The following is a 132,439-nucleotide window of genomic DNA, read 5'->3' as shown; positions in this document are numbered from 1 at the left end:
TTCCTGTTTTGATGAGTTTGACTAGATATCTCAGATAAGTGGGCTCATACAATAGTTGTCTTTTTTGTAACTAGATTATTTTTCTTACTTTGTATAATGTTCTCAAGGTTTATCCATGAGAAATTAGGGCATATGCCATAACTTCCTTCCTCTTTAAGAATGACTATTATTCCATTGTTTGTCCTGTCACATTTTTTTATCTAAATTGAACTCTTGGGTTCTTTCTTTTACAACCTTTTACCGGTTGTGACTAATGCTCCTGTGAATATGGGTGTACAGAGCTCTCGGAAACCTTGCTTTCTTTTGAATATATACAGAGATGTGGAATTGCTGGATCACGTGGCTGTTTGTAATTTTTTAAGGAGCCACCACCATGCTGTTTTCTGTGGTGGCTGTACCAGCTTTCATTCCCCACCATCTGTGCACAAAGCATTCAGGTTTCTTCACTTCCTTGCCAACACGTTATTTTCCTTTGTTTTGGATAGTAGCCGTCCTGATAGGTGTGAGGTGCTCAGTCTTTAGTGTTCCTTGGTTTCCATCACGATACCTCTATTTTTCAGCTCTGCTGGTTCCTCATTGCAGCAGGAGGGTTTCTCCAGTGGTGGCATGTGGGCTCCCAAGCACATGGGCTCTGCAGTTGTGATACTCAGGCTCAGTTGCCCTGTGGCACGTGGGATCATCTTAGTTCCCTAACCAGGGATTGAACCCACGTCCCTTGCAGTGATCGGAAGGTGGATTCTTAACCCCTGGACCCCCAGGGAAGTCCCATCATTGGTAATTTTTAACAACAGCACCTTCCAACTCACCACCACAAAACAAAAGCCAGGACTTGACAATAACCCAGGCTACTGTGTGCCTCCACTCTCCCTTCCTACTGCCCACCCTCTCTGCTCTCCCACCCCCAGGAACTGTCTTCTTGAATTACCTTTGCTCTTGTTTTCCTTCTATGTGATTTTCTTGTAAAGCTATTTTTAACTTTAAGGGAAGGATAACATGCTGAATATTATATTTGGGGCTCTTTCATTTACCATTACATTACTGTTTCTCCTTATTGCTATATAATGCTATGGTTCATTTGTTTTGACTGTTTATACTGTTTCCAGTGGGACTGTATCAAATGTATCCATTGACTTTTCCTGATGGCTTTTGGGTTTTTCCACATCTTCGCTGTTGTCAACATTCTTGTGCCTGTGTCTTTGTGCTTTGTGTATGTTTCTCTTGAGACAGCTTCCTGAGTGTGAAATTTCTGTGTCCCAACTCTAGTCAGTGCCGCCAAATGCTTCCCAAAGTGCTTGCACCGTTTGACACTCACCAACTGTGGATCCTTAAGGTGGATGTAACGGCCTCTTCCTATAGTCTATTGGTTTATTCATAAGCTGTTTTTTAAGTTTACATTAAGTGCAACATGTTTAAAATTGCTATGTCTGTGAACAGGACCCTTTTTTATGAAGTGACTCTTTCCATTCCTACAATTCCCTTTTATCTTAGTTTATTTCATCTCATGTTAGTATAGCTATCTGAGATTTCCTCTAGTTAGTATTTTTGCCTGGTGAGTTGTCTTCCTTTTTTTTTCCAGTTTTATTGAGAAATAATTGGCATACATCACTCGGTTTAAGACAGGCAGCATGGTGGTTTGATTTACATATATTATGAAATGATTGCCACAGTGGGTTCTGCTAACATCTGTATTCCTATATAGATATGACCAAAAAAAGAAAGGGAAAAAACCTTTCTTCCTAGTGATGAGAACTCAGAATTTCCTCTGCCAACACTTTTCCTGTGTGCCTGTCCCACAGCTGTTAACTCTAACTCGAAGTTTGTGCCTTTCAACTTTCTCCCGTTTCCCCTCTTCTCACCCTCTATCTTAGTCCTTTTACTTTTACTATTTTAAAATATGTATTTATTTATTGGGCTGCACTGGGTCTTAGTTGCAGCATGTGGGATCTAGTCCTCTGACCAGGGATTGAACCTGGGCCTCTGGCATTGGGAGTACAGCGTCTTAGCCACTGGACCGCCAGGGAGGTCCCCTACTTTCACTCTTTGCACGTCCTCATGTTCTAGATGTCTCTGAGTGCATCTGGATTCTTTTCTTGTTTCTTTTTTCTTTATTTTTGCTTTTAAATTTTTATTTAGTTTGTTTGTATCTGGATTCTTAAAAATAAGAGTCACTATTTTTCTTTTAACTGATAATGTTTATTAACTCTGTAATAATTGGTATATAGGGACCCATCTGTCTAATTTGAATGACAGTTTGTGTGGATATAAAATTCTAAATTCTTTTTCTTACACTTAGAAAATGCTGCTTCATTGTCTCTTTGCATCCAGCGTCGCCGTTGAGAAACCCGATGTCAGTCTGACTCTCCTTTGCGTGCGACCCGCTGGCTCTCTCTCTGAGCCTGTCTCTGGTATCCGTGAAGTCCTGTGGGATGTGTATGTGATCTATATACACAAGTGTGCGTTGTTCCTTTTCTCTTTGGCGCTCAGCTCTTCTGGTCCAGTGTGCTTCATGTTTGTGTTATTCCAGGAGATTTGTGTCCATTATTTCTTCAATTATTTTCTCCCGCCACGTTTGTGTCTCTCTAGAACTGCTCTTATTCCGATGTCATCCCTTCACTGTCTCCCACATCTCTTAGGTTTTTACATTTTTTGTGTCTTCAGTCTTTCTTCTTTGACGATTTTCTGAGTCTGGTCTTATAGTTTACTGATTCCTAAGCTGTATCCCTTCCGTTGCGTGTTCTGTTGTGTTCATTTCAGCTCAGGTTGAGTTCTCTAGCAGGTTAAACCACAGTGGACGGTGCTGGAATTTTCCTTTATAGAGAACTCTGGATCCGTTGTCTAATGCGCTTGAGCAACAGCCTCCTGGGAGCAAGGCAGCCTTTCCCACCAACCCCCAGGCTCTTGTCGCAGTGCTGCTCCTGGGGTGTTAGCTTCTGGCCTGCCCATGTGAGCAGACTGGGGCCACTGAGCTCTGACCAGCACGCAGGGGCCTGTTCTGTGCTGAGGGGATACGTGTGGGATTTTACAGTGTGCTGAGCAGCAGGAGGAAATCTGTGAATGAAAAGCCTGGGGCCACTGAGTGCTGGAGGAATCCAGTTTCCAAGGCTGAGACAATTCCTTGGGGTCTGAGGGAGATGGGGCTGAGTGTCCGGGTGTCCCCCACCGTGCCCCACCCGGCACAGTGGTCCCTTGTCCAATAACCCAGTACAAAGGCTCTCAATGTGGGAGAGCCTTCAGTGTGCAAAGAAGCCACATTGGTACAGGGCCTCTTTGTAGTTGGAGGAAAAGGCCAGCAATTTGTCCTTAGTAATTGCCCACATGTCCCCCTAGGAAATTGCTGGGGTTGAGGGACCCTGGATTTTGTCTTCAATCAAGGCCCGTCTCTGCTTCCCACGTCTGAGGAGCACGTGAGGCAGCTTCTCAGCACGAACCACTGAGAAGAGCATTGACACAAGGGAGGGTGGGACGCCGGCAGTGGCTCGTGCTCACATGTGATTCATGGATGACGTACTCTGGGAATCCAGAATCCTTATGAAATGTGTCAAGGCACACGGCATACCTCGCCTGGTGACACAGGAATAAACCATTAGCAATGATCAAGGCTGTCTCCTGAGTGGTCACAATTTCTTCGGTTATTGTTAGGACAGCCTCTGATGATGCTAAAATATCCACTTCATTATGTAACCTTTGCTTATTCACAGCGACGAGCACCAGAAACCCTCCAGTCCAGGCGGTTCAGCATGGAGAGAGTGCTACCACACCATTTTCATTAACTGTTGTAGGAGAAGAGTACTTTTCTTTTCCTTGGGGTTCAAACTGCATGAGCTGGGCCACAGTGAGAGGTGTCATCAGTTCCTGGCTCCACATTCAGTCAACATTCATGGAAACTGCCAACAAGGGGCACAATAAGCATGTCCAGCCAGCAGGTCAGCCCTGGTCCTGGGTGCAACAGCCTGAAAGGTCACTCGGATGATGCGATCCAGTGACACGACCGCGGCCAACTGGGTGCAAGGGGTCCGAGAGCGTCTGTGACTGGTCGGCCGCTGGTAAGCTCCACCACCCAGAGGGGACTTCACTTACAAGGCTTTAGTACATCAACCCTCCAGCGCACAGACTGGAGTGTGTGCTTGAGAGCACTTGGAGAGTAGTGGGTGAGCTGTCTGACCAGGCTGTTTACCATCCATGGCCACAGAGCTTTGGGGAGGGGGCCTCTGTGGGGAGGTCCTCCCCTTCTTTGCTTTCCCTTTCTGTCCAAGGCTGACAGGTCAGACGCGTTCTGTCTCCTCCTGTCTCCTCCCTCGCCCTCCTGGGGAGCACACAGGACACAGCAAGTTTGCTCCGCTTACTGTCTCCCGAGCAGGTGTAGACGAGGGAAGGGGTAGGGGTCTGCAGAAGGGCAGGTATCGTGGTGTGTCTGCACTAGACAGGGTCGTGTTAGGGGTGGCAGGTACGGGGCCTGGAGCACCAGGCTAGGGGGCTTTGATGAGTCGCCTGAATTGACAGGATCTGGTGCGTTAGGAGTCAGACGGGAAAACAGGTATTGAGGGAAACACCGGGATCATAGGAGTGGAGACCCCCAGTGAAGCTGACTCCGACTCCGGAATAGGCCCTGGGGGAGTGACCGCAGCCCTGTGAGCGAGCACAGCCGTCTCCAGCCCATACCAAGATAAAGACATTCAGACCAGCAGAATATGAGAGCTCATCTAGACAGAACTTCTAGAAGATGAACTTCAAACATAATGAAAATGACTCCAGAGGAGAGATCTGAGAGGCAAGGAGGAACAAAGAGTTCATTCTTGATGAAGATGTCTGATTAGGGGGTAGTTCTTAAAAAAAGTCAAGATAATGTCCTGGAGAATAAAAACATATGACTGGTGACTTCCCTGGCAGTCTAGTGGCTAAGACTCCACACTTCCAATGCAGGGGACTCTGGCTCGATCGATCCTGGTCAGGGGACTGAGATCCCACGTGCCACAGGCATCTAAGTCTGCATGCCACAAGGAGGACCCTCAAGGGCAGCCACAAAGACCCAGCGCTGCCAAAAATAAAAAATTTAAAAAGGAAGTGTTACTTGTATAGAAGAGGAACTACTCTGTTTAAGCTGAAGAAGAATTTTCTAGACCAATTTAGGTGATTCACTGTGATGGTTAATCTTGTGTGGGCTTAATCAGTTAAGCCAGTTAATCAACTGGGCTCAGGGGTTCCTAGATAGTTGGTAAAACGTTATTTCTGGTGTGTTTGGGAGGGCGTGTTTGGAAGAAAGCATTTGGAGCAGCAGATTGAATACAGAAGGTCCCCCTCACCAGTGCAGGTGGGCTCACCTGCTCCACCAAGAGCGCCAAGAGGAGAGAGGTGGGGGAGGGCAGGCTCCCTCAGCCTCAGATGGGATGCCCGCCCTGGGCCATCAGGTGTCCACAATCCTCAGGCCTTCGAACTCAAACCGAACTCACAGCACCAGACTTCCTGGGTGTCCAGCTCGAAGATGGCAGGTACGGGAACGTCTCATGGTCATGGGCGGAGAAGGCAATGGCACCCCACTCCAGTACTCTTGCCTGGAAAATCCCATGGGCAGAGGAGCCTGGTAGACTAGAGTCCATGGGGTCATGAAGAGTCAGACACGACTGAGCGACTTCACTTTCACTTTCACGCATTGGAGAAGGAAATGGCAACCCACTCCAGTGTTCTTGCCTGGAGAATCCCAGGGACAGGGGAGCCTGGTGGGCTGCCGTCTATGGGGTCGCACAGAGTCGGACACGACTGAAGCGACTTAGCAGCATGGTCACAGGAGCCAATTCCTGCAATAAACCTCCTCAGATATATGTGTATACCCTAAAGGTTATTTCTCTTGAGGAACTGACTCTCAGGGGTCAGAGGACACATCTCAGGAGGGGGCCTGGCCTGGGCCCCAGATGAGCTGGGGCAGCTTCTTCACCAGGCAGCTGGAAGTGGGTGGGTGGGGGGGGAAGGCAGGGACCCTGAGGGGAGTGGGGGACAGCTTCCCCGTCCTGTGGGGAAACAGAACTGGACGAGCTGGCAGGAGCCACAGGGCAGGACGGGCCACCGCAGCTCGATGGGCTTCAGCGGACCTGGGCGGGGGGTGGGCACAGCCCAGAGGGAGAAAGACACCTGGGGATGGAGGGCCGTCCTGCCCCGGCTTTACCTGCAGGCCACAGCCGACACTGGCTTTTGGGCTGAGGTTCCCATCACCAGGCCTAGAAGGGCGGGCTTCCTTGGGGGCTGCGAGGGAACAAAGCCACAGCAAGGGAAGGGGTCCTGGGCAGGCCTTGGTGCCTTAGCAAGGATGCCACATGGCTGGGAGTGGAGACGCAGCCGTCCAGGCCTCTGGAAATTAAAGCTGGGCTCCCCAGGCCCTTTTGGAGGCACGAGCCACATTGAGAGCACAGACTCCCTCCCGTCCCCTTCTCACCCACCGGTGTCCTTGTTCCACAGATGCTCACCCATCAGACCCTCAGGACCCAGGCAGCCGGTCTGGCCCTGCTCCTCCTCAGCCCCAGCACCCCTGACGCTCAGTAAATATTTGCTGGAGTAATGAGAGAAGGTGAATGTTTTCAACTCTACACCAGCCCTAAGTCTGACATAGAACGCAGTCAGCGGTAATTTGCCCGAAGACAGTGGCCCAGCTGGCTCTCCCCAGGCCTTGGCTAAGACCACACTGACCCCCACACCAACCTGAGTGGAGGCATCACTGCCCCCAGTTCCCAAGGGGCTTAGTAGTACTGGTGGGTCCTGGCGACTTACATAATAGTCACAATCTGAAAATTGAGATGTTTTATTCAGTGGGAATTTTTAGGACTTCAAGCCTGGGAGACAGCATCTCAAGTAACCCTGAGAATTGCTCCACAGAAGCGGGGTGGAGGAATCAGGTTTTATAGAAGTTTGCAACAAAGGGCAGGTAGTCTGAACATCAAAAGAATTGTTGTGAATTAACTGTGTACCTCAAGGAATTTAGTGCCCTTCTCTGTATGTATGAGAAGACGCAGGAATCTGGGCTCACTGAAATCATTCCTTTTGTACGCACCTCAGCTCTCTGGGGCCAGCATCCTGCAGCTTTTCACATCCTAAGCGCTCCCGTGCTCACTGGAGGGAGCAGCTGCAGTCTGATGGTTGTTTGAGAGCAGGCATCAGTATCCTTCTTCCTGGGTGCCCTGGAGGGCTGGGCTCACGCATGGCTGACATCGTTTCTCAGTCCCCACCTTCTCCCTGGGCTCTGCCGGCCCTGGCAGCTCAGGCCTCACAAGATTTGGTGCTGGCTCCTCCAGCCCTGGAGCTGAACTGACTCCCTGCTGCCTCCCCGCCCCCATCAGGTGGGCAAGCACAGCCTGGGTAGCATGACTCAGGGCACAGAAGCACAAGCACAGGGCTGGGACCAGAGGCCACAGGAGGGGAGACGCCACAGACTGCCAGCCAGGCAGGGCTCCTGGAGGGGGCCTCGGAGCCCCTCCTAGGCCGTGGCTCACCATTTACTGTCCCCTCAGTCACAGGTCAGAGTGTCAGGAGACACCCTGGGACACGGCTGGTCAGTTCCACCCAGGTCCACCACTGCTCTAGACACGACCTTGGACGTTTGTGGCTCTGATGATGGCAACAGCTTCCTAACAGGCTGCAGCGGGTAAGGTGTGAGCTTCGACAAGAGCTCGGCCAGAGCTGGTGCTCTGCCGCCAGGGACAATCCACAACACCGGACATGCCACGCAAGCTTCTGGGAGAAACAGACCAAGATTCCCCAGACCCTAGACCCAGCCTAGGCTTCCCACAGGGACCCTCCCTGAGGAACCCGAGGAAGAAGCCCAAGCGGAAACTAAATCAGAATCAGACCCCAAGATAAGGAGACAAGCTGAAGCAGGGCATGACAGTGCTGGGTGGGGCTGCCACGAAGTAACCGTCATCAAAAGCAATGGGTTAAGGCAACTGTATTTTGTTCCTTGTTTACATTTTTCTGTTCTTTTCTTACATTTTCTAAGGTTATTTTAATCCACTTTTTTTTTTCATTAAAAAAAAAATCTGTGAACCATCTGCCACGCACTCGGGTGGAGGTGGGGGCGGTGGGATGCTGGTTTTGTCTGACTCCCACCGGGGCCAGTTGTCACCTTTCCCTCGATTCAGGCTCTTACTGTCCCTCACGGAGTTCACACCGAGGAATCTCACCTGCCCTGCTAAGCAGACAAGGCTCCCAAGAGGCGGGTGCTCTGAGAAACCGAGCCTCTCTCCACGTAGACAACAGGAGCCTGCGATGCCCCCAGACCCTGCCGCGGCCGTCCTGGCTGTGAGCAGTGATTCTTGTGGCACTGAGACTGGGAGAGACCGCGGTGACTGAGCCTCTAAAACACCTCCCAACTCTTACCCAGAAGCCAGCCTTGGAGAGGGTAAGGTGCGACATTTAACAGGCACAGCCAGGACTGGTACGACCATGCCAGGAGCGGCTGGGGGAGGCGAGGGTGAGAAAGCGAACCAGCTGGCTTCTCTTTGGCTGGCTGGGGCCCAGCGTGGGCTGAGAACTGCCTTAGCAGAGCCGGGCCAGTTCCCTCCCTGCATCTCTGTCGTTTGTGTCACCTACAACCGGTCTCACCTGGCAGAAGCCAGACCCTAAGCCACCTCTGAGGGGCCTTGCTCACCTCCACGTTCCAGGTGAGTGAATGAAATGAGCTCACTTAATCATCGCAAGACACCCTATGAAGCAAGGTGTTTTGGTCAAACAAACGGCAGAACTAAGGCCGTTTAGAAAGGTTCAGTGACTGCCTGAGGTCACACAGGTGACGACGGAGCCAGAGGGCAATGTCCCCCATGCTCTGTCTGGCACCGCCTGCCCTTTTCCCAGGTCTGACCCTGGAACCTGCACCAGGACCAGGGGGAAAAAAATAAGGAGGGAGCTTTATTTAATATTAAAGTCGGGGGAGGGATCAGAAGGGAGGCCAGCTTCACTTGGTGATGGTGTTCCTGCGGAAAGAAGAGGAGCGTGAGGCTGCAGAGCGGCTGTGACCCCGCCCCCGCTCCCCAATGCACGCAGGCAGCACACCGCCCCACTCACGCGTTCATGCTCTTGCCACTGCCGCTGAGCACGATGTATGGGGTCTTCTGGGCCTTCTGCTTCTCCTGCAGCAGAGCCACGGTGCCCAGGGGCGTGTCACTGGAGCTCATCTTCTTCAGGAGCTGTGGGTCGGGCCAGTCAGCAAGGCAGGAGCACCCCAGCGCCTCAGTCCCCGCCAACCCCACACCCCCAGAGGCCACTGCCACCTCCCCGTGGGCACCCACCGCCTCCTCGTCCAGCTTCTTCATCCGCCGCTCCGTCTTCATTTTGCCGGAGCCCTTCCCGTGGAAGCGGTGGGACAGCTGCCGGAAAGCCTGTGACCGGGCAGAACCCTGTTAGAGCCGCCGGAGCCCTTGGGGCAAGGGAGGGCGCTGGCTCCCCAGCCCCGGCTGAGCCGAGGTGGGGGCGGTGAGCCTGGGAAGGGGCTGGGAGATGGCCCTGGCCCTGGCACCCTCTGGGAGCCCCCGAAGAGAGGGAAGGATGTGCTGGAGCAAGGGGGCAGCAGACTCCAAGAAAGTGAGGAGAGAAAGGCGGACAGCTGCCACCAGCCGAGAGCTCAGGGGGCCGCTGGGGAGAGGGCAGGCAGGCAAGGACGCCCTCCTGCCAGGCCTGCAAGGGGGGACCGCTGTGCCCCCAAGCGATGGACACCACAGTCCCCTGGCCCAGACTCCAGGGCGCGGCCCCGCTCACCTCCTTGGGTGTGAGCTTCCGGCCCGTCTCGTCCACGTACTCGATCTTCACATCGGGTTTATAGCCATCCTTCTCCTTGAAGTCCTGGGTGAAGCCGCGGTACTCCTCCCGCCGGCTGTACTTATCGTCGATGGCCCTGTGGGAGACGCACGGGGCCTCAGCACTGCCCGGCACCGGGCTCCCAGGGCGCGGCCCCCGCGCCCGCACTCACATCTTATCCTCGATGCAGTACACGGCCGACGGCAGGGACTTGTTGGGCGCCTTCACCCGGGCCACCTTCTGCACCGTCGTCTCCAGCAGCCCTGGGGGGTGGAATCTGTGAGAGCCCAGACTGCCCAGCACTCCCAACAGCATGGTGGCCCCTGAGGGACCCTCCAAGCTGTGCTGTGGGAAGGGAGAGACATCAGTCCCCTCGTGCAGACAAAGGAAACGGAGACCCAAGAGAAGTCAGGCACATGTCCAGGGCCACCGGCTCAGTACACAGCAGAGACGATCCTAACGCCAAGGTCTCTGCCACCGCCTGGATTGCGGCCACTCCTCCCGCTCCCTGCAGAGGAGAGGCCGAGCCTCCAGGGGCAGTGGTGCCTGCTGGGGCACGTGTGGGCACAGGCACTGAGCATGGGGGAAGCAGCGCACAAAGGCCAGCGGCTACCGCAACTGCCGGGCCCGGGGGCGGCGGGGAGGAAGGGAGCAGGGGGCCGGAGGGCAGCAGCTGCCTGGCCCGCCTTCCGTGGCGGCACCCAGGCCATCGCAGGGCAGCCTGAGATGTTCTTACCTTTGTTCTGACACAGGAGCAGGGCGGCCGCCAGCCCTCTATTCACGATGGGCTCCTCGTCCAGGATGGTGGTGGAGGAGGCAGAGAACTGGGGGGGCGGAGCACACAATGATGGGGGTGCTGAGTGGGCTACCCTCCTGCCCGACAGCCACCCCTCCCAGGACTGTGGTCCTTGCTGTGTACCAGGCCCTGCGCGACAAGACGCCTCATTTAACCCACAACACCCCACCAGGTCTGTATACCCCATTTACGCAGGAGGAGCCCAGGGCTCTGAGACACGGCGGCCCCACGGTGGGGAGGGCAGAGCTAAGCCCCCAGCCCAGCGCCCACCCCACCAGGCTCCTGCAGCGGCCCCCAGCCCAGCTCCTCGCCCTCCTCACATCTTGCTGCTGCTTCTCCTCGTCCAGGTTGACGGTGCTCCAGCCCATGTTCTCCTCCCCGTCAGACTCGGAGCCGCCATTGGCCGAGCGCTCCTCGTCCCGTTCAAAGTCCTGGAGGAGAGATGACCAGGCTCAGTCCAGGCTCCGGCGAGCCCGTCCCCCTTGAGCACTGAGGCTTATTCCTGAGGACTGGCAGGGCCGCCACCCCCGGCACCCAAGAGCAGAGCAGGCCCGGGGAATGTGTTGGGGGTGGGCTGTCCGAGGACCCACCATGAGCTCTTCCTGGTCCTCCCGGTTGCCGGCCAGCCCGTAGGTGGGGATCTCCCCGAGAGTTCGGCAGAACTCGGACGTGGCGTTGAACACAATGGCCCCCTTCCGCTCCGGGTCCTCCTCCTCCCAGCCTCGCTGCCGAGACTCCAGCCTCTTGACAATCTCCACCACCTGGGGGAGGGAGCAGCTGTGGGCAAACCCAGAAGTTTCTAGGGGGGGTGCCATGGAGACCCAGGAACCCACCACCCTTTCTGGCAGCAGAACAGCATGCCATTCCCACCACCCACAGCGGACCAGACCACACTCTCCTCTTCCCTGACCCCTGGTCTGCTCTGCACTGATCTCGCTCCATCACTCTGAAGTCGGTGATGGCTCCCCACTGCCCTCTGAATTAATATCCAGAATCCGGCACGGCCCCTCATGACCGAGCCTCTGTCGCGCCTCCTCCTCTGCTCACTCTCGCACCCCGCGCCTTCCTTCTCCCACCCCTCCTCCACCACCCACTCCTCCCCAAACAGACTCAGCTCAGGACTCAAGCAAACATCCCTCCCCCTGGAACCCTGGCCCTGCACAGGCTGGATGCTCCGTGGACCTGGCCCCTGCTTCCAGCGCTGAACCACCACCCACCCACTCTGCCGCCCCACTCCTCATGGCCAACGCCTGACCCTGCGCCTACCACAGGCCACCCCACCGGGCAGGGCTCCGAGGGCCGCCAGGACTCTGCTCCCGACACCATGCCCCGACCTGTGTCACTCCCACCAGCACACAGGGACTGTCTAGGATCTTCCCCCCTTTTCCCTCTGTTATTTTTGGCTGCTGAGCATATGGGATCTTAGTTCCCAGACCAGGGAGCGAACCAGCACCCCCTGAGGGAAAGCACGGAGTGTTAGCCACTGGACAATCAGGGAAGACCCTCTCTGCTCTTTGAAGAATCCTCTTGCAACACCACAGCCCTCCTGCTCTGCCCCTGACAGCAAATTCATCACAGAAGTTTCCAGTCTCCGTGTCCACCTCTGCACTCCTTTCCTTACATGAATGACATCACGTTTTTAAATAAATGTCATCCTACACATAAAAAGGCTACTTGTAACACATGCGTATGCTTTTAAAAATCACCACCACCAAACAAACAGCATGTCCCCATGAGCTGGCTGAACAGCATTATGAACACCCTTTCAGGCCCCAGAGGCCTCCTCCCCACATACCTGCGGTCACGATTCATGGCCTTTCCTTCACAGTTTAGCACATACAGACCCACCCATGAACAGTCTGTTGTTCTGTTATGCATTTTTCAAACATTACGTAATCTGAAGCACACTGTCTGACTCTATGTTTTCAAGTATACGCATATGTTTTAAGGTCAGTCTTGACGTAAGCGGCTCCAGTTGAACAGCTTTTCACTACAGGATCCCGTCCCATGCTGTGACTGTACCGCGGTGGAGTTCTCCAGTGCACCCAAGACAGCCTCTCCCAGACCACGAACGGCACAGCTAACACAACCCGACGTGAGCATTCACACAGAGTGTGGTCCACTGAGACATGCGATCTCACTCTACAAGGCTCGTCAGTGTCTCCCCACTGATGAGACTCCTTTACATGCCCCTGCAAAGTGTGGACAAGAACTCTGGCTGCCCCACATCCTCATGGACACTTGACATTATCAAGCCTGACACTTTTGCCAAGTGAGGCGGGTGGGACCTGATCTGTCGTTTCAGCTCACCTTTCCTCCACCGCTACCCAGGTTGGGCCTCACCTTGTGTTTCAGGGGTCATGCATCCTTGCACCTCTGTGAACTCCCCTTCTGCACGTGGACAAATACCTTCTTCGTTTGGCCTATCTTTTCACATTCTTCATGACATCTTTTTCTATTTTTGCTGTGCCACAAGGCAGGTGGGATCTTAGTTCCCTGGCCAGGGATCAAACCAGCACCCTGTGCAATGAAAGTGGGGTGTCCTAACCACTGGACCACCAGGAAAGTTCCCTTCATGGTGTCTTTAAAATAAAACTAAGTTTTTAAATGAAAATCAAGTTTTTAATTTCTAACTAGTTAAATGCTACACACAAGGTGAATATATTTGACACCACAGAACCATACACCTAAAAAAGGGTAAGATGATAAATCCTATGGGTATTTTAACACAATTAAAAAGAACCACTACCATAGTCTTAAAATTCTTCATGCTTTTCTCAAATATTAAGTTTTTAATTTCAAGTTCTTAACCTTTTAAGTGAATTTCTGCACAAGGTATGAGGTACAAACCGCATTTCACATTTTTCCAAATAGGTAACTGATTGTCCTGACATTGCTTACCTAGCTGAGCTCCTTTCACACTGGGCCACGTCGTGTTGTATGGCAGGAGTCTGTTTCTGGGGTGTGGGGGCCACATTTAATGCCCCCAATATCACAGGGCCTCAATTACAACTGTCTAAAGACTTGGAAGTGGCTTCCCAATGGCTCAGTGGTAAAAAATCTGCCTCTCAAGTAGGAAGTGTGGGTTCGATCTCTAGATTGGGAAGAACCCCTGGAGAAGGAAATGGCACCCCACTTCCGTATTCTTGCCTGGGAAATTCCACGGGCAGAGGAGCCTGGTGGGCTATGGTCCACATGGTTGCCAAAGAGTCGGACTCGACTTAGCGACTGAACAACAAAAAGACTAGGTATCTATTACAGCAAATCCTACCACCTGATTAGTCTGAGGGTCTTGGCTATTTGGGGCCCTTTGATCTTCTGTGTAAATTTTAGAATCATTTTGCCAGGTTCCACAAAAACCCTGGGATTTCTACTGGAACTGTGAGGATACAGACATCTTTACAACATTACTTTTATCCATTAATATGGTTATTACAGACTGAACTGTGACTCCCCCAAAACACTCATACATTGAAGCCCTTGTCTCCAGTGCGGCTGTACCTGGAGACAACGCCTTTTTTAGAGATAATAAAGGTCAAATGAGGTCTGAAGAGTAGGCCCAAATCTAATAAGCTGGTGTCCTTGTAAGGACAGAGGCACCAGGGAATTACACACAAAGGAAGGCCACGTGAGGACACCATGGAAAGATGGCCACCTACAGGCCAAGGACAGAGGCCTCGAAAGACAGCAAACCTGCCAACACCCTGACCTTGGACTTGAAGCTTCCAGAAGTATTGGAATACACTGCTGCTGTTTCAGCCACCCGGTCTGCGGTGTTTTGTCATGGCAGCCCTGGGTAACTAAAACAACATGTCCTGTTTAATACCTTTCAAAAACAGACTGAGATTTTCCTCTTAGAGATCTTGCATCTCTTTCATTCCTTTTAACTTTGTTGCTAAGCTGATTATTCATTATCCATAATGCCTTCTATTGTTGACCCGTGTTACTTCATTATCCGTACTGCTTTCATGAATGGTGTCTTTTTAAAATTACATTCTCCATCTCTTGCTGGCGTACAGAAACAGAGTGAACTCTCACCTACCAATCTCGTATCCAGCAACCTTGCTAACAACTGCGTGATCTGGCCCCCGTTTCCCACCACCCCACCGAGCCAACCTTAGACGGGAGCATCAGTGACCTCCGTGCTGGCTGACCCCACGGCCAGCTCCCATCCTCCGGATATCAGAACCCTCCCGAGTCTGCGTCACCACTGCTTACACCTTCCCTCCAGACCAGTCTTCACATGGTTTCCAGGAATGCAACCCCTCCTCTCCCTCCTCGCCTGGAGCCTTACCTTCTCCTCCTTATCTACATTCATGCCTGGTGACCCCACCCAGTCCTCTGGTATAAACCCCATCTACACACTGACTTCCATGCTTCCATCTCAGTGTCTCTCGAGTATATATATGAAGTTCAAGGTCATACATCCAACTGCCTATTCAGCATCAATCACCTCCAGTGAGGAGTCATCTCAAACCTAACTCAACCGAAAGCAAACACTCACTTTCTTGCCCACACTCGTTCCTACCCTGCTGCTGCTGCTGCTGCTGCTAAGTCGCTTCAGTCGTGTCCGACTCTGTGTGACCCCACAGACGGCAGCCCACCAGGCTCCACCGTCCCTGGGATTCTCCAGGCAAGAACACTGGAGTGGGTTGCTATTTCCCTCTCCATGCACAAAAGTGGAAAGTGAAAGTGAAGTCCCTCAGTCGTGTCTGACTCTTTGCAACCCCATGAACTGTAGCCCACCAGCCTCCTCCATCCATGGGATTTCCCAGGCAAGAGTACTGGAGTGGGGTGCCATTGCCTTCTCCTATCCTAGTCTACCCCATTTCAGAAAACGGCCCGGCAAGTAGAAAATCCAACCTTGATGAATCCCACTGGGTCACATAACCGGCATGATCCTTTCAGCCATGAACTCTATGACTCTGGAGCATAACTTTTAAATATTAACGCTATACCTCATTAACTACAAAAAAGGAAAAACTTCCTTCACCTCGTGCCCTCTTCAGCTATTGACCCATTTCCTCATTCTCTTTAGAGGAGGGGTGGGCAAGCTGTATCCCCCCCACCCCACCCTTGTACACCAAGTCGCACTGGCGCTCGGCCCCGCCCCCAGCTACCCCAGCTGGAGAGGCAGAATCCTGAGCCTCAGACATTTGCTTCCTGGCCCCGTGAACAAAGCGCGCCCCCTCCTGGGCTAAGGAATCGTCCCAAGGCCCCTCCTCCTCCAGCCCCAGCTCGACTCAACCCTCTCAACGCTACTGTCTCCACAGTGGCATTGTCTCCACCAGGGCCAAATCTGATCTGCTCCTCAACACTGTTTGAAGTGCTCCCTCCCTCTCCCCGAAACCCCTCCCTGGCTCAGGGAGGCCTCAGTCCGGTGGCTCCCTGCTGCTCTACCCCCGCGGTGGAAACCCCGGGTTTGCTGCTGCAGCCTGTCTCAGGCCCCACGGTCTCTCTCGGTGGGAGGTGCAGGGTTAAAGTGTGGGCTCTGGAGCCAGGCTGTGCTCGGCCACTTCCCAGTCATGTGATCTTGGGCAACTTGCCTACCACCTCTGTACCTCAGTTTTCTCATCTATAAAAAGGAGATAACAGAGCCTTCCTCCTAGTGCTGCTGTGAGGATTAAGTGAACCCACACACAAAGCACTTAAGCAGTGCCTGGCACATATCAGTGCTCTGGAAGGGCCAGCAATGACCACAGTCTCAAGCCCCCACTCAACTCTCCACCTCAGCTCACACCCTCGTTCCCTTCCTCTGCTTCAGCCCACGTGGTCCTCACACATTCTAAGGTTATCTTGCCAAAGGACATCTGCTGTCCCCGTGGCCTGAATGCCTGTCCACTCTGAATCTGGGCAAGGCAGACTCCACTGTGTCATTTCAGTCTCAGCTCAGAAGGCTCCCCCAAAAGGTCTTCCCCAAATCCTGGACCTAAGAGACCAACCTCCGGCTGCTCCTGTGTTGTCTGCACAGCTGCCACCAGCAGAGACCACTCAGCTTGCTCGTGTTCACAAGTCACTGCCATTTCTGCCCCATGAAAATCAGAGGAGCCCTTGGCTGTCCTTTCCCCCAGGGACTTCCCAGCCCTAGGATGACGCCTCACTCATAGCGAGGCAACACACAGCCCAGAAGGAAAGAAAATGCAAACAACGAAGCGCTAAAGCATCCCACAGTGAAAGCACGGCAGGAACCTAGAAACCCACCAGTAACACGACGTGGAACACAGAGAGGGTGCAGACCAGAACACGGAGACCGCCTGTGACGGCGTGGGACCGCGTGCCCCCGAGGACAAGTGGCTACAGACGCACCTGTCACGTGGGCCCCAGCGCCCGCCCGCGCCCAATCCCCGGAGCCCCCTCACCTTCTCGCCGCTGTCCCGCAGCTGCTGCAGCTGCCGCAGGCGGCGCCCCTTCTCCAGCTGCTTCTGCAGCTCCAGCTCCGCCTCGTCCTCCTCCAGCACCTCTGGGGACCCAGACTGCGGCACAGCGCCCTCCTCTGGGGGAGACACAGGAGACACCCGCTCAGACCACCGCCTGGCTCTTCGGGTCCCGCACCCCACAGGCCGGGCCCTCACCCTCATCACTGATGTCCATGTTCTCCACGCGGGTGTCATCTGACGGTGGCGGCTGAGGCACGGGCTCCTTCTCCCCCTCCTCCTGGGGCTCCTCGTCCGCCTCAGGCACCCGGCGCCGCCCCCGGCCCCGCAGTCTGCGGGCAGAGGCTTCTCTGTGAGGCTGGCCCCAGGGCCGGCCCAGCCCCCACACCCAGCTGTCTCCCAGCCCACCTGGAACCGAAGTCCCCATCCTGAGTCTGGTCCCCAAGCGGCAGCAGGTCATCGGCCCGCATGATCACCTCCTTCTCCTTCTTACGGATCTTCTTCACCCTCCGCTTGGTCTTTTTAAAGGTCACCTGAAAGGAGGAGAGAGGAGAGACTTGAGGGCAGGCGGAGGCAGGCGGCACAAGCCCACAGGAGTGGACACTGCTTGCTGCTATGCAGCAGTTCACACACGTGAGTGAGACGTGAGTAACCATCATCCCATCTGTGAGATGAGGACAACTAAGGCAGCAAGAGATTAAGTATCTTGTGCAAAGTCACCAGCTCCTAAGCAGGAGAGCCAGGACAGTGAAATCCCCCGAGACTGGTTCCAGAGTCTTGCTCTCAACCACAGAGGCAAGCAACCTACTGAGCCAGAGGTCTACCTGCGTGTCCACACAGCAGCCCAAAGGTGACACCCTACAAAACAACCGCTTACCAGACCACCACCAGCCCTTGGAACAGTCCCCGTGAGGGGGCTCCTGCCACCCCCATTTCAGAGGAGGAGCCTCAGGCTCACAGTTAAATGACACCCCAGGCATAGGCTGGAGATGTGGCAGGGCCTGCCCACCAGCTCAGGGGCACCTGGCTCACAGTCCTTGTTCTGTCTACACCGGCTGCCTCCTCGGGGCTGCCGGTTACTGCTCATCCACAGGGACCAAGTACCATGCGATTACCCGATCCCCCTTCTAGTGCCTTCTGGCAGCCTGTGGCCCCTGAGGAGAGGGAGGGGCAGGTCTGGACGAAGACCTCAGGACTCACCATCTCCTCTGGTGTGAGGTACTCAGAGGCAAGTCGTGGTCCAACCGTGCTCAGGGACTGGGCCTGCAGCCGCAGCTTGGCACGGATCTCCTCTAGCTCCCGCTCCCGGAGGCCATCAGCCACGCCGCCCTGCTCCAGTCGGAAGGACTGCGGCCGCTCGCCTTCGAGTTCCTCGTCGTACTTGGACAGGATAGAGCGAGGTTTGTGCTGCAAGGCAAGAAGGACAGATTGGAATGCAGTCTGGCTCCTGAATAGCCACAGAGCTACCATCTCCTCCCAAACCACCCGCCTGCTGCCAACACCCGCTGCCCGGTGCCCACGCTGCCGGCCTGCCTGGGCCAAGTCGTCCACGCTCTCGTCCTCCACGTACGGCAGGTAGTCGGGCTTCTTCTTGCGCAGCTCCACGTTTTTCTCCGCCCGCTCCTTGTCCAGCAGGTTCACGTTCACCAGCACGTCCTCCTCCTCCTGCAGCACTCCTGCAGACGGAGTGGAGAAGGTGGCAGCCGGTCACACTCCTCCACCCACAGGGCCTGGGCCCCCAGCCAGACTGCCCAGCGCAACCCACCTTTGTCCTTGAGGGTGAGGATTACCGTCTCCCCCTCACGGAAGGAGTCGATGGCATGCTCCACGGTGAGGCCCTGCAGGTCCCGGGCGCTGTACAGGTCCTAGAGACAGGGCAGAAAGCGCAGCCCAGTCTGGACGCCGCCCAGGGATCCCAGCACCTGGGACAGCAGCCTCCCCGGCCGCTCCCTGCAGCTGCCGCAGCCTCACCTGCCGCCTCTGCTCGAACTCTTCCTCCACCAGGGTGCTGACACCAAACTCCTGGTCCATCTCCTCCAGCAGCTTGGCCTACGGGACAGGGATGGGGCGGTGACCTATGACCTCAAGCTGTTCTGGATCACCGGAAGATGTGGGGCCTTACTAAGTGGGGATGCAAAAAGCACAGACCTAAACAAGCAAGCTGCTGAGAAGCCAACGCAGGCGCCACTGAGCACAGGCCTCCCACTGCTCTGAGCCCCCACCTCACGTCCCCATGGCCCGTCTGTGGCCCCCCAGCCATCAGGCCACCAGAGGCACTGGGTGACTCCCAGCACCTCACCCTCTTCTCTGCCAAGTCCTTCTCCTTCTGAAGCTGCCGGCTCCTCTCGATCCAGGCCGCGGTGTCGTCCAGCCAGGGGTCATCCTCCCCCAGGGTCTTAATCTTCCTGAAGACAGAGCAGAAAGATCCTCTGGAGAACCAGCTCCTGCTCCCCCGACCCCGATTCCAGATCTCCGGGGTGCCTCCTCAGACTCTGCCTGAGCCCACCTGGCGGGGACCCTCACCCCAGTTTTTGGTTCAGGATGCGCTTTTCTTTGGCAGCTGCCAGTTTCTCTCGCAGCTCCTCTCGCTGTCGCAAGGCCATGGGGTTGATGACATCGGCTGTCACGGGCTCCTCCTTGGTGCCCGCCTCTGGAAGGGAGGCCCAGGCGTGAGGCTATGCCTGCCCAAGGCTGGTGGGGAAAGGAGGGAGCCACTCACGCTGCCCCGTCCCACTCAGGGGGCCAGAGAAGCCAGAAGCAAGGGAAGAATCCTCTGCCTCCTGATCCCCGGCAACCCCACATTCCCACATCCCCCCCAAGAAGAGGGGACCCTCCATGCCTTCCAAAGCCCCTCTGGTCATACTTTAAAAAACCAAACTGAAACAAAAAAAACCCAACACGTGCACAGCGCAGATGAGTGTGCAGCACTGTGCACATCTCTTGGTCCCTTTAACGCTACCTCGCAGCCATACTGAGGCTGCCACGTCAATTGCTCAAGCTTAAACAAGCAGCCGAATCCCAAACCCCATCACAGCAGCAAGGAAACCCCAAGGCCACAGCCAGCACCCACACAGGACCACTGAGGGGTGCTGACCTGCACTCCAACCCCACTTTCTTCAAAAATCCCTCCAGACAGCCTCACTTCTTGATCCCAAATGCGCTCTCTCCCATCACCCTCGGCCCCACACTCACCTTTCTTGACGGCATTGACCTCCAAGGGTTTCAGCCCCAACTTTGCCCGGAGTTTACTGAGGACAAGAGATACAAGTGTTATGAGCTGTCCAAGAAATGGGGGCACCAAATGCATTTCTGGACAAAGAGGGGGAGAAAACAGGAAGGGACTGAGTGGTCCGAAGGGTCTCAAACCTAGGGCCTGACCCAGCAGTGGGAAGAGCACCGGCCTCCCAATCAGCCGGAAGGCCTGGCCTGCCCCCTAGCCAGGGCAAGGCCATGCTCTCCTGGGCCTCAGAGTCCACTTCGGGAACTCAGCTGGTTGGCTAGGATGATTTACATGACACTTCCAACTTCAATCAGAACATGTACTACGCGAAAGCCTCCCCAGACAGCTACCCCAGAAGCTGCTTGTCCCACAAGAAAACACAGAAATGAAAAGGAGACAGGACTTACTTGGTCTCCTCAATGCTGAGTGACGAGGCATCGCCTGAGCTAGTTTTGGAGCTGGCAGCTGGAACAAGAAGCAGCAAGGCTCAGGGGCAGAGCACTGGGCCCAGGAGCCGCAGCCCTGGCTCCAGGTGCAGGGCCGAAGACGAGGTCAGCACCTCGGCCTGCTTCCCCCCAACCAGGAGCTCCTTCCATCCGAGTCCCAGGCTCTGAGAACGCTGCTTCTCCCCACACCTTCCTTTCCTGATCCAAAGGGTCCAGCTTTCTACATCCTTCACTTCGCCACCTCTCCACTTTTGCGTATCCTGTGCTTTCAACCTACACTGCCTTCTCTGGCCTCAGGCTGTTAACAAAATCCTATCAGACCCCACTTCCTCCCTGGAGTCCTGCTCCATTACTGATCAGCATGACCTGCTCTCCTCTGCACAACACTGCCACAGTCATTTCTGGACCTGCTTCTCCTCACAGGGTAGGGACCATCTTGGCAGCATAACTATGCCCTCTGTGTAATTCATGCAGTGAAGAAATATACTTATTGGAGCCTCTTCTGTAATGTTGCTGAGATCACTGAGATACAGGAGCATTTAGGACATCCTCTACTCACCTCACAAACAGCAAGTGACTTCACTGAACACCACATGCAGAAGTCAGATTCGGACTCAGACGGAGCTGCCCCTACCAGGCGCCACCACAGCTCATCGTTCCAGCATGTTCGCCTCACAACCTACCTCTGTACCTTATCCCACTTGAACTCTGAATCCCAACCACTCCAGGCTCTCTCCAAGATCACCAGCCTCCTTATTTCAAAACCCCAAGGATTCTTTTCAGCTCTGGTTTTCATCTGGTCTCCAGCAGTGTGTGACACAGATGATCACTCCCACAGATCCCCTGACACGAGATTCTATGGTTTTCCTGCTTTGGGGGACAGCCTACCTCCTTTTTTCGTAGCCTCCTGCTCAGCGTAATACTAAGACACTAGCATTTATCAGGTTCTCCTACCAGTAGGCTTCCTACTCCTAGTCTCTCAGTGGACTTCATATGCCACCTAAACACTCATGATTCCCAAACTGCTCTATCCAGCCCAAGCCCTGAGTTTCTCCATGCACATAAAATTCAACACTCTCCAAAACGGAATTCGGTTGTCTCCCTCCAAAAATCTGTTTCTCTTCCAAACTCCTGAAATTAGTCGACAGCACTGTGCATGTGTGCTTCGGTCACTTCAGTTGTGTCCAAATCTTTGCCACCCTGTGGACTATAGCTCTCCAGGCTCCTCTGTCTATGGGATTCTCCAGGCAAGAATACTGGAGTGGGATGCCATGCCCTCCTCCAGGGGATCGTCTCAACCCAGGGATAGAACCCTTGTCTCTTTTGTCTTCTGCACTGCAGGCAGATTCTTTACCACTGAACCACCAGGATAACATCAGCAGAGATCACTACCACTCAACTAGTTGCTCAAGTCAAAATTCAAGGCACACCCTCAATTCCTTCTTCTCTTTCCAGCCCTCATCCAAATGCTAAGCTCCATCACCTCCTCCTCCAAAACACCTCTCCAATCTGTCCACGTCTCTCCATCCCATGGCTAATGCCTCGGTGCAGGCCACCATCAGCCTTCATCTCACCTCCAGTCTCTACTGCCCTTCTCCCAGATCTTTGCAAAATATGAATGTGATCAACTCACTCGTCAGTTCAAATTCATGGCTTCCTCTCAAAACAAGTTTCACTTTCTTAACAGGGCCTATATGGCCCTTAGTGTTCAGATCCGTGTCTCTCTTACAGACTGCTGTCTCTCCTATGAACTCTACACAACTTTGACAACATGTTTGTTCTTGCCTCTGCACATGCTACCATCGCTTCATTCATTCAACACATTCAGGGAGGGGTCGTGAGGAAAACAAAGAAAATCTCTACCCTCAGAGAGTTTAACAAAGAAAGACAACCTTCAGTCCCAAATAGCCATAGGAAGACCCTTTAGAAAGTGCTGACGAAAAAGCCAGAGGATGCCTCGGCCTGGTGCGCTCGGCCTCCATACCCAGAGCCCACATACCCGAGGCACCTCCGGTCGCCCCGCCCCCTGCACAGGCCCCTCACCGGCCTCGTAGCCATCATCCCGCTTCTCCCGTTTCACGCGCCGCTCGGAGGGCTCTGTCTGGCTGCGCTCCCGCCCGTGCGTGCTGCTGCGAGCCTCATTTTCGGCCCCGCGCCGCCCGCTCCCGCGCTCGCTCCCACGCTCTCGGCTTCGCTTCCGTCGTTCGCCGCCGCTACTGCCGCCGCCGCTGCTCCGATGCTTGTGTTTTTTGTGCTCCCGGTGCCTAGGCGGCTGTTCGGTAGCGCCCCCGGTGCTGGCCGCTGCTGTAGTTCCTGCCGCCTCCTTTTCCCCGCGGTGCTTCTTTGACGACCCCATGGTGGTCTGTCTAACCCCGAGCCCGGCCGCCGCCGAGCCCCGACGACGCAAAATGGGAACACTTCCGGGTCGCCCGACAGCCGGTGTCCTGTTGCCGGAAACCAAGAGCGGCTGCTTCCGTCGTTTGCCTCGGAGCCTGCCCCAAAGGCTCATGGGAAGGCCGGGATCTGAACCCGACTGCGCAGTCGCAGCCAGCCTAGCCGGGGTAGCGGTCTTTGAGCCGGGGGGCCGACTGCGCATGCGCGCCTCAAGGTTCGCCACTGGGTCTGGGGAAGACAGTATCCCAGAATGGGACCTAGGGACCATCCAAGCCAGGATCGCCAGAGCTGGAAGCCCCTTCCCGGCTTCCCTCCGCTTTCACACCCTCAATTACGGATGTTCACTGGCTCACGGACTGTCTCTGGGCAGGGTCCACCTCTCCAGTGGCGTCCTCCTAGTGTACTGCCTGGGGTCGTGGCTCCATCGGGTGTTAAACGACGTAGCATGTTCTCCCGAGGCCCCCAGCTCCACAGTCCAGCTTCCTTCCAACCCCTACATCTAGTATTGTCTGCCAACGCTGCCTTGCCACGCTCCTTGGATTGGGTTTTTAACCTGAGCTCTGCGACTGCCCCGGAGGTCGAGTTGAGCTTCTGTGTATCTGTAAACCCCCTGAAATCGAATGCAAAATTTGGCACATCCGTGTGTGTGTGAGCTTTTCTTTTTCTTTTCCTTTGAGGAGACTGTTAACTTGTAGTTAAAAGCTCAGTTCACACAATTCCTCCTGACACCCCCACTTGCCAGTTGCTCGATCTGCCAGCCCATCTGTTAGGGTGTGATTATGCGCCCTTTTAAAGGCCCGCCCCCTCCCCCACAGGACTGGGCGTTCCCAAAGGCGGAAGGCATTCTGTCCTGTTCACTCTTGAATTTCCAGGACCCAGCATTGGTAGGAGTTGCAGCTGTTGCTCTTGGGAGATGCCCCACTCGCTCCTCTGGGCAGAGACACAGCCGTGTGTGCTGGGCGGGGGCCGTCGCAACAGCCAGGGTTCCTGGGGGATGTGAGCACAAGCCAAGCGTGCTGCATACCCACCTGCCACGGCCTGCTCCCAACCCACAGCCACTTCCCACCACCGCCAGAAATCCCACACCGTGTTTTCCACAAAGCATTTAATTTTTATCTCAGGGACTCAACTCTTGGTCTGGATTTGGGGCGAAGTGCTGGTCAGCCTGGCTGCCAGTGTGTTCCATCTTTGGGGGGCTCTGAGAAGAGGGCTCCATTCTCGCCCCCACTGACCTGTGGCCCCTTAAAGATGAAGACACAAGTAGAGACCACTGGGCTCTGCAACTCCCCACCCCCATAACCAAGGAGACCTGGGCTGTAGGAGGGGCAAGGCCTTCATCACCAATGTCAGTGGTTTCAAATGTGGCTCTTACACTCTGAGACCCTGAGTGGGAGACTACCCCCGCCCCCGAAGCCTGATAACCTCTGCTCTGCACCAGGTTGTTCTGAAGTGTAAGCGTTCTGTGGGGAAATAACCTTGGCCCTGCCTTCCTCAGGTGACATGGAGGACAGGGCCCGGGGACGGCCCTGCTGACTGCGAAAGCTAGACTGAGTCCTCCCGGCCAGGGAGTGGACAGGGCAGGATGGAAGTCTAAATTCAGGGTGGACCCATGTGGCTGCGGGGGAGGCCCCTTAGCCTTTCCCCGGGGCAGGCGGCAGCTGAGACCCCGCGGGGCAGGGTACTGGTGGCCGTGCCCTATCTCCCCACAGCTGGGCCTCACCTGTGCTTCCTGGGGGCGCCCTCCGTGTCCCCTTTGCCCGCCTCGGCCAGCAGCTGCTCCTCATCCAGTCCCAGCGCCGACAGCACCTGGGAGAAGCGCCGGGTCACGTTGAGCCGGGCGTTGGCCTGAGGAGAAAGCAGAGGGACCCCCTCTCTCACCTGGGCTGCCCCGAGGACACCGTGAGACTCTGATTCCAGGGGGTCCCAGGGCTTTTCAAGGGTCCAAACTGAGGGGGCCCCTCCCGCCTCATCTCCCTACCCTCTCGGCCGGTGAGAAGCTCTGCTCTCCAGGGAGCCCACACGCTTGCCCACGTGCCAGCCTCACCTGCATGGCCTGCTGGAACAGGTAGGGCCGGGCCTGCACCCGGTGCTGGATGCCTTGCAGCTCTGCCTGGTACTCAACAAAGCGCTGTCGCTCCTGGCGCCTGAGGGGAGACGGGCCTCTGGGCAGCTGACCATCGACTCACGCCATCCCCACTCATGAGCCCTCACTAAGGACTTCCTGTTTGTCCTCCAGCCCTTAGCTTTACAAAGTCATTTCATTTCTGTCTTCAGCTGGGATTCCCCCTGACGTGAATGGAGTGAGAATCATCTGCCGCCATTTTGTCCATGACATGCCTGAGGCTCAGGAGGGCCGAGGGACTTGAGGTTGCACAGTCGGGAAGTGAGGGACTGGGCACGGAGCCTGGGTCTGCAGACAACGCCAGGCTCGCCTATCCTCCCAGCCATCCCCGAGGAAGAGGGGCCAGCACTGGCTTCTGAGCGGCTGGACGTCTGCGTGCACAGCCCTGCCTTCCCCGTGCCCACCCCTGCACCCTCTCTGCCTGTGAGAAGCTGTGACTGTTGGCTGTGGCTTTGGGCAAGATCACGCTCTGGACCCTGGGTTCAGTTTTCTTCTCTGTACTATAGCCAGTATGGGACAAGCTTGCCAGCATTCTCTGTGCTGCTTGTAAGCCAATAGTTTAGAAAATGGGACAGTGGAACTAAAGGAATGTATTGCAAATGAAGAATTGATGCTTTTGAACTGTGGTGCTAGGGAAGACTCTTGAGAGTCCCTTGGACAGCAAAGAGATCAAACCAGTCAATCCGAAAGGAAGTGAACCCTGAATATTCACTGGAAGGACTGATGCTGAAGCTGAAGCTCCAATACTTTGGCCACCTGATGCGAACTGGAAAAGACTCTGATGTTGGGGAAGATTGAGGGCAGGAGGGGGAGGGAACAACAGAGGATGAGATGATTGGATGGCATCACCCTCTCAATGGATATGAGTTTGAGCAAACTCTGGAAGATAGTGAAGGACAAACGAGCCTGGCGTGCTGCAGTCCATGAGGTTGCAAAGAGTCGGACACAACTTAGTGACTGAAAACAACAACAAACTGCAAGGGAAAGAACACATCCCAGAAAGATCCAGATTCCACCGGAGAAGCACGATCCCACTTACAAAAACCCACTTGGTGCACTTGTCAGAAATCTGTCGCTCTACAAGCTGCAAGTCCTGGCCGTGAGAAGGGTCCTCTGACCACATCACACGTGGGACCAGGCATCCTTCTGCCAAGCACACGAGAGAGGCTGAGGGTTGTGGCGGCAGTACTCAGAGACAGGACAGGAGGGGAGAGGCACACAAGACTCTGAGCCTCTGGTGGGAACCTTCAGTAAATGTGCAGGGCCCCATGGGAAAGCACACTGGCTTGCTGGGCCAGGACCCTTGGCTATGCGCCAGGTAAAGAAACTTCCTCCATTCAAGAAAAAGATGGACTTGAAAACCATGACCGGGAACAGAAGTCACTGTGAAGAAGAGTCTTCATCATTTAAGGGGGGATTTTACAGCAGTTTCAAGGAGCAGGGGTGGGGGAAGGCTGAGCTATATCTCTGTCTTGCCCATGATGTCACGTGCGTTTTTCCTGTGCGGTTCTTGGGGCTATTTCTGTTAGAATTGAGAGGAAGCCCATGTCTGGGAGCTCTAAGTGAGAAAGGAAGTCGTGTCAGTGGGTTTTCGCCCTGTCTATTATCTCAGAATAAAAGGAAGGTTCGGAGCCTCCCCACCACAGGGCAGTGCCTTTTGTGCCCTCCCTCCTAGGAAGAGCAGAATCTTGCATGCAGCCCAGAGCTAAGGCCAAGACACCGAGACACCCCCCAGGGGAAATATCTGCTCCCAAGTAGAAAATGAAGGGATTGTGTTTGGAAGACTCCTCTCACTGACACGTGCCACTGGAGTCGGAGCCTTCTGCTTCCTACCTTGTGAGAAAAAAAAAAAAGAAGTGAACTTGAAGTCCAGCAGGGAGAAGGTATCTCTTGGTTCACTGATCAAGGATCCCTCATTGGCAAAGTTGGGGGTGATATGGCTGAGCCTCAAAGAGTAGGTGATCGGAGCCCCACTGGATCCTCAGTGGCCCCATCTCAGGGCAGGAACCCCCTGGTCTCTCAGCAGTACCCCACTCCCCTTGACCTAGTGCTTCTCCCCAGATGGAAGGGCTGCCTTGGTGCCAGCTGCACCCTAGAGGTGCTCAGTGTCAGTGGCATCAGTGGTCATATTTCTTTGAGTTATCTGGTTCACCAGCTTGGGCTTTGCAGGGAAGATCCTGGTATGCTGTATCTGGAGACTGGGCATTTGAGCCCTTCATGGCGGCCGAATGGCTGAATGGGTTGGAATCCCAGCACTGCTGCTCACCTGTGACTTTTGACAAATTATTTAAGCTCTTGGAGCTTCCTTCATCTGTAAAATTATGGGAGTGGTGATAATACATATTGTTATGAATCTAAAAAAGATTTGCTTTTAAATCTTAATTTGCTTTTTTATGATCAAAACATAGGAAGAAAATGAAACGGATGACTCTGCCCCTAACCACGAACAATGGCTGTCTCCAGGAATCAGACCATAGGCACTGTTCACATTCTCCACAAACTATCTCTGTAATACAAGAATTTTTATAGTATGCACACCTGGCATCTGAAATCAGAAAACAAGATTTGAAAGTGTGATGATGCATGTAGAATAATTCAAACTTGAGCCTTTGACAGCTGTTGGGATGGCTGTTATTAACCAGGTGACCTTGGGAATTCCCTGGCTGTCCAGTGGTTAGGGCTCCACACTTCCACTGCAGGGACCTGCATTCACTCCCTGGCCAGGGAACTAAGATCCCACATACCACAAGGTGAAGCCAAAAAATAACTAAATAACAGGGTGACCTTGTCCCAGCCCCTTTTCCTCCTGGGCCTCAGTGTCTTCATCTGTAAAGTGGCCCAACCTGCCTACCTGGCAGGGAGGATGGTCCTGGGGGCTCAGCCCACGTAGGTGGGGTGAGGGTGAGGTCTCCTTGGTCGTTCTGTCTGACACTTAGCACCACCTCCCTGTGCTCTCCCCTCCAGGACCCCACAGCCCTGGGCTTCCTACCTCAGCTCCTCCAGCTTGCGCTGGGCAGCCCCCGGCCCCCGGCTCCCTCTGGGCACATAGGCTGCCAGGCAGCGTGCCACCTGATGCTGTACTCGCTGCTCCCGGGCCTGCCGCACCTCGGCCTGCTGCTGCTCCTCCCGCTGCTGCCGCTCCCAGGCCCGCAGCAGATTTCTTGGGTAGAGAGGAGGGGAAAAGCGGAGGAGTGGGAGAAGTTTGCAGGGAACAGAAGCCTCATGGAGTCCCAGGGGTAGGTAGGGGCCTACGGGGACCTAGAAGGAGAGATTTTCACAGTCCAGAGAGCCAAGGGCCTAGGGAATGGGATTTGTCATGGAAGTCGAATTGGATGGAGGCTGTCTGGGAGCTCAGCCCTTGGGCCCAGCTCAGGCTTTCTCAGCTCTTCCTGGAAGCCTTCTGCCTACTCCAGCCAGTGGTGTGCCCCAACTCTGATCGTCTTCAGCCTTGTGGAGCTCGGCACACACACCCGTGACCTCACCTTCCCCTTGCAAAGCAGCTTTCCTTGACAGAAGGGCCCAGATCTTTCTTTCTCTCACCCTCTTATCTAGTAGGAGCTAGAGTAATGCCTGTTGGTTTGAGGGACAGACAGATGAATGAATGGGAAAGAGAAAGAAATGGTGACAGGATCCGTGGGTGTAATGGATGAATGGTGTGGATGGTTGAATAGACAGAACCTAGTCCACCTGAAACATCCTTCCCCCAGGTCTGATGATCAGTTCCTCTTGCCAATCAGGTCTTTGGTCAAAGTTCAGAGAAAGTGAGACTTCAGCACCCCATCTACCTCCCAGAGATTTTCCATCTCTAACTCTACATTTTATTTATTTCTTTATCGATTATCCTTCTTTCCAATAGAATGTAAGCCTCATGAGAGCAGGATTCCTTGTCTGTCCTCTTCACCGCCAGTGTATCCCCAGCACATAGAACAGTTCCTAATACAGACGGAAACTCAATATGGGTGAGTTCATGCATAATTGTTGTCATTCTCTCCCTGAGTTGTATCTGACTGTTTGTGACCCCTTGGACTGCAGCACACCAGGCTCTTCTGTCCTTCACTGTCTTCGGATTTTTCGCAAAGTCCTGTCCATTGAGAAGTGACACTGCCATCTAACCATCTCATCTTCTGCTGCCCACTTCTCCTTTTGCCTTCAATCTTTCCTAGCGTGAGGGTCCTTTCCAATGAATTGGTTCTTTGCATCAAGTGGCCAGAATATTGGAGTTTCAGATTCAACATCAGTCCTTCCAGTAAGGACATGAATCATGGTCAGATAGAAAGATGGACAGGTAGATAAACAGAGGGGTAAATGCAAGCATACACTCAGCACAGGTTTATTGAACACCAACTCTGTGCAGACCCTTTTAGGGCACCAGATGGAGGCTGTTATCAAAAAGATCCGGCAACTTCCCTGGAGGAGCCTTCACATTGTGCAAAGGGATAGACAGAAAGCCCAGCACCTTCCCAAGGGATCTGGGCTTCGTCCTTGGGGCACTGGGGAGCATAGGAGGATCTCGAGCAGAGATGACAGGGGGAGACTCAAAGGGTGCTATCAGAATGCTGAATGGATCTCACCCCACACTTCTAACTGGTCACCAAGACCCACTAAGCCGGCCTCCAAGTATCCTTTCAGATAAATCCTTCTCTCTTCACTCACATGACCACCTGGCTCAAGCCTTTTCCTAGATATTGCCAGTAGCCCCCACCCCATTCTTCCCTCCTGCTCCCGCTGTCTCTTGTTCAAGCCCCAGGGATAGTAATGATCTAACTCTTCTGCCATTGTCCCTGTTTTCCCCATCTGTCTCCTTTTCCAGCTGACTTTGAGCTTCTTAGGGATGAAACCAAGTCTTCTTAACTTTATATCCTGAGTACCCATGAGCAGGTACCCAGTGTATGCTGCATTAATCACTTAGCTAATAGACTAATGAATGGGTAGAAGTGAGCGAAAAGTGGCTTGTGTCAATAAACAGTTGGCCAAGGGGATGGATGGATGAATGGATGGATGGATGGACGGATGACTGGATGATCAGAAAGACTAGTGAATGGATAAATGAAGGGATGAATGAGACGATGAATGGACGAGTGTCTCTTGGAGATCTAGCTCCTTCTCTAGTCCCTGTGTTTCGCTCCCACCCTCCTTCTTCTCCACCTCACCTGGTGGCCTCCTGTCGTTTGTGGAAGGTGCGGTTAGGGAAGTTTGCAAACAGAAAAGTCTCATCATCTCCCAAGGAGTGGGCCTTCCTGCTCCAGTTGGAGGCCTGAACAGCAGCCCGCAAAGACTTCCAGGGCTGTTTCCCGGGGCCTGTTTGCAGAGGGACAAGTCAGGGGCTATTGATCCTCCTGTCCCCTTGGGCAATCCCTCCCCGCATCTGAAGCCCAGCGCCACCGTGTCTGAACGCCTGGCCCAGGTCACTGGCTCTGGCCCCTCTCCACACTGTGTGACTTTGTGGGGAACCTGGGTTTTGAACCCCAGGACTCACCACAGTCCAACTCCTGCTGCAGCTGTCTCTGCAGCTTCTCCAGGTCCCACGGCCCCTCCAGCTCCTTGGCCCTTGGCTTCCTCCTCTGTGGTCCTCGGAGGCTGGTGGAGCTGGAAACGCTCTCCAGGCACCGCACTTCACTCTCGTCCCAGGCCTCCTCACCAGAATTCCGCCCCTTTCTTCGAGAACTGGTCCTCCTTCTCCGGGGGGCCTGGTGTTCCCTGTCCTCGGCCTCCTCTGTGGCCTCTGAAAATTGCTTCTCCTCCAAGATCAACCCCTTCCTGGGGAGCTGGGGCAGTTCTCCCGGAATCAGACCCCTCTCGGCCTCCTCGTCTCCCAGACCTTCCAACTCAGACTCCTCGGGCTCCGACCCAGACCCCAAGGACTTCCTGGGTGACTGCAGGCCTCCCTCCCCGGGTAGCTCCAGCTCCTGGCTCGTCCCCCTGCCCGGAGGGATGGCGGTGCAGCTGCAGGCCCTGAGCTGCTGTCTCCTCTCCAGGTTCGGCCCCTCTGCCTTCCAGCAGAAGCCGTGGGCCTCCAGGAGGGTGGGCGTGGACCTGCGCCGGGACCTGTGGTGATGGACCGCTGGGGGCAAAGGCAGGGCCTGGGGGCCAGGGGCCGAGATGGAGCTCGGCTGATGCAAGGCCCGGCCGTCTGCGGTGAAGCTCTCCCAGGCCCACTGGAAGGGGAAGGAGGGTTTCCGAGGAGGAGAGGGGACGAGACTGAGGAGGGAGAGGGCAGGGGGCAGGGGTCAGGGCCTGGACGCCGGCCCCCAGCGGGGCCTGGCCCCCTGCATCCCTCCCGTCCCTCCACAGCTACTTACTCCTCAGCTTCCGCAGAGCTTTGCCCTTTCTTGTTCCGGCCTCTGAGCCTCCGGTTCTTCTTTGGTGTCTGCCCCGCGCTCTGAGACCTCTGCTTCTGGGCATGGATAACACCATCACCACTTCCAAGACTCCTCTGGGCGAAGGTAGGAGAGGAGGCCTAGCTCTGAGCCACTCACCCAGCGGACAGTACTGTGCACCCCGCCTGGCCCTCTGGGCCCTTGTTACCCCTGGAACTGACAGATCACGACCTGAATTATTATTAAAATAGCAACAGTGGCAGTCTAGTGGTTAAGAACCCGCTTGCCAGTGCAGGGAACCCGGGTCTGATCCCTGATCTGGGAACATCCCACATGCTGCAGAGCCACTGTACCTGTGGACCACAACTAAGGAGCCTGCGCTCTAGAGCCGTGAACCACAACTACTGAACCTGCACGGCGCAACTACTGACGCTTGAACACCTGGAGCCTGTGCTGCGCAGCAAGAGAAGCCACTGCAATAAGAAGCCCGAGCGCCACAAGGAAGAGCAGCCCCCGCTCACTGTAACTAGAGAAAGTCCACCTGCAGCAACAAAGACCCAGAGCAGCCAAAAATAAGTAAATAAATCTTAAAAAGCAATGGTGCTATTCACCGAGCATCTGCTGCATGCCCACGACTTTCTTGCACTAACTCACTTAACCTTCCTTCCCAAGGACTCTATGGGGCTTCCCAGGGGGCTCTAGTCATCAAGAATCTACCTGCCAATGCAGGAAACGCAAAAGGTGTGAGTTCAATCCCTGGGTCGGGAGGATGCCCTGGAGAAGGAAATGGCAACCTGCTCCAGTATGATTGCCTGGAAAATTCCATGGACAGAGGAACCTGGCAGGCTATGCTCCATGGGGCCTCAGAGAGTCGGACTTGACTGAGCTATTGAACTCACACACTCACACACACACACACACACACACACACACACAAGGATCCTATGAGGTCCTTGCTTACTCTCACCCACATCATGCAGATGAGAACACTGAGGCTCAGCGAGGTGAAGTCCCTTGACTAAAGTCACACAGCCAGGAAGCAGAGCCAGGACCTAATGTGTGGACTGTCCTAGAGCCCAGATTTGCCCCCTTTGCCCTGGGCTGCCTCTGGGCCCTGGACAGGTCTTCTCAGTGCCCCACAGGGCCCTGGCCTTGCAAAGCCAAGGAGGGAAAAACTCATCATTTTTCCTGAAACCCAAATCCTCCCAATTTGCCAAAACTGCCCCATCAGAAGCCTGGGAGTCATAACTGGGCACCATCCTCCACTTCACCCCACGTCCCTGCCCGTCTCGGACCTCCCTGACTCTCTTCTGGGCCTCAGCTCCAATCTTGTGGCCTCCCTCAACCTTGACCTCCCACCCCAGAGAGCCAGCCTGCCTCTGGGCGGTTGGCGGTCCCCCCGCGGGGCCCCCTCTCACCTGCTCAGCATAGTGGGTGCTTGAGAGAAGCTTGAGCAGACCTGGGGTGGCCCCTGGAGCCTGCTGCCGTGTGTCTTGCCCAGGTCTCCCGGAAGAAGTCCTGACCAACTGTTGGTGGGCGTTTAGCATATTGGTGTCTTGCCCCATCCCCCACCCCCATCTGCCAACCTTGGAACTGCCCGGCCCACCATCTCTATGGCAACCAGTCCTCAGCCTGTCTCAAGGGCTCTGGCAAAAGCAGACCAGGAAGGCTCTATGTAAGGCCAGCTTCCTTCCAGAGGGGAGAGTTCGGCAGGACGCTGAGGAAGAGTCCAGGCCCAGGAGTCCAGAGATCCAGGCCAAGTCCGGACTTCCTATGGACTCGGTATAATCCTCCTACTCTTGCTCAGCCTGTGTTTCTCCATCTCTCAAAGGAATCTCTGGACCATCCATCCCAAAGGGTCTTCACACCCTGTGAAGACAGCAGATAATACCTGCCGCGTCCCTCTCCCTCTATCTGCCTCCTGGTTTAAAAAAAAAAAAAAGATATCTCATTATAATTAAAAATAAAAAAATCTTTTGGCCATGCCACATGTGGGATCATAATTCCTCCACCAAGAATTGACTTCCCTGGTGGCTCAGATGGTAAAGAATCCGCCTGCAATGCAGGAGACCTGGGTTCAATCCCTGAGTCGGAAAGATCTGGAGAAGGGAATGGCTACTCACTCCAGCATTCTTGCCTGGGAAATCCCATGGACAGAGGAGCCTGGAGGGCTACAGTCTATGGAGCCGCAAAGAGTCAGACACAACCGAGTGACTAACACGTTCACTTTCTTCAAGGATCGAATCTGTACCCCCCGCACTGGGAGGACGGAGCCCTAACCACTGGGCAGACAGGGACGTCCCCTCATTGTAAGTTTAACTGAGTTGTGCTGATTACCTCTTCAACCCGCTCTGCATTACTTTTTTGCCTCTGGGCCCTTCCTGTGAGCTGCTTGTTTCTGTTCACAGCTGCGTATTATGCTTCTTATTATTAACTTGTGCAGGAGTTCTGTATTCACTAGATTGCAACCACCTGTCTGTCAATATTATCTCTGAGGGCCTTTGTGGAGCAGAAATCCTTAATTTTTTTCATTTTTTTAAATTGAAGTATAGTTGAATTACAATGTGTTAATTACTGCTGTACAGCTAAGTGACTCAGTTATACATGTGTATCTCTATCATCTTTCGTATTCTTTTCCATTATGGTTTACCACAGGACACTGAATATAGTTCCCTGTGCTACATAGTAGGAGCTTGTTGCTTATCCATTCTATACATACCAGCTTGCATCTGCTAATCCTAAACTCCCAAATCCAACCCTCTCCCACCCTCCTCCCCCTTGGCAACCAGCAGTCTATTCTCTGCATCCCTGATTCGGAGAAATCCTGAATTTTGATGTAGTCAGATCCATAAAGGTTTTGCATGAGGGTCTGCCTTTTGAATGTCTTAAGTCCTTACCCTACTCCGAGGTGGGGCCTTCTTCTCCTACATTTTATTCTAGTAGATCATAATTTAGCTTCCAGGTTCAGATTGAAATGCTCTATACTTTTCCTTTTCTGATACTGTCCTTATCTGGTTTGGGAGTTGTGTGAGGAAGTGGGCAGCCTCTTCTCATTCTGTTTTCTGGAACAACTAGTATAAGATAAGGACCATCTGTTCCCCTTCCACTGGGACTCTTTTGCACTGGAGTCTTAGATTATAATTTTCTTTACTGGCTATTGATCTATTTTTTCTGAAAAGGCCTTTATGTTAAGTTTTTATTTTCACTGACATACAATCATTTGTAATATTCTTTGATATTTTGACATTTTAAACTTCAGTGGGGGCTCAGAGGTCGGATCATGTAGGGCCCAGTGGCTGTGGGAAGGTCTTGGGATTTGCCCTAAACATGATGGAGAGGGTGAAAGGATATTGTTATAGAAGAACCCATTTTACCAACACAAAACTCCCAGTCTGCTTCAAGATTATGAAGGGTTGGAAGGTGGATTCTAAAAAGGGAATTTTATAATGAGACTGGGGCTGGGGCTGGGGGCTGCTTTCAAATCCTAAATCTGGGGAATTTGAGACGGGCTCCCTGAGATCCTGGCAGGCCCGTGGGTCAAGTGTACAGGAGACTTCCAGAAAGACTTCAGAGCCATGGTCAGAATGGCCAGCACTCAGGAAACATGGCACAGGAAGTCAAGACTTCATCTGGGGCAGAGACAGATTTCCTTATGGATTTCCCAGGGACATTGGGAGACAAAAATGCATCTCGTTTGGTCAGGGAGAAGAGGCAATGGGCTTCTCTGATACCGCTAGCGGTAAAGAATCCACCTCCCAATGCAGGAGATGCAAAAGACACAGGTTCGATCCCTGGGTCAGGAAGATCCCCTGGACTAGAAAAGAAATGGCAACCCACTCCAGTATTCTTGCCTGGAATATTCCATGGCCAGAGGAGGCTGGCGGGCTGCAGTTCATGGGGTCGCAAAGAGTCAGACATGACTGAGCACGCAGGTGGCAGAGGCAGTGAGAGGAGCTGGCTCAGGGTTTTTCTTTTAACATTTTTGTTTATTTTAATGCATTTAGTTTATTTGGCTGTCCCAGGTCTTAGTCTCGGTACACGAGGTCTTTGACTGGCTGTGGCACGCGGGACCTTTAGTTGAGGTATACAGACTTTTAGCTGCACGATCTAATTCCCTGACCAGGGATCGAACCCAGGCCCCCTGTGTTGGACTACCAGGAAAGTCACCCTGATTGAGGTTTTTAAAATCTCCCTTTGGCTGCTGTGTAGAGACTAGACTGGTGGCCCAGGGTGGAAAGAGGGACTGTGGTCAGGAGAGAGACAGGAGGACTTGGGCCATGCAGGCAGAGAGAGGAAAGAAGAGGAGAGGTCTGGAGATTGAGCCTGGGCCCGCCACCATTTAGAGATCAGGAGAAGACAGGGAAACTCAGCCATGGACATTGGACAAGAGAGGCTGGTAGGGAGGAGGTCATCCCAGAGAGGGAGGGCTCCCAGCCAAGTGAAGTATGTGTTTCAAAAAGGAGTGGGTAATCAGCTCGGACAAGAGGCACGGAGAGGTCAAGGCAAGGCTGACTGAGTGAACTGAATTTGGCAACCTTACTTGTTCCCTAGGCCCGACTCCAAAACCCAGAGATATAAGATGTATTACAGATGTTGGGTATTTAATGTGGCTGAAATTGGCCTCAGAAGAATATTCTTTCCCTGAGGAACTTGTGCCCTTTGTTATCTCTGGAAGAGGGAAGCTGAGTTACTACATCTCCCTTTTTCATTTGGCTCCCTGGAAGCTCAAAACCAAATTTGATCTGCAGATAATAGAATGCTTCATGTGTGCACGCTAAGTCACTTCAGTCGAGTCCAACTCTTCGTGACCCTATGGACCGTAGCCCCCCAGGCTCCTCCGTCCATGGGGATTCTCCAGGCAAGAATTCTGGAGTGGGTGGTGATGCCCTCCTTCAGGGGATCTTCCCGACCCAGGGATCGAATTAGCGTCTCTTTCATCTTCTGCGCTGGCATGTGAGTTCTTTACCACTAGCACCACCTGGGAAGCCCAGAGTGTCTTATGGGCTTTACTTAATAATAGACCTGCATATTTATATCTTTATGTTCTTGCTCCAGATCTTCACATTTTCTTTTCAACTATCTTCTCACATTCCTGAGTCTCCATTTTTGTCTTGAGATTTTAATCTTCTTTGTTCTTATCAGAAGTTACGTCACTTACACTGGGAATGAGGCAGGTATGCAAATTAATTATACCATTTAGCAAATATATGGAGATGCCTTATACTAGTTAAGTTTCTTTGGTTTGCAACTGACAGAGCTAAATTAAGCCAAAAGGATAAAATAAGTAATTGGCTTATTTTACTAATGAATAAAAAGGGCCTGACCTCAGTTTTGCCTGGATTGAAAGATTTGAGCCCCTTTGCATGTGTGTGCGCGTGCGTCTGTGCGTGCGTGTGTGTATGTGTCTGTGTGTGTGCACATGCGTGCACGTGTGTGTCTTTCTCTCTCCCTCATTTCATCGTCATTTCTCTCTCTGTGTTGGCTTCATTTTCTCCAATGGGAGTGTCGGCTGCAGGCAGCACCAGATTTCTGTCCTTGGCCCTTTGCCACCAGAGTAGCGAGAGGACTCTTCCCAAGTGGATTCTGACATTTCCTGCCTTGAGTCTCATGGCCACCCCTGGACCAATCACAGGGACCTAGTGGGACAAGGACTGTGACCCGCTGTACTGCGGCACTTTCTGGGTGGAGTGGGAGGAACAGTGTTCTAAGGATAGAAAACAGTATGGAGTTTCCTCAAAAAATTAAAAATAGAACTACCATACAATCCTGCAATTTCACTCTTGGATATTTATCCAACGAAAACTAAAACACTAATTCTAAAAGATACATGCAGCCCAGTGTTCAACACAGCACTATCTATAATTGCCAAGATATGGAAGCAACCTAAGTGCCCATCGATAGATGAATGGATAAAGCAGATGTGATACGTAAATAGATATTGATAGATATTAGAATATTTGCTAAGTCGCTTCATTTGTGTCCAACTCTTTGCGACCCTATAGACTGTAGCCCACTAGGCTCCTCTGTCCATGGGATTCTCCGGGCAAGAATACTGGAGTGGGTTGCCATTTCCTTAGCCAGATATTAGAATATTACTCAGCCATAAAAAAGAATGAAACCTCGCCATCTGTGACCAGATGGATGGAACAGAAAGGTATTATGCTAGTGAAATAAGTCAGACAAAGAAAGACAGATATTGTATGTTTTACTTCATGAAATCTACAAAACAAAACTAATACAACAAAACAGAAATAGACTTACAGATAAAGAGAGCGAACTAGTGGCTGCCAGAGGAGAGTGGAGAGAGGGGATAGGCAGATAGAAGGGGATTAAGAAGTGTCAACTGGGCTTCCCAGGCGGTGCAGTGGTAAAGAATCCCCCTGCCAATGCAGGATACTCAGGAGATGCAGGTTCAATCCCTGGGTCGGGAAGACCCCCTGGAGGAGGGCACAGCAACCCACTCCAGTATTCTTCCTGGAGAATCCCATAGGTAGAGGAGCCTGGCGGGCTACAGTCCATAGGGTCACAAAAAGTTGGACACAACTGAAGCAACTGAGCACAGATGCTTGCAAGAGGTACAAACAACTAGTTATATATGTATATGTATATGTACATACACACACATACATATATAAAGTTAATAAAAACCTTGGGACTTCCCTGGCTGTCCAATGGTTAAGACTCCACATTTCCAATGCAGGGGGCACAGATTTGATCCCTGGGTGAGGAACTAAGATCCCACATACTGAGGCATGGCCAGTTAACAAAAAAGAAAGTCTATAAAATAAATGTCACAAAGATGTAATCTATAGCACAGGGAATATAGTCAACAATATTATAAATAACTTAAGATGGTAAGTATCTATAAAAATACCAAACCACTATCTTGTACACCTGAAACTAGTATAATATTGTAAGTCAACTATACTTCAAATTTTAAAAAGAGAAAATTTTAATTGCATTAATTTTTAAAAGGTTGGGGATGTGAGGTGAGGTAACTTGAAGGCGGAGGGTCAGGGCAGACCTTAGTACAAAAACGTGCTTCTCATGTCTCTATAGCAGATATCCTACAGACGCAGATATGAATAAGATAAGCCTGCCTGCCTTGAGATGGCCACAGAGCAGTGAAGGAAGGTGAAACACACACACGCAGTTGTAACCAAACCACCGCATGGGCAGAATTTTGGAAGAGGGATGAGCAAAAGACGCACAGAGTTCAAAGGAGAGAGGACTTCTGATTCTGGCCACAAACAAGTCCGGTGGATCCTTCGGCTGCAAACAACTAAGAAACTGGATTGTTGTTGTTCAATCGCTCAGTCATGTCACACTCTTCATGACCCCGTCCACTGTAGAATGCCAGGCTTCCCTGTCCTTACCATCTCCTAGAGTTTGCTCAAATTCATGTCCGTTGAGTCAGTGATACCATCCAACCATCTCATCCTTTGTCGCCCCCTTCTCCTCTGCCCTCAGTCTTTCTCACCATCAGGGTCTTTCCCAATGAGTATAAGAAACAACCCTGCTTTCAGATGTTAGAAAACTGGGAGCACAGGACTGTGATCCCTGAGAAAAGGGAAGCAGGAATAATTCCCAGAGCTCACACAGGTCTAGAAATCCTTATAAGATTCTCTCCAGTTAAAGTAGGGAGATTTCACTGAATACACAGAAAATTCAGTAGAGAACCCAGAAGAGCCACGTCTTAGAAGGGAGCCTAAATCAGCCCCTAATGAAGGCTACTCTAGACTCACTATTCAGGAGCTTGCACCAAATCTCAAAATGATCAGGCTAACCCAAGAGTAACAACCAAATTGCCAGGAAGAGTCCAACACTCTTTAAAGAAATTCAGTGAAAAAAAAAAAAAGAAATTCAGTGAAATCCAGATCAATAATGTAAAATTCGCAATGCAATGTTTGGCATCCAATAAAAAATTAACAGATATACAAAGAAGAATACTCTGATTATCTGTCAATTAAAACAACCCAGAAGATGGCAATACTCTCCACACCAACTTAACTCAATCTCTATTTAAATCTCAGCTGCCTTTTACAGGAACTGACAAGCTGATCCTAAAATTTACATGCAAAGTCAAAGGGCCCAGAATAGCCAAACAATCTCGAAAAAGAACAAAGTTAGAAGACTTACATTTCCTGATTTGAAAACTTGGGCAGGGACTTCCCTGGTGGTCCAGTGGTTAAGATTCCACACTTCCATTTCACTAAGATCCCACATGCTGCATGGCACAGCCTAAAAAAAAAAAGAAAAGAAAACTTAGTGCAAACCGATCTATATAACCCAGCAATCTTGATTTCAGCTTGTGAGTCATCCAGCCTGACATTTTGCATGATGTACTCTGCATATAAGTTAAATAAACAGGGTGACAATACACAGCCTTAACGTACTCTTTTCCCAATTTTGAACCAGTCCATTGTTCTATGTCTGTTTCTAACTGTTGCTTCTTGTCCTGCATTCAGATTTCTCAGGAATCAGGTAAGGTGGTCTGGTATTCCCATCTCTTAAAGAATTTTCCACAGTTTTGTTGTGACCCACAATGCCAAAGGCTTTAGCATTGTCAATGAAGCAGAAGTAGATGTTTTTTGGGGAATTCCCTTGCTTTTTCTAGGATCCAACAGATGTTGGCAATTTGATCTCTGTTCTTTGGCTTTTTCTAAATCTAGCTTGTACATATGGAAGTTCTTGGTTCACATACTGCTGAAGCCTAGCTTGAAGGATTTTGAGCATAGTCTACTAGCATATGAAATGAGTGCAATTATACGGTAGTTTGAACATTCCCTGGCATTGCCTTTCTTTGAGATTGGAGTGAAAATTAACTTTTTCCAGTCCTGCGGCCACTGCTGAGTTTTCCATATTTGCTGGCATATCAAGTTCAGTACTTTCACAGCATCATCTTTTAGGATTTGAAGTAGCTTACCTGGAATTCCATCACCTCTACTAACTTTGCTCATAGTAATTCTTTCTAAGACCCACTTGACTTCACACTCCAGGATGTCTGGTTCTAGGTGAGTGATCACACCATCGTGGTTATCCAAGCTATTAAGGCCTTTTTTGTATAGTTCTTCTGTGTATCCTTGCCACCTATTCTTAATCTCTTCTGCTTCTGTTAGGTCCTTACTATTTCTGTCCTTTATCATGCCCATCCTTGCAAAAAATAGTCCCTTGATATCTCTAACTTTTTTTTTTATAAGATCTCTAGTCTTTCCCATTCTATTGGTTTATACTATAATGGAAAGAATATAAAAAAGAATATCTATCTCTCTATATATATATGCACAACCAAATCACTTTCCTATATAGCGGAAATTAGCACATCGTAAATCAACTATTCTTCAATGAAATAAAATTTTAAATAACTTGTGCTTCAAAGGACACCATCAAAAAAGTGAAAAGACAGTCCACAAAAATGGGAGAAAATATTTACAAATCATATATCTGATAAAAGAGTAGTATTTAAAATACAATGGGCTTCCCAGGTGGCTCAGTGGTAGAGAATCTGCCACAGTATGGGAGACACGGGCTCAGTCCTTGGGTCAGGAAGAGCCCTAGTAAAGGAAAAGGCAACCCAGGCCAGTATTCTTGCCTGGAAAATCCCATGGACCAAGGAGCCTTGCTGGGCTATAGTCACTGGGGTCGCAAAAGAGTTGGACACAACTGAGAGACTAAACAACAACAACGTGGGAGTCTTTAAGACATACCAGCCTTGGGCCCTCATCTAGTTAGATCAGAATCTCTGGAGATGGACCCTGGGCATCAGTCACCTTCCAAGATCCCCAGTGATTCCAATATGTGGTCAAAGGTGAGACCCCTGTCCTCATCAAACGTCAGGTACACGGGGGCCAGGAGCTGAGTTTGTTCACAGCCTAAGGCCAGAGTCTAGAACAGCCTAGCACGAAGTAGGTGGTTGGCAGATATCTATAAATATCTCCGTGCATGCGTGTGTGCTCAGTGGCTTCAGTCATGTCCAACTCTTGGCGACCCTATGGGCCGTAGCCCGCCAGGCTCCTTCTTCCATGGGATTCTGGAGTGGGTTGCCTTGCTCTCCTCCCAACTCAGGAATCAAACCCGCATTTCCTGCGTCTACTGCATCGCAGGTGGATTCTTTACCACTGAGCCGCCGGGGAAGACCAAATATCTCTGTAAACAACCCTAATACGACGCTCATTTAATAAGGAAACTGAGGCACAGAGAGGCTGGGCTATCTGCTCAAAGCCACAAGGCTGGTTAAGCAGTGGTGCTATAACCAAAATATTTAATACATACAAGGAGTATCAGTCCAGAGCCAAGACTCTTCCTGGGAGGACTCCAGTCCCTTGAGAATGATGGGAAGGCGGATCCCAAGTGGAGATGGGACCAGGTCAGGAATGAAATGGGGCCTTTAGAGGAGGAATGGAGCCCCCACCCCAAAACTGATCAGCTTCCCTGCTTGACTTCAGCTGTGGCTCCAGACAAAGGTGGTGGGTGGAGGCGGGGAACCCACAGAAACAAAACTCAGATAATTTAGGGGAATAGGAAAGTGAAACCAGCCCCAGCACAGGGCAGGGTGGGAGAGAACTGGTGATTGGAAACAAGGGCGGCACTCGCCCCTCCCCCCCTGCCCCTCACTCAAATGGTCAGGCTCCCCCAATATAACTTTCCTTCCAAGGAGTAAGCGTCTTTTAATTTCATGGCTGCAGTCACCATCTGCAGTGATTTTGGAGCCCAAAATAATAAAGTCTGACACTCTTTCCACTGTTTCCCCATCTAGTTCCCATGAAGTGATGGGACCAGATGCCATGATCTTTTCTGAATGTTGAGCTTTAAGCCAACTTTTCCACTCTCCTCTTTCACTTTCATCAAGAGGCTTTTTAGTTCCTCTTCACTTTCTGCCATAAGGGTGGTGTCATCTGCATATCTGAGGTTATTGATATTTCTCCCAGCAGTCTTGATTCCAGCTTGTGTTTCTTCCAGTCCAGCGTTTCTCATGATGTACTCTGCATATAAGTTAAATAAGCAGGGTGATAATATACAGCCTTGACGTACTCCTTTTCCTATTTGGAACCAGTCTGTTGTTCCACGTCCAGTTCTAATTGTTGCTTCCTGACCTGCATATACGTTTCTCAAGAGGCAGGTCAGGTGGTCTGTATTCCCATCTCTTTCAGAATTTTCCACAGTTTATTGTGATCCACACGGTCAAAGGCTTTGGCATAGTCAATAAAGCAGAAACAGATGTTTTTCTGGAACTCTCTTGCTTTTTCCATGATCCAGCAGATGTTAGCAATTTGATCTCTGGAACCGTGAACTTCCAGATGTTCAAGGCTGGTTTTAGAAAAGGCAAAGGAACCAGGCTGTAGCCGCTCCCTAAGGTGAGCACTGAGGAAAAACACAGGATGCTGGCCCCAGATGGCTGAGATGCACAATGAAGGGAATGAGCTCAGTGGGCCCAAACTCCTGCATCTTCCCATACATAGAAAAGCCCTAAATTCCTTAACTTGATACATCTGGTTTTCTTTAATTCACAGAAATACTTTTGATGTTCAGACTACCTGCCCTTTGTTGGCTGCAAACGTCTATGTAACCTGACCTCACCCCATCCCCACTTCCTCTGAGCAGTTCTCTTGGGTCACTTGAGATGATATCTCCTCAGTTTGAAGTCCTAAAAATTCCCACCAAGTAAAACATATCTCTCAGCTTTTAGGTTGTGACTATTTTTTAAGCTGACAAACAGGTTGCTGTCATTTTGGGGCTCTGAAGAGCTCTGGTACCATAGTCTTTTATGTCTCAGGGCAGAGAAGAATTCATTGAGAGCAAGTGATAGATAAAAAGTAATTTATTACCATACGTAAAACGGATAGCCAACAGGAATTTGCTGTATGGCTAAGGAAACTCAAATGGGGGCTCTGTATCAACCTAGAGGGGTAGGATGGGGTGGGAGAGGGGAGGGAAGTTCAAAAGAGAGGGGATATATGTATACCTATGGCTGATTCATGTTGAGGTTTGACAGAAAACAAAATTCTGTAAAGCAATTGTCTTTTACTAAAAAATAAATAAATTTTTAAAAAGTGATTTATTACAATAGATGCTTGTGAAGCTTACAAGTGGAGAGGCAAGGGGGTATCATGCCCTGAGAACTTACTGGACTATGGTTTTATAACCAAAGGAAGAGTGGGGAGGAGGAGAAGAATTTCTTTGTCTTTCTTGAGTAGACATCATGCTTCCATTATCATTTCCTCCTCCAGGTTGAGCAGGGAAGTTTTCCTGTCCCTACATGGTCAAGCTAAGTCCACAAAATTATTGTTTTTATGTGTGCACAGAGCATGTCCCAGGGATCATTAACTTACTGAGCTCACCGGGCAGGATGTGGATCTCATGCGACCATTGTTTCATTGTTTGGGGGCACGTCTTGTGTTTCTAAGCCTGCTTGGTTTTGTGGTTAAACACTGCTTTCTTGAGTAATCATTAACTTACAGGGGTCTCCCATAGTTTTTCTACTTATAATACCCTAGTGCGATTAACTATTTAAACACCTACTTTGTCCCCTGACTCTGTCCCTATCACTACGTGCTAGATACTGTGCTAAGCACTCTATGTGTCATAGGAGGTGCTATGATTGTCCCCACTTTAGAGATGAGCAAACTGAAGCACAGAGAGCTTAAGTCACTGGCTCAAGGTCACAGAGTAAATGACAGAAATATATAGCATTGTTGTGCTGTCTGCGTTTTGACTTTCCATAAACACTGCTGTGTTATAGATCTGTTCTACATTTTCCTGTTTTTATGATGTGGTGAAGATTTGGTCACACTGCTACCAGCCATCAGAGAAGGCAATGGCATCCCACTCCAGTACTCTTGCCTGGAAAATCCCAGGGACGGCGGAGCCTGGTGGGCTGCCGTCTATGGGGTCGCACAGAGTCGGACACGACTGAAGCGACTTAGCAGCAGCAGATAACTTGGAGCCTCTGACTCTTTGCCACCTCTAACCACGCCTATGACACGTCTTTCTTCCTGTGAGAGGTTTTACCCAGAAGTGAAACAGCTGGAGGTCACTTAGCTGCCAAGCTGCCTTTTCAAACATGCCCCTCACTCTCACCAGAAGCACCAGACTTCCATGTACCCACCTCCCACCAGCCATCTGTTTTACCTGACTTGCCTTTTTGGAGGGGGTAGGGCTTGCAGTATCATCATTCTCCGACCAGGGATTGGCCCCAGTGTTGGGAGTGTGGACTGCCGGGGAATTTCCTTTTGACTTTCTGTTCTTGCCAATCTGATGGGTCTTGTGTGAGATCTTGTCTTCCCTTGTTTCTTTCTGATTACTGGAGTGGGTGCAGAAGTGTTAGCCCTTGTTCCACTCCTAAAAATAGCATTTGAACACACATGAGCACACAAAATAGAAAGGACATGATTTCAGAACAAAGATAGCTCAACTATAATCATGGGAGTTGAGTGTCACCCATGTCCTGCCCCTCTCCCCAGCAACACGGAGCCCCCTGAGAGAGTCCAGAGCCATCTGCCACTCTCACCAAACACTCTGCCCAAGGAGAGGAGGGACCAGGCCCCTGGTGGAGCGCCTGGGTCCCAGCTGCTGTGCCCCCGCCACAGTGCCCATAGCCCAGAAGAGTGGGAACCTGGTCCCGTCCACATCCTGGAGACAAACTTACCACACCAGAGAAAGAATGGAGTGGGGGGGAACCTCATGAACCCCCCACCTCTCCACACTCTGGACCCCTGCACAAGCCTGTGTACAATCTCTGTGCCAATGAACAAACTCAGGCCACTCATCTCACTTGCTGAGCCTCAGTCTTCTCCTCTGCGAAATGGGTGGTGACGGGGCCACCTTTCTGAGAGCGTGGACTCAGATAAACAAGAGCAGGATGATGAGCTACTGCCACGCATTTGGTCTCCTGACAACCATGAGGGGCGGTATCAATAGCTCTGGGAGGGGACTTCCCTGGTGGTCCAGTGGTTAAGAATCTGCCTGCTGATGCAGGGGACACGGGTTCAGTCCCTGGTCCAGGAAGATTCCACATGCCACTGGGCAGCAAAGCCCATGTGCCACAAATACTGAGCCTGTACTCTGGAGCCCGAGCTCCAACAAGAGAAGCCGCCACAAGGAGAACCCCATACACCGCAACTAGAGACTAGCCCTCACCGCTCCAAGTAGAGAAAGCCCGCGCAGCCACGAAGACCCAGGGCGGCCATGAAGAAAGCAAGAGAGGAAGGAAGAACTTAAAAAAAATCGCCCCACATGATGGACGTGGAAGGCTGGAGAGGTGAAGTGGTGAAGACACCCGTGTCACGCAGCTCGGCGGGCCCTTCCTCCAGGCCGGGGCGGTAGGTGAGGTCACTCCCACCCCGAATCTCTCCGGCCCCTCCCTTCCTCCTCAGCCCCTGGGCCTGCACATCTGGAAGTGACAAGGGCAGGTGTCCAGGAGGAGCCCACACCGCTGCCTTCTCTCCCTCCATGAAGCTTCTGGGACCCTGACCAGCGCCCAGACACCCCCTCAGCTGAAGTGAGCCGAGTTTGGGGCTGGTGGCTCCTGCATTGGGTCCTTGGGTAGTGGAGGAGGAAATGAGAGCCAGCGGCTGCGAGACCACAGGGAACCTGATAGAATCAAGTCTCAATCCCTGCCTTTGCTCTCACGGTTCCCTCCTCCCTCTCCCCGCAGGTAGCTTGTGGCCTGTACACTCCTCGCTTAGTAGGGTTTTTTTTACTGAAATCTCACCTTATCAGTCTCCCCTGAACACTGCGTAGAATGACTGGGCCAGCATCCTGCCCGGCACTCCCCGCTTCTTCATTACACTTTCCTTCCCCAGCACATGTATCACCATTTGACATACTGTTTATCTTCTTTATTGTCTGTCTCCTCCCATCAGAAATAAACTCCAGCAAACACTTTGTTCATATAATCACCACTACCTAGAATAGCAGCTGGCATGCAACAGGTTCTCGATAGACATGTGTGTGTGTGTTAGCCGTTCAGTCATGTCTGACTCTTTGCGATCCCGTGGACTGTGCCCACCAGGCTCCTCTGTCCGTGGGATTCTCCAGGCAAAAATACTAGAGTGGGTTGCCATTCCCTTCTCCTGGGGATCTTCCTGACCCAGGGATCGAACCCGGATCTCCCACAATGCAGGCAGATTCTTTACTGTCTGAGCCACCAGGGAAACCCCCAATAGATACATACATAAAATTTTTCACCAGGTATCATAAAGGTGTGTGTATTTCAAGTGGGCAGCTTGATCCATTGTTATAAATAACCACCACCAGTTCAAGCTATAGAAAATTTCCAGAAGGTTCCTGTGTGCCCCTCATCAGTCCCCACACCAAGGTACTTACACTGACTTCCATCACCACCGGTTAGTTTCACCTGTCCCTGAACTTTATTTAAATAAACTGTTGTAATTTGTTTGGTTTCTTTTGCCAACATAACATCTACAAGATTGATGTTGTGTGTCATGGTGGTTTGCTCTTTTGTGTTGCTGCTCTGTTAAACAATATTCTATCATTTCTTTACTCGTGCTCTTGTTCAAGTTGTTTCCAGTTGGGATACAGACATTCTCGTGTGTGTCTGTTAGTGGACGTGTGCCCAGGGGTAGCGTTGCCGTGTCACACAGAAGTGCATGTTCATGGACTCCACGAGGATCTGCCAAACCGTTTTCTAAGGTGGTTTCACCAACTGCCTTTCCCCTCGGTAGTGTGAGTTCTGGTGTCACCACTTCCAACCCTAGCATTGGTGATATCAGACTTTAATTTAATAAAGGAGCTATTCATTTACTATTATTATTTTTGGCCACGTGACACAGCTTGTGGGATCTTAGTTCCTCAACTCGGGATTGAACCCGGGCCCTCAACAGTGAGGAAGCTTTACCAGCTTCCCAGGGAGCTCAATTCAATTCCTGGGTCGGGAAGATTCCCTGGAGAAGGGATTGGCTTCCCTGGTGGCTCGGATGGTAAAAGAATCTGCCTGCAAAGCAGGAGACCTGACTTCAATCCCTGGGTTGGGAAGATCCCCTGGAGGAGGGCATAGCAACCCACTCCAGTATTCTTGCCTGGAGAATCCCCATGGACAGAGGGGCCTGGCGGACTACAGTCCATGGGGTTGCAAAGAGTTGGACATGACTGAGCGACTAAGCAGGTGGCTCAGTGGTAAAGAATCCACCTGCCAGTGCAGGAGACATGGGTTTGATCCCTGGTTCAAGAAGACTCCCTGGAGTAGGAAACGGCAACCCAGTCCAGTATTCTTGCCTGGAAAATCCCATGGACAGAGGAGCCTGATGGCCTATAGTTCATGGGGCTGCAGAGTCAGACAGGACTGCACACACATGTGCCTCGGCAGTGATTATGGAACCCTAACCACTGGACCACCAGGGAATTCCTGATATAAGACTTTTTAGTTTCAGGCTTCTGATGGATGACTGTGGAACCTCATTTCCTTGCTGGGTGATGATGCTGGGTGCTCAATAAATGTTTGCTGAATGGATCCCCAAATGGGCTGTGGAGCGAGGGAGTGGCAGGAAGAGGTGGACCCACACTCCTCACCTGAGGATCACAGTCCTGGCTGTCATGCTGGCCCCAGAAGCTGCTCCTCTGTTCACATTCTGATCACGCTTATACCTGGGGCACAGTCAACGCCGGGCTAAGGCATTCAGGCTCAAGGCTCTCCAGTGGATAAAGAATGAAAATCATCTGGTTCCCAAAAAGAGCTCTGCAGATGGGGTGCTGACAGGTGCCCCCGCCCCATGCCCACTGATACACAGAGCAGGGCAGAGCCATCTTTTCCCCACTCCCAGGAGATACCCAGAGGCCAGGCCCAGCCAGGAGCACTGTCTCCCTGGGCCCCTGCACTCTGACTGAGAAGGGTGCACTCCTAACACTTGTTGAAAGCTGGGTCAGACCCTTCTCAAAGGTGTGTGAGGTCCTGTGGCTGAAACTGGCTCATCACCCAGGTTGACTCAACCACCTTTCCCAGCATCCCTCAGGTGGGACACTGTGACAGGTCCAGTGGAGAGACAAACGGAGGCAATGGGGCCACTGCCTCTCCTGGCCGAGGAAGACTTCTCTGGCCTCTGAGATTTCTCTTTCCACAGTGACCTTGTATTTTTGTTTACTTATTTATTCATTCGGCCATGCCATACGACACGCCAGACCTTAGTTCTCCAACCAGCGATCAAACCTACGCCCCCTGCAATGGAAGCACAGAGTCAACCACTGAAGAGCTAGGGAAGTCCCTCTACAGCGATTTTGAAAGCCATGAACTGAGGATGGTGGGGCCACAACATGGAAGAAGTTTGAGCCCAGAAATCCCTCTTAAAGAAGCACAGCCCACTGATCAGATAGATCTCATTATGAACCTTATGTGCCCAAGAAATAAACTTCCATTTTATTTGAACCTATACATTTTGAGTTTCTTACATTAGTCCTTCACCCTGGGGCTTCCCTTGTAGCTCAATCAGTAAACAGTCTGCTTGCAATGCAAGAGACTCGGGTTCAATTCCTGGGTCAGGAAGATCCCCTGGAGAAGGAAATGACAACCTACTCTAGTATTCTTGCCTGGAGAATCCTTCACCCTAATTAACAGGTACAACTAGTACATATTTTTGTTGTTGTTCATTTGCCAAGTCATGTCCGACTCTTCGTGACCCCACGGACTGCAGCACACCAGGACTCCCTGTCCATCACCATCTCCTAGAGTTTGCCCAAGTTCACATCCATTGAATCTGTGATGCCAATTCAACTATCTCCTCCTGTTGCCCTCTTCTCCTTCTGCCTTCAATCTTTCCCTGCTTCAGGGTCTTTTCCAATGAGTTGACTCTTCCCATCAGGTGCCCAAAGCATTGGGAGCTTCAGCTTCAGCATGAGTTCTTCCAAAGATTATTCAGGGTTGATTTCCTTTAAGATTGACTGGCTTGATCTCCATGCTTTCCAATGGACTCTCAAAAATCTTCTCCAGCACCACAGTTCAAAAGCATCAATTCTTTGGTGCTCTGCCTTCTTTATTGTCCAGCTCTCACATTCATACATGACTACTAGACAGATCATAGCCTTGACTATATGGACCTTTGTCAGTAAAGTGATGTCTCAGCTTTTTAACTCATTGTCTAGGTTTGTCATAGCTTTCCTGCCAAGAAGCAATCGTCTTCTAATTTCATGGCTACAGTCACCATCCACAGTGATTTTAGAGCTCAAGATGAAATCTGTCACAGTTTCCACCTTTTCTCCTATTTGCCATGACATGATGGGACTGGATGCCATGATCTTAGTTTTTTAATATTGAGTGTTAAGCTGGCTTTTCACTCTCTTCCTTTACCCTCATCAAGAGGCTCCTTAGTTCCTCTTCTAGAATATATAGTTCAGCATATAAAACTAACATAGGTAATAACTAGGCCCTGTTATACAAATGAGAGAACTGAGACAGAGAAGTTGAGAACTTGTTCAAGGTTAATAAGTTAAGCAGCTAGGATCTGAATCTGGGACTTACAGGGTTCTGCCAAGTCTGAGCCTGAAAACACAGAAGCCCAGGCCAGCGGCTCCTGGGGGCCTCATTCCCACCTGCACCTCCCTTGGGAACGGAGGCTGCCCCCTGCACCCTGGCCTCCTTGCCGTCCCCCAACCATCATCAATCCCCTCGGTACAGAATCTCATCTTGTGAACAGATCCCAGCAACGGGCTTCTGGGGTTTATTCCTCTCCTGCCTCCACTCCTTGAACAGCTTGGCAGGCCTTCAACTCCATGGATCCCAGCTGCCCACCCTCTCTGGGACTGGGTCCAACCTGCAGCTGGAGAAAACCATTTGCTCCCTCTCTGAGGCTGATGGGAACCACCTCCCATTCAGGGTCCTTGCCAGCCAGAGCTCTCTCAGTGACAAGTGACAGCAACCTAACTGGCTTCAAGGAGGAAAATTGTTTTTAATGGCTCACATGACTAAGAAGTCCAGGGTGCACAGGCGTCAGGGTCAAGGTGCTCTGAGGTCGTCTGGAGTCTCCACCTCTGAGCCTCCTGGTGCTGCCATGCTGGCTCTGTGCTCAGTCGGGATCACCCCCTGGGGTGGCAAGTGGCCTCCGTCCGCCACCAGCCTCCACTCCGCCAGCCCTGCTCCCCCAGTGTGGCCACTGCCATCCTCACCGTGACTTCTGAGAGGGCGTCTGGCTGCCACCCAGCGCCGTGGGGAAGCCAGTGATCTTGTCAGAACCCTTTCCCATGAGTCCCACTCGAAGTCCCAGGGCTCAGGTGTTTTGCCCACCCAAGTCTCGACCCTGCCTACGGGCCTATTTGGTTGACCAGGCTGGCGGTTCCCATGCCGCAATCCCACCCCTCAAAATGAGGTCAGCTGCACATACCACAGGCTGAGTAGAAATGCTTCCCCTAAAGAAAGTGAAAGTCGCTCAGTCGTGTCCAACTCTTTGCGACCCCATAGACTACACAGTCCATGGAATTCTCCAGACCAGAATACTGGAGTGGGTAGCCTTTCCCTTCTCCAGGGGATCCTCCCAACGCAGGGATCAAACCCAGGTCTCTCGCATTGCAGGCAGATTCTTTACCAGCTGAGCCACAAGGGAAGCCCCCCGTAAAGAAATCGGCTTTCTTTTCTTACACCTGGAGCGGGAACAGATGAGCAGCAGACAGGACCACGTGTTCCCAGGCTCCAGCTGCTCTGGGCCCATCCAGGCTGTCCCCCTGCCTCTGAATTCATAAAGAAGTCACACACCACCAGACAAAAACTGAATATCTCAACATCCCACCAAAACCTACTCACCTTTCCCCCTCTTGGGCTGGGGTTGGCCTCAGGCAACCCCACCTCACTCCATTAGTCGTCTTCTCCCATCCTTTCAACCACTTCAGCCTGCACTTCTGCCATCTTAAAAAACAAAACAAAACAAAACAAAACCAAGGCTTCCAGTGGTAAAGAATTTGCCTGCCAATCCAGGAGACGTGGGTTCCATCCCTGGTCTGGGAAGATCCGACATGCCATGGCACAGCTAAGCCCGTGTGCCACAACTGCTGAGCGGGAGCTCGAGGGCCCGGGAGCCACAACTACGGAAGCCCGCGTGTCCTCGAGCCCACGATCTGCAACAATAGAAGCCTCCACAATGAGAAACCTGGGCGCTGCAGCCCAAGCAGCAGTGAGGACCCAGCACAGTCCAAAATAAATAAATTAATAAAACTTTAAAAAACAAAAGCTGTTCCTCTGTCCTTATTCTGAGCCTCTGTCCTCTCCCATCTCCACTGCATGGTTCTGAGTGCTGCTTCCATTCACCTCTGAGTTTCTCACCTCCAGCTCTCCTGTCTCGTCAACCACCAACTCACCAAGGCGTTTGACAGCTGGCCTCTCCTCCTAGACGCCCCTGGGTGGGCACCACAGAAGCTCCCGGGGGCCCTCGGGCTGGCTGCTCTTCAGTCCCCTTTGGTGGGCCACCCTAGCCCTCTCCTTTCCCTGACTCTCAAGGTTCACACACCTGTCTTTAGCCCACTACATCCAAGTGCCCACCCCACGCCTCTCCTCAGTGGCCTCACAGGCACCCCAAACTCATCACAGCCAAACTTGAGGTCTTACTAAGATCCCTATTGATCTTACTTGAGATCCCTCTTCTATGTTCCCATGTCTCCACCCAAAGAAACCCAACAGTCCTTGAAGATCCCCTCCCTCCTAGTCATCAGCACTCGAGTCTACTGCTAACCCAGGCCTCCAGGCTGCCCGCAGCACTCCACACCTCCCGCCTGCCTCACCAAGCTGCTTCTCCTGGAAGACACATGTCTGCCTCGTGCGCATAGCTCCAGGGTCTGCTCAGAGTCACTGCCTGCTCACCAGCCAGCCTTCATGGGGCCCCCACCACACCACCTACCTCTGCCCCCACTGCCCCTCCTCATGTCCTTTAAGGCAAGTGGCCCAAGCTCTAGTTTCCCAGACTCATTTCTGTTACCTGTCCCTTTGCAGCAACCCAGAGTGAACAGAATGGTCTACATCAGAGAGCCAAGAAGAAGTCATTCAGAGAAGAGGAACCTACCCACGGACACACAGCACCATGAGACAGGCTGTCCCCCAGCATGACCGGCACCAGCTGGCTCAGACCCTCTGCCGCTCTGACCGGCCTTCCTTCCATTGGCACCCCTGGCCCTGCGCTGGCAGAACTGTGGCCTCCAGCCCCCCCTCTTCAGTCAGCTGCTGCCCAGCCCCCCGGGGCTCTGGGTCCCAGCTCAGCATCAGGAAGGAGGTGGAAGGAGAGAAGGAGGCCACAAACCCTGGACAAAAACCGGGACAGACGTGAGTGTTCCCTTTTGTTATTATTTTATTAATAAATTTAAGAACAGCTCTATGGTCTCTCTTCCCCCCAGAGCAACTAAAACAAACTAAAGGGGGTGTGGCCTGGGGGGCAGAGGGCGCTAGGAGTCATAATCCTCTTCTTCCTCTGCGTCAGGTGCTGAGGGGCCCGGGGGTGCTGGGGGCAGAGGCAGGGTCGAGGTGAAGGGCATGAAGGGTGTCGGGGGGCTGCAGGGGAGAAAGCAGTAAAGAAAGATCAGGCCACTCTCTGGTGCCCATCCCCACCCACTCAGCCCCACCTGGGCATCCCCGGAGCCCACTACCCTCTGTACCAACAGGGAGCAAGCCCAGAGAACGGAAGGACCCAGGGCAGGTCACACAGCCCCACCTAGCAGAAGAGGACCTTCTGAGAGTACAGTCCCCAGCCTTGAAGTCCTTCTTAGTTCTTCCCCTACCATCCCCCCAGTCTGCCATGACCAACAAAACCAAGTGGCTAGGGAGGCCAGGAGGGAGGCCAGAGTCAGTCTTGGGGTCAGTGGGCCCCTTGGTGCCACTTACCTCTGAAAGTGGGCAGGGGGGTGGCTGGCCTGGGGTGGGACCTGTGGTGTCTCCTCTTCTCCGTCACTGTCTGTATCCTCAGACTCATCCTGAGAACAAGGCAGGACTTAGAGACTAGAAGGGCAGGGCCCCATCACTGGAAAGCAGGGACAGGAGGCTGACCTCACTAACCCCAATTTACAAAGAAACCAATACAAAGGTCACAGGTGAGGGACCAGGCCCCCAGCCAGCTCATCCTGGCCTGGTATAGGGCTGCCCTGTCCACCCTATGGGCCAGAAGCCTAGGGCCTCACTCACCTCCTGCTCTGAGTCCGTCCCTGACAGCTTCTTGTCCTTGCCTTTGCTTCCCATCCCACCGTTCTTCCGGCCACTGCTGCCTGGCTTCCGGCCCCTTCGGGAAGGTACAGTACATCTGCCCACAGGTCTCCCCACTCCTTCACCACTCCCCAGCCATCCCCAAGTCCAGGGGCCTTGGCCTTCCCCACCTGGACACTGGTCCCTGGCACCCTACCTGCGGGGACCCTTGTCCCCATCCATGTGGTTGTCTTCTCCATCCCCCTGCATGTCAGGCACAGATGCCACCAGGTCCTTCAAGAAGTCAAACTGCTGCTCCAGCTCAATGCACTGTTTCCTGGAAGAAGTGGGAAGGGGTTGGCACTCGGATGAGGCCCAGACATCTGGGCCCTCAACAAGGGACAGTACGGACTCTGTGGATGTCAGGGGAATGGAACCTGGAAAATTTCCACCCCAACCCTCCCCCTTGGCCAGAACATCCTAATCCTCCTCCTCAAATCCACAGATCTCACAGCAGCCTACCAATTCCTTATCAGGGCACAGCCTCCCCCAGGCGTGTGAACTGGAGGAAGACCCCCAACTGGGCCCTCTAGGATCGGAGCCACTCACAGGTGGGATGTAGTCATGGTCTTGGCGTTTCGGGACTGGGTAACTTGGCATGCTTTCTTCAACAGAGACTCCAAGAAAAGCTCGAGCGCCCGAGCTGAGGAGGGTCAAGGAGAACGCAGGGTGGTGGCCCAGTCCACAAAAAGCGACCCCGGGGCTGCCGGGCTCCCCCACTCCCCCATCCCGACAGCTCCCGACAGGATACAGATGATGACAGGCACGGCCGCCGCCACCTTCCCAATCTCTTCATCCGTCTGCATGATCTTCTTGATTCGTGCCTGGGGAGGGGGCAGACAGCTCGGACCCCGTAGCCTCCGTCCCAGAAAGGGTGCTTAAGCCGGGCAGAGAGAGGGAGCATCCCGGGAGAAAGGGGGCGGGGGGCACCCACGCTGGAAGGGCACGGAAGGGGGCGGGGCGTACGGGGCCCCGAACACGGCGATGCGCCCGCCTCCCTAGTCCGGCCTGGGCCGGAGCTTCCCGAGAGCCCGGCCCGTTCCTCTGGGGCCCGCTCACGTGCTCACCGGCGGGAACCGCGCGTTGTACTTCTTCTTCTTGCTCGGCATCTCGGGGCCTCTCCCGCCGCGCCGGACCCAGCGCCGCCGCCCGCAGCCTCCCGGCACCCGGGCCTGCTCTTAGCCCGTCCGCCGCGGTTCCCCCGGGTCCTGGTGCCGCCGGCTCCGCCCCCAACGCTTCCTACAGGGTCCTAGCGCCGCCGGTCAGGACGCCGCCGGCAGGGCCCGAGCGCCCTCCCCCTTAGAGCCTCCCGGGCTTTGCGCGTCCGTCCGGGGCGGAACCGCCACTCCCGCCCGCCCCCAAGACCTGAAGAGCGAACGTTAGCTCCGCCCCCCAAGGCCCGCCCCTCCTCGCCTTCCCTGATGGCCCCGCCCCCATGGCCCCGCCCCTTCCCGGCCCCGCCCTGTGCTGCGTTTGTCTATAAAGTTCTTGTTGAGGCGCCGGGGTACTAAGATGGCGGCGGCGGCGGCAGCCGTGGCGGGGGCGGGGCGCGGCGGTGGCAGCGGCGCAGATCCCCGGCAGGAACGGAGCCGGGCCCGGGGCTGGCCCGGCGCCGAGCGCAGCGAAGGCCGGAGGTGACGCTGGGGTTGGCGGGAGGGGGCAGGACGGGGGCGCAGCTCGGGCCGTGGGCACTAATGGCGGCGGGCGCGGCGGGGCGGGAGGCAGGCTCTCCTGCAGCCTCTATCCAGCCGGGGTTCGAGTCCAGGCACCGCCCCGTTGGTCTCGGATCGGACACTGCCCGTTTCTCGCCTCAGTGCCCTCGTCTTTAAGTAGGTTGGATAACGCTCGCCCGGAGGCCTGGCCCCATGGGCCCTGCCTCGGTGCGGCGAGGACGTGTGCTTTGCCTCCCTCCATTAAATCCCAGCGCCCGGGAGAGCGGCCAGGCTCTGGCAGGGCCAGGAGGCGTAGCTGGGCCGGCGGTTCCCGCATTTGAATTGCCGTTTCGGCCCTATCACTCACTGAAGGTGTGACCTGCAGTGAGCCCCTTCTCTCTGAGCTTCGGTTTCCTCGTTTGTAGGTCAAGGAGAGCAGTAATAACACTAACTACATTTATATAGCTTTTGTTCCACCTCAGGCGGTTAATTCTGCACAACTGCTTGAGGCAGTAACAAGTTGTTATCCATTGTGGAGACGCGGCAGCCGAGGCCCAGGCCCACACCGTTCAGTTCAGTGCCTGGCACCCCCTGCTGCTGCTGCTGCTGCTGCTGCTGCTGCTGCTAAGTCGCTCCAGTCGTGTCCGACTCTGTGCGACCCCATAGACGTCAGCCCAACAGGCTCCCCCGTCCCTGGGATTCTCCAGGCAAGAACACTGGAGTGGGTTGCCATTTCCTTCTCCAGTGCATGAAAGTGAAAAGTGAAAGTGAAGTCGCTCAGTCGTGTCCGACTCTTAGTGACCCGTGGACTGTAGCCTACCAGGCTCCTCCATCCATGGGATTCTCCAGGCAAGAGTACTGGAGTGGGGTGCCATCGCCTTCTCCCTGGCACCCCCTAGGACTCAGCAAGTTGAGTCTGTCCCGGCCCTGCCCTGATTCGGTTCCCTCCCGCAGGATGGAACCAGGTGAGGAGCTGGAGGAAGAGGACTCTCCAGGTGGTCGTGAAGATGGCTTCACTGCTGAGCACCTGGCTGCAGAGGCCATGGCAGCCGACATGGACCCCTGGCTGGTGTTTGATGCCCGCATGACACCTGCCACAGAGCTGGATGCCTGGTTGGCCAAGTACCCGCCGTCCCAAGTTACCCGCTATGGGGACCCTGGCTCGCCCAACTCTGAGCCCGTGGGCTGGATTGCAGTGTATGGGCAGGGCTACATCCCCAACTCGGGTGATGTGCAGGGCCTACAGGCCGCCTGGGAAGCTCTGCAGACCAGCGGGCGGCCCATAACGCCTGGTACCCTGCGCCAGCTGGCCATCACCCACCAAGTGCTCTCTGGCAAATGGCTGATACACCTGGCACCTGGCTTCAAGCTGGACCACGCCTGGGCTGGCATTGCTCGGGCTGTGGTTGAGGGCCGGCTGCAGGTGGCCAAGGTGAGCCCACGGGCCAAGGAGGGGGGGCGGCAGGTCATCTGCGTTTATACGGACGACTTCACGGACCGCTTGGGTGTTCTGGAGGCAGATGCAGCCATCCGTGCGGCAGGCGTGAAGTGTCTGCTTACCTACAAGCCTGACGTCTACACCTACCTGGGCATCTACCGGGCCAACCGCTGGCACCTCTGCCCCACTCTCTATGAGAGCCGTTTCCAGCTGGGGGGCAGTGCCCGTGGCTCCCGTGTGCTGGACCGTGCCAACAATGTGGAACTGACCTAATAGGGCCAAATGAGGGAGATGGCCATTGCCCCCACTACTGGGGCTGGAGCCTCCGCCTGTCTTCCCTCTCCTTGTCCCATGGAGGTCGAGCCCCTCCAGCTCTGAGGACTGGGTCACTCGGGAACTGCCTGCATCTTCGATCCCTTTGAACTTCTGTCCTGTGTTTGGGCTGACTCCAGTCCCTGCTGGCTGGAGGCAATGGCTCCGTGAGGGCTGGACCCTCAGCCTCTCTTCGCTGCTGCCTCCCCTCGGTCATCCAGAACCACAGGCGGGGTGCAGACGCCAGCAGGAGAACCTTCCTTGGCCACCCTCATCCCTGGCTGCACCTCCCCCTCCTCCTGCTTCCTCCTTTTCTCTTCCTCTTTCACAAGAGAGAAAACTAGTGCTTCCAATCCCTCTCCTCGGGGCCTTCACAGTGCAGGGGGCAGAGGTCCTGCGGGCCTGAGCATGCCATTTTGTTGGCGGAGAGTGGGTAATTGCTCCCACTCTGCCCCCAGCACAGAAGGGGGATGCCAGGGCCAAGGACACAGGGCCTGTCCCTGCCACCTCACAGCCGACACCACCTTCTTCCTTTCTTTGGCTCCCTTGTCACACGCGTACTTCTGGCATTTCAATAAACCCAGCCTGGGTCTGTGTCTTGAGTGTTTTTTACAATACTGTGTTGGTGGTTACCTGCATTGGTTGGCGGAGAGAGGCAGGGCCAGGAGAGACTGCCCCCTGTGTCCTGATTGCCTTCAACCGCCAAGCTGGGAATGTCTCTGAGAGCCTCTTCAAAGTCAGTCCTGTCTCACCTCCATCCCAGGAATCACAATCAGTTGTTCAGTGATTTCCCATAAATTCAAGGACTTGGCCCAGTAAAGTCTGAGGGACTGCTGCTAGCCCACAGGGTGTGTTCGTGCCCGTTAAGAGAAAGGTACCTCCTTGGTTCTGCCCTGCTTCTCCACCAGGGCACATGGTCCAGTGAGTAGAGGGTGGGTTGGGTTTCGACCCACTTGGCTGAAATATCCTTGTGCAGTGAACCTTTCCCATTAGAAAAAGGTACCTCCTTGGTCCTGCCCTGCTTTTCCACCAGGACACACGGTACGGTGAGTAGGGGTTGAATTGGGTTTCTACCCGCTTGGCTGAAATATCCTTGTGCAGTACTCAATCTTAAAAAGCCTTCTAAGTCTTCCCATTTATACTCACCTCCTACCACCCAGACCATCAGAGGCCACCAGTTTGCAAGGCACTTCCATGTAGACTATTTAATTCTCACAACCCATCAGAAGATTTTGGCTCAATTTATAGTCAAGAAAATAGAGACCGAGGGGAAGAGAGTTACCTGAGTCATGGGCAGAGAGAGTTAAAAGACTTGTGCCCCAGGAACTTTTCTGGTGGTCCAGTGGTTAAGACTCCACCTTCAATACAGGAGACATGGGTTCAATCCTTAGTTGGGAAACTTAAGATCCAGTGTGCCATGGGGCACCGCAACTAGAGAACCCACGTGGTACATCTAAGATCCAGCCAACACAACTAAAAATAAGTAAATATTTTGTAAAAAGTCAACCTAGTCCTCACCAGGCTGATGGGGGTCTCCAGCCTCACCTGCAGTGAGCTCTTTACAACGCAGCTGGCACGTTCACTCACATTGATCTTCCTGGGCCATGCCCTCTGCTGAGGCTGCAACAGCTTCTGGAAGCTTGGCTCCGCACCCCTGGCCACAGCCCTGGTCCTGGCCTTGGCCTTGGTCGGAGGCCAGGGCGTCTGGCAGGGAGCCCCTAGGGATACGGCTCTCGTGCTGGAACTGACTCATCCTCCAGCAGCCTCATCGAATTGGAATTTGGAGCAGGGGAGCGGAGATGCCACCAGGCTGACTGGGTGGAAGTAGGTGAGTCATGCTGGCTCGGCCCCCTTCCCAGCTTCCTCCGCCCTGAGCTGAGTCCCCCTCGGCCCAACCCTGGGAAGTCCCCAGCGCTGAGTGGTCTCCAGGTCGGAGCCCCATGCCCTGCCTCCCTCAGACAATTAGTGTCTTGCACTTGCCCAAACTGAGCCAAGGCTTGGGGGGCTCCTGACTAGGCCTTCGTGGGTCCCACAAAGATGCGCAAGTGATACCAATATCACCTGGTTCTTCTTCCACAATTAAGCATTTCACACAGTCCCTGTGCTCCCTCATGGCTCCGCTTTAGCCCTTTCCGCACTCTTTCCCCCAAACCATTGCCACTTGCCCCATTCTCCCCTCTACCCTATTGCCAGCTGTCCTGCAGAGCAGCCTCTGTCCACTGTCCGCTCCCCAAAGCCCATCTGTGACCCCCCCACAGCCTATGACTTGAGTCCACTCTTGACCCCGTTATAACCTAGCTGCCCGCCCCCAGCTTCCCTCAGTCTCCCCTTTCTGCCCATGTTCGCCATGCTGGAGCCAACTGGCTGTCTCTTCACCCCCTGGCACACAGCGCTGGACCTCAGGCTCTTCCTTCTGCTTGAACAACCTGTTTTGCACCAAGGATCGAATGGTTCCTTATGTAATCACTGTCTGTCTCTCGCTAGCCCCCCAGACTCTGTGCTCCGTGAAGGCAGGAACAATGCCTAAATCTGAGCCCTATCCCCAGAGAGCCTTGCGCAGTGTGTGGCCAGAGCAACCTTTTCATATATTATTGAATGAACGAACGACTCAAACCCATCCCCTACCGGTACCTCCAGCCTCACCTCCTCCACTCCGTGCTTGACGACTCCTTGTTCCAGAATTGGGAGTTGCTGGCGCTTGTGGTTCTCTTGCTCACACGCTGGCTTTCCCCGCTTTGGTGCCCTTTTCTCAGGCTGTTGCTTCTGCCTGGTAGGCCTGACCCTCGCCTGCCTCCCTGGCTGACCCCAGATCTCAGAGGCAGATCTCATCCTCTCAGAGGCTCCCCTCCCTCATCCACCTGCTCCCCAGTTTCCCATAATGCTCACTCACCTGTGGCGCTCCTCTGGGCATCTGAAGCCCCTCAAGGACAGTGGCTGCACTTTATCCCCAGGGTGTCCCCACCTGTCCCCAGGTGTCCTAGCTAAGTGCCCAAAAAAACTGAATAAATGAGTGACTGACTGAAAGTCACTCTCTGTGTGTGGGCCTCAAATTCCTCATTCTGTTCATAACAAGAGCCAGGCACTGTGCTAAGTATGTCCCTATGTTTCTCATCCAAGCCTTGCTCAGCTCTGTAAAAACAGGTCCAGAGAGGTTCACTAATTGGTTCAAGGCTACAAAGTTCAGTATGTGAATCCAAGTTATCCAACTCCAGGCCTCCCAGGTGGTGCTAGTGGTAAAGAATCTACCTGACAACGAAGGAGACGCAAGAGACACAGGTTCTATCCCTGGGTCAGGAAGATCCCCTGGAGTAGGAAATGGCACCCCACTCTATATTCTTGCCTGGAAAATTCCATGGGCAGAAGAGCCTGGTGGGCTACAATCTTGGGGCCACAGAGTAGGAAGCAACAGAGCACACATCCAACGCCAGAGTGCCCAATGTATTGCTGAGCCCCTACTATACGAAAGTGCTGTTGGGGAGAAGGGACGCACTGCAAAGATAAACAAGACCCAGCAAGGACTTAGAATCTGATGTGTAAAGCACATAGGTTTGGTCCTCTGAACCACCTGAGAGAGGCTGGGCCAAGACTAAGATTCCCATTTTACTGATGGAGAAACTGAGGCCCAGGGAGTATAGTGACCAAGCCTACTGAGCAGGAAGGATCTACCTGCCTACAGTGGGGACTGCTCCTCTGCCAGGAGCAGCAACAGCAGCTCCCCTGAGTGGGACCCCCTGCTCAGGCTGGCAGGGGCTTCTGCCCTGTTTGGCTGGGCCCTTCCTCTACGGGACTCAGGAAGCAGCCCAGACCCGGGGCAGGTTAGGCTGGGTAAACTTGGACAGGCCCTGTGCTCTGCTCCCTTTTATGAAACCACAGAAGGACAACTGAGCCAGGAAAAGGATGACATCCCCACTCCACCTACTCCCAGTCCCACCACGGCGAACCCCCAGCCCTGGAGAGAGGGTTCCAGAGGGACTGGGCTGTGAGTGAGGGGGCCCTGTCGACCCCTGATTCCGGCTGGGCCTAAGGGCTGAACCTGGAAGGACAGGAAACAGCTGAGTCGGGAGAAAGCTTCAGCCAGAGCTTTGGCGAGGTTCTGGGGATTTTCCCAGAAGGGCAACTGTGCCCCACTCCCGCCCACTGGGAGGGGCCCTGGCAGGGACCCGGCTTGGGTCACACAGCTGATTCATCTGAAGAGGGAAACTCCCCATTTTCTCTGACTGGCCTCCCCCAGATGCTGAGGGGTAACCCAAGGGCATCTAGCCCAGAAACCCACCAAACCCATCTTTCCTTGATTATTGGCCTCCCAGCAGGACTTGAAAACCACCCAGGGACACAGTTGGGCAGGGCAACAGGGCCCCGGGGCAGCTTCCTAGGAAATAATAACGGAGACTGCAACCAGAGCAACACGCGGACGAAGGGCTCCTCAGGTGTCCCCCCTCACCCATTTTTCAGATGAGAAAACTGAGGCTCCCAGAGCAAACACGCACGCAGCTCTGCTCTGCTCCAGGCACTGCTCTAAGCAATGTGTACACATTCACTCTTTTCAGCCCTCGTTTTCCTGAGGTGTAAACTGAGCAGAAAGAGGTTAAGTCACTTGGCCACAGTCAAGGCTGAAAACGGTCCGGAGGCTCTCCACAACTCCCAAGAGCCCTGCACACACCCCCTGAGGCGGGGCGCTCTCCCCCGATCCCTGAGCAGAGGCCTCCCTGGGGTGAAGTCTGGAAGGATTTCTGGAGACCTTCTACCCTCAGGTCCCAGCTCAGGCCCCTGGAAACCCTTGAGAACAGGCAGGTCATGCATGGGGCCCTGGTTCCTCCCAGGCCAAAGGGAGAGAGAGCTGGCTCCTGCAGAGAAAACTCATCGGAACCCGCAGAGGTCGGGAGAGAGCAGCGAGGAATTCCCGCCAAAATCTGCCTCTGGAGGCTTTGACTCAATTCCAAACCCCAATCCTTTCCTCCCGAGTCAGAGCCTCCTTTCCTGTCTGCCTCCCCCCTCCCTGACCCCACACACACACTCACGCACGTACACACAGGCACACTTGTACACACAGGCACACTCTGCATGCAGAGAGTCTGGCCTCCAGGCCCTGGCCCCAGTGGGCCCTTCTCCCTCTGCCCTGGGCCAGAGTCCCCCTGGGGGCTGGAGGGGAGCTGAGAACGTGGCTCTGGGAAGCGTGGCCCAGAGAGGGCTCCATGCAGACAGCCTCTGCCTCATCTGGACGCACTCACGGGCAGGATGACTCACCCCCTCGCCCCCCATGACTCAGTTTACACTGGTGCCCTGAGGTCCTCTCAGGGAGGGTTTAGCGTTTACTAGGCCCAGCCCAGGCCTGCCAGCCTTTCATCCCAGGATAAGAGTTTCATCCCTGGGCTGGCCCGTAGCCGAGGCTGGCACCCAGAGCCCGGGGGTGGGGGGACGCCTCAGCCTAGAAGGGTAGGAGAGTCCAAGAACTCTGTGACAGGCCCTAACCGCCCCAGGCCTGGGACTACAAGGGACTGGAGCTACTCTAAGAAACCTAAGGGGCCAAGCTGAGCGGGTAGAGCCTTGTGGGCTCCAACAGCAGAGCCCCCGGTGTCCGGCATTCAGAGGAAACTGTCCACGTGACACAAAATACAACAGCAAGAGGACTTCCCTGGTGGCCCAGCAGTTAAGGACTCCACGCTTCTACTGCAGGCGGCTCGGGTGCTATCCCTGGTGGGGGAGCTAAGATCCCACATAACTGGAGCCAAATAAACAAAACATAAAACAACAACCAACAGGGTGTAGAGCAGTTTAACTTTTGGGTAAAAGATACTCAAGAGACTGCTTACAACATGGAGGGATGCTTTTCCCTGTAAACGCTTGGGTGATTTCTGGATCTTTAAGTGTGTAAATGTATTTCCTAGTTGAAAAACAAATGCAATGAAAGTTTCAAAACATAAGGTAAAGTAAAAAACAAAAAATCGAGTTTTAAAATATTTTTTCTCTTGCACACACATGTACACACACACACACAGAACAAGAGATAAGGAGAATCCCCCAAACATAAAATTCTTAAAAATTATTCTGAGATTAAAAACACATAATAGCCTGCATTATGGTGGCGGTGTTGAAGAAGACTCTTGAGAGTCCCTTGGACAGCAAGGAGATCCAACCAGTCCATCCTAAAGGAAATCAGTCCTAAATATTCATTGGAAGGACTGATGCTGAAGGTGAAACTCCAATACTCTGGCCACCTGATGCGAAGAACTGACTCATTGGAAAAGACCCTGATGTGGGAAAGTTTGAAGGCGGAAGGAGAAGGGCTACAGGGGATGAGATGGTTGGATGGCATCACTGACTCTATGGACATGAGTTTGAGTAAGTTCTGGGAGTTGGTGACAGACAGGGAAGCCTGGCATACTGCAGTCCATGGGGTCACAAAGAGTCAGACACAACTGAGCGACTGAACTGAACTGAATAGCCTGCATAGTGCTCTGTTGCATGAGGGATTAATCTGGGTTAAGGACTCGAGGAAATCCTCCTGAGGAAGTGGAGGGGAAACTGACACCTTCAGGATGAGAACTGGCCAGGCAAGGGGGTGAGGGCGGGCATCCTGGGCAGAGGGAACAGCCTGTCGCCATGTTCAGGATTCTGGCTTCTTTCAGTGTCCAATCTATGAATCTGAGGGATTCATTTACACTGTTGGGTCAAGCAGTAGCTTGGTCTTTTCCATTACTGTGTAGTATTCTATTGCATAACTATCCCATATTGCATAACTATCAAGGGACAGACTAACAGGGCAGTGAGGAGCTCAGGCTCTGAAGACTGACTGCTTACATTCACAGCCTGGCTCCACCATTTCCTTGCTGTGCAGTTTTTAGCAATCTGCTTAATTTCTCTATGCCTCCATTCCCTAATCTGTAAAATGAGTGTACATTTTCACCTTTCTCCACAGGATGGTTGTGAGCATTAATGAATTACTTTGAGTAGTGGCTGGTTTATAAGAGATACCAGGAGAAGTAAATGGCAACCCATTCCAGTATTCTTGCCTGGAAAATCCCATGGAGAGAGGAGCCTGGTGGGCTACAGTCCATGGGGTTGCAAAGAGTCGGACACAACTGAGAGACTAAACAACGACATACATGGGTGTGAGACACTAGTGTGTGACTCTCTTGACCCTTCGAGCCCCTCAATCAACACACAAACTAAAACAACACAGAATATGTCAAACATCTGGACCCTACATCTTTCCAGACCCCAGACCCTCCTAAGAAGCAATTTGAAAGGTTGGCTTGGAAAGGTCCAAGTCTGAGGGCGAAGTGGTCAGAACTATGAAAAATTCTTCTGTGAATATTGTCAGGGTTTTAACAATTCCTCAGGGGACTTCCTCAGGGTGTTTAGGACTTGCCACTTTCACTGCCAGGGACCCAGGTTCGATCCCTGGTTGGGACACTAAGATCTCACAAGCCAGAAGCCCAACAATAAGTAGATAAAAATAAAATAGAAAATCCCTCGGGCTGCCGGGTGGGAAGTGGAGGGATGGGAGCAAGCTGGAGGCTGTGGGTAGTATCCAGGTTAGACAGGATGGGGCCAGGCCCAAGGGGAAGAAATCTTTGTGGATGTGAACTGAAGTGTCACCTCTAGGTGTAGGGAGACTGGAACCTATTGCTGGTGGGATGGGAACTGTTGGAGAGAATCAAGGCCTATCGAGTACCCTGTGACCCGCAGTTCCACCCCTGGGCTCACAGCCAGGATAAGTTAGTGCAATTGGCCATGGAAGGATGTATTGAGAATGTACAGACTTCCTGGTGATCCAGTGGTGAGGACTCCACACTACCACTGCAGGGGACGTGGGTTCGATCCCTGATCAGGGAACTAAGATCACGCATGAGTTTGGGCATGACTTCAAAATAAAAAAGAATGCTCACAGAAGTCTTATTCATAAAAGCCCAAACTCAGAAAGCCCTCAATATCAGCAGAAGGAGAATGGAGAGAAGGACTATGGGATAGTTATGCAATAGAATACTACACAGTAATGGAAAAGATCAAGCTACTGCTTGACCCAACAATGTAAATGAATCCCTCAGATTCATAGATTGGACACTGGAAGCATGAGCAATGAAAGGAAAAACAGATAAATTGGACTTAAAATTATAAAACCTTTTGTGTATCAAAGTACATCATGAGGAACGTGAAAAGACAACCTACAGAATGGGTGAAAATATTTGCAAATCATGTATCTGATAAGTGTTTGGTAGCCAGAATAAACAAAGGACTCATATAATTCAACAACAAAAAGAAAAAAGAAAATTAAAAATAGCAAAGGATCTAAGTAGACATTTGTCCAAAAAATATATATACAAATGGCCAAGAAGCATATGAAACGATGTTCACTGGTCATTAAGGAACACGAGTGGCTGTTAAGAAAATGAAAATCAAGACACAATAAGATACCACCACTTCACACACTCTAGGATGTATTTTAAATACAGACAATAATATGTTGGCAAGAATGCAGAAAAATTAGAACCCTCAGGCACTGCTGGTAAGAATGTAAAATGGTACAAGCATTTTGTAAAACACTGAGACTGTTCCTCACAAGATTACCCAGAAAATTACCATTGTTGTTATTCAGTCAGTAAGTTGTGTCTGACTCTTTGAAACTCCATGGACTGCAGCACACCAGACTTCCCTGTCCTTTACTATCTCCTGGAGTTTGCTCAAATTCATATCCATTAAGTTGGTGATGCTATCTAACCATCTCATCCTCTGTCGTCCCCTTCTCTTCCTGCCTTCGATCTTTCCCAGCATCAGGGTCTTTTCCAATGAATCAGCTCTTCGTATCAGGTGGCCAAAGTACTGGAGCTTCAGCTTCAGCATCAGTCCTTCCAATGAATATTCAGGATTGATTGCTTTTAGGATTGACTGGTCTGACCCCCTTGCTTCCCAAGGGACTCTCAAGAGTCTTCTCCAACACTACAATTAGAAAGCACCAGTTCTTCAGTGCTCGGACTTCTTTATGTCCAACTCTCATATCCATAATGACTACTGGAAAAACCGTAGCTTTGACCATATGCACCTTTGTCGGCAAAGCGATGTCTGCTTTTTAATACGTTGTCTAAGTTTGTCATAGCTTTCCTTCCAAGGAGCAAATATCTTTTAATTTCATGGCTACAGTCACCATCTGCAGTGATTTTGGGAGCCCAAGAAAATAAAATCTGTCAAGCTTCTACTTTTTCCCCTTTAGTTCACCAGGAAGTAATGGAACCAGATGCCATGGTCTTAGTGTTTTGAATGTTGAGTTTTAAGCCAGCTTTTCCACTCTCCTCTTTCACCCTCATCAAGAAGCTCTTCAATTCCTCTTCACTTTCTGCCATTAGAATGGTATCATCTGCATATCTGAGGTTATTGGTATTTCTCCCGGCAATCTTGATTCCAGCCTGTGCTTTATCCAGTCTGGCATTTTCCATGATGTACTCTGCATGTAAGTTAAATAAACGGATGACAATATGCAGCCTGGTCATACTCCTTTCCCAATTTTGAACCAGTCAGTTGTTCCATGTAAGGTTCTAACTGTAGCTTCTTGACCCACATACAGGTTTCTCAGGAGACAAGTAAGGTGGTCTGGTATTTCCATCTCTTTAAGAATTTTCCACAGTTTGTTGTGATCCATACAGTTACCATATGACCCAGAAATTCCACTGTTAGGTATATTCCCAAGATAAATGGAAACATATGTCCACACGAAAGTTTGTACACAAATGTCCATAGAAGCATTATTCATAATAGCCAGAAAGTAAAAACAACCCAATACCATCAACTGATGAATTAATAAATGGTGGTATAGCCATGTAATAGGTTATTATTCAGCCATAAAAAGGAGTGAAGTGCTGATATAGCCTATAATATTGATGAGCCTGGAAAACATTATGCTAAGTAAAAGAAACCAGACACAAAAGGTCACAAACTGTATAATTTCTTTTATATGAAGTGTCCAGAACAGGCAAATCTGTAGCGATAGACAGCAGATTAGTGTTTACCAGAGGATGGGAGCATGGTTACCAGGGAATTGGGAGCCATTACTCAATGGGCTTCTTACGTGGTTTAGCAGCGAAGAATCCACCTCCCAACGCAGGCAGACATGCAGGTAGACGCAGATGTGGGTTTGATCCCTGGGTCAGGAAGATCCCTTGGAGGAGGAAGTGGCAACCCACTCCAATATTCTTGCCTGGGGAATCCCATGAACAGAGGAGGGTGATGGACTACAGTCCATGGGGTTGCAAAGAGTCAGACATGACTGAGCGCTAGCCCTTAATGGACATGGAGTGTTTTAAATCTGGAACGATTTTAAAAGTTTTGAAACTAGAGAGGAGTGGTGGTTGCACAATCTCGTGCAGGCACAAAATCCCACTCAAGTGTATGCTTTAAAATGGATAATTGTATGTTATCTGAATTTCACCTCAATTTAAAAAAGTAAACTTCAGTGTAAGAAGTGAATGGAAACTGGAAAACATAAACATCACCTCAGTGCCCTGGGGACACTGACAGAACCTACTGGATGCGGAACAGTCTCATCCACTACCTCCTTTTGCCTTACTGCAGCCCCAGGAGGTGGGGACTGTCTGGGGCTCAGAGAGGGAAATTGATCGAGCCAGGCTCACACAGCTGCCAAAGGACAAGGCCTGGGTCTCTCAGACCTCCCAGCCCCCAGACTCCTGAAATAGCTGTGGCCCCTTGGGATTCTCACCAGGCCTCACTGGGTGGGGGCTAGTGAGGTCAAGGGCCAGGAACGTTACTGCAGCCACGAGGCAGGAGTTAGTGACTGAGAAGCTTGGAATGTGCAGCCTCTGAAAAGACCTCCTTGTGGCTCCACCGACGGTTAGAGCAGGAAGGGACTTTCAGAGCCATGTAATCATACACACACACACACACACACACACACATACTTGAGACCTGAGCCCCTGCTCAGTCACTGTCCCAGGCTGTGTTTCTGGAGCCAGCAGACAAATGCAGTCAAGGCTGACCTTTGTTAGGCTTCCCATGTGCCACCACTGTCTGCCTCTGTCACTCTGACCTGTCCTGCTTGGGCTCAGCCAAGGATTTCAGATATCAGTGTGTGTGCGTGTGCACAAGTACCTTAGCATGTGATCAGAACCCCAAAGCTTCCACCCATGGGGCTTTTTTTCAACATGCATTTTTTGTTTCTATTTGTCAAATTCTTACTATATACTGTACGCAGCATGGGACATTATTTGATATCTATTCTCCAACAACCCTGAGATGTTTATCATTTTGTAGTTATCAGATGTTCTCAGTTCACAGATAAGAGGCTCTGAGAGATTGTGCGCCTCACCAAGATCATACAGCTGGCGAGTAGCCTAAGCAGAATTCGAACTCAGAACCCAGGTGTATGATTCCAGCACACACGTTCTTTTCCATGAATCACACTGCCTCTCCCCCCCACTTATGCACACATGCGTGCACATACGCATGCATGCACACTCACACACACATACACACACCCATGTATTTCTCATTCTGGTAAACTGCTGGTGGTTTCTTTTCTTTTTAGACAATGACACTGAGTAGGATAAGGAAAAGGGAGAGGCAGCAGATTGGTAACCACCTTCTGAGTGCGCCTCACTTTACAGCTTACAAAGCACTTTCACATTTGGTGATCTCATTTGATCCCACAGCCGCCCCATGAGGTCAGCAGGAGGCTCAATTATTCCCACTGGGAGCAGGACTCAGAAGGAAGGTGACTTGCCCAGGGTAACAGAGACAGAAAATGGTAGCTCTGGGATTGGAAGCCCAGGGCCAAGCTGGCCTCTTGGTTCTCAGTCCTGGATACGTCCACCAACCGCGGCCTCTGTCCCTGGGGAAGGCAGTCCAGGACCCCATCTTCCTGAAATCTCCCTTCTGTGAGGACAAAATTGGAGCCAATCAAAAGGAAGCACCAGTGGAAAGCAGGACAGCCCAGCTCTCTCTCTCTCTCTGTAGTTGCATGACTCCAGCAGCTCCTTACTCTGTTCAGGCCTCAGTTTCCCCATCTGCAGAATGGGGCTGATAAAGGCACCTGCCTCCCAGAGTTGTTGGTTTTTGGTTGTTGACACTTGGTCCTGGCCTCACATTCACACAGACCTTTGACATAATCTCCAAACAAGGCTGATGACAACACAGTCCTGGAAGAGCAGCTACACTATTTAAGGAAGATGGCGTTTATCAGAACACAGAACTGTGTCCAGTGGTTCAGTTGACAGGCTCTCACTACTGGTGGGGGCTCTGAATTAAAACTTGCTACAGCTCCTGAAATTATCCTGAGAGTAAGGCGATTGTATCGCATTGTATTTGTGGGTAGTTCAAAGTATTAACATGTCCTTGTAATTATTTAAAATACACATCATTTTTGTAACTCTGGTTTATCATTTGTTCACTTTTTCGTTTACCTGAACCTTAAAACAGCGCCAGTGAAGGGGACTCATGTCACGACTTGGATGGCAGTAGCATGGTTCCGGGCATGAATAAGCACCCAGCAGGCGATGATGATGGTAATACTAGTAACATCAATCACATTTATAATCCGACGTACAGTTTCCAGACTTCTTTCACATTCTTCATTCCAACTTCCCACGCGTGGCAAGGTCGCTATGTGATTATTTTGTCCCATTTTACGCATGCAAACACTAGGCTAGACCAAGCAGTGGGGCTGCGGGGGGGACCGCGGTGGGGGAGGGGGGGGCGGCGAAGGCTAAGTCGGTTCTTGAGGGCTGGGCGGGGCTAGGCGGGGCGGGGCGGGGCGGGGCGCCCGGCAGCTCGCAGGTGCGTAGGTCCGCGGGGGAATCCTTCGCTCCACCTGGGCGCGGCGAGGAAATCGCACCATGTTTGGGCAGCTACGTCAGAGGGGGCGGGCCCGCGGCTGTCCCTGGGAGCCGCCAGATCCGCCCCTTTTCCCCACCGAGAGTCAGTCGGCTACTGGACTGTGGGAGGCGACAGAAGAGTTCAGGGCGGATTGATAAAAGGCGGCGCGTCTGGAGAGGTGGAGCCTGGAGGTGACCAGAGCCGCGGCGAAAAGTCCGCCCTCCCCCGCCAACCCCCCCAGTAGAAATGGTTCAGCCCGAGGACTTTTCATTCATAAAAAGAAAAGACTCCGCGAGGAGCGAGTGAGTCAGAACCGAAGCCGCCGACGCGGACCCCACAGAGCCGCCAACCCAGGGCATGTTCCGAGACTACGGGGAACCCGGACCGAGCTCCGGCGCCGGCGGTGCGTACGGCGGCCCGACGCAGCCCCCGGCCACAGGCCAGCAGGTGAGAGGAACCCGACACCTGGAGTCCACAGGTGGACAGCGCCGAGGAGAGCGCGGGCCTCTCCGGCACACTCGGGGACTGGGACCGGGAACCGGGGGAGGGACCAGGTCTCGCGGCGGCAGCGAATCCTGCCCACTCTCCGCTGTCCAAAGGCACTTTATGCCCCACAGCTCAGCAGAGCACGCTCGGCGGGAAGAACACATCTCTGCGAGCATCGGCCCAAGCGCGCGTCCCCCTTCCCCTCTGTCCGTTGTCTCTCTGTCCCTCCGTCTCTGTTACCTCCTCTCCTTCCTCCTGTTCACCGTTAATTTCTTTGTCCCATCTGCTTCGGAAGGGGACCTCTTTGGCCCGGCATTAGTCCCAGACCCGACCGGATCAGAGAGGGTCCGATCCATCTCGGACGACATTTCCGAGGTCCGGAGTCTGAGCCGCGGCCGAGAGGTCCCCACGAACTGGCTCCCCCAGCCGGCTTGCCCGGACAGACTGGGAATCCTGGGCAGTCTGTCTGTGGTCGTCCGTGTGCCTGCCTGTTTGTCCCTCGCCACCTCATCGCCAAGTCCTCATCCCCGTCCAGCCGCAGTGGAGCTGGTGGGCTCCGGGAGACTGGCTCTTGACTCCTTTACGGGTTGGGGCGCGTGGAGGCCGCGAGGTGCCAGGACGTGCGCGGGGTCATGCAACCAGCAACTCCCGCGCCCCCGACTCTCGACACCGAACGGCGCCCGCTGCCGGTTGGGGGGACCCGGGAGGCTGCAGGTGCCCATTTCCTGTCGAGGGGCTTGAGCACGTGTCGCTAGGGGAGGGAAGGAGCGGCGTCCGTTCCGCCGAGTCACGGCCGCCGAGTCACGGTGGGTGACTCACACCGGGCGCCCCTCCCTTCCTGGCCCGGAGCGGCCCGGGCCCTGACAACGTCGGGAGCGGGAGATGCCGCCGGCGGTACGTAGGCTGGGAACTAGGGTCATTGGGCCACTGGGCCCGCAGCGCTGAGCCGGGGACACTGCTGTCTAGACTTGCCTGGGCTTGAGGGACCTTCCCGGACGGCTGGGGGCCCACACCCAGGGCCCAGCCCCAGGGCTTGAACTCAGTTCTCCTCCGGAACACTGAGTCCCTATCTCAACCCATTCCTCACATTTCTGGCTGAAAGAATCGTAGCAGCGCATATTGTGCAGTCTTGCATTGTGCTGGGCACTTTCCACCTCATTTTTTACCTTGTCTCACAGAATCTAAGACCCCATTGATTTTAAAACCTGTTATTTTGTGCCACTATTTTTTTTTTTTTAATTTGTCAATTAAACTGTGACCTCAGAGCTACTGAAGGGTACCTCTTGGCATCAGGGAAATGATCCTCACCTATGACAATATTAAAAACAAGGAAATTGAGGCATATTGAGGATAATAATTTACCCTGACAGCCAGTAAATGGCTGAGCTAAGATCGGAACTGGGCTAGCTTGAACCCAGAGCAGTGGCTCTTGCCTACCATGGCCCCTGTATGTTGGGTACCTGCCACTTGCCAGGCTCTGTCGCCCACACATTCTCTTACCTGATTCTCATAGTCACCCTTGAAGTTGTGCTTAGTTGCTCAGTTGTGTCTGACTTTTTGCGATCCCATGGACTGTAGCCTGCCAGGCTGCTCTGTTCATGGGATTTCCCAGGCAAGAATGCTGGAGCAGGTTGCCATTTCCTTCCCCAGGGAGTCTTCCTGGGGCTGTCATTATCTTCTTTGTGCAGATGGGACTCAAGCAGGGTGCAGGAGTTGGTAAGACCCTGACAGCCTGGGCCTGAACCTCACTTCCCACTTATTGACTGTCTGTCTAGGGACAACTGTTTTCCTGTCTGAAAATGAAGATTTGTTGTCGTTTAGTCACTAAGTGTCCGACTCTTTGCAACCCCATGGACTGCAGCCCACCAGGCTCCCCTGTCCATGGGATTCTCCAGGCAAGAATACTGGAGTGGGTTGCCTTTTTCTCCACCAAGTGATATCTTCCTGACTCAGGGGTCAAACCTGCATCTCCTGCATTGGCATCAGAAATGCAGGCAGATTCTTTATCGCTGAGCCACCAGGGAAACCCTTAAAATGAAGATGATGCTGTGCAAATTATAAGGAGTCAGTATTTTTAAAGTGACTGGGACAGCACCTGGAATTCACACTTTATTACTGGAAGCCCCTCAATTCACACAGACCTTATGCCTGGCCCTCCATGTCTTATCCCTCAGAAGTTCCACCTCGTGCCAAGCATCAACACTGTGAGTGGCAACCAGGAGCTTCAGTGGATGGTTCAGCCTCACTTCCTGGGACCCAGCAGCTACCCCAGGCCTCTGGCCTATCCCCCGTACAGTTCCCCGCAGCCCCGGCCAGGAGTCATCCGGGCCCTGGGCCCAACTCCAGGGGTACGTCGCCGGCCCTGTGAACAGGTAAGAAGCAGAGGAGCTCACGAAGGTTCTTGAGTCCACAGGGGTGCTGAGGTGCAGAAAATGAACTCTTGTCCAGAAGCAGAACACAAGCTGAGAAGGGGCGTGGAGAGAATAGGTCCACTGATTATTATTGGCCAAGACAGAAAGTGATGAGAGCCCCTGGGGAGATCCAGAGGACAATGCAGTCACTTCTGGATCAGGGAAGGCTTCCTGGAGGTGGAGGCATATTAGCCTAGAAGGATGGGTAGGATTTGCATAGGGAGAAAGATGATAGAAAAGACATTCCAGGTAGAGGGGATGGCAGGAGCAGAAATGGAGGTAGAGGTGAGAACGTGTAAGGTGTATATGTGGAAAGCTGTGTGGGCAGTAGAGGGGCTCCACCTGATGACAGGTACGGAGAGGGTGGGCTTATGCTGTCTGTGTTGCTGAGAAGAGAACAGAAAGGGTTTCCTTCAGCTACTCTCTCAATTTCTCTAACTCATTTAATCCCCACAAAAATCCTCTTGGGAATGAACTCTGGCTTTCCCCCATTTTACAGCTAAGGAGATGAAGGTACAGAGAGATAGTCACTTGCCCAAAGTCACACAAGGAGTGAGTAATGAGACAGGACTTTCCAATTCTAAAGTCAGATCATACCCACCAAGCCACAGTGTCTCACCAGGAGGTAAGAGAAGGCTTGACGTTGAAAGAGCTAGGAACGCTTGCCTTCCAAACCAGGGTTTTTGGCTGCTCACTGCTAGTAATAAAGTCCTTGCCCAAATAAATGATTAAGAGGGTCTTTAAGGGACTGGTTCCTCTTTCCTGTCCCTGGGGCATTTCAGTATCTGAGACTGTAGTGGGTGAGGGCTGCCTCTTAATGAGTTTGCTCTGACAGCAGGGTAGAGGATGGAACGGACAGTTAGAATCCTGAGAAAGATGTGTGATTAGTCAGGGGCAACTTTTCCAGAAAAAGAATGGCTGGCTTTTGTGACCAGATGGAAGGAGACCATGGTGTAAGCCCCAGAGGCAGGCTCCTGGACTTCCTTCAGCCACGTCTCTTTGATCCTGGGTACTCCTAGATGGGCTATGAATGGGCTCCTTTTCGGGAGAGGTGGTGTCCATCAGCTGGCCCCTTTCTCAGTGTTAAATAGAGTGCATCGATTTTTTAGAAGATTTATGTATTTTATTTTTTGGCTTTGGTGGATCTTCGTTGCTGCCAAGCTTTCTCTAGCTGCAGCAAGCAGGGGCTACTTTTCCTTGTGGTGTGCAGGTTTCTCATTGTGTTGGCCTCTCTTGTTGTGGAGCACAGGCTCTAGAGCACTGGCTCAGTAGTTGTGGTACACAGGCTTAGTTGCTCTGCAGCATGTGGGATCTTCCTAGACCAGGGATCAAACCAGTGTCCCTGGCATTGCAAAGCAGATTCTTAACCACTGGACCACCAGGGAACCACTGGGGACCACTCTGGACCCCAGAGTGCATGGATTTTAATTTCTGCTCCGTAACCACAAACAAGTTACTCATCGTCCCTGGCCTTTGGCTCCTTACAAGAGAAGCTGGGTTAAGGATTCATGTAAAGCACTTAGCTGGCACACAGTAGGTTCCCAATAAATAACTACATAGAAGCTCTCATTAGCCCCTCTTAGTGCTTACAGCCTCTGGGGAAGAGGAGGTTTGGTTATCGAGTGACTGAAAAGAATGAGGTTCCTTTGAAAAAGAGTGGCTGCAACAGCCACTTATAGCTGTGGAATGAAAGAAGACTTCCAGAAAGGGTCGTGGTGGCCTGAGGGATCTCAGCTGAGTCCTGGGAGAAGAGGCTTAGGATTTATAGAGGGACAGGGAGGACATTGTCCATGGGGTCGCTAAGAGTCAGACACGACTGAGCGACTTCACTTTCACTTTTCACTTTCATGCATTGGAGAAGGAAATGGCAACCCACTCCAGTGTTCTTGCCTGGAGAATCCCAGGGACGGAGGAGCCTGGTGGGCTGCCGTCTATGGGATTGCACAGAGTCGGACACAACCGACACGACTTAGCAGCAGCAGCAGCAGCAGCAGCAGCAGCAGCAGCAGCAGCAGCAGCAGGGAAGACATTCCCAAAGGAATCATAGGAAGCAAAAGTGGGGAGCGAGGAGGAAATTTGACTAATCCAAGTTTACTAAATACCGAACCGGTCAGGTTGGGGAGGTCCCCAGAGTGCAATCTGAGGACCCGCCAGGGTCCTACCACTGGGCCGGCAGCACAAAGTCCACCTCACTGCTCTGCAACCCTCCTTCCCCCAGATCAGCCCCGAGGAGGAGGAACGCCGTCGAGTGAGGCGGGAGAGGAACAAGCTAGCCGCGGCCAAGTGTAGGAACCGGAGGAAAGAACTGACCGACTTCCTGCAGGCGGTGAGCACCAGCGAGTGCAGAGGGTGCCCTGGTCCTGGCCCACCCAACCTCAGAGGGTCCCCAGTTCCCAAGGGCCGCAGGGGGCGCCTTTAGATACATCCCCTCCCCCAAGCTCCCCGTTGGAGTGGCACTGCGACGAGGAAAAAGTGGTTAAAAATTAGTTGCAGCGTGTCTCGCTCTGAACACAGCAGAGCTGAAGCAGGCCGGACAATACCCTTCGAAGGTGCCCCCGGGCTTGATGGGAATCGTGCCCATTTTCTCCCATGGGCTCATGGGAATTGTAGTCCAGACTTGATGGAGACTCTCTACTCCCCCCAGCCTCCCCTCCCCCGCGCCCCAACCTGCCAATCACTACCACCGCGGGAGGCTCTGCGACATTCAGCCCTCTTCTTGACTCCTTTCCTTATCGTCCACAGGAGACCGACAAACTGGAGGATGAGAAATCTGGACTGCAGCGAGAAATTGAGGAGCTGCAGAAGCAGAAGGAGCGCCTGGAGCTGGTGCTCGAAGCCCACCGCCCCATCTGCAAAATCCCAGAAGGGGCCAAGGAGAGCGAAACCAGCTGCACCGGTGGTGCCAGCAGCACCAGCAGCCCGCCAGGCCCCTCCCGCCCTGTGCCATGTATCTCTCTTTCTCCAGGGCCTGTACTTGAGCCCGAAGCATTGCACACTCCCACGCTCATGACCACACCCTCCCTGACTCCTTTCACCCCCAGTCTGGTCTTCACCTACCCCAGCACGCCAGAGCCCTGTGCCTCAGCCCATCGCAAGAGTAGCAGCAGCAGTGGGGACCCCTCTTCTGATCCCCTGGGCTCCCCAACCCTCTTGGCCTTATGAGGTACCCCAGCTCCCCCTCCCTGTGGGTGCCACCCTAACCAGTATTTCCCTGCTCATTGGTCCAGCTGGCCTGGATCATATCCCATGTTCAACCCCAGCAGATTCTTCTCCATCCCTCCAGACAAGACTGAGCATATTTTGCTTCCTAGTAGAGCCAAAGCTGCCCACTGGTTCTCCAGAGCTGGCCTCTAGCACAATTTGCACTAAATCCGAGACAAAATAGTTCCCATTTGTTGGAGAAAATTCCAGGCAGCTCCCAAGGGACTTTGTAGATTCTGAGGTCCTCTGGAGCCCTAATCCTCTGCAGATCACCCCTATGGTCTTCATCATCTCTTCCTGTGATCCACCCAACCCTACCCCTGACAGAAGATGATACTCTACCAGCCTAGAACACTAACTCACCTAGCCCCACTGCCAGCAGCACCAGGTTATTGAACCAGGACACTCTGCCAGCGCCTCCTAAAAGGAACGGCTCAGGAGAGTGCCAGAGCTGACCTGCAGCCCCCAGCTCTGAGAAGACTTTAGCTCCAAGCCTCCACAGCATGGGCAGCTGCTATTTATTTTCCTAAAAAGAGTATTTTTATACAAACCTGCCAAAATGGAATAAAAGGCTTGAAGCTCTAGCCTGCTCTCATTGGAACCAGAGGCTAAAGGGAGACCATTTGGAACCAGAAGCCTCAGGCTCCCATTTCAGCTCCACCAACTCACTACCTGACCTTGGACAAAATGATATTTCTGGACCTCCTCGATTTTCTTATCTGACAAATGAGGCTACATCTGTTCTGCCTCATCTCCAGGACTGAGAAGAGGAAGAGAAGTGCTGTGAGGTGCCAAGCCAAGAGGATTATCCTCCTTCCGGTGGGGGACCCACAGTGCTCCGGCGTGTGCCACCGGAGGGCGCTGTTAGGCCCCTTCCAGCCTCTCGAGAGGCGGCTGAGTGGGTTTTAGGCCCCCGGCACCTGCTTCCTGCCCCATTGTCTTGGACAGGAAGGAACCGGGAAGGGAGCTGGAGCCACTTTTGGGGCCGGATCACGGCCTGTCCTGGGGCCTGATGGGGGGAGCCAATGGCTCACCACTGTCCCACATCCTGCCCCAGGACCGAGGTAATGGGGGAGTCAGCCACCTTAGTTCTACAGTCCCTGCAGATGGGAATGGTACCCCACAATGGTCCCTGCCCTTGTCTCAACTCCGGCGATTTCCAAACAGACGCGCCCGGGCCATGGGCTCTGCTTCCGCCTCAGTTTATTAGCCTCCACCCAGCCCCCAGTAAGTCCCACCACTCCAGCCTCCAGTCCCCCTACTGCCCCGCCAGCGAGAGCCAGGGGCCTTCCTCAGTGTTAGGGTTTCTCAGTCCATTCCATCGGCCCTTCGTGCGCAGCCGGGGCGGCGTCCGGGTCCCCAAGTCCACCGCAGTCTCGTCGCTTAAGGAGCAATCCGGGTGGGCGTCGGCGGGAAGCTGTGCCCTCAATCATCTGGGGAGCAGGCCAGGGGCAACTGATCGGGGCTGCCCACGCTGCCGGTACTGGAGCTTCCATCGCCCAGGTCACGAGGACCGCAGGGGGGCAAGGCCAGCTCGGGTGTCGGCCCAGCGCCAGAGCCCCCCGAGACGCCGGAGCCGCCTCGGGGACCCCACTCTTCGCCCAGCGCCAGACAGAGCTCCTTGAGCGCCAGGTTCTCCCGCAGCAGCTCCTCCTGGCGGCCTTCCAGCTCGGCCAGCTTCTGCCAACAACCGCCTAGATCCTCGCGCACGGCTCGGGATGCTTGGGTCCCGAAGAGCTGCCACTGGCGCGCGGCACGCCGCCCGCGCTGGCGCTCCGAGTCCAGGAAGCAGCAGAGGTCGCGCAGCTCGCGGTTCTCGGCCTGTAGGCGCCGGTTGAGCTGCTTGAGCTCGCGGATCTCGCCCAGGTGACCCTGTAGCTGCCGATTCACCTCCTGCATGAGGCGGCCGCGCTGCACCAGAGCCGCCAGGCGCGCCGCCTCCTCCCGCCGCAGGCGCCGAACCAGCTCCTCCTTGCCCAGAGCCGCCATCTCTTCATCCGTCAGCTCCTCCAGGCCACCCGTCTCGGCCTCCATGGCTGCCTAAGCCTCTGGAGCATCGCCTGCCCGCCGCCGCGGCCCAGGAGCCCCACGACTACCTCCCCGGCGCTGGGGCTCAGGCACCCGCTCAGTGGACAAGCTGTGGCGGAGCTAGCGTAGGATGCAGCGCCCGCGAGGGGGCGGGCACGCGGCGGGGCGCGCGCCGGGGCGGGGCCCCATGACGTCAAGGACAAACAGCCAATCCGGGCTAGCGCCCTCGGAAAGGGGCGGGGTCCAGGCTCCCAGAATGAAGCCCTTCCCTGCCCACTTCGGACCGCGGTGTTTCTGATGCTCGCTGACTCTGGGTATCCGTGTCCCCGTCCTCGGTGCCAGTGAGCCCTAAACTAGGCTCTTCGTACCTTCCAGTTCTAAACCGCATCAAGCTCTAGCCCAGGCCTCTCGGCTCCCACTGAGAACCAAGATTCCAGTGTCGACCCGCGACTCTTCCACCCACCCTCTGACAAAATCCAGACGGATCGCCTTTCCATCCTTCCTAGCTTTGCTCGAACTGTAGAGTCTCAACTCACTGAGCATCGCTTTCAGTCCTTGGAAACTGAAGTCCAAACGTCCTGGCTCACATCATCAGCCTACTCTGAGCACAGACCGTTTCCTGTCCGGTGGGAGGGGCATACACGGATCTGTTTGTTCAGTAAACTTTTATTGTGTGTAAGGGCTATGCAGAAATAAACTTGAGTCATATCCTTATACTGTCCTTAAAGAGGTCTTGATCTGGCAGAGGCGACAAGCTGCGATGAAGAAGCAAATGGAGGAAGACCACATTTTGAGGGGCTGCCCCCACCCACAAAGTGCGTGCTAAGTCGCCTCAGACGTGTCAGATTCTGCGACTCTACGGACTGTAGCCTGGCAGGCTCCTCTGTCCATGGGGATTCTCGAGGCAAGAATACTGGAGTGGGTGCCATGCCCTCCTTCAGGGGAGCCTCCCGACCTAGGGATGGAACCCACATCTCATGTCTCCTGCATTGGCAGGTGGGTTCTAAGGCCACCTGGGAAGCTTTCCCCAAAGAGGTGCTACCTGAGGGAGACCCCGAAAGATGTATAGGACTTTGGCGAGTCATGAGAGAGCTATTTGAGGAAGAGAGAATAGCACGATGAAAGTCTGGGGACTGAAAGAGCCTCCATGCTTTAGGAACAGCGAGAGTAAACTGGTTTTTCGTGTTTGTTTTGGAAAGGCAGTTCTTAGAGAAAGTGGTAAGAGAGGAAGGCAACAATGGCAGTCAGAAGCCAAATTCTTAAGGGCTTTAAATACTAAGATGGAGCATTTACACAGACCAGTAAGGATTTCAGCAGGGGAGTAACATTTTTGAAAATACATTTTTAAAAAAGGTTGATTGGGCTGCTCTGTGTGGGATGGACCACAGGGAGGGGATGGACCACAGGGAGGGGATGTAGGCAGAAAGATTACTGAGAACAATGTGTCAGTGGGCAAGGAGAGCTATGCAGGACTGGGCTTGGACACGGCAGTGGGGGTGGAGAGGACAAAACAGATACTAGAAATATTCAGGAGGCAAATCAGGAGACTTGAATGTGGAGAGAGAAGAGTCTGGGAGAAAGCCCAGGTTTCTGGTATGAGAACAGGGTGGATGTAGGGGCTGTTCCTGAGATAGGAACCCGGTTGGGGGTGGGGTGCGAGGTGTGTGTGTGGGGTGGTGGGAACAGATCAGGAAACCAACAGGTCTGGCTGCGGGGAACAGAGTGGAAAGAGTTACAGATTGGTGGCCGTCTGGATGTGGACTTCCAGACAGAGCTCTAAGCTGTATCAGGGAGATCACTAGTTGGAGGGGTGGCGGTGGGGCAGTTGGCTTAAAACCATGGGAGTAGGTACCCCATGTTCAGGAGAGGGGCTCATCTGCAGGATGGACTCAGGGGCCCTCAGTAAGGGCCCTTGAAGACGGGCCAGACAACTTTTTTTGCATAAAAAAGATTCAGGATAGAGCCCTGTTGTTTAGTCCCTCAGTCGTGTCCTACTCTTTCACGACCCCAAGGACTGCCCAGGCAAGAATACTGGAGTGGGTAGCTATTTCCTTCTCCAGGGGATCTTCCCGATCCAAGGGTCGAACTAGCATCTCCTGTATTGGCGGGTGGATTCTTTATCGCTGAGCCACCAAGGAACCCCATAGAGCCCTGTGGAGCTCCTACATTCAGGATACAGGTCAAAGTAGTGGGGCTCCCCGCAAAAGGGCACAGAACAACCAGGAGGATTTGAGGGTGAAGGTTGCCGGCATAGGGGCAACTAGCCAGAGGCCTTGGCTCTGGATGCCCTCCTGCAAACCCGGCCGGCGTGAGGGTGGGGTGGGCTGGGCTGGGCTGAGCTGGGCTTGGAACCGAGGAACCCGAGACTCCCCCTCCCGCTGGGAGGAGGGGCTACCCAACCGTCTCCGCCTCAGCCTCTTTCCTCGCGGCTCCTGCCCAGACTAGCTCTGTCCCGGAAGTGGTCCTCTTCTGGCTCCGGGTGCCGGGAGACGAATGTCAGTGCTCCCGGAAGTGGCCCGGCGGCGGCGCGCCGGGCCCGGGCAGTGCTCGCTCCTGCTGGGGCGCTGCGGTAGCGCCCGGGTCCGGGCGTCGCCATGACCAGCGAGCTGGACATCTTCGTGGGGAACACGACCCTCATCGACGAGGACGTGTATCGCCTTTGGCTGGACGGTTATTCGGGTCTGTGGGGGGCTGACTGGGGTAGCCAGTCTGGCGGAGCGGTTGTTTTGGATGGGAGAGGGGGCCGAACCAGGACTAGGCATCCTATAGGGCAGTGGGCAGAGGCCTGGGAGTATGAAATGCCTGGGGCTCGGGGCTGAAATCCCTGAAGAACCTCTAGGGCCGGCGGGGCGGGGCCTGATGCCAGCGCTCGCTTCCCAGTGAGCGACGCGGTGGCTCTGAGGGTGCGCTCGGGAATTCTGGAGCAGACCGGCGCCACAGCAGCGGTGCTGCAGAGCGACACCATGGACCACTACCGGACTTTCCACATGCTCGAGCGCCTGCTCCACGCGCCGCCCAAGCTGCTTCACCAGCTTATTTTCCAGATCCCGCCCTCTCGACAGGCGCTGCTCATTGAGAGGTGCTCACCTGGCGGGTGGTGGGGATGCCGACCAGTCTGACCATGTATCCATTTTGCAGGCTGTCGAGGAGGCCCGGGGACGGGCGGGACTTACCCAAGCCGGGAGAAAGTTGAGAGCAGAAGGGGCCAAACCCAGGTCCTGCCAGCTCTCCTCTCCCCTCTTTTTATGGAAAGTCAGTAGGGTCGTCCCCAACTCCCCACAGGTATTATGCCTTTGACGAGGCCTTCGTGCGGGAGGTGCTGGGCAAAAAGCTGTCCAAGGGCACCAAGAAAGACCTGGATGATATCAGCACCAAAACAGGCATCACCCTCAAGAGCTGCCGGAGACAGGTGGGCACTGCACCCATCTGCAGCCCGCCCCTCTGTGCCGTCCCTTTGGTTCCTGCCTCACCTCCACCCCACTCCAACACTTCTGTGGCAGTGCCTTCATTTCCACTCTCCTCTCTTTTTGCCCCTTCCAAGCCATCCCCTACTCTTGAGCCAGAGTGACCTCTCAGAAGCCTACATTTTTACCTTAGCTTTCTTCTGCTCACGAACTTTGAATGGCTCCCATTCTTTCCTATAGCAGCCACATTCCTTGGTCTCGACCTTCAGACCCTCCTATCATCCTGTCCCTGCCTCCTTCTCTAGACTCCCCAGCCCCTGGCTTTCTTTTGCTCATCTGCCCCTACCTGTATTATTTTTCCAAGGTATTATTTTAGGACATATATACCCCTTGAAATCTAAGGCAGGGTCAGGGGTTGAGGGGGGTGGTCATATACCACCTTCTCCAAAAGCCTTGCCAGTGGTTCCAGGAAGAAGTAACCCTTCTAGTGGGCCTTTAGCATTTTCCTCTGTGACTCCTTTGAGCTCCCCAAGATGGCTTAGTATTTGCTCTTTTTCGAGTTCCTAGGGCTTAGCCAGGAAGGCCATTTTCAGCACAAACTAGTGAAGAACTAGAGAGCATGATGCTAAAATAGGGGTGAATTTATTGATACGAGTGAGTAAACATTTATCCAAGGCAAGATGGTAGAAGCTGGTGAACATTTGGGGAATTGATAAGAGATATTAATAATTAATGGGGCTTTCCAGGTGGCATATTGGTAAAGAATCCACCTGCCAGTGCAGGAGGTAATAGTTTGTTGAAGCAATAACAAATACTCCATCAGTGTCTGGTGATTGGATAGGTGGGTCAGTGACAGAGGGATGCTCACCAAACAGTTTATTGGGTGAGCAACCTGACCAGTCCTTCCTCCTCCTCTAACTGCCCTGCAGTTTGACAACTTTAAGCGCGTCTTCAAGGTGGTGGAGGAAATGCGGGGCTCCCTGGTGGATAACATCCAGCAGCACTTCCTCCTGTCCGATCGGCTGGCCAGGTGAGGGGCCAACTGCCTCCCCCTCCTGCACACTCCTTCCTTGTGCCCTGAAGCTGACCTTTATTTTCTGCCCCAACCCACATGACCTCCATGCTGTAGGGGGGGCAATGGTTATCCCTCTCTTGGGCTGTACTTTGGTTCAGACTGGCCTGGGTTCAAATCCTAGCCTGGCCATTCACCAGCTGGACTGTTGTGAGGTGCCATGGGTAAAGCTCATGATGGCACAGCCCTTGGGGCTTAGTAAGTACTCAGTAAATGGTCGCTGTTACCCTGTGGTCTCCCACCGTGTCCCTTAGGAGACCCAGGCTGAAACCTTCTCTTTGCCCAGAGGAGGAGGCCCAGAGAGATGTGACTTGAAACCCGTCACACAGTGAGTTAGGGTAGAGAGAGGCCAGAACACGGAGGTCCCGCTGATATTGTAGCTGAGAGCTGCTTGGTAAGAAGGAATTTCAAGCCTTGATGGACACCCCACCCCCCGCTCCCCACCCCGCAGGGACTATGCAGCCATCGTCTTCTTTGCCAACAATCGCTTTGAGACAGGGAAGAAAAAACTGCAGTATCTGAGCTTTGGGGACTTTGCCTTCTGTGCTGAGCTCATGATCCAGAACTGGACCCTCGGAGCCGTCGGTGAGGCCCCCACTGACCCAGGTGCAGGCCCCCGTTCCCAGCAGCCTTTCTTCTTCAGGGCCCCTGCCCAGCCGCTTCTGCTCATGGCCCAGCGCCGCCACACACAGCTTCTCTGCAGACAAGGGACCCACAGCGTCTCTCTGGCTTGGGGCCAGTCCCTCCAGCTCTCTCACACCCAGCGTGCTCTTTTGTCTTGTGGGATGCCATGAAGTGGTAGGGGGGAAGGCTCAGGTTATCACAGGAGGCATTTTTTAATCTCGCACCTCAATTCCCTTCATGGGCCTCACTTAGACTCCCAGGTGGATGACATGGACATGGACTTAGACAAGGAGTTTCTCCAGGACTTGAAGGAGCTCAAGGTGCTTGTGGCTGACAAGGACCTTCTAGACCTGCACAAGAGGTGACCCTAGGGGTCTGTGGGGCAGGGCCTGAGGTGGGCGCCCAGGCGGCGCGGGCCTTGACCCTATCTTCCTTCAGCCTGGTGTGCACTGCCCTCCGGGGGAAGCTTGGTGTCTTTTCGGAGATGGAAGCCAACTTCAAGGTCTGTGGCCCAGTCCAGCCTCTGTCCCTGGGGCATCTTCAGCATCCAGAGCCCTGCCCCACAGTGGCTCTGCTGTTGGCCTTAGGCGGTGCTGCTGTTCCCTCTGCCTGCCCCTGGGGGGAGCCAGCTCTTAAATGCTGGGGAATTACTTGATTGAGGGAGGTGGATAGATTTGGTCTCAGCCCCCAGCCTCTCTCAGACAGCAGGCAGAACTCCCAGGCTCCCTCCCCCACAGAACCTGTCCCGGGGGCTGGTGAATGTGGCCGCCAAGCTGACCCACAATAAGGATGTCAGAGACCTGTTTGTAGACCTCGTGGAGAAGGTGAGTTGTCCTGCTGGCTGCCCTCTGACCCCATCCTGGCCTGTCCCTGGGCTGTACCAGTGCTGGATGTTACCTTGGACCCACAGTTTGTGGAACCCTGCCGCTCCGACCACTGGCCGTTGAATGATGTGCGTCTCTTCCTGAATCAGTATTCGGCTTCGGTCCACTCCCTGGATGGCTTCCGGTGAGAGATCTCAGGCTTCCTTATGTGCTGGCCTCCTGCTGGGGCCCAGCCCTCCTGCAGACTCTGAGTTCCCTGTTCTTTGGCCCTGGGGTTGGAAGTCACTCTGTTGACCAGAGTCTCAGCTCCATCACTGAGAAACTGACCTGATCTTGACAAGTTCCTTTCTCTCTGTGTGCCTCCATTCCTTCAGACATAAGCTGGGGGTGACAGCAGTAAGGCTTATAGGAATCCTATGAGGATTAAACGAGTGATGGTGTTGAGAGCACGTGGAGCAGGGTCATGCGGATCCAGTCAACATCAGCCAACACCCTAACTGTTACCATTGCAGGCACCAGGCGCTCTGGGACCGCTACATGGGCACCCTCCGTGGCTGCCTCCTGCGCCTCTATCATGACTGAGGCCCCTCCCCCCGCCCTGGCCACACTGACAATAAAGTTGCCATGACTTTGGAGGAGGCTGTGAGTGGGTACACGCATGGGTCCGCGCATGGACGTGTGTGCCCGTTGCACACGTACATCTCTTTGAGTGTCACGGTGTATGAGGATGTATGTGTCCGTTGACCCCACAGGGACAAGGACATGTCAGAGAACAGTATCTACTCGCTCCCCATCCATTTCCCCACCCCAGCCGTGTCCACTCCAAAGACAGGGGTCTTGTCTTGCTTTATTCAATCCCCAGCAAGAATACTGGGATACTAGGCAAAAACCTTGGGGCAGGTGGCAGGGAAAGGTAACTGGCACAGCAGGAGAGAGCCAAGGGGCAGCCAGGCAGCCTCAGGGAGGGCAAGAGACTTGTTGCTTCTTCTTAGGTATGTCCACTATGGCAGTGACCGGGTACTTGGTGATGCCGCAGGTGTTACTCCCTCGATGCAGCCGGAAATAGCCCTAAGAGGTTAGGGCCCATCAGCACCAGACAGCGGGGAGAGGTCTGTCCTGCCCTGTCTGCCCCCAGTAGACCACACTCACCTCCTCACCCCAGTGAGGCCCCCAGGAGTTCTTCAGGGTCCAGTATGCCATGGAGCGGCGAGGGCGAGTGTAGGATCTGAACGAGGCCGCCTTCCCCTGCCTCCCCTCCACCGACTTGGTTTTACCAAAACCCACCAGCAGGACAGAATGATCGACGTGTCTGGGGTCACAGGTAGTAGGTGTGGCCTTGATCACACCCTTCTGGTATTGCTGCAGGGGCAGAGAGGCTGAGTCTGGGGCCACCTCCCCTATATACACCCCTCCCCCCCCACTCCCTACCTTATTTCACCTGCAGTAGCTTCACATTGATGGTCACAGTGATGGGGCCTTGGGTGGCCAAGTGCCTGGCGATGCCTGGGGGTGGAAGGTGCCATCTAGCCCTGCTGCTCCTTCATCCCCTGCTCTCGGCTCATGGGCATCTCTATCCCTTCCTCTTTCCCACCCTCTAGCCCCCGCCCCCAGAGATCCCTCTGTCTCTGTCTATAGCCCCGTCTGTCCCTGTCCATCTCCCCCCTGTGCCCGCCTGTGTCCCCATCCTGCCCGCACTCTGCTCGCAGGCCTGCAGCATTATGAAATCCTGGATCCAGGCCACCTTCTTGTGCTTCTCAGCCAGGCACCTGTGGGTTTTGCCACTCCCATCGAATGGATAGTCTGTCTCACTGGCCAGGCCTCCTAGAGATAAGCAAGGCCCGGGAGGAGGCTCAGTTCAGCTCAGGAACAGTACCCACCCCATCCTTCCCCCGCCATGACTGCTTAGAGCAGCCAGGCACTCACTGTTTTTGAGGACAGTGAGGAACGCATCCCAGACGAAGCCACCCTTGCAGCCATTCCCACAGCGGTCACAGTCGAGCAGCTCTGGTGCCAGAAGGGACAATGTGTGTGCCCAGGCCTCAGGCACCCCCGCCTCCTTTGGCCCCCCGCGCCCACCCCTGCCCCCAGCCATACGCTGCACGGAGACCTCCACAGAGCGATTGAACTTGATGGCCCACAGGGCCTCGATGTTGCCTGCTGCTGCCATGGCCCAGCAACAGTTGCAGTGTCGCTGGTGGTGAAAGGACGGCGGCGGTGGGGGTGGGTAAAGACTGCAGGCCCTCTCCTCCCCGCCTCCCCACACCACCCCCGCCCTGGGGCTGGATTGGGCCAGGCTGCTGGGCTTGGGGTGGAGGCAGATACCTGGTTCCTGACAGGTGAGATGGTGTTAGGTTTGTTCCTCCAGTCACAGGTCGGAGGCTGTGACTCCCCCCACTCTTCAGACCCCACCTTTCTGCTCACACCTAGGGCCTCTCCAGCCACCCGGCTTCCATAAAGCTGGACAAACTCCTCCTCTGGGGACACATGGGGCCATGAAGTCCACTGTTTTGACCCCTCCCCCCCATTCTGCCTCCCACCCCAGCCATCCACATCCTGAGCCATTTGAGTCCCTGTAATGCCCTGGGACGCAGAAAGATAAGGACCCTGAGGCCTGGAGGGAGGCCACGTTCCTTGCTGGGGTGCACAGTCCTGCACCCAGTGTCTCTGTGAGCTGGGCTACCACCCAGGCCTCCACAGAGTTCCTGCCCTGATCTCAGATTCAGGGCAAACCCCCAGGCCTCTAGCCCTCGGGAGTCCCTCTGGGGAACAGAAGCCAAGTCAGCCTGGTATCTGCTGGGGAAGATCCTCTTCCCTGCCTACCACCCATTGCCAGGAGTCCAGTACCTGTGAGGTCACTGAATTGAGTCACCCCAAACTCGGCCGTGCCCAGGTCCTCCTCCTGCAGCCGCTGAGCCTTGGCCAGGTTTTGGGCGAAGATGTCCAGGCGGCGGGCATGCTCTAGACCGAAAGGAGGTTGTCCTAGGCTGGCTCGCAAGCCCCCAGGGACAGGAAGCGGCCACCAGTTTGGCTTCCCCCCCCACACTCTCCCAGGTAAGCACTGGCTCCTTTCCTATGGTCCTTGCAGACCCTGCTACAGACACCTGGACCAAGGAAGTGGCTCCTCAGCCCCCCTGGGTTGGGGCTTTGTTGAAGGCAGGTAGAGAGTATCTGCCCACCTGGGGAAGAAGCCAAGTGAAAGGTCGGAAGGCTAGTGACAAAGGAAAGGTGGGTGGTCAGAGACCAACTTCCTGTCAGGTCATCTCTGTCTCTACTTCACACCTCTGGCCGCAAGCCTGTGGCTGGAACATCGCAGGGGAGGGTTGGGCAAGTCCCTGGCACAGGAAGTCGGGCTGAAAGGTGCCCACAGACCTCCCCCATGGGAGATGAGATCCAGAGGGCAGGACCAGGGCTGGCAACACATGGGGGTGGAGAGGGAGTCCACAAAATGGGTAACCCTGGGTGCTTGCTGGATGACTAGCAGTCTCCTGCTGCTGCAGTCACAGGAAAGTGGCTCTGGACATGGCCATCCTTTCAGACCAGTCAAACCCCCAACAGCTACCACCTCCCTCCAGGTTCATAGCCAAGGAGGATCTTGTCCCCGCTTGTGCGTTTGGGAAACCAGGGAGTACACTCCCAGCCCTGCATCACTGTCCTGAGTGGCTTTGGCCAAATGCATTCCCCACCCTGAGCCTGAATTTCCTTGCCTGTTAAATGAGAGCAGGGGTTTGGACTGGAGACGCACGTGCCCCAGGATACCTGCTGGATTTGGATAACTCCGGTTGTACTGCATCTGAAACAATCTGAAGACCTCTTTCAGCTCCTGTGGCTGGGGACCTGGGTCCTGGGTGGCGGTGCAGGGCAAGGGGCGGGGGGTGTAAAAAGAGCAGTGGGGAGGGGGTGAAGTGAGGAGTCATGGCCGGGACCACACCTCAGCTCCCACCCGAGCTGGGACTGGACTAGGGGAGCAGCTGGTTCACCCGCTTCTCTCCCTTTGTGGGCCTGAGCACGTGGGTCATCCCCTCAGTCTCAGTCACTCCCTCTGAGAAATAGGAACAAAGCCCTGTTTCTGCTGGGGTGAGCCCCAGGCATGGGGAGAAAGCTGGGGACACTTACCTGGCCCCTGAGGGAGCCCTTGATGCCTTGAGCCAGGCCTGCCACCAGCAGGGCCAGGAGGCAGGAGAGATGGACGGTTGGTGCCATGATGCGGCAGACTAGAGTGTCTGGGGCAGGAAACTGCAGACCAAGGTGGAGGGGCTGAGAGGGTGGAGCTGGAGAAACCACAAAAGGGAAACCAGGTCAGGAGGGGGAGGAGGACCCCCACACACATGCACAAGAGGGCTTCAGGCTTCTGTCCTGGCACGGCCCCTGCCTGCCAGTACCCCACTCCACCTGTTGTCTTTATTCAACAGAGACTCTCTGCCAACCCTGTCCTGGGCAGTCCTAAGGATGTGGAGATGGATCTGGCCTTAAGGAGACGGGAGGAGACATGCTAAGTGGACAGTGACAATATAGGGCCATTGGTACCTGGAGGGGGAAACAGGGCTATGGGAGCCACAGGCCCTAATTATGGGGGGTGTGAATGGTGGTCAGCACCCCCCAGGAAGCATTCTTGCTCACCCTATTACAAAGCTCAATCGGCTCAGGCGTCATCACCTCCATGAAGCTCGCCTATCCTGTGGTATAACCTGCAGCCCCTTGAGCCCCCAGTGTGCCTGTGTCTACTGGGCGTCCGCATCCCAGCCACACCAGATGTGTCTGCCTTGCTTGTATCCTCAGCACCCAGGAAGGGGCCGCATGCAGAGCTGGCTAAGGGGGGATTTGCTGGCTTAGTGATTAGTCCTTTTTTTTTTTTTAACTAGGAAAGTTCAGGGTCCAGGGGACAGCAAGTGGCAGCTCCGAGCTCCTCTGTTCTTCATTCTTGTCACAGTCTGGGGACGGGGAAGAGGTATGTGAATGGGCTTCAGGAAGCAGGAAGATAGCAGGATTGGCAGCTCAGACAGAGCCAGGCTGGAGGCTGAGGCCTGGGCAGGGGTGTTTAACACCTGTCACTTGTGCCTTGAAGTGGGTCCTTGGGTTCAGGGGCTCTCACATGGACCTTCAGTCTGAGAACCAGCATCCAAGACCAGAGACAGGCGAGAAAAAGAACTGGTTTTCTGGGGTTTCCATGGGGATGGGAGCCAGGGGAAGGGATCCATTCATTCATGTGCTGATTACTTCATTTCTTCGTTCATTGGGAATCTTCCCAAAGCTGTGAGGTCCCTTTTTGCTGCACAAAAGGGACCCTTTTGTGATCCCCTTTTTTAAAAAATTTATTTATTTATTTATTTATTTTCTTTATTTTGCTTTACAATACTGTATTGGTTTTACCACACATTGACATGGATCCGCCACAGGTGTACATGAGTTCCCAATCCTGAACCCCCTCCCACCTCCCACCCCATATTATCTCTCTGGATCATCCCCGTGCACCAGCCCCAAGCATCCTGTATCCTGGATTGTGATCCCCTTTTTTGATCCTCCCAAAACACATACCATGTAGTAAGCCAAGGGTCTCCCCTGGGGAAAAAAAAGAAGAGAATGATGCTGACTTTATTAAAACGCAGTAGAGGACTTCCCTGGTGGTTCAGTGGATAAGAATCTGTCTGCCCATGCAGGGAACATGGGTTCAATCCCTGGAATCCAGGAAGATGCCACATGCAGAGGGACAACTAACGCTGCAAACCTCAACTACTGAGCCTGTGCTCTAGAGCCTGGGAGCCAAAACTACTGAGCCCATGTGCTGCAACTACTGAAGCCTGTGCCCCCAAATCCTGTGCTTTGCAACAAGAGAAGCCACTTCCATGAAAAGCCCGTACACCACAAAGAAGAGAAGCCCGGCTCACGGCAACCAGAGAAAGCCCGCACGCAGCACCAAAGACCCAGCACAGCCATAAATAAATAAATAAATTGAAAAACTGCAGTAGGCAGATTATCTACAGAAGGGTACCTGGCTCCATGATTCTAGTTCCCAGTCATGTGTCCCAAGCTGGTTTTAGCCATGTATGACCTATGACTAAGGGCCCCCCGTCAGCCCCAGAGCTGGAGGTTTAAAATAACAGCGCTAGGTTCCTTCCTGCTTGCCCAGTGGTTGAGATGCAGGTTCAATTCCTGGCCTGGGAAGACCCCACAAGCCGCAGGGCAACTGAGCCCGTCAGCCACAACTATTGAGCCTATGCTCTAGAGCCTGGGAGTTGCACCTACTGAATGAAGCCCGCGTACCCTAGAGCCTGTGCTCCGCAACAGAAGCCACTGCAGTGGGAAGCCCATTCACTGCAACTAGAGAAAGCCCTCCGGCAGCAGTGAAGACCCAGCACAGTCTAAATAAATAAGTTTTATGGAGGTATAATTCACATACCATAAAATTTACCATTTTAAAGTGCTTAGATAATTCCATGATTTTTCATGAACTTGCATAACTGTGTAACCATCACCACTGTCTAATTTCAGAGCATTCTCATCACCCCAAAAGAAATCCCAGACCCATCAGAAGTCATTCTCAAATTCTCCTCTCCCCTGGCAATCACTAACCTACTTTGTTTTTCAGATTTGCCTATTCTGGTTGTGTCATAAAAATGGAATACGTGGCCTTTTGTGTCTGGCTTCTTTCAGCTGGTGTCATGTTCGAGATTCATCCATGTTGTAGCACATATCAGTACTTCATTCCTTTTTATGGCAGAATAATATTCTATGGTCATTTTTTGTTTCTCCTTTCATCAATAGATGAACATTCCTTTGGTTCTATATTTTCAACACTTATGAATAGTGTTACTATGAACACTGTGTACAGATTTGTGTGTGTGTTTGGACATATATTTTCAATCCCCCTGTGTATATACACCTAGAAGTGAAATTGCTGGGTCATGTGCTAACATTTTTGAGGAACTGCCAGACTGTTTTCCACAGCAGCCGCCCCATCTTACATTCCCACTCACAGTGTGAGGGTTCCAGTTTCTCCATATCCTCTCCAGCACTTGTTACTGTCTTTTGGGTTTTAAAGACTTATTATTTTTAGCCTCCTCTCCCCCACCGCTGGCGGGTGGTGGTGCTGGGAAGTATTTGGAGGTGGGAGGGTGCTTTGCAGTTCACACTGAATCCTGAAGGCTCATCCTAGGACCCATCGCCACGTCCTCTCCTACTCACCGGACAGGGCTGCTAATGAGGATGACTGTGAGGATAAACAGGGGTGGGAAAGGGAACCGAGGACTCGGCATTTCCCGCACGCCGCCTGCTTCCAGGAGGGAAATCCCTGGACACGCAGCCTTTTCCCGTCTGGCCCCGCCCTGAGACGTGGGCAGGGCAAGACCCCGCCCCTTCCTGGGAGCCATCTCCGCCCAAGCCCCGCCCCTTAGGGCTCTCCCGCTGCTTCGGGAGTAGGCAGAAACCCGGGGAGTGGGGGCGGGATGTGTGGGTAGCGGGGGACGCTGGCGGGAGGATGGCCAGGCAGGCGAGGGCACCGGACCCGGACCCTGGCGTCCAGCACGCCCGAGTTCAGCCCTGCCCGCCTTCTCAGGGGCTTCCATTCATTCTGGGCCAAAAGTGAATTGCCGCCCCCGCCCCAAACTGATGTAGTCTCGCGGACTGAGGTCTCGGAGGAGGCCGTTCTGGAGTGAAGGGACCGCCTGGCTGACGACAGCCCTGGGGATGGAGGGGAGAAGGGACCGAGATGGACAGTTCTGGACCCGGGAGCATCTGTTCTTAAGGCGAGGGTCTGGGAACCCTGGACAAAGATTTGGTATTTCCAGATTGTCCAGGTGTCCAGAATCACATTCCGGAGGGTGCAGAGTGAGAATCCGGAAGTCCCAGGATTATTTGGTGGGGTCCAGGTGCCCAGGGTCACATTCTGGGAGGCGCAGAGTCTGGGGCCCCCGGCATTGAGGTGTGGGTGCCCAAGAACTCCTGGGGCACAGATTAGGTAGAGTCTAGGTGCGCAGGATGATATTTTGGGGTGCGCACACTGAAAGCCTGCGGACTCCTAAGTGAGCCGGGGGCCTGGCATCACACCAATGCCCCCAGCATCGAGCGCTGGGGGACCCTGGCCAGGCGCCGGGAGGCGGCTCCGGGCGGCGCCGCGGGGGACCGGGTGGGGGCCTGCGGCCGGCCAGGGGCGGAGAAGCGGGGGGTCGGGGTCCCTCCCCCTGGCGCGGGCTCAGGAATCCGCTGAGGGGCGGGCGGAGGCGCCGGGGTGGGCCGCGCCGCGGCGGGCGGGCGGGCGGGGGGCGCTTCCTGGGGCCGCGCGTCCAGGGAGCTGCACCGTCCGCTTGTCCGTCTGCCGCAGGCACTGCCGAAGCCAGCCGAGCCGCCGGAGCCGCGGGCCGCGGGGCCGTCGCGGGCCCAAGTGAGTGGCCGTCCATGGGGGGAGGGCGCGAGCCAGAAGTCTAGGCCGAGTCGGCGTCAGCAAGGAGCCGAGAGGCCCGCGCTCCCCGGCCGGAGCCACAGGGGGACCGGGCGGGGGCGGGGCGGCCCCAGGCGAGTGGGCCCTGAACCCCGGCCCGCGCGAGGAGTGGGCCCTCGGCCCAGGGAGGCTCCGGGGCCCCAAGCGCGGTCCCAGACGGGAGGCGGCAGGGGCTGGGGCTCAGAATCCTGGCACAGGGTTTGGGGGTTGCTGTGGCAGAGGCGCCCTGACCCCTGCCCACCACCTCCCAGCCCCAGGATGCTCCCCTTCGCCTCCTGCCTCCCCGGGTCTCTACTGCTCTGGGCGCTGCTGCTGTTGCTCTTGGGGGCAGCGTCTCCCCAGGATTCCGAGGAGCCCGACAGCTACACGGTGGGGACAGTGGGGCCACTGGCCTGGGCTGGGTTGGGCAGGGACACCGAGGCCAGGATCCTGGGGTGGCTGCTGCTGGGGAAGATTGTGCCCTCCCTTGGTTGGTGGAGCAGTTGGGGCCATTGTCTGGAGCAGGCCAGGAGGGTGGCCCGGCTTGGGCCTTGGTCTCGGCCTGGTCAGTTAGAGGGGACCAGGGGTGACCACTGGCCACCTCTGGTTCCCCTTGTAGGAATGCACAGATGGCTATGAGTGGGACCCTGACAGCCAGCACTGCAGGGGTGAGTATGCTTGGGGGCCGACCTGCCCCGGAGAACCGGAAAGGGGATCACAAAGCCCAGCTCCTAGAGCTGCTGCAGGAGCCCTGTGGCTGTCCCTTACTCCGCTCTGCCTGGCCGTATGTCGCCTGCTCTGGTTCTCAGGAGGCCAGCTTGGCTGGAGGTGGAGAAGCCATCCAGGTCCCTCCCCCTCAGAGAAGCCCAGGGCACCCTTACCCAACCCAGCCCCTAGAGTCCAGAGACCAACAGGGCGCTGACCACAGGACTGGTTCCTGGACACCTCATTTAATCACTCTGCTATCTTGCTCTGCACCATCACAGCCCTGGGCAAGCAGTGCGAGGGGGGCGCGCGGTCAGGAGGCCTGCACATTACTCTTAGGTTGAGTCAGGGCCGAGGCTTCAGGGAGGGATAGAGACCCTCTTGTGGGCAAGAGAATGGGGGTGACCGGGGGAACAGCTGCCCCACCATCAGCCCTGGCAGGCCCCAGGAAGGGGTCTGGGGCAGGCAGCCTTAGTTTGTGGAGTAGAGAGGGAAGGCCCTGCCGGATCACACAGCTTAGAGCAGGCTAAACTGGACTCCTGCCTCCCCTGCCCTCCACGGTCCACCCTTGGAGACTGGCTGTGCCCAGCAGGCCCCTCTCCGCAGATGTAAATGAGTGCCTGACCATTCCTGAGGCCTGCAAGGGGGAAATGAAATGTATCAACCATTACGGGGGCTACCTGTGCCTGCCCCGCTCGGCTGCTGTCATCAATGATCTGCACGGAGAGGGACCCCCACCACCTGTGCCCCCTGCTGAACATCCCCACCCCTGCCTCCCGGGCTATGAGCCCGATGAGCAAGAGCGCTGCGTGGGTGAGTAGGCTGCCAATCTTTCTAACAGGTGTCTAGAATTGCCTTTTAAAAACTCATACCTCATGTTCCTCCCTTGCTCAAAAGCCTCCTCAGGGCACTGGAATAACATCCAGACCCTTGCCCAGGTCCTTACCTGCCACTGGTGGTCCCAGTTCCTGTGCCCGACCCTCTGCCCAGCCCCCCGCACCTCGACTGCTGCAGATGGCGTGCAAGAGCTCTGCCCCTTGGCCTCTGCTCTGGCCCTGCCGGGTCTGGACCCCACTCCTGGGAGGCATGAACCTTGGAGAAAGGCCTGGAGTCAGTGCCCCTGGGAGTATGGGCAGGGCTTTGTCCTATGTATCCCTGACTTGGGGTCTCCCAGCTTACGGGTGCCTTTCTCTTTAGCTCCAGGCTAGTAAACTCTTATTTGTGCTGTTGGGCGATGGATCCACATGTTCCTGTTTTGGGGGTGTCAGTCACCCACACACTCAGTTGAGTGGTACCCAACCTGTGTCCTCCCACGTGGAGGAGTCTTGTCATGTTGGGTGGTGCACGGGCTCCCAGGCAGGGGCTGAGCAGTGTGTCTTGCAGACGTGGACGAGTGTGCCCAGGCCCTGCACGACTGCCGCCCCAGCCAGGAGTGCCATAACCTGCCTGGCTCCTACCAGTGTACCTGTCCCGATGGCTATCGCAAGATCGGGCCTGAGTGTGTGGGTGAGTCTGGGCCTGTGGCCTGGCTTTCACCCCAGCGCTGACCCCCATTCCAACCCACCCCCAGGTTTCACTTCCGCTCCCTGCCACCTCTGCCTGAGCCACCAGACAGAGCTGTATGCGTGTAGTGTGTGAGTCCTGCCTGATCTGTCCTGGCCCAGGCCCCCAGACTCAGGCAAGACGGTGGATGATGAGGCAGGGTCCCAGCTGGCTTGGATGGCACCTGACTTCTGCCCTCCCCTGTCCTTCCCCTGCCTGCATCCCAGATATAGACGAGTGTCGGTACCGCTACTGCCAGCACCGCTGCGTGAACTTGCCTGGCTCCTTTCGCTGCCAGTGTGAGCCGGGCTTCCAGCTGGGGCCCAACAACCGCTCCTGTGTGGGTGAGGCTGGGCTGGGCCAGGCTCGGGGTCCTGGACAGAGGGCTGCGAGGCGGGGGAACTCCTTTCCTGATCAGCCCAGGTGCAGTGGGGGCTCTGGGCTGCTCCTTGGTTTTCATCCCTCCCCTGTATTCCTGGCACCCCCAGATGTGAACGAATGTGACATGGGGGCTCCGTGTGAGCAGCGCTGCTTCAACTCCTATGGGACCTTCCTATGTCGCTGCCACCAGGGCTATGAGCTGCACCGGGACGGCTTCTCCTGCAGTGGTGAGCGCTCCACCCCCAACACTGGCTCCCCCCTGGTCTCCACTGGTCTCTGCTGGTTCCCCAGGGCCTGTGTCATGCCTAGCCTCTTGCCACACAGCCCTCCATTTGATGCCTCTAATGTCCCATCCACCCAGCACCCATGTCCCTCCTGTGTACTCTATCCCAGCAGGGGGCAAGGCACTTGCAGAGCTGCCCAGCAGAACTTGCAGCCTGCTGGGGAAGGCATGGAGGGGAGCAGTTAGGTCCCCACTGAAGCTCGGTAGAGAGATTGAGCAAAGATGGAGGTGCACCCCCTCCCTGGGAGTCAGGCTGATATGTGTGCAAATCCTGGACGAGGGAAAGTCACTTTTCTCTCTGAGTCCATTTCTTCTTCTGTAGAATGGGTTGTCTTGAGAATTAAATGAGAAAACGACAACAGTCAAGACCTTATACCGTCCCAAGGAGCAACGTTTTACAAAGTGAATTAGCATTTATTGAGAACCTGCCCTGTGCAGTCTGCCAACAATCCTGTGAGACTGTTCTTGTTGTTCAGTCATTAAGTCGTGTCTGACTCTTTGCAATTCCATGCCAGGCTTCCCTATCCTTCACTGTCTCCCGGAGCTTGCTCAAACTCATGTCTGTTGAGCCGGTGATGCCATCCAACCATCTCATCCTCTGTCACCCCCTTCTCTCCTGCCTTCAGTCTTTCCCAGCATCAGGGTCTTTTCCAATGAGTCAGTTCTTCACATCAGGTGGCCGAAGTATTTATCTCACATCCTATGAAATAAATATGAGTTTTTCCTTCTCTGCAGATTGACATTAATACCTCCCTCAAGTTTTTTGGGGAGATAATTACAAAGAATAAGATAAAGTACTTCAATGAAGAGAGGTTGAGTGACTTGCCCAGGGTCACATAGCTGGGGTGAGGTGCGGCCAGGGCTCTCTCTCTCTGTCAACTAGCCAAGTACCCTGTTTCTGTTAAGCTTTGTGCTTTGCTGCCAAGTTAAGACCCCACTGGTGCCTGGCTCGGTGCCGGGCAGCATAAAGGACACAGAGGAGAAAACCTGGCTCCTGCCTGCTCTGCTCACAGTTGGCAGGAGGTGACTGCTTGGGCGGATCGTAGGTTGCAGGAATCGGGCAAAGTGTTGAAACCCAGAGCAGTCTGCGGTGCGTCAAGGGCTTATCCGGCCTAATCCACTTACTTACTGAAAGGAAACAGAGGTTCCTCAAACTCGGTCAGTAGGATTTAAAGCCAAACCTCTAGATTCCCAGTCCTCTCATTTAGTATCATCTTAGTTTCGGGGCAGAGACAGGTCTATGAGTGGGGCAGTCTTTTTTTTTTTTTTTTTTTCTTTTGGCAGCACTGAGTCTGTGGTGTGTGGGCTCAGTAGTTGAGCCCTACAGGCTTACTTGCTCCGTGGCATGTGGGTTCTTAGTTCCCCAGTCAGGAATCGAACCCACGTCCCCTGCATTGAAAAACGCATTTTTAAAAATACATTATTCATGTTTGGTTGCGCTGGGTCTTCGTTGCTGTGCCAGGGCTTTCTCTAGTTCTGGTGCGTGGGCTTCTTGTTGCGATGGATTCTCTTGTTTCAGAGCACAGATTCTAGGTGCAAGGGCACAGCTGTGTTGTGGCACGTGGGCTCAGCTGCCCTAGGGCATGTGGGGTCTTAGTTCCTGGACCAGGGATCGAACTTGTGTCCCCTGCATTGGCAGGCTGATTCTTAACAACCAGACCACAAGGGAAGTCCCCTGGGCAGTCCTTTCTTGAACCCTCTGTCCCCTGCTGAGCTGCAGGGTTTTTCTCTTCTGCCTCTTCTTGTACTGAGCCTAACCTGGGGCCAGGCTCTCTGGATAAGCCCGTGTGGGGCGGAGCTAGGAGGCCGCCCCGGCCCTGTCCTCAGCCCCACCCTCCCCCAGATATCGATGAGTGCAGCTACTCCAGTTACCTCTGCCAGTACCGCTGTGTGAACGAGCCAGGCCGCTTCTCCTGCCACTGTCCACAGGGCTATCAGCTGCTGGCCACACGCCTGTGCCAAGGTATAGGTTGCCTGGGTAGAGTGGGCAGGGGGGGTGTGAGGAGCTGGTGGCCTGGTATCTGGGTTCCAGCCCCTCTCCCCTGGCACAGACATTGACGAGTGTGAGTCGGGTGCGCACCAGTGCTCTGAGGCCCAGACTTGTGTCAACTTCCACGGGGGCTACCGCTGTGTGGACACCAACCGCTGTGTGGAGCCTTACGTCCAGGTGTCCGACAAGTGAGTCAATGCCACGCCAGGCCACGGGAGAAACTACAACTCCCAGAGAGCTCTGCGGCTGCCTGGCACCTATTTGGACTGGCAAGTCCTGAAAGCTGATGGGAGTTGTAGTCCTTCGTGACTAAACCACACACACCGTTCTAGCAGGAGTAGGAAGATCCTTGATTTTGGGGGGGTGGGCCAAATTTGGGGGATGGGCTAGAACCTCATTCGTGTCCCCATCTTGGGGTCTCCAGTCGCTGTCTCTGTCCGGCCTCCAACCCCCTGTGCCGGGAGCAGCCCTCATCCATCGTGCACCGCTATATGAGCATCACCTCGGAGCGGAGCGTACCGGCGGACGTGTTCCAAATCCAAGCAACCTCCGTCTACCCTGGTGCCTACAATGCCTTTCAGATCCGTGCTGGAAACTCACAAGGAGACTTCTACATTAGGGTAAGGCTCTCCCTAACCCCACCCCTCAAGTGACTTGCATAATCCCCAACTTGAGTTCCAGGAAATCTTAAGTGGAAGACTCAACTATGCCATCATACCCTGCCTCTCCTCTGAAAGTAACCCCTAACCCCAGGGGTCAGTTTCTGTAGAAAGGTAGGAGTGTTATAAATTGGTACAAACTACAGATAGTTAAACGCAATCTTAGCAAGGCACTCAGACGCTGGGGTTTGAGTCCCTGCACTGGTCTGCGTATCCGGCTTGGATTGCTTCACCCTTAGGATAAGGGGCTGGCTTGAGAGGCTGAAGGTAACAGACGCAGCAGAGTGTGAGAAGGCAGGCAAGTGGAGCTGGGTCTTGGAGGGAGAGAGGCAGCAGGGGCTAGTACAGGGCCTGGGGCCTGAGACTCCAGCTCTGGGCTAGTGGAGCTGAGGAGGGAGCAGTCCAGATGTGACTCACAGTGAGGGCATTAATGCTTTGTCTGGTACCAGTGCTGGCTTTCTCGTTCTGGAATTGAGTGTTTTGAAGGAGAGTCTACCTGCCCCAGATCACCAAAGGCCCTACTGTTGCCAAGAATCTCACCCTGGGCCTTGAATCATCAGCTGACCGTGGTTGACAAAAGAACAACTAGCTGAAAAGGGCGGGCAGAGCACCAGGAGGGTATTTCTTTGGGGCAGGGTGCAGATGTCAAGGGGGTCGGGGAGCTGGGTGAGGGCCTGGGGTTGCAGGCTGGCCAGGGCACTCCACTGTGCAGCCAACTGGTTGTGGGTGCCAGACGCGGGGCAGCGAGGTCATGCGGGAGTAGGTTCTGGTGCGTACATTGATGCAATCCACATGTCCCCCCCCCCCCCCCACTGTACCCTGCAGCAAATCAACAATGTCAGCGCCATGCTGGTCCTCGCGCGGCCTGTGACGGGCCCCCGGGAGTACGTGCTGGACCTGGAGATGGTCACCATGAACTCCCTCATGAGCTACCGGGCCAGCTCTGTACTGAGACTCACCGTCTTCGTGGGGGCCTACACCTTCTGAGGGGGGGTGGGGGGCCCTCAGGGAAGGGGAGGTTCTCTGTAGCTGAGGAGCCTGGGGCTCAGGGATGACTGTGTTCTGCTAAAAGGAAAGATGCTCTTGTGAAGGGTAGTAGAGAGAGAAAGGCAATAAAGGGAGAAAGAAGGAGTTCTGGTGGCTGAGGTGGGGGGGTCACACTGCAGTGAACCCCGGAGCGGGGAAAGGCCAGGCTCATGGGAGGGGGGCCACGTCCACCTAAAGGCAGGGCGTGTTTCTGCCCAGGCTGAAGGGCCCCATTGACAGGAGCTGGGAGCTGCACCCCCAAGGCTGGGACTGGCCTACATACCATGGGCACCAGAATCACCCAAGCAGCGAGGAGGTAACGAGGCTGCAGACTCCAGGCCCCAGCCCAGAAACTTGGACTTGGCTGGTCTGCAGCGGGCTGAAGAATCCTGCTCTAGACAGTGCCAGGAGGCCCTGGGTTTCAATCCCAGCTTGGCCTCAAACTATCAGTTTGGAGAAATCCTAGCAGCTCTCTGAGTCTCAGTGTTCCAATCCATAAAATGAGGCCACTGGATTGTTAGCGCTTTATAAACTTTTCTTTTCCAAGCTACAGAACTTCTCATCAAAGGAAATTTTATTTGATCAGAGAACTCTGATGACATGAACTCGATTCAACGTTGCAATGCCTCCCTGACTCCGTCTCCCTAGCAGTGCTCTGAAAGGGAACCCCAAGGGTCCTGAGGAGCTCAGTTTTAAAAACTGGACATGACAGTCTCCCCAGTTCCTGGATATTTTTCAAAACCCCTGGGGCCTGGTATCCCCTTCTAACACGTAGAAATGCACACACTTAAGATTTACTGTAGTCCAAAGATTCTGCTTAAAAGACTGGGTGGTCTGGGAAGATGGGGGTCTGTCTTGCGGCATACATAGCTCAGGTCAGAGGGCCATAGCTGCAGTAGAGCTGTGACAAGGTCCTGCTCAGAACGGGCCCCAGATTCCTGTGCAGAGAGAGAGGCAGGTAGGAGTCAGGCCCTGGCCGAGGGCAGCCCACCTACCCCCTGCAGGCTCTGCCTCCTGCCCTCACCTCTGCAGCGGCCCACACTTGATGGTGCTCAGCAGCATTTCCTGTTCCTTTGGGGTGGCACAGGCATCATAGGCAGCCAGTAAGCTGAGGGCGGGATGGGGAGTTGGATTTTCTAAGTCTTGACAACAGCTGACTGCTAGCCCACCCTGAGTAGCTCAGGCCAGAATCACGGGAGACAGGCTAGAAGGGGTCAGCCTGGGTGGGAGGAGTCAGGACCACGGCCGCCCTTCCGAACCCGGCCTTCAAGGCCCTGCTCCATCCTGCTCACCCTCCTTTCGTGCTCCTGCAAGTGTTTTCCCAGAACGGCTGCTCTTGGCCCAGTCTTCATGGTCTACCCACTCCTCCAGGAACCCTTCTCTGCTACATGCCAGGTCTCTCCCCCTCCCCAGTGCCCGAGATTCTGTCTGGTCTTGGGTAGCTCTGTCTTCCTCACCACCTGACCTCCATGAACCCTTCAGGTGTCAGCGGGGTCAGTCCACCCCTCATAGCACCCAACCACCCACAAGGCACTGGTTGAGCTGATGCCCATGCTGAGAGGGGGGATGCGGGCGACAGCAGAGGACAGGGGTTCCGTGAGCACCTACCTGGCAGGGCTGCTGTACCGGGCCACCAGGGCTGCTGCCTTCTCCCCGCTCACCCCACGCACCTGCATGAGCTGCCTGGCAAACACATCCCGAACAGACTGGGCCTGCAGTGGGGGCAGTGCTGCATCAGGAGTGGTGGGGGGCCGGAGCCTGGGCGGAGGAGGGGCTGGGCGGAGGCGGTACCTTGTTCTTCATGGCTCCCGCGTTGAAGTCGCTGAAGGTGAGGAGCGAGCAGAGCGGGTTTGGGGAGGGCCCGGCCTTTGATTCAGGGTCCCCAGAGGTGCCCCAGGGGCGGCTGCGGACGGTGTGACCCTGAGGGAAGAGCGGACTGAGGCCCGGCCAGAGCTCTAGGGGCCACCACCAGCCAGGCCTTGCCCCATCCCAGGCCTCAGGGGGCCAGCCTGAGACCAGGGAGCTCAGTCTCCTCGCCTTCCTCGCGGGAGCACAGCACCCAGGTGAGGGGCCGGTGGTGAACAGACGGTGCCTGGTGGAGTCTGCTCACCTGGTAGAGCCTCTGCAGGCCCCGCGTCAACAGGGCCAGGTAGGCAGCCGACTCCTTAATGTCCGCTGTGCGCTTCACAAAGAAGCCGTCGATGACCTGGGGAAGGGGAGCCACAGGAGCAGGCAGCTCCTAAGCGGAGCCACCGACCGCAGGCCCCCTGCCAGCCCGGCCCGCCCTCCCGGCTCACCTGGGTGTTGGTGACAGCCTGCAGCAGTGTGCTCTCAGGGAGGCTGAGGCTGCGCGCCGAACCATGCTCCTCCACCAGGTACACTCGGCGCCCCAGGCCACAGCGCTTCAGCCGGAACTGGGCAGGCAGACAGGGGTCGGGCAGGTCAGGCCTGGATGCTCATACGCTAAGTGTCCACCACGCCACCCTCAAAAGCGTCATGAGACCCTGGTCCCACCAGTTCGCCAGCCACTTCATCCTCCCGAGCTTCTCCACCTGCCTCACAGGGGCCTCCACACCCTGGCTTACGCTGCTGCTCTCCCATGGAAAGCCCCACCACCATCTGAGTGATGCCCATCCCTCCTCAAGCCTCCCTTGGCCTACATGTGGCCTCACCGTGGGGTCAGCCCAGCAGCCAGCCCGGAGACAGAGCCCCTGCAGCCCCACCCTGGAGAGGAGAGCCTTGTCAACTCTGGACTGCAGGAGCTGGACCCCCTAGGGGTCCTTAATGTGCTCCTCAGCTCCGCCCAGGGACCCTGCACACCTACTGTGTGCCCAGAGGGGCCCAAGGGAGTTTGAGTTCAGGCCACCCTGGACCAGCTCAAGAGGGGATGTGGCTGGAGTTGCAGGAGCTCTGCCTGGAGACCACCCGGAAGTGCCCCCGAGCGGGTGGGGGAGTGAGCCCCGTGACGGACCTTCTGCTCCCGGAAGCGGCCATCGATGATGCTGCTGCACAGGTCATCCAGCCGCTTTCGCTCCACGATGTGGTCCAGGACTAGCTCTGCAGGTCGTGCTGCCCAGAGGCCAAGAAGGATCCCGTTAGCTCATAGCCCCTCACCCACCATGCCCTGCCTCTGGCCTCCACCTGCCTGTCCGCACCCCTTACCTGGGTCTCTGGGACTGGTCTCTTGGGCCACCCACACGAAGTCCCCGACGTGCAGCTTGCGTACCATGTGTGTCACGTGCAGCCGCTGCAGCTCTCGGAGCAGGTCTGGCCTGTGGCCCGCCCTGGAGTTGCACGTGGGAGGCCCAAGTCAGCATCGGCCATCATCCCCCGACTCTCTCCCTCACCAGGCCCACCTTGCTCACCCCTTGGTCTCGCCGACGTCCACACACAACAACACCCTGTACTCTCCAGGCCCCAGCTCCAGCAGGGGCTGTTGGGCGCTCCCTTCACTGGCACCACTACCAGGGAGAAGAGGCGGGTGTTGGCTGCAGCCAGGCCGGGACTGCTGTTCCCCTAACCCACGGAAGGCGGGGCCGCCACAGCTCAGCTGGAGCCGCTGGAGGGAGGGTGGGGTCTCGGCCTCATTTCGGGGACCCCTCCTGCTCCCCTCTTCTCCCCCTCACTCCCTCCTCCTCACAGCTCAGTGGAAGCCGTTTCTGGCACTTCAGGCTCCTCCCCAGGGGGCTCCTCCGGCCCGCTGCCCATATTCAGCAAGCTCAGGCCCTCTGAGTCAGCCAGCTTCTGGGCCAGCTCCAGACCCTGCGGGGTCAGTGAGTACCTGGCGGGTGGAGAAGAACACAGATCTCCCTTTTTCACTCATGCCTGGCAGGCTCTCCTGCTGGCCCCCCCAGCTACACTGGCCTCACCCGCCTTGGCGACCTTTTACAAACAAGCCCCGGGTCTCCCCAACCTCCTTCCTTCCGGCCAAGTTCTCGCCCCCCAGATCAGCTTCCCCTGGACCTGCCCAGGGCCGTTCCTCAGGTTGACAACAAGCACATCTCTGACTGCACAGCCACCCTCAGCATGGCATGCCTGCTCTCCCGCCCTGTCTCCCGCACCCTAGGAGTTTGCCCCACCTAGCTGGCTGGTGTGTCCTGAGGACCAGGTTCCTGTGGAGGAGGGAACGGAGGGCTGGCCAGGGGCGAGCATTTCCAGAGGCCACCTGTTCATAGGGGAGGAAACCCTTAGAGAGCTCCCAGGTCTACCACAGGCCCACTCCTCGTGCCCCATGCTGCTGCTTTCTCCCAAGGGGAGCCTCTGGAGGGCTCAGGGGCAGATGCAGAGCCACTTGCCTCCATTCTCGCCCCTGTGCTTACCCTGGGAACCTTTGGGGCACACCTCTGCAACAGCTCCTCCTTGGTGAGGAAGCCCTGGCCGCTAGGATTCTGTAACCAAGACAGAAACGTAACCAACATAGTGCCCAGGCAGCAGGCCCACTGCCTCAGTCCCCCGACTCCCAGCCTGGCAGGTGCTCACCAGGTGCTCCCTGTACAGCTGCAGCAGGACTGCACGTGCTCCCGAGTGCCGAGTTGGCCAATAGCTGCCAGGCCCTCCTGCTTTAAGCTGGGTTGGGACCTGAAAGGTACAGGGGGGTGGGGCTGAACCCAAAACCAACCAGCTGTTGTAGACAGATTCGCTGGCAGAGCTGAGGTTCAGGTCCTATCTCAGCAGGTCAAATAACCCTGGGCAAGTCACTCAGCGAGGCTTCCTGGGTGGCCCAGATGGTAAAAGAATCCACCTGCAATGTGGGAGACCTGGCTCCAATCCCTGGGTTGGGAAGACCCCCTGGAGGACAGCACAGCAACCCACTCTAGTATTCTTGCCTGGAGAATCCTGTGGACAGAGGAGCCTGGCAGGCTGCAGTCCACGGGGTCACAAAGAGTCTGACACAACTGAAAGGCTAAGCACAACACAAGTCACTCAGCTGTCTCTCTAGTTTTTGCAACTAGTTTGTAACTGTCTAGTTTGTCACACAGGCCACGTGACAGGATGATCTCCTGCAAACCTGGGATGAGACGGTGGACAGTCTCAGGGGATGGGGTTGGGGCGTAATCTACCTGGCCCAGCCTCAGTTCTCGCACAGGACAGAGGAGGTAAGGCAAGAAGACTCAACAGCAAATTCTACAACTTACTGGGCTTAGCCCCCTGAATGGCTTGATCATGGAACTCTCTCAACTGACTGTATTATAAGTCAGATTTCCCTGGTGGCTCAGACGGTAAAGCATCTGTCTACAATGCGGGAAACCCGGGTTTGATCCCTGGATTGGGAAGATCCCCTGGAGAAGGAAATGGCTATCCACTCCAGAACTATGGCCTGGAAAATCCCATGGACAGAGGAGCCTGGTAGGCTACAGTCCATGGGGTCGCAAAGAGTCTGATACGACTGAGCGACTTCACTATCCACACCTACAGATGAGAAAAGTAAATTGCCCAGAGCCAGGTGGGATTAGGACCCAGCACAGCTAAGTCCCCCAAGCCAGAAAAATCTTACTCCTGGTGCTCCTGCTTTCCCCTCTACTCCCCCTGCTCCTTCCTCACTGGTATGGAAGAGTCCTGAACTTCAGCAGGTGGCCTTTCCCGGGCTGGGCTCTTGGTTCCGGACGGTGAATACGGGGCATGGTCACCTGTGGGAAGAAAAGAGCGTCAACCCCGGACCCTGGAATCCAGCAGGCAGGATGCTGCCAGCTCAAGTGGTTGGTGAGAGCAGTCGGGCTCTGAAAGAGCCACTAGCCCCAGGTCAAAGAGCAACTTGAACTTGAACAGATGAAGCCAAGGTATCCTGGGTGGGTACAAAGGCTGCACCTGGGGGAGGCTCAGGGGATTACCGAATCCTCCCAGCGCTCACCAGCTGATGCTTTGTGCTGCTGCAGTCGCCGGTCCAACATACGGCAAAGCCCGTCTCCGAAGTGCTGGAGGATCTTAGCTTCCTTGCCGCTGCGCAGGGGCAGTGGATACCGCCGGAGGGAGCGCAGCGCCTGGCGGGGGTAGTGGGTATAGGATTGGGTCAGGGTGGGCCTGGCTGTTCGTCCCGGCCTGCACCTGTTCCCCATCCGGCCCGGCCAGAACCCACCTTCTGAAACACAAATTGCGTGCGGCGCCCTCTGCTGGCTGCCTCGTCCCGCCACTCGGTTAGCCAGCGTACGAAGAGAGGGTTGGGGCAAACAGGCAGCGGGCGTTTCCGGCCCAGCCGGACGGGCGCTGCCATGAGCCGCAGGGCGGTTCCTCTGGCGCCTCACGCCGGTAGGACTGAGATGCTGCTAGTTCTGGAGACGGGATTCGAACACCTGGTTCCGGGGGAGGAGGGCGGGGCCGCTCTAATTACGTGGTCCCAACGCGGGGCATTAACCAGAGGACAGCCTTCTGCCGCCCTCCCCGCCCCTGTACTACTCTTAAGTGGTTGGTACCGATTGCTGTATCTACCACCTTTCAACCTCCCGCCGTTCCCAGACAGGACCAGCCTTTTGGACGCGCCCCTCCTCCTTTACCAGGCCTTGACCGGCCTCTTCCTCTCACCACAGATTCCAGAGTGAGGGGTTGTCCTCTTTGTGCAGGGAAGGAGGGGGACAATGTGGACAGCGCCCCCTGTGGCTGGGAGGTCTGGCTGGGGCGGCGCGTACCGAGGTGATTTCAGTCTCGCTATAGCGGAGGACCGTGTAGACAACCTGGCTCGTTTTCTTTTTCTCCGCGCTCGCCTTACAGGTGGGGGAACAAATGCGTGCAGGTAGTTTTGTAGGAGGGACTTTATGGCAACCCACTCCAGCCTGGAAAATCCCAGGGATGGGAGAGACTGGTGGGCTGCCGTCTCTGGGGTCGCACGGAGTCGGACACGACTGACGCGACTTAGCAGCAGCAGCAAGCAGCAGCAGCACAGGGGATTGAGGACACAAAGGTAACTCGAGGAGCTGAAGAAGCCTTCGAGGAAACGGTTATCCTGAGCTGAGGCTCCTCCACCCTGGGCTATGGGGGAGGGCCGTGAAGCCGGGGACACGCAGGGAAGGCCTTCAAAGCTTGGAAGACAGGGAATAGGGACAGAGAACAAGTAGAAAGGGAACAAATAGGAGGTGCTAGATATCGGGAGCTCAGTCGGTAAAGAATCGGCCTGCAGTGCAGGAGACCTGGGTTCGATCCCTGGTGTCAGGAAGATCCCCTGGAGAAGGAAATGGCAACCCACTCCAGTATTCTCGCCTGGAGAATACTATGGACAGAGGAGCCTGGTGGGCTACAGTCCATAGGGTCTCAAGAGTCGGGACACGACTGAGCGACTAAACCACCACCAGACATCGGGGGATGTGAGAGGGGCTGAAATGTGCACGTTGTTGGATTCGGGGTGGCAGCCTGGGAGTAAGAAGCTCGGACAAAGGAAAACACTTCACCGTTTTTGTGACTCGTTGGAGGTGGGGGACCCTCGGAGGTTAAGATGGAAACTATCCACAGGGGTCCCAGTTGAGCCCGAGTCTACTCAGTGAGTTAGAGCAGCCGTCAGGGGTTGTTCCGGAAGTGGAGAGATGCAGATCGGGGGCCGAACCGGAGCGGAACGGAGCGGAGAGGCGAGCGCCAAGGCTCCAGGCTCGCCCTTTCAAGCCCCGCCCACCCCCGATCTTTCACCCGCTATCACGCTCCACACTCCCGCCTCCCGCCCGACGCTGCCTTATAAGGAGCCTGCCGCCGGCCTTCGGATTGGCCCCGCCCCCTTCAGTCTCTTGTCCTAATAAGGACATCTAGGGCATCCCGCAGCTAGGGGCGGGCGGGAGCGCGTCTCCAGGGTAACTGTGAAGTCTCCCTCCCCCTCCTCGTTGCTCTAGGAAACTCCGAAACTCTGCAAAGGTGGAGCCAGCCTTATCTCCGGCCCGGTCTCCAGCGGGAGGCGGCGGTTGAGCTGCGGCCCCCCCCATTGAGGCTCCTTCGGAGCTAGGTTGGTGAGCGGTGCGACGGGATGTCCCCGACTACAATCCCCAGCATGCTCTGCGACGTACCCCACTCGGGTGTCGCTAGCCGGGTCCTAAAGACCAGGCTTCCAGCTGTTTATTGTTCTATCCTTTATTTTGTGTGTAGGATCAATGCCCCGGGCCTCTTGTTTGAGACCTTGTCTTCTCTTCCTGCAGACTAAGAGGTCTTCGAGACCAACGAAGTGTTTCCGGAGTCCCCCAGCCCAGTTTGGTTTTTTTTTGAAGGTTATGCTCTCACAGAACTTTTGCCTCAATTTCTGAGGGTATTAACCATATGCCTGGTTACCAACTCGAGAATGAGATTCAAGTCTGGTTTAATATCTATTTCCTCTTTTCACTGTCTAGTAGAAAAGCACATACTCTTTGAATCGAATGCACAAAACCCCTTCTACCTTTATTGCCTTATTAATTTGCCAAACACCTTTTGGTACAAATCTTATTTCCAAACATTTCCTTGTAGCCTTTCCTTTGTTTTTCCCCATTTTATTGACGTTGCATATACCTTTTCTCAGTAGACAACATGGAGTAGACTTCATGAATACTTATTTTATTGGAGGGGCCTTATACTTGCGATTCTCCTTGCTCTAGGACTGGATCCCAGGAAAAAGAATAAATAGGTGCTTCAGTTCAGAAAAGTTAAACACTAACTCGTTGAAAATCTTCATACCAAGGTATCCAGAAAGTACCAAGATGACGCTTAGGAAAATCGTTTCGCTACTGGGTATAGAGCCGCGAAGCCAGGGTTTATTCTCAGGCCTTATTACCAAACGCTGAGGCCTTCTCTGAGCTCGGAGCATTTCCTGGGAAACTCGACCAACGGGTGCGCTCTGCGCACCACAGCCCCGCCTCTCTCTGCCGTTTCGGACTACTTTTCCCAGGATGCAACGTGGCGCTCAGAGGCCGTCAGACGAAGAAGACTCTCTTACCCAGCAAGCCCGAAGACGGCGCAGGGCCCTCGGACTTCATTTCCCGTCGGCCCGCAAGGGGAGCCCCGGAAGCCCGCCCCGCCCCTCATTGTGCGGCTCATACTAAACGGAAGGGGCCGGGAGAGGCCGCGTTCAGTCGGATCCCGGCAGCAGCTGCAGCGGCTCTCGTCTTTTGGCTCTCCTAGCTATCGCTTTTTCGCTTCCGGAAACATGGTGAGCGGCAGGCCACGGCGCCGCGGGGGAGGCAGCCGCGAGTCGATCATTCGGGCGCGCTAGAGGGAACGGGGGCGCGACGTCGGCACTCCCTTCCCGAGCTCCCGGGGCTGGACGAGGGTCTCGTGCTGAGGGGCGGGCGGCGCCGGGACGCGCGTGCGCGCCCGCGGGCTCCGGGGAGGGCTGGCTCGGACGTCGCTCGCGCGCCCCCTGGGCTCCCTTCCCCTCCCCCACCCGGCTGCTGCGCCCGCGCGGCCCAGGGCCGTGGGGGAGGGGTCCAGGGCGCGCGCGCGCCCGTCCCCTCGCGGGGCCGCCGAGTCGCTTCTCGGGGACGCGCGTCTCGACTGGAACACGCGGCATCCAAACCTGGCCCGGGGACGACGGAGGAAAAGCGCGCGAGCGGTCTTGGTGCGCGCCCCACCCAAGGGCTGTTCCTGTCTCCGCGTCACCCTCCCTCTCGAGCGGGGTCCGTCTCGAGAGCAGGTGGCAGGGATGCCCGCGAGGGGCGGGGGCGGCGCGGCTGGCGGGGGATGCGGGGGTGTCCTGGCGCAGGCGCCAGCGATTAGGGGCTTGCACCGCGCGCCACAGAGCGGACCGCGAAGGAGTCCTCGGCGGCCCTCCCGGGCTAGCGAGCCCCTGAAGGCGAGCCGGGTTCGCGGAGTACACCCGGCGGAGACTGGGACGGCGCTCCCGGCCGGCGCGTGCGCACACGGTCAGGCCTGGCCGCTGGGCCAGAAGCCGTGGACTAACGGGGCCTTCGGCTCTCCCGGATGGGGCCTGAGGGTGGAGCCGCGTTTAGGGAAGTGACCCAGGCGGGCACCGCCCGGAAACCACCCCGTCCCCTGTGTTCGGCCCGAGGACTGCGAGAGCCGAAGGTTGTGTAACTTGCCCAGGCCTGCAGCGCAGGGGGCCGATAAGCTCGTCGGCGCAGGCGATTCCATTGGGTTGAGGCCTTCCGAGATGCAGCTGCCGCTGGGTACGAGTTTTTTTCGGGGAGGGGGCTGACGCTAACCGATCTGCTTTCACCGCCTACTCCGGAAGCGGCTCAATCACGTGGCCGGCTTCCTCTGCAGTTCCGGGAGCGGGGGCAGATTTCACCGTGGACCGTCACTCCCTCTCCTGGCTAGGGTGTCCCCCAACACGACCTAGAAGTTTAAAGAGCTCTCAGAGACTGTGGGCACTTGAATTTGGACCGCTGACTCCTATCAGCGACTTGGGGGCCTGCATTTTTCCCATGTAGGGCCTTAATTAGGGGTTTGTTGTTGCTTTGGTTTGGGGAGACCCCAGCAGAGAAGGAATACCTTGTATAATAACTGCTTTGAACCGTCCTGATGGGCTTGCTAGAACTGTTGAGCCCCGTTGGTGGGTTCTGGTTCTATAGAGATGACTAGGATCTGGATCCCTTTCTGCTCTACGTGAAGTTCTGAGTCAGCACTTAATGCAAAAGCTGAGACTGGGTAGAAAACGGGGTCAGTAGTCTGTCGGTTCTTTTAATTTTGGACTCACATCTTGGCTGAGGCTCTGCTTCTCACAGATCTTGGATCTCTAGCCTGCAGGATGTCGGGATGGGGAGGAATGCTGTTGAATTATGCGATCAAAGGTCTCTTTTTCTTTGGCTGCTATTCTGGGATTGTGTCACATCTTAACTTTTGACGGTGACCTGGGTGGGAAAATAGTGCCACTAGTCCTGGGAAGGGGATTAGTAGTAACCTCTTGGGGCTGAGGACTATACTTTGTTGGCCTCTAGATAGATCTCCTAACAAAGCAAAAGAGGGACTTCAGGGCATGTCTCCTTACGAGGTGCATGTGGCTCATCCTATAGGCCTCCGGTGTGGCTGTCTCTGATGGGGTCATCAAAGTGTTCAACGACATGAAAGTGCGTAAGTCCTCAACACCAGAGGAAGTGAAGAAGCGCAAGAAGGCGGTGCTCTTCTGCTTGAGTGAGGACAAGAAGAACATCATCCTGGAGGAGGGCAAGGAGATCCTGGTGGGTGATGTGGGCCAGACGGTAGACGACCCCTATGCCACCTTTGTCAAGATGCTGCCAGACAAAGACTGCCGCTACGCCCTCTATGACGCAACCTACGAGACCAAGGAGAGCAAGAAGGAGGACCTGGTGTTCATCTTCTGGTGAGCTGCTCCTTGTAGGCACTTTGTCCTTTCACCTGCTCTAGCTCTGCCCCACCCCCCTTTCCAGGACAGGAAGGTCTGTGGCTCCGGCTTAATCCAGACACCTGCGTGTCAAGAGGAGGGTGTTGTAATAAAAGGCTTGTCAATGAGGAACTTGATGAAAGCGTGAATGCTTGGGCCCAGCTCAGGGGTTTCTGGAAGTTATTTATTGCTTGAGGGTACTTGCTGGGTTTGGAGCCAAATTCTCTTGATTCTGTTCTCTTCCAGGGCCCCTGAGTGTGCACCCCTTAAGAGCAAAATGATCTATGCCAGCTCCAAGGACGCCATCAAGAAGAAGCTGACAGGTAAGGGCCAGCACTGGTGGCGCCATATGCCCTGGTGCTTGGGCCTTGGCCGCTGGGTGGGGTGAATGGCATGGCCCAGGAGATCCCTGCCTGCTGGAAGGCAGCCTGGTCCCCTCCATCTGTTCAGACTGGCTCCTACCCAGCTGCAATACCCCCCACCCCCACCCTTCCTGCTCACAGATGCTCCCCCTTCTTCCCCACAGGGATCAAGCATGAATTACAAGCAAACTGCTACGAGGAGGTCAAGGACCGTTGCACCCTTGCAGAGAAGCTGGGGGGCAGCGCTGTCATCTCCCTGGAGGGCAAGCCTTTGTGAGCCCCCTCCAGCCCCCTGCCTGGAGCATCTGGCAGCCCCAGACCTGCCCACGGGGGTTGCAGGCTGCCCCCTTCCTGCCAGACCGGAGGGGCTGGGGGGATCCCAGCAGGGGGAGGGCAGTCCCTTCACCCCAATTGCCAAACAGCCCCCCCAACCCCACCCCCTGGACCTTCCTCCTCCCTCCACCCCTGACGGTTCTGGCCTTCCCAAACTGCTTTTGATCTTGATTCCTCTTGGGTTGAAACAGACCAAGTTCCCCCCCCACCAGGAACCCCTGTTTGGGGGGGCCTGTATTTTTTTTAACGACACCCCAGTCCCCCACCTGTTCCTCCCCTTTCCCATGCTGCCAACTTCTAACCGCAATAGTGACTCTGTGCTTGTCTGTTTAGTTCTGTGTATAAATGGAATGTTGTTGAGATGACCCTCCCTGCGCCGCCTGCTTCCCCTCCCCCCTTTCCTCTGGTCACAGCTACTCATGGAAGCAGGACCAGTAAGGGACCTTCAATTTAAAAAAAAAAAAACAAAAACACAATAAAAAGGCTCACTAATGGGATGTCTGTTTCAAGGTTGGGGCTCTTGGGGACCTTGTGCGGGAGGCAGGGTGGGAGAACGAGCAGCATCTCCTCTGTACCCACCTCTCCAGCCCCCACACACCCTCATTTGACCCCTGTGACTGGCTGAGCCTCCTTTTCTGACAGTTCCCATTCTTCATTTTATAGCTGGCACCAGGCTGGCTGACTAGGAGGTAGCCAGGGTATGTCTGCTACTGCCTGCAGGGGTCCCTTGAACAGAGGGGCTTCATGCCTGAACTGGCTGCTTCTGTGCCTTGATCCAGGTGGGCAACAGGACGGTGAGGCCTGTCCTCTTATTCCCCATGCAGCCTTCCCAGATGTGGGCCGTGAGACTGCAAGTCATTGGCTGCCTCTTGAGCTTATTCTCCACCTTCAGTAGTTGGTCTTTGCTCTGCCTTCTCCCCTGGGTGGCTGACTCATTTATGAGGGCTGGGTCTACTGGCTGCTGTGAGTCAGAGGCCAGGTGGAGCCCAGGACATCAGACCCAGGTGTCTTGGGCACCACCTTCCTGGTGTTTAACCAGGAGGGTGTTGGCTGGAGCCTCAAGCCTCTTGCCAACTTTGCTGTGGGCTTTTTCCAGACTGTACTTGGGTTTTCACCTGCCCCATAGGTAAAGGTGGAAGTCTTGCCCTAGGGGTGGTGGTAATGCAGGATTTATACTTCCCCCACCCAGCTTCCCCATCAGCTAAAAAGCTGCCTGGAATTAAAGACTGTTCCTTGGAACTTGACAGTATTTCTGAGAGGGAGGCAGGAAGGTGTATTCCATTTTCTAATTAGGAAATGGGTGCAGAGGATTTATGATTAGTTTTATGTGTGGCCTGTACCAGGGTTTATAAGGGGGTGGTGGCACGCCTTGACTGCTCCTGGGTTCCAAGTTCTGGATCTTGTCCCTTTGTACAGAGAGCCTCCTAGCACTCTGCAGAGTGACTGAACAGATTGCAGGGGTGTCCCCCAAGATCTGGCCTCTACCATGGTCCCCCAGTAGAGGATATACCTGGTGGGCCCTGGAACTGGAATGTCAGGACAAGCACGCCTCCTTATAAAACCAGGTTTTTTAATTTGTGAACAGGCTAGAGACAAATGAACTCGGACCAGCATGGGTGGAGGCTGTCCCTCAGCCTCTGCGGAGGGGAGGTCACTGTTCCCTGGGCTTCCAGGTTGGGGCTCTGCTTACCTCTGGCCAAGTGTGGTGTCCATGCTGCTCTCTCCCTCTGGCAGGGCCTCATACCTTGGGGCAGGGGTGGGGCCTGCCCTGAGAAGAGGCATGGCAAGTGGCTCCTAGGGCTGGAAGGCAGCTTGTTGAGTGGGAGATCTGGGGGCTTTTGGTAGCTCTAAGGCTCCCCCTTGAGGATGACAGGGGTGCTCCGGAGAAGCAGGCTGCTGGCCTGTGGAGAGGGTCTTGATGTCTCTTCCCTGCTGTTCCCCCACCTCGAATGACTCCTCTGTCCTCAGCCCTGTCCTACCATTCACTGAGGCCTTGCTACCGATTGAAGGGAAGGGTCCTGGTCCAGATGGGGAGCCCTGGCCCTGCACAGCTGGGGTGCTCATGCCAGCGACCTCCCAGCACCCCACCAGGTCCACTGCTGCTCCCAAGCGCCGAGAAACTAGAGGCCCAGGGTGGGAGGCCAAGAAAGCAAGAGGGCTCGGCCAGGCTGGAAGGCTCACCTTGTGTTTGAGGTTCTCACGGAAGGAAGACATGGGATTTGAAGTCCATGAGCTCTGGAGAAGAGAGGAATTGGGACCCTGGCAGGGTGGCCAGCGCAGTGGTGGGGGCTCGTGGACCACAGGACTTACTTTGCCTGGCTGAGTCCAAGAGGCGTTCGAAGCACTAGCAGCACAGCTGTTAGTGGCTCTCCATAGCCCACACCTGGTTGCTGGTGCGGGCCTTGTCCAGCACCTTGTTGGCATTCTTGTAGTCTGCCAGTGCCAACAGCTGCCAGGACAGTAGTCCTGGGGCTGGCAAGGGCACAGGATCCCTGACCCACGGCCCGTGCCTCTCTGCTCTCCCTGGTGGCTCAGCCCCCTGGCCTCCAGCCCTGAGGTTTGCTCGGGGGCCACCTCTCACCTTGGCTGCCTGGGAGTCTCGCATGTAGTACCTCGGCATGTCTAACAGCTTCAGGTCCTTGTTAGAGGCCACTTGGCCCTCCAGCTCCTGAAGCAAGAAGATGGAGGCTGGGAACAGAGCTGGCAGAGGGGCTGCTAAGGAAAGCGGTGCTGCTGTCCCTCTAAATACCCAACAGTCACATAATAACCACTCTATGTCAAGCACTCACGTTCAGGGGAGCAGGCCAGTGAAGGCTTCACAAAGCAGGTGGCCTTGGATCTGCATCTTGGGGGTTGAGTAGGGGTTAGATAACAGGCAAAGGCTTTGCAGGTGTGCAAGCCAAGTATGATTTTAGGGAACTTTAACTTCAGTAGGCCAGTTGGGTGGCAGTGGCCAGAGCACACCAGGCTTAAAATGCAAGCTAGGAACTCTGGGCTTTGTGTCTTGGGCAGTTCCTAGAAGGGACAAGGTCACTGAAGGGCCCTAAGCAGGGAAGAGATGAGGAGCAACAGACATTTTAGAAAGATTGGCACACTCCAGTGGCTGTCTTGGCGAAGAGTTCAGGAAGTGTGTCTGGGGCAGAATGTTGGCAGCACAGCACAGTGCCAAAGGCATGTGGCACATCCTGGTAAGAGCCTTGCCAAACCTACTTCCCACCTCCTCCTCCATCACCACACGCACACACACTTGAGGCTGGATCCCTTACTTCACTCCACTCTTACTAAACTAGTGTGGAGAATGAGCCCAGGGCTTCACTGGGCCCAAGTTATCACTGAAAGATTCCAAAACGATCCTGGAGTTTTTCCCCCTCCCAGGACACTCTCTTCCCTGCAAAGTCACCTTTCAACACAGAAGGCAGTACTCACCCTTAACTGTTCAAAGAGCTCTGCCAATTTGAAGAAGCTCCTAGGAGGCAGTGGGGAGGAGTTAGGGCAGGGGTCTTAGCAGGTGCTTAAAGTCTTCCTGCCCTTAGGTCCCTCTTGGGAAAATCGGCTCTTTCTCTACCAAAGCCAAACAGGAGCTTCTGCACCTCCCCCTAGAGCTGATAGTAGACTTCCACACAGTGACCCCTCATGGACAGACACAGTATTACAGGCTTAGAGGAAAGACAGCATTACAGGCTTAGAGGAGAGACAGCATTACAGGCTTAGAGGGGAGAGGGGCCAGAGGGAATTCTCACTCTTTAGCTGGTTGACTTCCTGTGATCCCAGACTGCTCAGTGCAGCTGAGATAGGCATGTAATCATCTGCCAGGCTTGCTGGGATAGAGCCCTCCATCAGAGCCCCTTGGTCCACCTGTCAACCCCCACCCTGGTGTCTGTGGCCACAGGCAGACACAGGAAATTTCCTCTCCCTGGGGGAGTATGCCACTGGGGAGAGAAGGCAGGGGCCCATGGAGTTCTGCGTACACTCATGAGTGCATGACTTGGTCTGCCCACAGACAGGCATCCCAGCTGCAGGCGTGGTACTCCAGCAAGAAGGTCCTCTCATGCTCAAAGAAGTCATCCACTTCCTATGGGATCCAGACAGGACCCACTTATACTGAGCCACCAGAAGCAGAGCAGCTAAGGGCTCCCAAGGGTGGCACGATCTCCCCCTAGGCCAGAACCCCCAGTGGCTTCCCTCCCACAGCCACCCAGAGCCTCAATCCACATGCAGCCTGAGTCTGGCCGTGGAGGGGCTGAGGGGATCTGCTCAAAGGAGGACAGAGCTGGGAGACCTCTCATTATCAGGATGGCCATCACCCACACCCTGAAGCCTGGCCCTGCCTCCCCGCCACCCTGAGGGCCCAGGCAGGCTCCCCTTCACAGTGAGACTGGTGTACCCCCTGTTCTCCCAGGCTGGCTCCCCCTCACAGGGAGACTGGCGTACCCCTCCCTCATAGGCATCGTGCAGCCAGATGAACTCCTCATGTTGTCGCATGACGAAGAACTCGGTCTGGGAGAAGTGAGGCAGGCAGCTCCAGAAGCTAAGAAGCCTGTCTGAGGGGTCTCTCCTCCCCTGCCCCCAGCAAGCCCGACACCCACCAAGCTTCCTGCACACCCACTCTTGGGCCACCCCCGTCCCACATGCCAAGTGACACCCAAGTTGGGGCTCTCATGTTCCTGATCACCCTCAGGAGGGTGGACATGGGACGGTAGCACGTGGGGCCTTAGGAAAAGGCAGTCAGAGACTAGATGAGATGCTCTCTTTCTCAGAGGGCCAGAGGGCTAGAGCCAGGTTGGAGAGCTGGGCCCAAAGGCTCTTTTGGCATCTGCCCACCAGGTGAGCCAGGCTGCTCAGACTCCTGAAGCCTCCTTTGGCAGCCACCAGAACCACACCCCTGCTCCCGGTGCAATATCACCTTGGTCTGAACAGTGAACTTCACCTTGTCCCGCTGCAGTCACTGACGGCATCAGAGATCTCCACCTGCAAGGAGCTGTCTCCCTGCAGGCCCACTGACATGGAGGAGGCCTGTGGGGGAGGGGAGGGCCCTGACGTGACTGACCACTGCCACCCCATCCTGGCTGCAGGCTTCTAGTCCTCCTGCAGAGCCACCTCAAAGTATTATTTCCACCATGCCCTGGGGTCACTGGCTGCATCCACACACACACACACACCAAAGATCCTGGTAAGTCACTGCTCAGGGCTTCACAATGATACTTTCCCACCCAGCCATCCTCTGAAGTAGGCAGAATTTGCCCCATTTTATAGGCCCAGAGGCTGCGACCCCCAGAAAGGTGAAATAATGTGGCCTGAACCAAACAGCTGCCACGTGGAAGGGCCAGATTGGAACAGTTTTTCAATTCCACATCCCATGTGCTTCCTCAGCTACCTGCCTACCCCATCCCAGTTGGTTACCTCAGGCACCTCTCAGCAGGTGTAAAGATGGTCCCACTCCTTTCTGAGGGGGTCCTGAGACCATTCCATTCACTACGTTTCGTGTCAAGAGGCACAGACTTATAGGTCAAGCACTTGTATCTCTCCAAGTAAAAACACCCCTGAGGCACCAAGCTACTAGTTCATTCTTGCACTGAGCTATCTCGGTAAGCGTTTACTGCACACCTGCTCTGTCCATACCACTGGGCCAGGGCACTAGGGAGAAGGTCAGAAGTCACTCTCGCTCCAAGCAAAGCTCACTTCTCACCCTCAGAGGCCTCCCTGTCTCCTCTCATGGGCTCTGGCATATGCTCAGGACACTGAGGGGCCACTCATAGATTAATTCTATCTGGCCCTGAGCCTCATATATCGATGTAGTTACACAGTACGCACTTTTGTGACCACGTTCTTAACGATGCCCACGTATGTCGATGAGCGTGGTGGTTCTTTTTCATTGCTGTGTGGTGTCCCACTATATGACCACATCACAGTTTATCTAGTTTACGACTGTTGGTGCTCATTTGCATTATTTCCAGTTTGGGGTTATTATAAAGCTACCACGAACATTCTTGCATAAATCTTTTGAGGGACCTAAGTACTCATTTCTGTTGGGTATGAGAACTGCTTGGTCAGCGAGGAGGCATGTGTTGAAAACGCTTTCATAGATACTGCCAAACAGTTTCCCAAGCTGACTGTTCTAATTTACACTCCCACCAGCACTGTATGGAAGTTCCAGGGGCCTTTGTCAGTTATATGTGTTGTCAATATCCACAGCTCTATGGGACGTCTTTTCACTCTCTTAATGGCTTACAATTCTACAAGCTCAACATACCAATCTTTTCTTTTGTGGTTAAAGATGTTTTTGTACTCTTGAAGAAATACTCCCACCCCGAAGTCATCAAGATAGTCTATTTTTTTTCTTCCAGAAACAGTTTTAGGTCTATGATCCATTTTCATACATTTATATGTAGGCCTATGATCCATTTAACTCATTTTGTATATAGCGTAAAGTGTGGGTTGTGATTCACTTCTGCCATGTAATAGCTAGTGGTTTTAGCACTATTTGTTTAAAAACATTGTATTAACACTTATCTATCAGAGGGAAGACAGAATGAAAACCACAATCACAGAAAACTAACCAATCTGATCACATGGACCACAGCCTTATCTAACTCAGTGAAACCAGGAGCCATGCTGTATAGTGCCACCCAAGATGGACGGATCATGGTGGAGAGTTCTGACAAAATGTGGTCCACTGGAGAAGGGAATGGCAAACCATTTCAGTATTCTTGCCTTGAGAACCCCATGAACAGTATGAAAAGGCAAAAAATAGGACAATGAATGATGAACTCCCCAGGTCAGGAGGTGCCCAATATGCTACTGGAGATCAGTGGAGAAATAACTCCAGAAAGAATGAAGAGACAGAGCCAAAGCAAAAACAACACCCAGTTGTGGGTGTGACTGGTGATAGAAGCAAGGTCTGAAGCTGTAAAGAGCAATATTGCATAGGAACCTGGAATGTTAGGCCCATGAATCAAGGCAAATTGGAAGTGGTCAAACAGGCGATGGCAAGAGTGAACGTCGACATTCTAGGAATCAGCGAACTAAAATGGACTGGAATGGGTGAATTTAACTCCGATGACCATTATCTACTACCGCGGGCAGGAATCCCTTAGAAGAAATGGAATAGCCATCATAGTCAACAAAAGAGTTCAAAACGCAGTACTTGGATGCAATCTCAAAATGACAGAATGATATCTGTTCATTTCCAAGGCAAACCATTCAATATCACAGTAATCCAAGACTATGCCCCGACCAGTAATGCTGAAGAGGCTGAAGTTCAATGGTTCTATGAAGACCTACAAGACCTTCTAGAACTAACACCCAAAAAAGATGTCCTTTTCATTATAGGAGACTGGAACGCAAAAGTAGGAAGTCAAGAAATACCTGGAGTAACAGGCAAATTTGGCCTTAGAGTACAGAATGAAGCAGGGCAAAGGCTAATAGTTTTGCCAAGAGAATGCACTGGTCATAGCAAACACCCTCTTCCAACAACACAAGAGAAGACTCTACACATGGACTTCACCAGATGGTCAATACCGAAATCAGATTGATTATATTCTTTGCAGCCAAAGATGGAGAAGCTCTATACAGTCAACAAAAACAAGACCAGGAGCTGACTGTGGCTCAGATCATCAACTCCTTATTGCCAAATTCAGACTTAAATTGAAGAAAGTAGGGAAAACCACTGGACCATTCAGGTATGACCTAAATCGAATCCCTTACAACTATACAGTGGAAGTGACAAATAGAGTCAAGGGATTAGAACTGATAGACAGAGTGCCTGAAGAACTATGGACAGAGGTTCGTGACATTGTACAGGAGGCAGTGATCAAGACCATCTCCAAGAAAAAGAAATGCAAAAAGGCAATATGTCTGTCTGAGGAGGCCTTACAAATAGCTGTGAAAAGAAGAGACACTAAAGGCAAAGGAGAAAAGGAAAGATATACCCATTTGAATGCAGAGTTCCAAAGAATAGTAAGGAGATATAAGAAAGCCTTCCTCAGTGATCAATGCAAAGAAATAGAGGAAACCAATAGAATGGGAAAGACTAGAGATCTCTTCAAGAAAATTAGAGATACCAAGGGAACACTTCATGCAAAGATGGGCTCGATAAAGGACAGAAACAATATGCACCTAACAGACACAGAAGATATTAAGAAGAGGTGGCAAGAGTAAACGGAAGAGCTGTACAAAAAAGAGCTTCATGACCCAGATTACCATGATGGTGTGATCACTCACCTAGAGCCAGACATCCTGGAATGTGAAGTCAAGTGGGCCATAGAAGCATCACTACGAACAAAGCTAGTGGAGGTGATGGAATCCAGTTGAGTTCTTTCAAATCCTGAAAGATGATGCTGTGAAAGTGCTGCACTCAATATGCCAGCAAATTTGGAAAACTCAGCAGTGGCCACAGGACAGGAAAAGGTCAGTTTTCATTCCAATCCCAAAGAAAGGCAATGCCAAAGAATGCTCAAACTACTGCACAACTGCACTCATCTCACATGCTAGCAAAGTAATATTCAAAATTCTCCAAGCCAGGCTTCAACAGTAGTGAACCAAGAACTTCCAGATGTTCAAACTGGATTTAGAAAAGGCAGAGGAACCAGAGATCAAATTGCCAGCATCCGTTGGATCACCAAAAAAGCAACAGAGTTCCAGAAAAACATCTATTTCTGCTTCATTGACTATGCCAAAGCCTTTGTCTGTGTGGATCACAACAAACTGTGGAAAATTCTTAAAGAGATGGGAATACCAGACCTGCCTCCTGAGAAATCTGTATGCAGGTCAAGAAGCAACAGTTATAACTGGACATGGAATAACAGACTGGTTCCAAATCGGGAAAGGAGTATGTCAAGGCTGTATATTTAACTTATTTAACTTATAATAAGTTAACTTATTTAACTTATATGCAGAGTACACCATGAGAAATGCTGGACTGGATGAAGCACAAGCTGAAATCAAGACTACCAGGAGAAATATCTATAACCTCAGATATGCAGATGACACCACACTTATGGTAGAAAGTGAAGAACTAAAGAGCCTCTTGATGATAGTGAAAGAGAAGAGTGAAAAAGTTGGCTTAAAACTCAACATTCAGAAAACTAAGATCATGGTATCTTGTCCCATCATTTCATGACAAATAGATGGGGGAACAATGGAAGCAGTGACAGACTTTATTTTGGGGGGGCTCCAAAATCACTGAAGATGGTGACTGCAGCCATGAAATTAAAAGACGCTTGGTCCTTGGGAGGAAAGTTATGACCAACCTAGACAGCATATTAAAAAGCAGAGACATTACTTTGCCAACAAAAGTCCATCTAGATAAAGCTATGGTTTTTCCAGGAGTCACGTATGGATGTGACAGTTGGACCATAAAGAAAGATAAGCACTGAAGAATTGATGCTTTTGAATTGTGTTGGAGAAGACTCTTGAGAGTCCCTTGGACTACAAGGAGATCCAACTAGTCCATCCTAAAGGAAATCAGTCCTGAATGTTCATTGGAAGGACTGATGTTGAAGCTGAAACTCCAATACTTTGGCCACCTGATGCGAAGAGCTGACTCAAGTTGGTGATGGACAGGGAAGCCTGGTGTGCTGCAGTCCATGGGGTTGCAAAGAGTCGGACACAACTGAGCAACTGAACTGAACTGATTTGCACTATGATTTGTTTTGGTGTATACTCTGGCAGAAAATCAACTGACTTCAAAAGTGATCAGTTCTGTATTCCCTATTCTGTTCCACTGATACACATCTATATTTTTGATATCATACTCTCTCGATTACTATAATTGATAGGCAATATGGAAATAATGTAGAATTAACTTTGTTCTTTTGAAAAATCATTTTGGCTACTGTAGGTCCTTTGTGTTTCCACATAAATTTTAGAATCAGCTTGTTAATTTCTAGCCAAAAATCTTTCTGAGATTTGATTGAGATTACATTGAATCTATAGGTCAATTTTGGAAGGATAGACATTTTTACAATACTGAATCTTCTAATCCATGAACATGGCTATCTTTCTAATGATGCAGGTCTTCTTTAATTTTTCTCAGTAATGTTCTATAGTTTCTCCATAGAGGTTTTGCACACTGTGGCACAAGGGCTTAATAGCCCTGTGACACGTGGGATCTTCCCATGTCAGCAATCGAACTGGTGTCCTCTGCACTGGCAGGCAGATTCTTAACCAACAGACCACTAGATATGTCCTCTCTAGCTTCTTGATATTGAAATTAGATCACTGACTTTTCAACCTTTCTTTTTGTCTAAAATATACATTTGGAGGTATAAACTGCTCTCTGGATACTGCTTTAGCTACATCTTATAAGTCAGCATTTTTATCTGCTCATACTTTCGTTTCTTTGTCAAACTGTACTCACACTCGATGTGAAAGTCGCTCAGTCGTGTTCAGCTCTCTGCGACCCCATGGACTACACAGTCCATGGAATTCTCCAGGCCAGAGAATACTGGAGGGGGTAGCCTTTCCCTTCTCCAGGGGATCTTCCCAACCCAGGAATTGAACCTAGGTCTCCCAAATTGCAGGCGATTCTTTACCAGCTGAGCCACAATCACATTTTCAGGAAATCTGTAGGAAAAGAAATCTCTTTAACTTTGGATATTAAAAAGCATCTTAACATACAGAATTCTGTCACATTTTCTTCCTTTTTCTTATCATTTTCACAATTATTCATAAACAGACGTATTAGGGACAATCATTCTGCCACAAGTCATCATAAGACTCCATCCATTATTTAGTCGCTAAGTCGTGTCTAACTCTTTTGCAACCCCAAAGACTGTAGCCCACCAGGCTCCTCTGTCCTTGGGATTTCCCAGGCAAGAATACTGGAGCAGGTTGCCATTTCCTTCTCCAATCTTATATGTTTTGATATGTCATATTTTCAAAATAATTTCTTAAAAAATTTTCTAATTTCCATTATAATTTCTTCTTTGACTTATTATTTAGAAGTATGTTGTTTAATTTCCAAATATTTTGGAATGTAGTTATCTTTTTGTTTTGATTCCTTGATGAGTCTCCTAGATCAGAGATCACACTCTATATTATTTCAGGCTTTTAAAGTTTGTTGATACTTGTTTTCTGGCTAAACACATAATGGATTTTGGTAAGTTGTAGGTTCTGGAGTGCTACATAGGTCAGCTGATTAATCACACTATTTAAATCTAAATGTTGGGGTTTTTTGGTCTGCTGACACTTATTGCTGTTCAGTTGCTCAGTCGTGTCCAACTCTTTGCGACCCCACAGACTGCAGCACGCCAGGTTTCCCTGTCCTTCACTATCTCCCAGAGCTTGTTCAAACTCATGTCCATCAAGTAGGTAATGCCATCCAATATCTCATCCTCTGTTGTCCCCTTCTCCTGCTGCCTTCAGTCTCTTCCAGCACTGGGGTCTTTTCCAGTGAGTTGGTTCTTCGCATTAGGCGGCTAAAGTATTGGAGTTTCAGGTTCAGCATCAGTTCTTCCAATGCATATTCAGGACTGATTTCCTTTAGGATGGACTGGTTTGATCTCCTTGCTGTCCAAGGGACTCTCAAGAGTCTTCTCTAGCACCAGAGTTCAAAAGCATCAATTCTTCCATGATCAGCTTTCTTTATGGTCCAACTCTCATATCCACACATGACTACTGGAAAAACCATAGCTTTGACTAGATGGACCTTTGTCGGCAAAGTAATGTCTCTGCTTTTTAATATGCTATCAGTTGTGCTAAAACTCTAATTGTAATCATGGGTTGATTTCTTAATTCTGTAATTTTTTATTTTGCATATTTTGAAATTATGTTATGAAGTACATAAAATTGAGTGTTTTATCTTCCTGTTGAATTGACTCTTTAATATTTATAAAATATCCCTCCTTTTTTTCTAGAATACTTTCTCTTCCAGTCTACTTTGTTTGAAATTAATAAAGCCACACCAGCTTTCTTTTGGTTAGTGTGCTCATAGTGTACATATTCCATTAGTTTCTCAATGGTTCTGTGTTCTTAAAAGTATGTCTTTTTCAAAATAAAATTATTTACAGCTGTCCTGGGTCTTTGTTGCTATGTGTGAGCTTTCTCTAGTGTGGCAAGCAGGGGCTACTCTTCATTCCAGTGCATGGCTTTTCATTGCTGTGGCTTCTCTAGCTGCAGAGCACAGACTTGAGGTGAGTAAGCTTCAGTAGTAGCTGCAGTACTCGAGCTCAGCTGCTCCTCAACACGTGGGATCTTCCCAGACCAGGGATCAAACCCATGTTCTCCACACTCGTAGATGGATTCTTAACCACTGGACCACCAGGGAAGTCCCAAAATAAGTCTCTTTTAACAGAATTAAATTGGTTTTTTTTTTAAATCCAATCTGAAAATGTTTTATTTTTAATTGTAGTGCTTCTTCCACTTCACTATTACTATAATCACTGATACAGTAGGCTACACACCTGCCATCTTGCTGTTTGTCTCCTGTTTTTTGTTCGTTTATTCTTTCTTGAATTCTGTTAGATTAATCATGTATTTATGTTATTTCATTTTCTCTATTGTATTTTTACTTACCTATTCATTTATTCTTTTCATCTTTCTGTATTTATAGGAGAATTTTGAAGAAGGTAATGCTTATCTAAAGGACAAGATCTAATAGTAGATTATCAGAGAGTCTGACACCAACAAAGGTTAGGTGCCAGTGGGCTGGGACCACAAACCCATCAATTTGACAGCCCAGGACATCCTCCCAACACGTAGCATTCACTATTCAATGATAGTAATACAATAGCTAACACTTAGATTTGTCCTTCCTATATGCCAGGCATTGCTCTAAACATTATATATATATATACACACAAACTAATTTAACTATGATTATGAACATAGATAACCACTGAAACGATCCCTTCTGTTCCATACTTTGGTCTGTGAGTCCCTCTCACGCCATCAAATTTCACTTGAACCCCACTCCTCACTTGTTGGCTTCTTCAACACCCCCAGGGCAAGCTCTTCCTCTATCCATATGCCTGCACCGCCCACCCCCACCCCTACCCCGCCCCTGACAGTCTGGTTCATTGGTGCAACAGGCCTCCAAGTCCCCTGCCTCCTTCCTTGGTAACTGCTTGAGAGAGATGGGGCTTCAAAAATGGACCACGGCTGCTCCATCCTTATAGGATAAGTGGCCTTTTAGTCACAGCCCACTCTGCACGTATCTCCTACCCTTAAAAGTGTGCATCTCTGTATGCCCACTCCCAACCATCCTTAGCACAAGGATGCTCAGAAACTGTCAAATGAAGTCAAGAAGAAAGAATGAAGACTGAATGGTCTGATTACATAACACAGATACACACGTGAACCATTAGTGGTGAACTGTATTCCCCCCACCTTGGGAAAGCAGTATTCCAGCCCCTCCTCAATCCATAACATCCTTCCATGAAACCAGCATGAGTCGGCCCTGGAGAGGGGAGGGAGGAGTAAGAGAGACGGGTTTGTTTCCATCTGTCGGGGTAAAGGTAAAGCCTGCCTCCGCACCAGTCCCCATGCAGGTGCCACCCCCTTGCTCAGATCTCTCTCTTCTCTAACTCATGCGTGAGCGTAGACACAGACACTCTCTCTCTCTCTCCCTGATTGGGCATCAGCGGGTATTATGGAGGGAGATGTAGGAATGGCAGGGGGTTTGCAGCCTTTCTCTACCTTGCTCTCCTTCCCAGCTTCTAGACGCTCCTCCATCACTCTCCTCGACTACAGCACTAAAGGATTCCGCAGCGGGTCACTGCCCGCGCGCTGAGGCAGCTTGGTCCGCGAGACCTCGCCCCGAGGAACGGACCCAGTGGGGATCCTACCCACTAACGGAGGCGCCCTCCCCTCCCTGACAAGGAGTCACCTGGAGCCGGGCGTGGTTCCCACGCCGTTCCCTCGCAGCCGAGCCTCGTGATTGGGCAGCAGGTTCACCGTGCGGGACATCATTGGCTGCAACGCCTGTCATTCCTGTGCCCAGGCCCCACCTTTAAGGGGCAGCGCGGAACTGAGAGGGCCGGGAACAGGCCACAGCCTGGAGGCGGGAGGCGGGGGAATGGGGAGCGGGGTGCTCTACGGTCGCAGAGGTCTCAGTCCTGTCAGCCCCCGCCTCCCGGCTGCTTGACTCCCGCTCGCTGGCGCTCTGGGCTGCGCCTTCCAGCGGCCTCGCGCGGTCTGCGCGTGCGCACTAGTCCACTCTCGCGCCCTCTAGGCGGTGGGCGGGGCGGCGGGCCAGTGGGCTGGGTGGGACGGTGGGGAGGGTCGGGGGAATGGGGAGCTCGGGTGGGGTGGGCGGGCTAGGGACCGGGGAGAGGCGTGATGTCTTCGGAGAAAGGGGCTCCGTTTGGATATCCGCTCTGGGACAGGAGGGAGTGGCGGGATAAGCCACAAAGGGCGGCAAAGGGGCGCGACAAGGCCCGCTGCCAGGGCGCCCGAGGCCAGGCCAGTACTTTCGGGCGGTCGCAACTGGAACCGGGAAGCAGAGGGGCGCAGAAGATGCGAGAAACGTTATGGATGCCCTGGAACGGGCTCATCGTCATTGGGAGGAAAATGGAGCTCCTGGGTAGAAAGACGCAAAAACCTAAAACGTGGGACCTGAAGCTTGAGTCTGAGAACTGGAGACTGGAAGATGTGGAAAAGACAGTCTTAAGAGGAAAGTCAGGCCGGAGTCCGGAAAGGATGGATGTGAAACGAGTGCGCAGTGTATCAAGTGCATTACAGGTTTCGGCCGGTTTGCGGAAAGACATATCAAAGGAGATGTGGGGAAAGCAAGAATTCAGACACAGAGTAGAGGCTGAATCTGAGAGTGCAGGGACTGTAGCGGGATCTCGGAAGGGGTCTGAGTTTAAAGAGAAGTTGAAGTTTACTGACGTGGAAACCAGTGGAGAGGTCTTGAGAGCCCGAGGATACGAAGTAAAGCAGAATGAGGAGGAGCTGAGGTCAAGCTTAGAGAAACTGAGGTCAAGTAGAGAGAAATTGAGGTCAAGTGGAGAGAAACTGAGTCCCAGTGGAGAGAAGCTGAGATCGAGTAGAGAGGAGCTGAGATCCAGTGGAGAGAAGCTGAGATCGAGTAGAGAGGAGCTGAGATCCAGTGGAGAGAAGCTGAGATCGAGTAGAGAGGAGCTGAGATCCAGTGGAGAGAAGCTGAGATCCAGTGGAGAGAAGCTGAGATCGAGTGGAGAGAAGCTGAGATCGAGTAGAGAGGAGCTGAGATCCAGTGGAGAGAAGCTGAATTCGAGTGGAGAGAAGCTGAGATCGAGTGGAGAGAAGCTGTATTTGAGTGGAGAGAAGCTGGAGTCCAGGGAAGAGAGGCGGGGATCTAGGGGAGAGAGGCGGGGATCCAGGGGAGAGAGGCGGGGATCCAGGGGAGAGAGGCGGGGATCCAGGGGAGAGAGGCGGGGATCCAGGGTAGAGAATCTGGGGACAAGTGGAGAGAAGCTAGTACCCAGGAGAGAGAGGCGGGGGTCCAGGGTAGAGAATCTGGGGACAAGTGGAGAGAAGCTAGTACCCAGGAGAGAGAGGCGGGGGTCCAGGGCAGAGAGGAGGGGATCCAGGGGAGAGAGGCGGGGATCCAGGGTTGAGAATCTGGGGACAAGTGGAGAGGAGTTGAGATCCACTGGAGATAAGCGTCGGTCAAGTACAGAGAAGCAGCGATCCAGTAGGGAGAAGCTGGGGACTAGTGGAGAGAAGTTGGTGCATTCAAGAATGGGGAACATAAATGAAGAGCAAATTGAGAAAGGGGTGGAAGTGATTAGGGATGAAAAATTGATAGAAATTACCAATGCTGAAATGGAAATTCCTTTTGAAAGTGTAGAAGCTAATGATGAAGAGAATGAGGAAGGGGTGGAGGAGGAGGAGGATATCTTGGAAGAAGAAAATGATAATAGTGATGAATCTGTTTCTATGGAAGAGAAAGCAATTATAGAGGAGGAAGATGAAGTGAGTGAGGAGATGGAGAATGTAAGAAGGAAAGAGGAGCAAATAGGGGAAGTTTTGCAAGTCAAAGAGGAGAAATTAGAGTGAAGCAGAATGTTATTGACCCTGAAGGGGTAAATATGAGAGAGAAAGAGCATCTGAGCCTAAGAGAAGAAAGAGTGGGAATGAAGAGCTACTGGGAATGAAGGTGGACACCAGGACCAAAGGAAGTAGAGAAATCTGATAAAGAGGGAAGTGGAACATTTTGGGAAGAAAGAGAATATTTGTTAATGTGTTGATAGCTAGAGGAAAAGTGGACATTGGTTTCTTGGAAAAGAGCTGTGACTAAGGAGCTTGTAGAGAACTGCTTGAGAAATGGATTGAGGATGGGCTAGAAAGATTTAGTTTACCAGATGATGGAGTTTCTGAGATGTAGGAGAATGCATAGTGAGAAAAATGGACAGTGGCAGCAGGATGAGGATAGATCATGAAGGTGGTGGAAGGAGATGTGGGCTGGAGTGATCAGTGTCTGAGAGAGGATCCTAAAGGATGAGGAGCTTGACAAAGGCGAGAGCAGAGATGAGAAAATAAAGAAGTGACGGAAAAAAGTAAGAAGCCACATCCCATAATAGTAATTACGTTGGTTGGATTTTGCAGTTATTTTCTTCCCTATTTCTCTCCTCTCCTCTCCCATGTAGCTAATTTTACAATGCAGTGAGACAGGCTTCTCACTGGGCCCTGTGTATCTGGACCGAGCCCAGCCTCCCTGATCTTCCCTTTAGCCTGCAAATTGTATCCAGAATAACTTCTGGGTTACCCTGTTTTATTTTATTTCTTGGCTGTGCTGGGTCTTTATTGCAGCACATGGGCCCTTTGTTGTGGCGCACGGGGCTTAGTTGTCCCCTGCATGTGGGATCTTAGTTCCCTGAACATGGACTGAACACCGGACCCCTGCATTTGAAGGCAGATTCTTCACCACTGGGCCACTGGGGAAGTCCCATGGGTTCCCCTATTTTAAATTTAGTTATTTATTTTTAAATGAAACAAAATATTTTTAGTGATAAAAGGTACAATTTTCAGAGAAGATAGACATCGTAAACCATTAGCCACCTAACAACAAACAAAGATACATAAAGCAAAAATCAGAAGAAATATAAGGGAAAAGAAAAAATATATGATCATAGTAAGGTATATTAACATTTCTCTGAGAATATGAAGTTCAGAAAAAAGAATAGGAGCATCTTGAAAGATGTCATTAATTTAAATATAATAGATTTCTATTCATATTAATCTTATATCCTACACAAATAAATTTGAAATTTTGTATCTCATATGTTATTAGATGTCCATAGGACTTTTGGAAAAACTGGCAAAAGGTAAACATTACTAAATTTCAAAATATAGAATTATTTTTGTGATTCATTATACTTATACACATATATTATCTTTGAAATTATTTTCCATTATAGGTTATGACAAGATATTGACTATAGTTCCCTGTGCTATACAGCAAACCTTAGTTACTTTTTACATATGTATTTCTTTAAATTAGAAATCTAGCTTTCTATTTATGCTAAGTCAAACAAGCGGAATCAAAGTGTCATAAATTTTTTAGGCAAAAATTCATAAGTTTTCTAATATTTATATATTATACATATTTTTATATATGTATACAAGAGCTTTTCTACTATGCTTGATAAAGGCTTGAGAAAGTACATTAAAAAAAATGAGATGAAGAAACTGGAAAGCATACACTAAATGAAATGGGAGCACTGAGTATGAAATAGAAGAAGTGAAACAAGCTAGATAAAAGATCCTCATATAGACCACTTCTTTGTAAACATGGCTGCTCATTAGAAACATATCTGGAATTGTAGCGAAGAAAAAAAAAAGTAGTGTCTGGGCATTTGTATTTTTCAAAAAATTCCAATATAATTCTGATATGAATCTGGAATTTAAAAAGTGATTACAGGTTTTTCTATTAAATTGTAGTTTTGGTGATATAGAATTCTATCATTTCCCTGTTGACCAATCATGACACAATGGATTCCACCATTTTAATCACTTCACCATGATCACTATTTCCACAAGCTCCCCTTACCTCCACATCAAATTTGAATTGCTCATACTTGATTTGAAATTGTCTCAATTATTTTGTATAATTATTGTTTTCATTTTGACTTTTAATTATTCATCTAATCAGATGGAGTTTCCCCCTGTGCCTGTCTCCTTTGAGGCTTTCTTTTATGTCTTCCACTTGTCATCCAGCATCCACTGTCACCCCAGGGAAGAGAGAAGACTCCCTAAGTACCTAGTGTCAAAGCATCAGTATCAAGACTTGGTCTCTCCAGTAGGGACCTAAGAGGTGGTGAAAAGCAGTCATGGATAGTTAGGATGAAAGGAATATGTCACCCTTTCTCCTCTATATACTTAAAAAAAACTACACAGTTTCTAAGGGGTAGAAACTTCATCATATCACAAGTAAGTCTCATAACGAGTGTATATTAATAATAGTCTTTTTTTTTTTTAACTGTTAAGTTTTCTGGGCTTCCCTGATGGTTCAGTGGTAAAAAAAATTCACCTGCCAATTCAGGAGACATGGGTTCAATCCCTGGTCTGGGAAGATCCCACATGCCTCGGAGCAACTAAGCCCACATGTTAACAACTATTGAGCCTGAGCTCTGGAACTTGGGAACCTCAATTACTGAGCCCACACACCCCATCTACCAAAGCCCGCACATCCTAGGGCCTGTGTTCTGCAACAAGAGAAGCCATCACGATGAGAAGCCTGCACACAACTAGAGAAGAGCTCATGCAGCAATGAAGACCCAGCACAGCCATAAATAAATACCTTTAAAAAAAAGTTTTATACACATCCCTTTATAATTTTCCCCAGTCTCCAAAAGATCTGTAAACTCTATGCCATATTTTTTGAAATTATTTATTTATTTACTTGGCTGCTCCGGGTCTTAATTGAGTCATGTGGGATCTTGCATCTTTATTACAGCATGCCAGATCTAGTTCCCCGGCTAGGGATCAAACCCTGGCCCCCTGCACTGGGACCATGAAGTCTTAGCCAGGGGACCACCAGGGAAGTCCTGCAGGTATCTTTTTGAATTCTAGTTTTCTCCAGATAGATGCCCAGGAGTGGAATTACAGAAGCCTATGGCAACTCTAGTTTTCTGAGCAACCTCTACAGTGGCTGTACCAATTGATACTCCCACCGGCAGCATAGGAGAGTTCCTTTTTCTGCACACCCTCTTGAGCATTTATTATTTGGAGACTTTTTGATGGTGGCCTTGCTGTTTTCTTTATGAATTTTCCTGTGTGTGAGTGACTAACACAACAAATCAACTGTACTGTTGTACTGTTACTGCCGTGTACAGCAAAATGTCTCAAACCAGTTATTGTAAGCATGCAATCTTTTCTCTTATCTTAAAAACAAAACCTTTCATGCCCCCACATTCCTCTCTAGATGCTGTTGCATTTTCTCTCTTCCTGTGCTAGGCACAAAAGTGGCCCTCCAAAGATACATGCCTTTCCTAATCCATTGCCTTCTCCGTTCCTGATCCCAGGAAGCTGTGAATATCGCCCATGTGGCAGAAGAATGTAAATTACTTTATATGGTGAAATATATGATTAAGTTAAAGATCTTGAGAGGAGGAACTTATTCTGGATAATCTGGGTGAGCCTGATAGGCCAGCACAAGGGTCCTTATAAGAGAGAGACAAAAAGAGATCAAACACAGGCAGAAGTGGAGGAGGCAATGTGACTCCAGGGGCAGAGACTGGAGTGAGGCGGGGGTCAGCCCCCAGAGGTGGGGGGCACAGACCAGGTTCTTCGCTACAACCTCTGCAGGGAGGTGGCCTCTGCCAATTCCTTAATTTTGGACTTCTGGCCCCTAGAACTGTGACAGAGTCTGTTTCTGTCCTTTTAAGCCACTCAGTTTGTCATAATCTCTTACAGCAAGCTCTAGAAAACTAATACACGCCCTTCACAGCTAAATTCCTCCAAAAAGTTATCTACATTACTTCTCCTCCATTCCGCGTATATATATATTATATATATATTGTTAGTATTTTGTTTTGTGTGCGTGTGCTGGGTCTTCACTGCTGCATGCAGGCTTTCTCTAGTTGCAGCAAACATGGGCCACTCTAGTTGTGGTGTACGGGCTTCTCGTTGCAGTGACTTCCCTTGTTGCAGAGCACGGGCTCTAGGTGTGCACGCTCAGTAGTTGTGGTACACAGGCTTAGTTGCCCCTCAGCCCATGGAATTGTCGCGAAACAGGGATTTAGCCCAAATCCCCTGCACTGGCAAGTGGATTCTTCACCACTGGGCTACCAGGGAAGTCCTTCTCCACTTCCTTTTATTCAGTTTTTCTATACTGAATATTTTGATATACACAGGAAAGTTAATGATTGGGCTTCCCTCATAGCTCAGTTGGTAAGGAATCCGCCTGCAATGTAGGAGACCCCGGTTCAGTTCCTGGGTCAGGAAGATCTGGAGAAGAGATTGTCTATCCTCTCCAGTGTTGTTGGACTTCCCTTGTGGCTCAGCTGGTAAAGAATCCTCCTGCATTGCTGGAGACTTGGGTTTGATCCCTGGGTTGGGAAGATCCCCTGGAGAAGGGAAAGGCTACCCACTCCAGTATTCTGACCTGGAGAATTCCATAGACTGTATGGTCCATGGGGTCACAAAGAGTCAGACATGACTGAGTGGGTCCTTCTCCATTCCTTTTTATCCAGTTTTTCTATATTGGACATTTTAATATATATATAAAAATTAATGATTAGAGCAATAGGCAATAAAATATTCTAGATTCAGCAATTACTAAGAGTTTGCTCTATTTGCCTTTTTTTATATATATTTTGAGGCTTCCCAGATGGTGCAGTGGTAAAGAATTCATCAGCCAGTGCAGGAGATGCAAGAATTGATCCCTGGTTCAGGAAGATCCCCTGGAATAGGAAATAGCAACCTATTCCAGTATTCTTGCCTGGAGAATTCCATGGACAGAGGGGCCTGGCAGGCTACAGTCCGTGAGGTCACAGAGTTGAACATGACTGAGCAGCCGAGCACACACAGCACACTATGTATTTCAGTGTGTGTCTCCTAAGAGTAGAAACACTCTCCTACGTATTCATAATACCTAGTAAATTTAAAATTTTTAATTTAATAAATCAAAAATTAAGAATAATTCCCTAATATCATCTAACATTCAATCTGTATTCCAAAGTCCTTCCTTGTTCCCAAAATATACTTTGTAATTTTTTTCCCTTGGCCTAGGATCCAAGCAAGTTTTTTATGTTGAATGTGATTGTTAACTCTTTTAAATTTACATTAATCTCCCGCTTCTTTTGTTTTTTTAACAGCTTTGATAACTTTTTCACTAATTTGGCCTATATTCTTTTTTTCCTTTAACATTTATTTATTTGTTTGGCTGCGTCAGGTCTTTGTTGGGTCATGCAGGATCTCTTCTTGCGACACAATCCAGTTGTGGCACATGGGCTCCAGCGCGCACAGACTCACTTCTTTCAGTGCGCTGGGCTTAGCTGCTCTGCAGCGTGTGGGATCTTAGTTCCCCGACCAGGGATGGAACCCGCATCCCCTGCATTGCAAGGCAATTCTTTTTTTTTTTTAACTTTTTTTTTTAGATAATTTATTTGGCTGTGCCGGGTTTTAATTGTGGCATATGTGATCTAGTTCCCCCACTGGGCATTGAACCCAGGCCCCCTGCACTGGGAGTGCAGACCCTTAGCCACTGGAGCACAA

The 132,439-nt window shown here is 53.1% G+C and overlaps 12 protein-coding genes and 1 long non-coding RNA gene across 28 annotated transcripts in view; 6 read left to right on the top strand and 7 right to left on the bottom strand.

Moving 5' to 3' along the window:
- Positions 1 to 8,025, top strand: part of LOC121817471 (uncharacterized) — a 13,878-nt gene extending 5,853 nt beyond the window's left edge. Inside the window, exons 1-3 of the long non-coding RNA XR_006057384.2 lie at positions 1 to 5,486; positions 6,448 to 6,556; positions 7,494 to 8,025. The exon at positions 1 to 5,486 is cut by the window's left edge and continues 5,853 nt beyond it. This is a non-coding gene — a long non-coding RNA (uncharacterized LOC121817471). The remainder of the gene's footprint in view (positions 5,487 to 6,447; positions 6,557 to 7,493) is intronic.
- On the bottom strand, positions 7,913 to 23,017 carry SART1 (spliceosome associated factor 1, recruiter of U4/U6.U5 tri-snRNP). Of its 2 annotated transcripts, XM_027959813.2 has the most exons (20): positions 22,651 to 23,017; positions 20,569 to 20,626; positions 20,134 to 20,189; positions 19,465 to 19,591; positions 19,241 to 19,346; positions 18,913 to 18,990; positions 18,707 to 18,806; positions 18,475 to 18,617; positions 18,142 to 18,348; positions 17,350 to 17,474; positions 17,140 to 17,273; positions 16,927 to 17,060; positions 11,158 to 11,328; positions 10,888 to 10,998; positions 10,508 to 10,595; positions 9,944 to 10,034; positions 9,733 to 9,868; positions 9,267 to 9,356; positions 9,043 to 9,164; positions 8,868 to 8,951 (listed from the first exon to the last, which is right to left on the bottom strand). In XM_027959813.2, the coding sequence occupies exons 1-20, from the start codon at positions 22,961 to 22,963 to the stop codon at positions 8,933 to 8,935; spliced, it is 2,409 nt and encodes an 802-aa protein (XP_027815614.1). In that variant the 5' UTR covers positions 22,964 to 23,017; the 3' UTR covers positions 8,868 to 8,932. The 2 variants fall into 2 exon arrangements, with proteins under 2 accessions (XP_042093580.1, XP_027815614.1); XM_042237646.2 differs by lacking the exons at positions 20,569 to 20,626; positions 22,651 to 23,017 and having other exon boundaries at positions 7,913 to 8,951; positions 19,465 to 19,632; positions 20,134 to 20,178.
- A 625-nt stretch (positions 23,018 to 23,642) lies between these two features.
- TSGA10IP (testis specific 10 interacting protein) lies at positions 23,643 to 39,687 on the bottom strand. 4 transcript variants are annotated; one of them, XM_060404092.1, is made up of 8 exons: positions 39,580 to 39,687; positions 31,423 to 31,556; positions 30,600 to 31,321; positions 30,274 to 30,421; positions 28,113 to 28,283; positions 25,046 to 25,145; positions 24,722 to 24,846; positions 23,643 to 23,988 (listed from the first exon to the last, which is right to left on the bottom strand). In XM_060404092.1, the coding sequence occupies exons 1-8, from the start codon at positions 39,664 to 39,666 to the stop codon at positions 23,856 to 23,858; spliced, it is 1,620 nt and encodes a 539-aa protein (XP_060260075.1). In that variant the 5' UTR covers positions 39,667 to 39,687; the 3' UTR covers positions 23,643 to 23,855. The 4 variants fall into 4 exon arrangements, with proteins under 4 accessions (XP_060260075.1, XP_042093581.1, XP_042093582.2 ...); XM_042237647.2 differs by lacking the exon at positions 39,580 to 39,687 and adding an exon at positions 32,859 to 33,681; XM_004019685.6 differs by lacking the exons at positions 23,643 to 23,988; positions 39,580 to 39,687 and adding exons at positions 24,092 to 24,242; positions 32,859 to 33,679.
- A 13,007-nt stretch (positions 39,688 to 52,694) lies between these two features.
- On the bottom strand, positions 52,695 to 54,837 carry DRAP1 (DR1 associated protein 1). Its single transcript, XM_004019684.5, has 7 exons — positions 54,664 to 54,837; positions 54,348 to 54,420; positions 54,146 to 54,239; positions 53,754 to 53,873; positions 53,540 to 53,633; positions 53,243 to 53,331; positions 52,695 to 52,912 (listed from the first exon to the last, which is right to left on the bottom strand). Exons 1-7 carry the CDS (start codon positions 54,703 to 54,705, stop codon positions 52,807 to 52,809), a joined length of 618 nt encoding a protein of 205 aa, XP_004019733.1. The 5' UTR covers positions 54,706 to 54,837; the 3' UTR covers positions 52,695 to 52,806.
- A 249-nt stretch (positions 54,838 to 55,086) lies between these two features.
- C21H11orf68 (chromosome 21 C11orf68 homolog) lies at positions 55,087 to 57,594 on the top strand. 2 transcript variants are annotated; one of them, XM_042238425.1, is made up of 3 exons: positions 55,087 to 55,230; positions 55,714 to 55,955; positions 56,203 to 57,594. In XM_042238425.1, the coding sequence occupies exon 3, from the start codon at positions 56,204 to 56,206 to the stop codon at positions 56,957 to 56,959; it is 756 nt and encodes a 251-aa protein (XP_042094359.1). In that variant the 5' UTR covers positions 55,087 to 55,230; positions 55,714 to 55,955; position 56,203; the 3' UTR covers positions 56,960 to 57,594. The 2 variants fall into 2 exon arrangements, with proteins under 2 accessions (XP_042094359.1, XP_027815361.2); XM_027959560.2 differs by lacking the exon at positions 55,714 to 55,955.
- Positions 57,595 to 70,114: 12,520 nt separating this feature from the next.
- On the top strand, positions 70,115 to 78,657 carry FOSL1 (FOS like 1, AP-1 transcription factor subunit). Its single transcript, XM_027959584.3, has 4 exons — positions 70,115 to 70,264; positions 72,478 to 72,675; positions 74,933 to 75,040; positions 75,457 to 78,657. The coding sequence occupies exons 1-4, from the start codon at positions 70,175 to 70,177 to the stop codon at positions 75,874 to 75,876; spliced, it is 816 nt and encodes a 271-aa protein (XP_027815385.2). The 5' UTR covers positions 70,115 to 70,174; the 3' UTR covers positions 75,877 to 78,657.
- Positions 77,102 to 78,045, bottom strand: CCDC85B (coiled-coil domain containing 85B). The gene has a single exon (XM_015103190.4). It carries the CDS (start codon positions 77,947 to 77,949, stop codon positions 77,341 to 77,343), a length of 609 nt encoding a protein of 202 aa, XP_014958676.2. The 5' UTR covers positions 77,950 to 78,045; the 3' UTR covers positions 77,102 to 77,340.
- A 1,784-nt stretch (positions 78,658 to 80,441) lies between the features above and the next one.
- Positions 80,442 to 84,500, top strand: FIBP (FGF1 intracellular binding protein). 4 transcript variants are annotated; one of them, XM_015103188.4, is made up of 10 exons: positions 80,442 to 80,622; positions 80,824 to 81,022; positions 81,226 to 81,352; positions 82,277 to 82,377; positions 82,871 to 83,004; positions 83,296 to 83,404; positions 83,482 to 83,545; positions 83,781 to 83,867; positions 83,954 to 84,051; positions 84,380 to 84,500. In XM_015103188.4, the coding sequence occupies exons 1-10, from the start codon at positions 80,538 to 80,540 to the stop codon at positions 84,447 to 84,449; spliced, it is 1,074 nt and encodes a 357-aa protein (XP_014958674.1). In that variant the 5' UTR covers positions 80,442 to 80,537; the 3' UTR covers positions 84,450 to 84,500. The 4 variants fall into 4 exon arrangements, with proteins under 4 accessions (XP_014958674.1, XP_027815186.1, XP_014958673.1 ...); XM_027959385.3 differs by having other exon boundaries at positions 84,242 to 84,500; XM_015103187.4 differs by having other exon boundaries at positions 82,871 to 83,025.
- A 202-nt stretch (positions 84,501 to 84,702) lies between these two features.
- CTSW (cathepsin W) lies at positions 84,703 to 88,089 on the bottom strand. The gene is made up of 10 exons (XM_027959384.2): positions 87,981 to 88,089; positions 87,624 to 87,708; positions 86,712 to 86,825; positions 86,190 to 86,341; positions 85,962 to 86,058; positions 85,791 to 85,871; positions 85,563 to 85,688; positions 85,306 to 85,370; positions 85,017 to 85,226; positions 84,703 to 84,935 (listed from the first exon to the last, which is right to left on the bottom strand). The coding sequence occupies exons 1-10, from the start codon at positions 88,065 to 88,067 to the stop codon at positions 84,825 to 84,827; spliced, it is 1,128 nt and encodes a 375-aa protein (XP_027815185.1). The 5' UTR covers positions 88,068 to 88,089; the 3' UTR covers positions 84,703 to 84,824.
- Positions 88,090 to 91,253: 3,164 nt separating this feature from the next.
- EFEMP2 (EGF containing fibulin extracellular matrix protein 2) lies at positions 91,254 to 98,968 on the top strand. 4 transcript variants are annotated; one of them, XM_060404319.1, is made up of 11 exons: positions 91,254 to 91,718; positions 92,182 to 92,241; positions 92,897 to 92,945; positions 93,589 to 93,795; positions 94,366 to 94,488; positions 94,752 to 94,868; positions 95,013 to 95,132; positions 97,032 to 97,151; positions 97,240 to 97,366; positions 97,603 to 97,798; positions 98,663 to 98,968. In XM_060404319.1, exons 1-11 carry the CDS (start codon positions 91,548 to 91,550, stop codon positions 98,822 to 98,824), a joined length of 1,452 nt encoding a protein of 483 aa, XP_060260302.1. In that variant the 5' UTR covers positions 91,254 to 91,547; the 3' UTR covers positions 98,825 to 98,968. The 4 variants fall into 4 exon arrangements, with proteins under 4 accessions (XP_060260302.1, XP_060260303.1, XP_027815637.1 ...); XM_027959836.3 differs by lacking the exon at positions 91,254 to 91,718 and adding an exon at positions 92,550 to 92,667 and having other exon boundaries at positions 92,125 to 92,241; XM_060404320.1 differs by lacking the exon at positions 94,366 to 94,488.
- A 451-nt stretch (positions 98,969 to 99,419) lies between these two features.
- MUS81 (MUS81 structure-specific endonuclease subunit) lies at positions 99,420 to 106,444 on the bottom strand. Of its 5 annotated transcripts, none has more exons than XM_042237967.2 (17): positions 105,352 to 106,444; positions 104,937 to 105,150; positions 104,712 to 104,841; positions 104,405 to 104,490; positions 103,343 to 103,441; positions 103,183 to 103,251; positions 102,943 to 103,028; positions 102,504 to 102,644; positions 102,229 to 102,324; positions 102,026 to 102,147; positions 101,835 to 101,932; positions 101,161 to 101,277; positions 100,974 to 101,069; positions 100,655 to 100,783; positions 100,472 to 100,575; positions 99,888 to 99,971; positions 99,420 to 99,801 (listed from the first exon to the last, which is right to left on the bottom strand). In XM_042237967.2, the coding sequence occupies exons 2-17, from the start codon at positions 105,069 to 105,071 to the stop codon at positions 99,735 to 99,737; spliced, it is 1,659 nt and encodes a 552-aa protein (XP_042093901.1). In that variant the 5' UTR covers positions 105,072 to 105,150; positions 105,352 to 106,444; the 3' UTR covers positions 99,420 to 99,734. The 5 variants fall into 5 exon arrangements, with proteins under 5 accessions (XP_042093901.1, XP_027815635.1, XP_027815634.1 ...); XM_027959834.3 differs by having other exon boundaries at positions 105,380 to 106,444; XM_027959833.1 differs by having other exon boundaries at positions 106,240 to 106,444.
- A 1,493-nt stretch (positions 106,445 to 107,937) lies between these two features.
- On the top strand, positions 107,938 to 110,753 carry CFL1 (cofilin 1). The gene is made up of 4 exons (NM_001009484.2): positions 107,938 to 107,951; positions 109,774 to 110,081; positions 110,349 to 110,425; positions 110,629 to 110,753. Exons 1-4 carry the CDS (start codon positions 107,949 to 107,951, stop codon positions 110,739 to 110,741), a joined length of 501 nt encoding a protein of 166 aa, NP_001009484.1. The 5' UTR covers positions 107,938 to 107,948; the 3' UTR covers positions 110,742 to 110,753.
- A 277-nt stretch (positions 110,754 to 111,030) lies between these two features.
- SNX32 (sorting nexin 32) lies at positions 111,031 to 124,945 on the bottom strand. The gene is given in 8 exon segments (XM_060404187.1): positions 111,031 to 113,465; positions 114,224 to 114,262; positions 114,536 to 114,612; positions 114,770 to 114,869; positions 115,064 to 115,319; positions 115,702 to 115,739; positions 115,742 to 124,193; positions 124,623 to 124,945. Coding segments are annotated over 7 exon segments (1,098 nt in total). The 5' UTR covers positions 115,859 to 124,193; positions 124,623 to 124,945; the 3' UTR covers positions 111,031 to 112,994.
- Positions 124,946 to 132,439: the final 7,494 nt, after the last annotated feature.

Source organism: Ovis aries, chromosome 21 (assembly GCF_016772045.2).
Source record: "Ovis aries strain OAR_USU_Benz2616 breed Rambouillet chromosome 21, ARS-UI_Ramb_v3.0, whole genome shotgun sequence".
In the NCBI taxonomy this organism is placed as follows: Eukaryota; Metazoa; Chordata; class Mammalia; order Artiodactyla; family Bovidae; genus Ovis; species Ovis aries.
Note: the sequence above shows the minus strand (reverse complement) of the source record. Positions and strands in the feature narration are given on the sequence as shown.

What these genes read in the sequence shown, in the direction of transcription:
- SART1 (XM_027959813.2), bottom strand. Translation starts at nt 22,963, where the DNA reads ATGGGGTCGTCAAAGAAGCACCGCGGGGAAAAGGAGGCGGCAGGAACT. An exon ending in CCTCACCCTCAAGGACAAAG is followed by an intron (nt 18,618 to 18,706) that starts GTGGGTTGCGCT and finishes CTCCGTCTGCAG; the next exon opens with GAGTGCTGCAGGAGGAGGAG. An exon ending in TGCGGGACAGCGGCGAGAAG is followed by an intron (nt 11,329 to 16,926) that starts GTGAGGGGGCTC and finishes TCCCTCCCCCAG; the next exon opens with GTGGTGGAGATTGTCAAGAG.
- TSGA10IP (XM_042237647.2), bottom strand. Translation starts at nt 33,005, where the DNA reads ATGGGGCAAGACACCAATATGCTAAACGCCCACCAACAGTTGGTCAGG. An exon ending in GCACCCACTATGCTGAGCAG is followed by an intron (nt 31,557 to 32,858) that starts GTGAGAGGGGGC and finishes ACCTTCGCCCAG; the next exon opens with AGGAGTCTTGGAAGTGGTGA. An exon ending in CGCAAGCTGGAGGAGCTGAG is followed by an intron (nt 25,146 to 28,112) that starts GTAGGAAGCCCA and finishes GTCTCCCCTCAG; the next exon opens with GCGCCAGGAGCGACAGCGCT.
- DRAP1 (XM_004019684.5), bottom strand. Translation starts at nt 54,705, where the DNA reads ATGCCGAGCAAGAAGAAGAAGTACAACGCGCGGTTCCCGCCG. An exon ending in GGGGACAAGGGTCCCCGCAG is followed by an intron (nt 53,634 to 53,753) that starts GTAGGGTGCCAG and finishes ACCTTCCCGAAG; the next exon opens with GGGCCGGAAGCCAGGCAGCA. An exon ending in GGACGGACTCAGAGCAGGAG is followed by an intron (nt 53,332 to 53,539) that starts GTGAGTGAGGCC and finishes CCTTGTTCTCAG; the next exon opens with GATGAGTCTGAGGATACAGA.
- C21H11orf68 (XM_027959560.2), top strand. Translation starts at nt 55,109, where the DNA reads ATGGCGGCGGCGGCGGCAGCCGTGGCGGGGGCGGGGCGCGGCGGTGGC. An exon ending in GAGCGCAGCGAAGGCCGGAG is followed by an intron (nt 55,231 to 56,202) that starts GTGACGCTGGGG and finishes TCCCTCCCGCAG; the next exon opens with GATGGAACCAGGTGAGGAGC.
- FOSL1 (XM_027959584.3), top strand. Translation starts at nt 70,175, where the DNA reads ATGTTCCGAGACTACGGGGAACCCGGACCGAGCTCCGGCGCCGGCGGT. An exon ending in CCCCGGCCACAGGCCAGCAG is followed by an intron (nt 70,265 to 72,477) that starts GTGAGAGGAACC and finishes CTTATCCCTCAG; the next exon opens with AAGTTCCACCTCGTGCCAAG. An exon ending in GTCGCCGGCCCTGTGAACAG is followed by an intron (nt 72,676 to 74,932) that starts GTAAGAAGCAGA and finishes TCCTTCCCCCAG; the next exon opens with ATCAGCCCCGAGGAGGAGGA.
- CCDC85B (XM_015103190.4), bottom strand. Translation starts at nt 77,949, where the DNA reads ATGGAGGCCGAGACGGGTGGCCTGGAGGAGCTGACGGATGAAGAGATG.
- FIBP (XM_015103187.4), top strand. Translation starts at nt 80,538, where the DNA reads ATGACCAGCGAGCTGGACATCTTCGTGGGGAACACGACCCTCATCGAC. An exon ending in CTTCTAGACCTGCACAAGAG is followed by an intron (nt 83,405 to 83,481) that starts GTGACCCTAGGG and finishes ATCTTCCTTCAG; the next exon opens with CCTGGTGTGCACTGCCCTCC. An exon ending in CACTCCCTGGATGGCTTCCG is followed by an intron (nt 84,052 to 84,379) that starts GTGAGAGATCTC and finishes TTACCATTGCAG; the next exon opens with GCACCAGGCGCTCTGGGACC.
- CTSW (XM_027959384.2), bottom strand. Translation starts at nt 88,067, where the DNA reads ATGGCACCAACCGTCCATCTCTCCTGCCTCCTGGCCCTGCTGGTGGCA. An exon ending in AGGGCTCCCTCAGGGGCCAG is followed by an intron (nt 87,709 to 87,980) that starts GTAAGTGTCCCC and finishes ACCGCCACCCAG; the next exon opens with GACCCAGGTCCCCAGCCACA. An exon ending in TCAATGTGAAGCTACTGCAG is followed by an intron (nt 85,227 to 85,305) that starts GTGAAATAAGGT and finishes CTGCCCCTGCAG; the next exon opens with CAATACCAGAAGGGTGTGAT.
- EFEMP2 (XM_060404319.1), top strand. Translation starts at nt 91,548, where the DNA reads ATGGAGGGGAGAAGGGACCGAGATGGACAGTTCTGGACCCGGGAGCAT. An exon ending in GGAAGTCCCAGGATTATTTG is followed by an intron (nt 91,719 to 92,181) that starts GTGGGGTCCAGG and finishes CGTCTGCCGCAG; the next exon opens with GCACTGCCGAAGCCAGCCGA. An exon ending in CGGGGCCGTCGCGGGCCCAA is followed by an intron (nt 92,242 to 92,896) that starts GTGAGTGGCCGT and finishes TTCCCCTTGTAG; the next exon opens with GAATGCACAGATGGCTATGA.
- MUS81 (XM_042237967.2), bottom strand. Translation starts at nt 105,071, where the DNA reads ATGGCAGCGCCCGTCCGGCTGGGCCGGAAACGCCCGCTGCCTGTTTGC. An exon ending in GACCAGTCCCAGAGACCCAG is followed by an intron (nt 101,933 to 102,025) that starts GTAAGGGGTGCG and finishes GCCTCTGGGCAG; the next exon opens with CACGACCTGCAGAGCTAGTC. An exon ending in GCCTGCAGAGGCTCTACCAG is followed by an intron (nt 100,784 to 100,973) that starts GTGAGCAGACTC and finishes CTCTTCCCTCAG; the next exon opens with GGTCACACCGTCCGCAGCCG.
- CFL1 (NM_001009484.2), top strand. An exon ending in GACCTGGTGTTCATCTTCTG is followed by an intron (nt 110,082 to 110,348) that starts GTGAGCTGCTCC and finishes GTTCTCTTCCAG; the next exon opens with GGCCCCTGAGTGTGCACCCC. An exon ending in CATCAAGAAGAAGCTGACAG is followed by an intron (nt 110,426 to 110,628) that starts GTAAGGGCCAGC and finishes TCTTCCCCACAG; the next exon opens with GGATCAAGCATGAATTACAA.